Source organism: Helianthus annuus, chromosome 17 (genome assembly GCF_002127325.2).
Source record: "Helianthus annuus cultivar XRQ/B chromosome 17, HanXRQr2.0-SUNRISE, whole genome shotgun sequence".
In the NCBI taxonomy this organism is placed as follows: domain Eukaryota; kingdom Viridiplantae; phylum Streptophyta; class Magnoliopsida; order Asterales; family Asteraceae; genus Helianthus; species Helianthus annuus.
This window is the reverse complement of record NC_035449.2, coordinates 9,009,321-9,153,499: the sequence shown is the minus strand read 5'-3', so window position 1 is coordinate 9,153,499 and position 144,179 is coordinate 9,009,321. Positions and strand designations below refer to the sequence as shown.

The 144,179-nt window shown below is 36.0% G+C and overlaps 9 protein-coding genes and 1 long non-coding RNA gene across 22 annotated transcripts; 2 read left to right on the top strand and 8 right to left on the bottom strand.

Moving 5' to 3' along the window:
• Positions 1-16,456: 16,456 nt before the first annotated feature.
• On the bottom strand, positions 16,457-18,503 carry LOC110942013. 3 transcript variants are annotated; one of them, XM_035986656.1, is made up of 2 exons: positions 18,302-18,503; positions 16,457-16,960 (listed from the first exon to the last, which is right to left on the bottom strand). In XM_035986656.1, the coding sequence occupies exon 2, from the start codon at positions 16,938-16,940 to the stop codon at positions 16,572-16,574; it is 369 nt and encodes a 122-aa protein (XP_035842549.1). In that variant the 5' UTR covers positions 16,941-16,960; positions 18,302-18,503; the 3' UTR covers positions 16,457-16,571. The 3 variants fall into 3 exon arrangements, with proteins under 3 accessions (XP_035842549.1, XP_035842548.1, XP_035842550.1); XM_035986655.1 differs by having other exon boundaries at positions 16,457-16,957; positions 18,303-18,500; XM_035986657.1 differs by lacking the exon at positions 18,302-18,503 and adding an exon at positions 17,343-17,793 and having other exon boundaries at positions 16,457-16,957.
• Positions 18,504-42,361: 23,858 nt separating this feature from the next.
• Positions 42,362-45,468, bottom strand: LOC110921221. 2 transcript variants are annotated; one of them, XM_022165510.2, is made up of 9 exons: positions 45,025-45,468; positions 44,530-44,741; positions 44,262-44,339; positions 43,704-44,064; positions 43,503-43,615; positions 43,264-43,428; positions 43,054-43,184; positions 42,860-42,952; positions 42,362-42,746 (listed from the first exon to the last, which is right to left on the bottom strand). In XM_022165510.2, the coding sequence occupies exons 2-9, from the start codon at positions 44,653-44,655 to the stop codon at positions 42,587-42,589; spliced, it is 1,227 nt and encodes a 408-aa protein (XP_022021202.1). In that variant the 5' UTR covers positions 44,656-44,741; positions 45,025-45,468; the 3' UTR covers positions 42,362-42,586. The 2 variants fall into 2 exon arrangements, with proteins under 2 accessions (XP_022021202.1, XP_022021201.1); XM_022165509.2 differs by having other exon boundaries at positions 44,530-44,680.
• An 11,491-nt stretch (positions 45,469-56,959) lies between these two features.
• Positions 56,960-60,657, bottom strand: LOC110921308 (short-chain dehydrogenase/reductase 2b). Of its 3 annotated transcripts, none has more exons than XM_022165602.2 (7): positions 60,437-60,657; positions 59,980-60,097; positions 59,829-59,882; positions 59,085-59,328; positions 58,194-58,262; positions 57,890-58,078; positions 56,960-57,523 (listed from the first exon to the last, which is right to left on the bottom strand). In XM_022165602.2, the coding sequence occupies exons 3-7, from the start codon at positions 59,840-59,842 to the stop codon at positions 57,140-57,142; spliced, it is 900 nt and encodes a 299-aa protein (XP_022021294.1). In that variant the 5' UTR covers positions 59,843-59,882; positions 59,980-60,097; positions 60,437-60,657; the 3' UTR covers positions 56,960-57,139. The 3 variants fall into 3 exon arrangements, with proteins under 3 accessions (XP_022021294.1, XP_022021293.1, XP_035842547.1); XM_022165601.2 differs by having other exon boundaries at positions 59,980-60,083; XM_035986654.1 differs by having other exon boundaries at positions 59,980-60,055.
• Positions 60,658-67,590: 6,933 nt separating this feature from the next.
• Positions 67,591-76,764, top strand: LOC110926530 (alpha-glucosidase 2). The gene is made up of 23 exons (XM_022170314.2): positions 67,591-67,826; positions 68,752-69,037; positions 69,138-69,206; positions 70,017-70,154; positions 70,249-70,366; positions 70,451-70,533; positions 71,010-71,105; positions 71,203-71,371; positions 71,445-71,587; positions 71,683-71,769; positions 71,871-72,056; positions 72,146-72,313; positions 73,085-73,205; positions 73,284-73,353; positions 73,433-73,520; positions 73,610-73,730; positions 73,838-74,031; positions 74,120-74,228; positions 74,698-74,853; positions 75,353-75,455; positions 75,543-75,716; positions 76,200-76,345; positions 76,434-76,764. Exons 1-23 carry the CDS (start codon positions 67,693-67,695, stop codon positions 76,625-76,627), a joined length of 3,153 nt encoding a protein of 1,050 aa, XP_022026006.1. The 5' UTR covers positions 67,591-67,692; the 3' UTR covers positions 76,628-76,764.
• Positions 76,765-77,567: 803 nt separating this feature from the next.
• LOC110926531 lies at positions 77,568-81,886 on the bottom strand. Of its 2 annotated transcripts, XM_022170315.2 has the most exons (8): positions 81,680-81,886; positions 80,561-80,971; positions 80,328-80,448; positions 79,548-79,857; positions 79,379-79,451; positions 78,877-78,967; positions 78,376-78,455; positions 77,568-77,879 (listed from the first exon to the last, which is right to left on the bottom strand). In XM_022170315.2, exons 1-8 carry the CDS (start codon positions 81,743-81,745, stop codon positions 77,745-77,747), a joined length of 1,287 nt encoding a protein of 428 aa, XP_022026007.1. In that variant the 5' UTR covers positions 81,746-81,886; the 3' UTR covers positions 77,568-77,744. The 2 variants fall into 2 exon arrangements, with proteins under 2 accessions (XP_022026007.1, XP_022026008.1); XM_022170316.2 differs by lacking the exon at positions 78,877-78,967 and having other exon boundaries at positions 81,680-81,880.
• A 1,369-nt stretch (positions 81,887-83,255) lies between these two features.
• On the top strand, positions 83,256-84,635 carry LOC110923671 (putative nuclease HARBI1). Its single transcript, XM_022167734.1, has 2 exons — positions 83,256-83,436; positions 83,503-84,635. The coding sequence occupies exons 1-2, from the start codon at positions 83,256-83,258 to the stop codon at positions 84,633-84,635; spliced, it is 1,314 nt and encodes a 437-aa protein (XP_022023426.1).
• A 976-nt stretch (positions 84,636-85,611) lies between these two features.
• Positions 85,612-96,139, bottom strand: LOC110920991 (uncharacterized protein slr1919). The gene is made up of 14 exons (XM_022165250.2): positions 95,821-96,139; positions 95,506-95,548; positions 91,289-91,532; positions 91,160-91,201; positions 90,991-91,062; positions 90,765-90,900; positions 90,486-90,643; positions 90,280-90,364; positions 89,946-90,115; positions 88,828-88,989; positions 88,557-88,706; positions 87,389-87,649; positions 87,012-87,293; positions 85,612-86,078 (listed from the first exon to the last, which is right to left on the bottom strand). The coding sequence occupies exons 1-14, from the start codon at positions 95,882-95,884 to the stop codon at positions 85,848-85,850; spliced, it is 2,100 nt and encodes a 699-aa protein (XP_022020942.1). The 5' UTR covers positions 95,885-96,139; the 3' UTR covers positions 85,612-85,847.
• A 1,518-nt stretch (positions 96,140-97,657) lies between these two features.
• On the bottom strand, positions 97,658-100,935 carry LOC110922244 (pectin acetylesterase 8). The gene is made up of 12 exons (XM_022166547.2): positions 100,721-100,935; positions 100,545-100,627; positions 100,301-100,433; positions 100,140-100,219; positions 99,496-99,582; positions 99,282-99,406; positions 99,134-99,194; positions 98,970-99,023; positions 98,792-98,869; positions 98,245-98,350; positions 98,006-98,154; positions 97,658-97,917 (listed from the first exon to the last, which is right to left on the bottom strand). The coding sequence occupies exons 1-12, from the start codon at positions 100,929-100,931 to the stop codon at positions 97,819-97,821; spliced, it is 1,266 nt and encodes a 421-aa protein (XP_022022239.1). The 5' UTR covers positions 100,932-100,935; the 3' UTR covers positions 97,658-97,818.
• Positions 100,936-105,594: 4,659 nt separating this feature from the next.
• On the bottom strand, positions 105,595-121,235 carry LOC110923670 (LEAF RUST 10 DISEASE-RESISTANCE LOCUS RECEPTOR-LIKE PROTEIN KINASE-like 2.1). Its single transcript, XM_022167733.1, has 2 exons — positions 120,524-121,235; positions 105,595-105,959 (listed from the first exon to the last, which is right to left on the bottom strand). The coding sequence occupies exons 1-2, from the start codon at positions 121,233-121,235 to the stop codon at positions 105,595-105,597; spliced, it is 1,077 nt and encodes a 358-aa protein (XP_022023425.1).
• Positions 121,236-130,860: 9,625 nt separating this feature from the next.
• Positions 130,861-135,592, bottom strand: LOC110922365. Of its 7 annotated transcripts, none has more exons than XR_002583097.2 (7): positions 135,169-135,592; positions 134,401-134,655; positions 133,914-134,309; positions 133,662-133,765; positions 133,461-133,558; positions 132,412-133,356; positions 130,861-131,200 (listed from the first exon to the last, which is right to left on the bottom strand). It is a non-coding gene; the product is annotated as an uncharacterized LOC110922365 (long non-coding RNA). The 7 variants fall into 7 exon arrangements; XR_002583098.2 differs by lacking the exon at positions 130,861-131,200 and having other exon boundaries at positions 132,257-133,356; positions 133,914-134,010; positions 134,214-134,309; XR_002583099.2 differs by lacking the exon at positions 130,861-131,200 and having other exon boundaries at positions 132,257-133,356; positions 133,914-133,999; positions 134,214-134,309.
• Positions 135,593-144,179: the final 8,587 nt, after the last annotated feature.

Below are 144,179 nucleotides of genomic sequence, written 5' to 3'. Positions count from 1 at the left end.
GTGGATTCTAGAGAATTACGTAAAAAAATCTAGCATTTATGTTGATTATTTGCTAATCCAGATCCTTCTTTTGACCGGCCCTTTTGGTGATTTGTCAAGGTTATTTCATGCAAAATATGTTGGTCTTTTCATGATGTTTCAAGGCTGTTCTAGAGTCTTCTTTGTTGGAGCATTTAGACCAAAATTTCTAGCCTATTCTAGAGTCTTCTGCACCATTGTAAGTTGGTTTAATGGACCAGAGCTTTCCAACAGCCCCTAACCAATGTTTTAAAAACCGGTTTTTAACTCATGCCGGATTGAGCTAAAAAATGGTTCAACCTGTTAAACCGGGTTATAACGGGTGGTTCAACCGGGTTGCCTAGTTAACTATATATTACCTCAATACAACAAAATCACATGTCGGCGTAAATAGAGATTCCCTGTGATTGGAGGAAATGGGCGGCAAGGGGAATAGTGTCCCCTGTTGGTCCAATTAATTTATGTTTTAATCCCTATTTTAAAATTACGATTTTGCCAACAGCTTAAAATAACGTATTTACCCCCAGGTAAAAATAAAATGACGCTTTTGCTCCCAGCTAAAATTTTCAGTTTTCCCCTTGGTTCAAAATTACAGTTTTGCCCCGTTTAAAGTTACAATTTTGCCGTTAGTTTCCAATGGAGGAATAGTGCCAGGTAGCTGCCTGACACTTCCCCCATTAGACAAACAAGTTTATTATTTTATACTAACTTTAAAATTACGTTTTTCCCACCAGTTTAAAATTATGTTTCCGCCCCCAACTCAAAATAAAATTATGTTTTAGCTCTTAGTTAAAAGTTACGATTTTACCCTCGGTAAAAAATTACGATTTTGCCCGCAACTCAAAATTACAGTTTTGCCCTCAGTTCCAAATATAATTAGTTTTCCATCCAGCCTAAAATTCTAAAATTACGATTGTGCCCTTAGTTCAGATTCTTACTACGATATTACCCCAAGTTAAAAATTATGAATTTGGCCCTACGCAAATTTACGAATTTGCCCCTGCTTCAAATTTACAGTATTGCCATCACGTTAGCTTTTGGAAAACTACGATTTTACCACAGTAAAAAAAATACAACATTTCCCTTAGTTAAAAATTACAGTATTGCCATTGTTTTGGTTTTTTTAGCAAAACTATAAACGTTTTTGCTTCTAATTGGTTGACTCGATTTAATTATTTTCCGTGTCAAGAAGCTGTCTAACACTCGCTCATTAGTCCTGACAAATTACTGTTTTACCCTGAGCTCAAAATAACGGTCTTGTCATCGTTTTAGTTTTTTTTCTAACAAAACTATGACCGTTTTTTTAATTGGTAAATATTCGACCATCGCCCCGCAACGCGGGTGAGGCATCAACTAGTTTTGTACATTAAGTAATGTGTACATTAAGTACGAGTAACAAAAAAACATCATCAAGCTAATAATTCAACGGTTTTATATACTAAAAAGGAATGGGCGGAAGGGTTGTTTCAGGTTCGAACGTGGATCCACAACAAATGCACTTTCATCGGCCACTAAGATTAAGCCACCAACACCCCATCATCTCTAGTTCTCTTCCGACCCAATAATAACAATTCGGTACAATCTCCATCTCTTACTTAACAAGTAACAATAATTCAAAGAAAAAGATAAGAAAAAATACCGATGAAAATGAAACCGGAAGCATGATGAAGATGAACCGTTGAAGATGGATAAAATGTTGTGAATGATGCTTTAGGATTTTGATCGTTTTTACGTCTGTGAGGGAAGCCAAAACGGTTTATGGTTAAAGTTGGGGATGGGCCATTAAAAAGCGTAAAAAACCAAAGTTCCAAACCTAAAAAATTACCTTGGGCCGGTACCGGTATTACGATTCAAACCGGTATACCGGGTTTTACCGCCGGTATAACTCTTATGTCGTTTCACTAATTTACCTCGGTGTTTCGTATCGGATTTACATCCGAGACCGGTGATACCGGCCGGTATTTACCGTTTTTTAAAACATTGCCCCTAACGCATCTTGAATAGCCAAAAGAGAAGAGTTCTAGAAACTCGGTGTAGTGACTTGTAATTTAGGTGGGACTTGTATTTTAGTTTCGGTTACTTGGATAATGGCGGTTATACAATTATGGTAACCATGTCCGGTGCTGTTTGTTTTTGCAGACATAAATTGTCTGCAAGCTGATTTCATCTGTTTTCATGTCTGCAACTGAAGATGTGGTCTGAAGCTCTTCAAGCTGAAAATATAAGACTAGTTGTTTTTATAAATTGATAATGTCTGTACAAACTAAACTGAATGCACATTCCAGCCCAACATCATGGGACAAACAAATCGAGGAACTTTATCATAAATCTCCAACATATCAAACTGTTAAAAATAGTCGAAACATATAAATCAAACACACATAACAAAATAAACAAAAAGCATAAATCTTTAGTCAAAACAGAGCATCTTGATTATATTACATTAGAAATGAACAAACTTTCTTCAAAAAAATGCAAACCCAGATGAGAAATTACAGCAACATAAAACTGAAAGTAACCATCATCAAGAACATACCAGATTATACAAGATGGATCTAAGATTATTAAAATCAAATATTTTAAAAGGGGTTTCCAAGAACACAAAGATTATGGTCAAAATCGTGAATAAAAATCTCATCTTTACAACACCCTCTATACAAACAATCAATCAATAAATTGGGTTTCTGATTCTTGAACCAAATTGATGACTTTTTTCAAAGGGGTTTTGAGGGGAGATGAAGGTTGAATGATAGGTGGAGAGAATCAAAGAAGAAACCGTGTGTTTGAAGGCAGAGATGTTGAGCTAATCAACCGCGACGGTGATGATGATGATGAGGTTGAAGGTTGATGGCAGCAGTGGTGGTGGTGGTGGTCAAGTTTTGAGGGAGGAGGTTTTTTGTGAAGATGAGATAGGAGGGTTTTGTGTGAAGATGTTTGAAGAAAGGAAGTTATAGCTTTTTTTAAGCTAAAAAAAGCCATTTTCAGATCTGTTTAACAAAAAAAAAAAAAAAACAGTCTTCAAGGGTAACGTCTGCGCGCCTGCAGACATCAGCTCCCTTGAAGATGTTTGAAGAAAAAACAAACACCCCCCAAATCTAGGTATTCTTCTATGAATCGTCTGAACTTGAATTATTGTAGTGAGGTGAATAATTGAAAATCAAATAATTTATTGTATAGAAAAATTTACTCTTTTTCTCATATTTTTTTTGTTTTGTCATAGTTTTGCTTTTGTTGAACATTTTTCTTACTTTAGTAGCATGATTAATTTTATGTTTTGATTGTTTTTTTTTTTTTCATTTAAAGTTTGATGTTTATTATATTGTCGTACTTTAAGTTTGATGCTTATTATATTGTCTTCTAGATTGATTTATAAGTTGAGAATAAAACACAACAAATGGCTAAGAACATTCTTTTGTAGTGAGCTAATTTAAAAGTTAGTTAAAAAGGGTGTAAACACATAAAGTGTGTTTTTAGTCGAAAGGTGTTTGATAAGGTGTGTGGTATATTTGGCCAAAGTAGTAAAGCTAAATCAAGAAAATACTAATGGGCTTGATGGACCAATCCAACCCACATCAAGCAAGCCCACTAGGGTTTGAAAACTTCACCTCCATTATAAATAGACGAATCACCCCTTCATTACAATCCACTCCATTTATCTCAGAATTACTCAAGCCATCTCACCTCTTCTCCCTTTTAAGAACCAAGTTCTCCTTTTCCTTTGTGTCGAGGAAGCAACTCAATCATGGGCGGAACTATAGTTACAGGTACGGCTCAACCCCGTATTCGTAGTTTTTTTTTTCTGGTTTTTATACAAATAATACCCCTAAAAAACACGAGGATACCCTTAACATAAAAATAGGATACTTGATATTACTAAAATCTCATTTTTTATAAGCCCGAACATTTTTTACAACCCGAAAACTTGTACAATAATTAAGCTCGAACAATAAAATAAGCCTATAAATCATAAATGTTTTATGTTTAGATAACTTAACTTTTACAAAAAAAGTTATAGTTTCTAGTTTTCTTTGTTATTGTTAAACTAGGTACTTGAATTCTTTGAAGTTGAAGGTTGATTACTCGAATTCCTTTATTATTATGCGGTCGAAAAAGAAACTTTTGATAAAGTAAAAAACGACGAGGTGGTGGAACGATTTCAAGTTATGAAAAAACAAGAGAACAAATCTATTAGATATTTGTTTTACTTTATCTATTATCGTTTTTTATTATTGTATGATTGCACGGTAAAAAAAATTCGGGATACCCCTAAATTAATGACTCTATGTAGTTGCCGCCACCAAAATGACTCCATGTAGTTGCCACCACCAAAATGAATTTCGTTTTTTTTATCAAGGAGACATCATGCTTGTATGTAAAGTTCTAGCACAATCGTACCTGCGCTCTCATCAGTTGCAGCTTGTTGATTACCATCTTCACTTGCAACTTCTTCTTCACCATCTTCAGCTGCAACTTCTTCTTTACCATCGTCGGTTTCAGAGACTTGCATTATCTTTTTTACATGCTGAGCTTCTTCAGAAAAAAAGTATGCGGTCCTCTCTGAGCATGTCCAGTTAGGGCTTTGTAAGGGCCACCTAACGATGCCAAACTTTTGAGGAGCCTTTGAGAAGGAGGCATCCTTCGCTGCAAAAAAAGGAAATGTTAGATGTTAGAAAGATTATTGATTATTCCTTCGAAATGTACCATATTAACTTACAATATTCACATGCTTTTGTGGCAGCTTCCTTAGTCTGCCCTAAAACCCTCATAACATCATTTCGACAAATCCTTCCATGCTTTGTATTGCCCTCTGTTGGGAATGTATTCTCTCCCCAGTCATAGTTGATCGAGGATCTAAAGCCCTCCTCCTACAAACACAAAAATGAGTAAACCGTTAATATTGTATTGTATACATTGCCTCTGAATAAATCTGAACCATGTTATGTTAATGGCATATACTCAAGACACAACAAAATATTCAGAACCATTTTTCTTAGTGGCATATATACATAATATAAGAATTCGGATAGAATATATATATATATATATATATATATATATAGAGAGAGAGAGAGAGAGTAGGAGTTGGCTACAAAGCCTACTTTTCCTACAAAGTGTAGGAAGCAATCTCCTTGTGACATGTGGCATCTAGTGTTATTTTACTAAAGGACATTAAGGTAATTGAATAATTACAATAATTTATGGAAGATTTTATATTATAATAATAAAAGGCTATTTTTATGGAAACTTATGTCTATTAACTATTCAAAATTGGCAGTTACATCATTCATATCCATGATTATTTCATCCGAAGTTCGAAACATAAAACAAATTCATCATTTCTTAACATTGTGTTTTATCAGTCTACGGTTTCTTCACACCGTGTTATATCAATTTTCACAATTAAACACACCCCTCATATATTCCGAAACATAAAACACATTCATTATTTCTTGACGTTGTGTTTTATCAGTTTCTGATTTCTTCACACTGTGTTATACCAATTTTCACAATTAAACACGGCCCTCCCTCATAAAACACAAAAGTGTCTGAAATGCACAATATAAAAACACGCTGACACTATATAAAACACACTAGTATCTGAATTACTTGAATCGCAATTTTTTAGATATGTAGCAATATGGTACTCATATTAAAGATAAAAAAACGCTCATTATTATGGTATAATTTTTTTAATAAACAAATTATGTATAAATAAAGTTATTGGCGTTTTAAAAAGATGGGGGAAGTTGCATGTGAGTTGCATGTGGTTCCTAAATTTAAGGCATATGAAATTTACTTTTATACCCTTAATTCAATAAATCAATTAATTTAATTAAAACAAATATTACAATTTTCCACTCATTTAATATCATCCAACAATTACCTAATCTAATGGCCATAATCACTTCTTACACTTTTTAGACAAAACACACTTTGTAGAGGAACCTCACCATATATATATATATAGGATTAGGATCAAGAGTGAACAACTTATTGAGAGTGAACTGAGTGAACTAATCTTGGCCCTTGATCATTTTTTAGATTAAAAGGGTAAGATTGACATTACCTAAGTATGTTTAATTAAAATACCTTAATTTTCTCATCTCTTAACTCTCTTTCGCTCTCTTTCTCTCTCTCTCACAATTTTAATTATTTCTCCATTATTTCTTTATCCATAGATTTTGTTTTAATTTTAACTCGAAAATTGTTTTTCTTTTATTATCCGTATATATAGATATCTTAATACATTGTTTTAACTTTTTATAATTTTCAATAAACATTAAAAAATTTCTCTGAGATTGAAATTGTAATTATTTTTGGGCATTAGTTTTTTTTAATATGTGATGAACTTATTTATTTTTGCATACATGTGATATGTTTCATTTTCATTAATTTAATAATTTTTATATGAATCTACTCGTGTGCATCCCTAATATACTATATGTTGTTAATATATACATATGTAACCATTTCTGAATATAATACACAGATGTATAAAAGACTGTACACATGTGTATAAACTAACAGCTGTGTATCTTGTATAAACTGATAGTTAGCGAGACTGTACACATGCTGATACTAGCGAGACTGTATACATGTGTATACACTAACAACTATGTATCTTGTATATACAGAAACTAGCGAGATTTTAGGGATTTTAATTATATTGTTTAATAAATGCAATTTACAAAAGACATAAATACCCTTCTGTCATTTATTTTAAAGGGGAGTTACAACATTATAATTACAATCTTGCCATTATTTAAAAATCTCTAGATGATGTAATCCAATGGCCCAGATTAGTTCACACAGTTCACTCTCAACCTAATGTTCACATTAGAACCCTACCCTATATATATATATATATATATATATATATATAGGAAAGGTATATCGTACATTACGGCTTAACGTACTTCACGTACGACAACGTGCGTGATTTGTTCTATAACATGCGTGATTAATGTTTTCAATATGCGTGATTATTGTGTTTCAACATGCGTGATTTTGTATTTTTGAGTTATAACGTGCGTGATTTTAAAATGAACGTGCGTAATTACCTGTCGTACGTGATGTACGTTAAGCCGTAATGTACGTTAACCTTCATCTCTCTCTCTCTCTCTCTATATATATATATATATATATATATATATATATATAAAGGATCCTGTAAAAAAGGCCCAAAGTGTGAGAAAGGTAAGAAAGAATCTCAGCCATTAGATCTTTTGATCTAATGGTTGAGATCAATAGGGACCAAATTGTAAAATATTTTTGTTAACTTGGACTGAATTGAAACATCTAGGGGCAATTGTGTCTTTTTATCTCCATTTTGTAAATCAAAATCCCTGCATTTTCGTTCTCTCTCTCATACGCTCCCAATTTCTCTCTTTCTCTCTCTTTCTTCTTCCATATTTCAATCAACTTAGGGTTTCGATCAATGAACGTAGTTCCAGTTGTTCGTGTTTCTGGATCTGGTTACGGTTTCGATCGATGAGTATATTCATGTTTCAGGATTTGTTCCTATTTGATTTGTTTGACTTGTATCAGATGTTCCTATTTGATCTAGTTGCGGTTTCGCTATCAATATGCTTCTAGTTGTTCATGTTTCTCTCGATCCGTCATTTGATTTGCCAGGACTTTTATCAGATGATAGTCTAAATAGGGGTTCTCGATGAATATGTTTCTAGTTGTTCATGTTTCCGGATTGTTCCAATTTGATTTGTCTGACTTTTATCAAATAATTACCTATATAAGTCAAAGTAGCAGTCTAATTAAGGTTTCGATCAATGAATTGTGAATATACTTCTAGATGTTCACTGGATGGTGTTTTTTGTTTACTGGATGGTGTTTTTTGTTTCTAAATGGTGTTATTTTTTTGTTTACTAGATGGTGTTTTTTGTTTCTAAATGGTGTTATTTTGTTTCTGAATAGTGTTATTTTTTGTTCACTGGATGGTGTTTTTTGTTTACTGGATGATGTTTTTTGCTTCTGAATGGTGTTATTTTTTGTTTACTGGATGGTGTTTTTTGTTTCTGGATGGTGTTTTTTGTTTCTGAATGGTGTTATTTTTTGTTTACTGGATGGTGTTTTTTGTTTCTGAATGGTGTTATTTTTTTCTGAATGGTGTTATTTTGTTTACTGAATGGTGTTATATCTTGTACTGAATGGTGTTATTTTGTGTACTGAATGGTGTTATATTTTTTGTTTACTGAATGATGTTATATTATTTTGTAAAAACACCATGAATTGAACTATGAATTTTTTTAAAACACCATGTCATGAACATACTCTGATTCTATGAATGATGCAAAAAAAATTAAAATGAATGATGTTATGGACGGTTATAATTCCTTAAATCAAGGATTTTCTCTCTCCAAATCCTTAAATCAAGGATTACCATATTTGAATTTGTTAATGCATTTACAATTATACCCTTTTCAATTAATTTAGATCTAATGGTTGAGATTCTTTCTTACCTTTCTCACACTTTTAGTCTTTTTTTACAATAACTTCACCCTATATATATATATATATAGAGTAAGGTTAACATACAAAAAGCCTTATCATACATCACGTAGGAGACAATGGTAACCGTTGGATCAGGGGTATAATCACGCATGGGACCACATAATCACGCATGGGACCACATGGGACCACATAATCACGCATGGGGCTATAATCACGCACGTTCTATGATAATAACGCACGTTATATTTTTTGTCATGTATGTTAATGTAGGTTAAGCCTTAAAGTACATTATACTTTCTATATATATATATATATATATATATATATATATATATATATATATATATATATATATAATATATATAGGGTGGGGTTCGGCTAAAAAGTCCATTTTTCCTACAAAGTGTACAAAGTCATAAAACACAACAATTTCAGCCATAAAACACACTCAAAACCCACAAATAACGTAGTGAAGATCACGAAAACACAATATCCAAACCCTAACAATCTTTAAATACATCAAACACATGATCATACAAATATGAATATAAAACACAACATGATAATCAACATAAAACACACTAATGTTAGACATTCGATAATCAAAGCCTTATCATCCAAAACATAACACAAAACCCACAAATATGATGTTTTAGTAATCTCCACTTTGTTGTTTGTGGATTTTGAGTGTGTTTTATTATTGACATTATGGTGTTTTATGACTTTATATACTTTGTAGGAAAAATGGACTTTGTAGCCAACTCCCACCTTATATATATATATATATATATATATATATATATATATATATATATATATATATATGATGAGGATCATTACAGAACACTAACTATTTTTCCTACAAAGTATACAACGAAGGGCGCCCATAACACCACGACGAAGGGCGTTATGAGGCAAAAAAGAGAGGAGCACTATATATATGGCGCCGTGATGGGGGGATGATTTCAAAAATGGACCAATAAAAGAAGCAAGTGTTTTTTTTTAATTAATTAATAAAATTGAAAATTAATAATTAAGTAATGATAGATAGGGGCTTTATGACTACGGGCTATAGTGATATAACGCCCCATAAATTCCCTGTGTGACGTGGCACGACACGTGTCGCATAACGCCCCACAAGGGGCTTTATGACTACGTATGGCCTAACGGATGAATGAATATGATATAAAATAAATTACATATAACGGTTGATATAATGATAAACACATGTGTTATAACCGGAACAGATTGAATTAAAGGCAGCCAAATTAACCTGAACCTGTTTTGAACCGCACCCGTCAACCCTAACCCGTTTTGACCCACACCTCGTCAACCCTAACCCGTTTTGACCCGCACCCAATCAACCCGGACCCGTTTTGACCCGCACCCCGTCAACCCGGACTCGTTTTTACCCACACCCCGTCAACTCTAACCCGTTTCGACCCGCACCCAGTCAATAATAATAATAATAATAATAATAATAATAATAATAATAATAATAATAATAATAATAATTAATATTATTATTATTATATAGCCTAGTTTATTTAGTGGTATCAATTACGAATTATTGGATAAGTATGAAAGTTACTGTTCAAAAAAAAATTATTGGATAAGAACTTATGTCAGGAGGAATTTAAAGTCGACATTTAAATTGATAAGTTTTAGTTTAAGCATGGTGCAAAATAAGGTCTTCAGTTGAGTACTCCCTGAGTAATCGCCTCAAAGTAGGCTGTCGATGCGTACTCTTCAAGTAATCGCTTCAAAGTAGGGTGCTAATGTAACTTTCTTCAACTTTGCCTAGTTACTTGGAATCGGTCAAACGCAGTCAACCTCGGCCAAAATCAGATCTAGTAGGTCAACTCGGGCCGAGTTTGACTTAAAAAAATAAAATATAATTTATATGCCTATTATTCCATATATAACTTTGTAACATCTTTGTGCATCATCTCTTGTACATTATGCTTTGGGTGTTTTCCAAAAAAAAAAAGTTTATTTTTTACTTTTAACTCAAAGATTTTTACCTTTTACAATTTTAACCATACATAATTTGTTTTTTAACTTTAACCTAAAACTTTTCATTATTTGCAATTTAACTTCACAACTTTTGTCACTTATAATTTTCATCTTTCGCAAATTTTCGTTTTACGTATAGTTCTAAATTTTTCGAGTTAATACGACACAACGTACATGTGTGGTTCAACGTTTTTACGTATATTTTTCCATGTTTGACAGGTTCGTCGCAACACGCATATCCTTGGTCGAGTCAGTGTTGGTGGTCGATGACGGTTGTGTGACATTAGTACTATTTGACACTGTTTTACGCCCTGGCACAACGCGAGGTGTGCTTTGGGGGGTTTTCAAAGAAAAAATGGTTATGCATATGGTTGTCGTAACGTTGGCTTTGGGGTTTTCCAAAACAAAAATTGATTTTTTTTTACTTTTCATATAGAAGTATTTCATAAATTACTTTTAACTCAAAACTATTTGTTATTTTACTTTTAACCCAAAACTTTTTATCTTTTGCAATCTATCCTCATAACTTTTGTTACTTTCAACTTTGGTCCTTTATAGTTTTCATTTTCCGCAATTTTTTTGCTTTCTGCTTGGTTCTAAATTTTGTGACTTAACACATCGCAACGTGCGTCTTTGGTTTAACGTTTTTACGTTTCGTTCTAAATTTTGCGAGTTAACACGACAGAACGTCCGTGTGTTGGTGAACGTTTTTACATCGTCTATTTTTTCCCCGTTTGACAGGTTTAACATAACGTGCGGGTCCTAGATTGACTTAGTTATAACTAAAGAATCCTCGCCGCATTGCGGCGGGTCGCAATCCTAGTTATATCTAAGAATGAATATCATTTTCATGTATTTTGTTATAGATATTGATAAATTTATGTTTTTTGACATATATTAAATTTCAAAAACTTATTTCTTTATAATTTAACATGTCCGAGTACTCTCCGCCTAGACTAAGTACTCTTAACTCTTTGATCAACCGATTAGGGAGCGCCTAAGCTACTTTTACAACCATGAGCTTAAGTAATTAGATAAGGATGGTAGATTTATTAATTTGTATTTTCCATTTTCCATTTAATAGTTTTGTTAAAATAGGTTGCTTGGGCTTTAAGTTGTAGTAGTATAAATAGCTTGTTTATATTCCTTATTCCTTGAAACGTTCTCATTGAGTTTCAGTAAATAACAAAGTCGTCCTTTTCTATTTGAAGTTTCAGAATTATATTTTCTTATTTTACGATTTAATAAAGAGTTGATCAATTTTATTTTGTTCATAAACCGTGTTCTTGATCACTTGTTTGAATGACCTTAAGTTTAACCAATGTTTTAAATACCGGTTGAATCGGCTACCATTTATTAATCCTGTATGGGCCTAAATAGGGTTTTGGTATAGTCTTCGAACCGCCAGCATATCCGGTAAAAGTTAACTTCCTTTTTGCTCCATGTGGTTTGGTCGTTTTAACGATTTTGCTCAAATAAATTAAAAACAGACATTTTCCTCGATGATGTTGGTACTTTTACTTTAGTTTGCTCCCGGGCCTTAACTCCATCCAATATGTATGTTAACTAAAAGGATAGTTTGGTAATTTTACTAACAAAAGTAAGGACATTTAAGTCTTTTACAATATAATACCTGAATATAGGGTGAGGTTTCTGTAAAAAGGACATTTTCATGAGAAGTGTGAGAATGCATAGAAATTGACATGTAGGCATCATGTTTTGAACTTAGGCATGATGTTTTAGATTGTTGTGGCAAAAAAAAAACACCAAACATAACAATTTAAAACACAAAGCAACGTATTATAGGCATGAAATTTAAAACACTCTACTTAACACTTAAAACACACTACTTAAAGTTCTTGGCATGGTGTTTTAAGTTTTAAGTCTACAATATACTGCATAGTGTCTTAAATTGTTATGTTTGGTGTTTTTCTTGCCAAAACAACCCAAAACATTATGCCCAATTCCAAAGCATGATGTCTACATATGAATTTTTATGCATTCTCAAATTTCTCACGAAAAAAAGTCATTTTTATAGGATCCTAAGATTCTGAATATATATATATATATAGGGAAAGTATAATGTACTTCAAGGCTTAACCTACATTAACATACATGACAAAAAATATAACGTGCGTTATTATCATAGAACGTGCGTGATTATAGTCCCATGCATGATTATGTGGTCCCATGCGTGATTATGTGGTCCCATGCGTGATTATACCCCTGATCCAACGGTTACCATTGTCTCTACGTAATGTATGATAAGGCTTTTTGTATGTTAACCTTACTATATATATATATATATATATATATATATATATATATATATATATATATATATATATATTGAAAAAGTATATCGTACATTACGGCTTAACGTACTTCATGTACAACAACGTGCGTGACTTGTTATATAACATGCGTGATTAATGTTTTCAATATGCGTGATTATTGTGTTTCAACATACGTGATTTTGGATTTTTAAGTTATAACGTGCGTGATTTTAAAATGAACATACGTAATTACATGTCGTACGTGATGTACGTTAAGCCATAATGTACGTTAACCTTCCTCTCTCTCTCTCTCTCTATATATATATATATATATATATATATAGGAGAATGATCCGTTAGGAACCACCCTTTATTGCGAGAACCAATGTGAACACAATCAAAAATACCTAAAAATAGCTAAAAAACACACAATTTTTTTTAATATTTTTATAAGAAAATCGCTACTTTAGTAGCCAATTTTTTTTTAAATTAATTTTTTTTTTGCTACTAAAAGTATCAATTTTAATGTAAAAAATAAAAACTTTTGTGTGTTTTTTTTAGGGTTTTGGGGGTTTAGTTTTTATCATTTTAGCTTGGGGGGGGGGTTAGGTTTTTTTAGCTATTTTAGGTTGTGTTCACATTGGTTCTCGCGGTTCTCGCAATAAAGGTGGTTCTCGCATGAACCTTACCCTATATATATATATAGATCACACTCTCTTTCCAACCCTAGCCACCACCAGCCATCACTTTAAGGCATCACCACAATTCCACCACCAGCCGCCACCTGAAATTGGAGCTAGCTACCACAATCTCCATCCTAGCCGACCACCACCATCTCTATTCCCTCTCTCTCTAAACTAACCAGCCCACTGTCATCATCACCTACTGGCGACAACAACCTGAGCAACCCACCGTCACCTGCCGACAACCACCTCAACACCCCACCCGATCGTCAACATCACTTGATCACTAGAGACCATCGTAGCGCTTTGATTTTGACGTCGATCTAGGGTTATAGAAGACGGCACAATTAGGGCTTCAATCTAGGGTTCAAACCATCTAGTGGTTTGGGTTTAAATTATGCCTTCCTTCAACGAATTTGGTAAACAAATCTGGGTTTAGTGGAGTGTGGAATCCGAACAGTGGTGGCGCTCAGCGTGATGATGAATCTGAACAGCTGTCAGTGATAGTGATGAATTTGAAAAGCGGTGGCGAGAGTCGATGGTGGTGTGGTTGTTGATGGTGATGAAGGTGGTGGTGTGTTAGGTGATAATGAAGGTGGGGTATTCAGTTTAGAGATTGAGAAAGTGAGAAAGAGGGAGAGAGAGACTGTAAATCGAAGCAATAGAGGTTAGGGGGAATGGTGGTGGTGATGTCGGGTGAGGTGGTAAATGGTGGTGGTGATGCCGACTGGTGGCGCTGGGGTGGTGGGTGGCGGGCAGTGTTAGGTGGTGGGTTGTGGTGTAGAAGAGAGGGGGAGATCTTGTAGAGAGAGAGTAAAAACTTTATTTGTTATGTGTGTGTGTATATATATATTAATACTTTACATTTAAATATAAATTACCAAAGTACTCTTATTTTATACTTGAAATTACCAAATACCTTTTTAGTTAACATACAATATGTGTGGAGTTAAGGCCGTGGAGCAAATTGGCGACAAAACCGAAACATGAGGGAGGAAAATGTCCGTTTTTAAATGATTGGGCAATACCATTAAAATGACAAAACCACAGGGAGCAAAACGGAAGTTTACTCATCCGGTAATGCCGGTTCATACCGGTCTACTGGTTTAATCCCATGTTAAAATTTTGTGCTTAAATTAGTGATGAAAGATAATTTCACTTTGTTAATCGACGGTGAACTTAATGCATTCAACACTCCAATGCCATAAACTTATTGTAGTCTTTTATTTAATAAAACTTGTTGAAAAAATGATTTTTTTTTAATTATGGAACAGTGTAGTTTTTGATTATTTTTTGACTTGAAATTGTATTTTTTATGGAATTACAAGGTTAAATGCCCCGTTTGCGGTATGCGCATATAATGTATATGTGTGGGCCCTCGGGGACAAAAGTGAAAGTGCACTAATTTTAACGTTATTTTACTAATTTCGTGAAAATAACGTTAAAAAGCGAGGGACGGTTAATCATGCATCATGTGGTGGCCTTGATAGACGAAAGGCAAGGGGGTACATACACTAATCGGCTTTTCTCCCAATTGCTGAGTGGGTTGTGCCTTATGTCCAAAGCTTGATGCAAAACTACTATGGAACCGGGGGTCTCACTGGAAGCACTCTCTCTATTCCTACGGGATAGAGGTAAGGTTGTCTACATCTTACCCTCTCAGACCCTACCTTAGTTTTGCTATTGGTGGGATTTACTGAGTATGATGATGATGGTGGAATTATAAGGTTAACTAGTCAACCTGATTGAACCGTCTGTACAACATGATATAAGCAGTTGAACCGTTTCTATGCCCGACCAGATACGGTTAAAAAATGAATTCTCCCAAGAACTTGCATATCATATTATTTTCTTTAAGGACTCGCAGAAATTTGTTCCAATCAATTATAGTTTCAACTCCTAAGGTAGTGTTTGATATGCAGGAATGAGAGGTGGAATGGAATGGATGATTACGAGGGAATGAAGAAAAGGGTGTTTGGTTGGTCAATGGAATGGAATCACCCATTCCAAAATGCATTTCATTCCCTTAGAATCATTCCTTCCACCCCCCATATTTTTTTTCCATTCCATCCCCGCTTGCACCATTCATCAACAACACCACAACCCACCACCTTTGCCACAACCCACCACCACCACCACTACCCACCACCGACGCCATCGGCGCCACCCGCCACCGCCACCGCCGCCACCCACTCGCCACCGTTATCACCCACAGCTGCGACCAACCGCTAACGACACTCGCCGCCACCGCCGCCCACCACCATCGTCAACGCCACCACTACCACCACCGCCACCACCAACCGCCGTCGCCGCCACTAACCGCCACCTCTGCTGCCACCCACCACCAACGACCACCTTGCCACCACCACCACTCGTCGTCGCCGCCGCACCGCCACTCGCCTCCACCACCACCCATCGCCGCCGCCGACACCCACCACCGCCACCTATAACCACCCACAATCATTACCACCGACCACCACCACCACCACCACTCACCGCTGATTTTATTACTCCGTTTTTCTTGCCTACCGAACAATACACAATAATAACTCATTCCGTTCACACATGGTAACCAAACAAGACATGGAATGGTAATGATCCATTGCATTTCCTCGTCCATTCCATTACCTCGTCCATTCCCTTCCTTCGTCCTTTCCATTACCCTATACCAAACAGACCCTAATTCTCTCCTCCCTAATGCTGGTAAATGGTCCATACCAAACACATAATTTGTTACAATCATAGATCTGATGAATTTGATTATATAGATAACATATGGTTCATCCTTTCAATAAATCATTACTGTTTGTATCCATTATCTTGCATCATTATCATTTTGGCCTTTTGATATTAGTATGCTTAAAACACATATCTTTGGTTTCATAAATGATATTTATTTTAGTTGACGAGTATAACTTACGGAGGGACCCTCTCGCACCTCTACAAGTAACGAGTGTCGTCTACTTGAGCAAGGGCGGCTCAATCTTTTTGGGAGACCAACAAGAAATGATGTGTTTGACTGTCGATTTTAATTAAATTTTCAAGGACAGATAACAAACAATGGTAGCATACATATAAGGTTTGCTTTCATTCATTCATCAGATTTACTTTATTCTTCAGAAGAGGGAAACACTTGCAAAACCAACTCAACCAATTCTTCAACACTTTCTTCTAGTCGCGCCTCAAGATTCTCAATCAAGGGGTAAATTTCGACAGACGAAGACGGTCTAATGTTGACGATGTTAATGATCTCAGACTTTGTAAGCTTGTATGGTTTACACTGAGCCGCAAACTCAGTAATGCTCTCTTTTGTTTGACTAGAAGCTGCCGTGTGCTCCAGGTAGTCGTAAACCTTGAATTCTGAAGGTGCTACCGAAGCAAGAACCCGTGTGGGGTCTTTTGCAGCCCCTCTAGATCGTAAAAAATCAAGCACTTCAAAATTCGTAAGCGGACCTGCATTTTCCTTCAGAATCTTCATCTCTAGACACAAGAAATCTGTGTTCAAAGCATACAATTCGTTAGTCTGCAACCGAAAGCCAAATATTGAACCATAAACACCTCAAACTGACCGCGAGAATCCTTAGTAATTGTAACAAATTAATTTTAATCCAATAATCTACTTCTCACTTTTAAAAAAAATGACATTGATAGGAGTAAAAACCTCAAATCACTGGATCAAAACAAACGATAAAAAAGGATATTTCTACGACTCATTTGGATACAGATTCACCACCAAACAAAACCGTAGGGCTGCGATTTTTTTTTTTTTTGTCATACATCAGTTCAACAAGTCAAAGTTGCTATCTTATACACCAGGTCATTTGAATCTGTATCCAAATTAAGGCTGTTCACGAGCGGAGCGGCTCATTTAAAACCGAACCTCAAATCAAACGAGCATTTTCCGAGCAGTGAATATTCCGAGTGAGCGTTGAGCGAACTTCGAGTGATTTTGACAACTGTGTCGCCCGATTTAAATTTGCTGAGAGAGATAGTGAAAATGTTGGGTCTCAAGTTTTTATGTCTTAAAAAACACACACATTTCATGTCATGATATTTTTCCTATGAATAACATGGCCGATGAGGCGATGATCATATTGCACGAACAATGACGTTGAGAGTAGGAGACGATCGACTTAGGGTAACAACATGAGACATTGAGGCGACGAGCAGACCGACATTTAGCGGTTTAGGGTTTAACTTTTAGATTTGGGGTTAATTTTTTTTTATTGGCGTGATTGGGCTTAGTATGTATAAATATAGTTGTAAATTTGTATATAGTGGATCAAAATCCAATAGAGTGGTATATAATAGAACTAAAAATTTTGTTTTTATTTATGTATAGTGTGTATATATAGGTGTGCGTGTAGATATGTATGTATAATTTATATTTGTGTATATACGTGTTTATATATGTATGTGTATATGTGTATATATACATACTAATTAAAAATAATAATTCAAGCCGAACCAAGCGGACTTTTGCTCATGCTTGGCTCGTTTACAAACCGAACCGGGCAGACGGCTCGTTTATAACCAAGCCTCAAATCAAACGAGCAATTTCCGAGCGAGCGACTAGCAATTTGGACGGCTCTAATCCAAATGAGTCGTAGAACTATCCTTTTTTTATCGTTTGTTTTGATCCAGTAATTTGGGGTTTTTACTCCTATCAGACATGTTTGGTACATAGTCACATAATTCGCTGGTCATGGCATGATTTTCGTTTTGGTTCGTCCGATCCAATTCGCGGTACGAACAGGATCCGGGTTCGCAAGGGATCGCGTTTCCGAATGGCAACAATTCAAATGTAATAGAGAAGAAATGGTGGCTAATCGAAGCTTACCTGCTTGCTTGCTTGCTGGCTGATTGAACCTTCCCTTCCCTCCCTCCCTGCTGAATCGTAAAATGAATGAAAGAAGATCTCTCAGTCGGCTGTTTGTTTTTTAGGTTTGGAAGCTGGAGGAGATAGACAAGAGGACGACGGCGGCCGCTTTAGTTTAGTTTAGGGTTGTTTTAATTTTTATTTTAACTGGTGGCGGGTATTCGGTTGCTAGAAGCTTGATTTGGGACGGTATTTCAATCAAAAGAGAAAACCAGAAAAATCGTGATAAACCAATAATTATCAAAAACAGTAAAACAATTATGATTTTATATATCTAAAAATTAATTTTTACGATGTTCCTTTTTTTTTTAATTTTACCCATACTCCTATGTAACTAAATCTTGGTTTATATAATTTGCAAAATATATGTAATAACACTTAACTATAATAATAACATGATTTTGTAAGGTTGAAAGGGTTAAAAGGCAAAACAAAAAAGAACATAGGCTACATTTGTAAATATCAACAAACACTCAACCCAAATTCCCTATACAACGCATATGATGATATTCTCGTAAATAATCTGAAAAAGGGAAAATAGTCAAAGAAAGTTGACCGAGCACTATTCATCCGAATGTGATGAATTAATATATATATATATATATATATATATATATGAATTTTATTTCTATTTTTATTTTAAATATATATATCAGAGTAAATTACAAAAATCGTCCTTTAGGCCTACCTCAGTTAATTTTTGTGATTAAATCTGACCAAATAGACCTCACATGAGGGTATTTTTATGGTTAAATCTGAACAAATGGACCCCACATGTAGGGTTGTCCAAAAAACTCGCGCCTCGGAGCTCGCTCGATATGGCTTGGTGAGAAAGTGAGCCTAGCTCGGCTCGGCTCGTGATAAGCCAAATTGGCTCGGTTTGGTTCACTTGATAGCTCGGCTCGCCTTAGCTCGAACTATTTTACTTGTAATATATTTTATTTTTATATACACTGTTATTGGCCAATAATAATCCCAACTCATTTAATCACCAATGATAATCCGAACTATTCACTTTTGTTTGTAAAATACTCCCAGTTAAAAAAACACTAACTAGGTTAAAAAATTGCTGATGTGGCCCTTTTAGCTGATGTGTCATATGACGTGGTAGTTGATGTGGCATTTTTTGATGACGTGGTAGCTAACGTGCAGTATACGTGGCATTTTTCGATGATGTGACAACTGATGTGGCAGGTGACGTGGCAAGCCACATCAGCAATTTTTTAACCTAGTTAGTGTTTTTTTAACTGGGATTATTTTACAAACAAAAGTGAATAGTTCGGATTATTATAGGTGATTAAATGAGTTGGAATTATTGTTGGTCAATAACAGTGAGTTGGAATTATTTAAATCCAATTTGCCTATAATATATTACAAAAAATGATTGTTATTTACATGTATTTAGGCTTGTAGTTTGATATCTATGACATATTTAAAGGTTGATTGTCGTGTTCATGAACAAATATTGTATTTGCTTTAAATATAAAACTTATTTTGCGTTGTTGAACGTGATTTTGGCTTATAATGTATTAGGTTGAACTTATTTTGAATATGTTCTTTTGAAGTATTGAATTGAATAATATTTTAGAATACTGAATTTTGAGAGCTATGTAATAATTTTTATTTTTAAAATCGAGCCAAACCAAGCCGAGCCAGCTCGGTTTAAAACCAAGCCGAGCCCGAGCTTAGATTTTCAGCTCGGTTTTAAATCCGAGCCGAGCCAACTCGGTCTATAATCGAGCCGAGCCCGAGCTAGGAACAGTCCTACCCACATGAAAGTAAAATGACTAAAATACCTCATGTGGGGTCCATTTGGTAAGATTTAAGCACAAAAAATTAACTTAGTTAGGGCTAAAGGATATAACTTGCAAGGGTTTGCAAACATCGAGTACGTTTTCTGTAATTATTGAAGATAAAGGACACAGTTTGCAATTAGTGGCATACATAAATGATGATTTTGTAATTTACTCTATACATTATTATTAGCCAATAAATGATGGTAAAAGAAATTTAATCTATTTTTACCTAGCATAGTTAAATTATTTTGAGTTTATTTTTATTTACTCTATCTTTGTTGTTAACATGATTTTTATTTTGAGTGAATTTCAAGGATTGCTCTTTATCTTTATACCCATTTTCATGTGTTGTCTTTTATGTTTAAAATTGACGATTTTTGTCCTTTATGTTTTCATATCATATGTGAGTTCACTGCTCTTTCACAAGCATGCGTCTAGTGGGGACAAACAAACAAACTCACATCCCTGTAGGGGATACTTGACACACTTTTATCCCTAGAGGGAATACGTTATAACTGTTGATGTTGGATAATACACTCAAAACTATCACCTTAAGTCCCATCTTACTACCGAACTAGTTTCTTGGAGGGCAACGGGGTTATTAGTTGATAGCGCTATTAGGTTTGGCACCCTTACGACGTATCTGGACAGGACGGGCGTGAACTAATGACCTTAACCACTCGACCAATGTTGATAGGCATTGGGGAAGGGCAAACAACAGTCGTTTTGCGGTATCGAGTTATTATCAACATGCTTTGAAACTAAACACTTGGCAACTAAACGCTTTACAAAACTGTGAACTCGCTAGCTTTATGTTAATACACTTTTTCTGCATGCTTGTAGGTCGATAGGTATTTGATGTGGGACTTGTAGTCTGGGGAGCTGGAGTGGTCATGGGTCGTGACTAGTGTAAAGACAAGGAGTATTGATTGTTTTTACATACTTTGGATTTGAGTTACTAAAACAACGAATTATGCTTACGCTGAACTTAAACATGGTTTGAACAAATGTTTTGAATTTTCTAATTACATTGAATGTGAATTTTTATTTATTGTATTATGTTAGTTCAATGTGATTAGTGGTTGGATCCTGGTACGTCACACGCCTTGCGGTGAAGAAGATTGTTGAGTTGGAAGAATCACATGCTAATACCTAGAGGGACTTCACGAGATCATTGAAAGATAGCTAAAGGGCCTTAATATATACACACACACACACACACACACACACACACACACACATATATAAACTGGTGGGTGGTACGGACAATGGTGGTGGCGGTTAGGGATGAGCTTTTTTTCCCAAATACTCGTACTCGTACCCGTACCGTACCTGTACCTGTACCCGTACCAATTTTAGGTACTTGGTACATATATCAGTACTCAGTTTTATATAGACCTTTAAAAGTTTTTTATATTATGTTTTATCTCGTGTTATGGTATTTATAGTACTTGTATTGATTTTACCTACACGGTACCCGTACTATATTGGTACTCGTACCAATTCTACATATTTGGCACCCGTACTATATTGGTACTCATGTCAATTTTACCTATTTAGTACCCCGTACAAGTGCTTAAAAATTATATAAAAACAAAATGGTACCAAAGCGGGTACTGTATCGAAAATACTCGTACCCGTACGATACCTATGTATTTGGTACCCAGTTTTGTTCAAATTCGATATCAGTATTTTCAGTACCTGTACCGGTATGGGTACGATACCAATCCCATCCCTAGTGGCGGTGGTGGTGGGAGGTGGATGTGGATGATGGGTGGTGGTGTTGGACGGGGGTGGTGGATGGTGGTGATGGTGATGGTGATGTTGATGGACGGTGGTGGTGTTTAATTCTCTACAAACCTTAGAAGATCATAAAAGTGGTTGGTCTAAGTATGCACCAACAAGAGCTCGCAAAAATGTTTTCTAATGAAACATATTTGAAAAAACAAACAGTCTGCAGATCGCATTGTCTGTGTGGAATATACAAAAGAGCCTATGCAAATATTTTTTAGAAAAACAAACACCATCTTAAAATAAGATGTAGATAAAAACTAATGTTTATTTAAGAACACACTAAGATTGAAAAACCCGATTAATGTATAGGAAAACAAAGACTCAACCGAAAATATAACTCAAGACAAATGTTTGACTCTCTATTATAAACTTTATGATTAAGAAAGAAATTGTATCTTTAAGATTTAAAAGTTAGCATTTATGAGAGATACATAGTGTTTTGACATGTATAAGGTTAACACTACGCATGGGATAACAAGAATTTGTGCGTTAATCGTAATAAATATGTTTAGAATACTTATGTATTATTAAAAAAGTATGTTTATAAGTTACAGTAACTTTCGGGTCATTGAAACTACAAGAATCGGCAAGTAGATCAACTTACGCGATTTCAACACGTAGCGCGTGTGCGCGACATTTAATTCCATATCAGAAAAATACTAATATTTTGAGCATAAAAATAATTATTTTAATTTATAAACTAATTTGTATTGAAATTTATGCGAGAAAATGAGAATTCTGACGCAAGAACAAGCTGGAACGGAGTTGTGTCCAGACAATGGTGGGCTGAAGAAGGATGAGCTTGACTGATGGGCTTCAAAGTTCAAACCCACTCCACCAAAACTTAGGTATATAAACCCTTATATACCTCAACATCCTTCATTATTCACAAACATTTTATCTCTCTGCCTCATTTCTCTCTAACCTCTCTCTACATTCTCTCTCTATAACACAAGATCCGTCGACCAGAATCCAGCCACCACAAGGCGGAGCCATGGCGGCAGCGGCAGCCGACCACGGCGTTACATGCCGGCGAACCTTTCGGCGACCGTTTTCTGGCCAAAGGTACACTTTGTCTGCTAATTTCGACGTTCTGAACACCATGGTGAGGTCCATTTTCTCTAATTCAGAGCGGTTTGTGCCGTAGAGAAACTTTGAAGATAATCCGGCCAATTTCTATCAAGTTTGTTTTCAACTTTTCTCTTCATGTATGTCAAGATCTTGCTTTGAAGGATGTTGGTATTGCTTATCCAAACTATGTCAAGATCTTGGTTTTAAGAACCTCCAGCTTATTTATAGTTAACTTCAACATGTACATCATACCATATTATATGGTAAATCGTACCGAAGCGATCCGAAATGAGCCTACCCCCGATCGTACCGAATTTTAGAGACCTACCGAATTGCGACCCCGTTTCACGTTCCCGTACCGGAGCGTACCGCAAACCATGTGACTATGGTTTGGTAATTGGTATCTAATTATAACTTTTGTGATAGACAATAACTGCATCAATATTCAATGTCAACAACATTATTACAATTTTTTACAGAATTTTTGTTCCTTAATCAAATACCAAATCCTGTTTCGGATATCCCAAAATATTAGAAACAACGGCAGTGACAAACATAATTCACACATAAATTAAATGATTGATATTTGGTTAGTAAAATTCAGATTTACTTACTTGGGAGACTCCTGGGAGAATTGGTAGAAGCGGCGAGTTGATCAAATCGGCGGAGGTAGAAAGAAAAGGCTGCTGAATGACGGCGGGCCGGAAATTGAAATTCTCAGATAGGGCTGAGGGCACATGGATGGGTAATATAGTAATTTTGGTAGTTATGCTTTTTTTCTTTTTTAGTGTTTAAAGTATGTTGTTGAAAAATATTTCTTCGAGAACGAGATAATATATGTTAAATAATGAAAGAGGGTGCCAACGGGGTGTGGTCCATTCGCAAAGTCAATGATTTTAAATATCTTGGAGGGAGAGCTCTTGGATTCAAATTCCACCGACGACAGGAGTAAAAAAATTTGCCGTTAAAAAAAAACATTATTTCGAATAATTCAATCGGATACAACTCTGATTTCGAAAATTAGAACAACAGTAAGTTTGTGGTAAATTCATAATGACGAAATTTTAGAAAAAAAATTTATACAAATTGCCTTACTGCCTTTATTTTTTGTTTCAAAAACTGACGAAATTTTAGAAAAAATAATCTTCTAAGGCATTTAGAAAAATAATCGACCCCTGCCAGGGGCTGCCGCTTCTTGGACCCTGCTTTCAAGGGCGCTGCCCCGGACCCCGGCCAAGGGGGCGTTGCCCCCTTGGAACATCATTCGGGGCTCTGCCCGAATACTTGGAATTATAGCAACTCGAACAAGCATACACTCCCTCACCTCCTAACTTGTTCGATGTATATTATAATTTCCTTTGGTCACCAAGTTAATCTCGTTTACACTAAAATATCTAACATCATATGACATTTCATGCCCCTACCACACTGTACATATGATATATTAAATAGGGTAGCCTCTAAAAGGAAATCATGTATAACCTAGTTCTTGAAGGAAAAAACATGTGATATGAGAATGATATTTATTTCTATTAACTAATGTTTCAATACAAATAACTACTTATTTATACTAAATAGAATTTGAACAAGTAAAGGCTTGAATGTTGTGAATACAAATATTATAGAAAGCTTTGTTGATATTATAACAAAAGCGTACACTAAGTTTTTCATTTGTATCCCGATTGGTCATTTTGCTACCTCTTTAAAATTTATAGTGTGTTATATATCATCAAATTACTTTACACACCACCACATAGTAATATACCATTTGGTACGAAAACACACAATAAACAATGTGTAGAAAGTAATTTTTATGATATACAAATCACATCCCAATAGTATTTTTTTTTCTTGAACATAACGCTGGAACATGCTAATCCTTTATAATATTTAATTATTTAAATCCTAGTGTCAGTACTTCACTTCTATATTTAAATCCTTGTGTGAGTACTTTACTTCCATATAATATGGGTAGTAAAATGGACATAAGTTTAGTTTATGTATATAGGTAAAAGAAGATATAATTAAGTTATATATCTGGATTATCATATAGAAAAGATTATGATATATGTTAACTAGTATAAATTATCTGATACTGTATAGTAAAATCAATAATTGGATGTCGAACGTTATAACTAGTATAAATTATCTGATACTGTATAGTAAAATCAATAATTGGATGTCGAACGTTATATGTTTGTAATAGAGACGTAGCTTTTAAATAGTACAAAGTAATTGGAAAACTTTGTAGGTGATTGTTTATATAATATACTAGACTATTAGACCCGTGTACTACACAGGTTTAAGGATATAAAATTATAAATTATTTAATTTTATATTGTCTTCATAAATTTTCATAAATTTACGTAAGTGAATTTTTACTATAGATGACGCAATAATTGGTTATGTATAAAAACCGATTCTTTTAGAAACAAACCAACTTCACATAGAAATTGTTCTATACTTTTATTTATCGTCATGGCAAAACATAGGAGGAGAGTAAACTGTTTTCTTTTCAATTTAAACGGAGTCCTTCTATTTGGCGGTATTAAACGAAATCTAGGGATAAACGTGTTAGTGCCAGTAGTACTACCGGATAATATGAGTGCCTCAATAAACTGATCACCCGGTGATTGGACTTGTAGTCGAGTTCCCTTACATAAACCATTCTTTCGATCAATATTTCTTGATAATGTCACTGGAACACTGACCTTTGGTAATTATCAATGGTTTGGCAAGCCTAAAAATATAATTCAGTTATGAACATTTTTGCTACATGTGTTCTATTCTTGCTAGTCGAATATCAAGTTTTGTTTCCTCCGCTTGAGTCTTTATACATGATATATATGTTATGTTTGTGTGTATGTACATATATAATTGCATACCGATGATAGTGGCGGATCCATATGGGATGGAGGGTGGGCATAGGCCTACCGTACAAATTTGTTTGATAATGGCGGTGAAGACAATTGTTTATTTAAAGTGAGAGAAGTGAATGAAAGTATTGATCTTGTTCTTTCGGGTTTTGAGTATACTCGCCGGGTTTGGGGTTTTGGTTACATGAATTGTGGAACATGTTATGAAACATGATATGAAGATCGAACAAACAATACACAAGAAATAGCGACAAAATAGGTGACAAGATCTTATTAACCAACCCAAAAGAATTTACGCCTCAAACGTTTAGATCTTACAAACTGTAGGATCATCAAACAATACAAGATACAGAAAATATCCTGATGATCATCAATACCAGAAGATCAATCTCTCCAATATACAGATGAGAGATGATTGCAACAATCTACAACAGATCAATGATATCAAACCATAAGAGACTAACAAGAGAAAACAAGTGCGAGATGAGAGAGAGAGTGGTGAATGAGTGAATGACTGAATCTTCAGTCATGAGCCAGAAAAGTTACATCCAAGTCCACAAGATAGATATGAGCATAATGATCGTAGTCCTCCAAAACATTCACATACACCCCTCATACTTTTAATCTGCAACCATTCTAGACCAGTAATAAGAGCCCAATAACACATATTAATATAACAAGCCCAACACCACTCAGGAGCCCATATCGAACATAAAGCCCATAAATAAACATATGAATGATAAGTCCAATTATCATTTCATCATATGAAGACATGTATTGTATTGTTACTAGATCCCACTCTTTCTCACAATAAACTACCTTCATAGGATGCTTCTCATCACAAAGTATTAAAACATGCTTAGAAATAATATAATTTATTTTATGGCACCTCTAAAGCAACAAATACAAGTTATACGTTTACAGAAGACATGAACACATAGTACATTGTCTTCAAAAACATTAAATATAACAGTTTCTAAATGATCTCATAGTAGTCCTCAAAATATCAAACAAACATCACTCCCGAGTCCCGACGCACGATCTTACCAACGTAACTTTGAGCAACTTTAATGGGGGCTCATGGTTGCCGCTTTCTCCTCTATGTCGAGTTGTCGACGTTGTTCGCCTCAACCCACTCAGATTTATCCTTTTTTCACGGACAATTACGAACACGTGATAATTGTGTAGCATGAGAATCAATGAATCATCATTCTCCCTCGAATACCAAATATATTGTAACCACATTTAATATATTTCTTCATATTTCATAATTATAACCAATTTTTATTCAAAACCCAATTTCTATAAATTTTAATTATTAAAAAAAGTAGTCAAACAATATCATATGTTTATTATCCGTACAGTATATCTGAAGTCTTTTATGTACAGATCATTTTTTATGTAAAGTTTATGTAGATAATTATTTGTGATATGCAAGTGCTACTATCCTTAAAATGTAGACATTATGTCAGACCTTTTGTTAAGGCACATATGGTTTTAATGTCATGAATTTTTAGTATTTTTATCATTTTAGTATAATAATTTATTATTTTCTTAAACCGACACATTAAATAATATATTTTTTTTTGTATTGAAATTTGAAAGTAGTTAACTTGATATTTTCAAAGGAAAGGGCTTAACCTAAATGTACCCCTCTCATTACTAGTTATATCTCTTTTTGTGAGAGAAAAAGTGACAGCCCATCCGTAAGTATGTGAGAGGAAGAAGATGAGGGGGGAGGGGGGAGGGGGGGGGGAGGTTACATTTAGTAGCAGCATTACAAAGAAGTACAAAAATAATTGGTTAATTGCACATATTAAATGAAAAGAAATATTAAATAATTAGTAATAAATATTTAAGAATTATAAACCATATTTTGAAATACAATATGATTGAAATTATGTATAAGTAATAATATAATATATTTGAAATCAAATATTTAATTTTATTTTCATAAGTTACTAACTAATTTAATATATTATTTATGTTACTATTGGTTTTTAGTTAAATTTCTTAATTTAATAATATAACACGTGAAATAAGAGAAAAAAAATAAAGAATTTTGACAAAATAAAATTATGGTAAGTGGTGTAACCAGTTAATTTATTTATTAGCTAGGTATAAATTAATATAAGAATTTTTATGTGTTTTTTTTTGAACGGCCAACGAATCTTCTAAACGGGCTACTGACGAAATTCACCACATCAGGATACACTCACCTTCGAACCGGGGAAAACCCTCACCTAGGGCCGAAGCCCGTGAACACTCGCCCGAAGGCACGACAGTGCAGTGAGACAAAACCCGCTCAGTTCAAGGATCGAACTAGCGATCTCCACCTATTCGCCTAGTCTCTCATCATCACCAGGTGCCGTAGAAAATAATGGAGAGCAGAAATCGAATCTGGGTCCCTTAGAACACCAAATCTTTCCTTTACCACTTCTCCACAACCTCATTCACAATAATTTTTATTTGCTAATAAACGAATATTACATCCACATAAAACTTATCGATTTAATTACTTGGAACATACATTAATACATAATTCTATTTATGATTGGGTAGAGACAATGCATGGAATAACACCCCACCAATGTTTAGGTACCAATTGTCCACATATCATAAAGTGATTTGTTTAGTGTTGGTGCACTTGTGTCTGTACTTTGTCTGTATTCGGTCTGTATGTAAACGATGTCCTAAATCAGTCTGTAAGTTGACCAAGTTAACTATCCTCCTAGTTTGACTTGGACAACATGATGTTTGTCTGGATCGAAGGATAGCCTCGAAGGATACAACTGATCCTTCGAGGTGCTCGAAAGATATGGTTCGACCATGGTTCGACCATTAGGCATCGAAGGATGATCCTTCGATGTCCATGCTGATCTTTCGGACATATTGTCATCGACAGATGATCCTTCGGACCATCTATCGATCCTTCGACCAAGACCTGTTATGTATGGGTATAAATACCCATGCAGTGTGTTAGTGTTAGATAGATGCACATTTGGAGAGTTAGTGAAACTCTGCTGAAAAACACACACACACACACTTTAGAGAGTTTGCAAACAAGATTGTAAACATTGTGCTTGTAACCGTAAACCTTCATACGTATTAATACAGTGGTGTTAATCGGTGAACTTTGTGTGTTCTTGTGTTTGTTCTTGCATCATCCCGGTTTGCCTACAAGCTTGGATTCCGCACTCGCTAGTGGGTTAGTATAACAAGGTTTAGGTTTGTTCTCGATCCTCCGAGAAAAGGGACCTACAAGTGGTATCAGAGCCTCGCTCTTTACCTTGTTTAAAACCGGTTTGTTCAAGTTCTTGGTGTGTTTGGACACTTGGCTTAGCACCCGTTTTTGGTAGTTTTCTGCATAAAAACGCATACTAAACCTATCGGGAGTGTTCGGGGTCGGTTTGGGTAACATAAAAATCGTTTTTGTGAAACCTTGATTTTTCCGGCCATATTCCGATTTGTTTCCGGTGACCAGATCTTGAAGATAAGGTTGCTTATTTTGGCAAAAATTTTTGAAAGTCAAAAGTTGGTGAAAAAGTTGTTGACAGAACCATCCTTTCTGCCGAAAGTTGGCTCACCAACCACATCAACTTTTCACCAACCTGTCGTACTTTGTGTCAGTGTGTCAGAGCTGTCGAAAGATATCCTTCGACATCGAAAGATATCCTTCGACATCTTTCGATCAAAGGCAGCTCGAAAGATAAGCATCCTTCGAGTAGTCTTTCGAAGTCTAAGGGTTATCCTTCGTAGTTGGAATCTTTTCGAAAGTTGGTTGTCCGAAAGATAAGGATACGTCTCGAAAGATAAGGATCTTTCATTGTGAATCCTTCGAGATCAGTATTCGAAAGATATAAATCTTTCGAACATTGAATCTTTCGTGATAATCAGTCGAAAGATAAGGATCTTTCATTGAGAATCTTTCGAAGGCTTTGCTCGAAACTCAACAGTAATCTTTCGATCACTGTTGATCCTTCGAACTAGTCTTGATCTTTCGAACAGGTTTTTATCTTTCAATTCTTGTCTGTTTAAACTTAACAGTTTGTGTTTGTGAAGGATCTCAATTAATATTTGATCAAAATGAGCTGTACAAGTCCATGGGATTGGAGTTTGGACTCACGAACCAATCAAAAGTTAGTCACTGCTGCAGATTGGGCAAAGAGTATGACTCCACAGCCTTCAATCAGTGCAAGTCAATGGGCTTTGGTGTCAAAGCAAAATCAAGACATGCAGAATTTTGTGGCAGAAAGAGGAGAAGGATATGCAGCTACTACTAAGATACGCCAGGATCAGTTGAAGAAGAAATTCGAATCATTTCGTTTCTTAGAGAAAGAAACACTAAATGATATAACGAATCGTTATTATCATTTAATGTGTGAAATGCGTGCTTTTGGTGTTCCTACATCTCAACAGGAAATGGTGGCACGGTTTGCTGATGCTCTACCACCAAAGTGGGGTTCATTCATTGAGCAGCTGAAGCATACGGGTACTCTGAATACAATCAACATCTATGAATTCATTGAGAAGCTGGAACACAAGAATGACCAAGAAATCCGGAAAGCTCAGCGAGCTCTTGTTCCTAAAAACACAGAAATGTATTTGCCTGGTTTTGGTCCTTCAGCTAGTTCTAGTCCTGTTCAGCAACCGAAGCTTCAAACTGCTTTTGTGTCCAATACGAGTTCCTTTTCATTTCCTCAGTCAATAGCTGCTCCACAACCTCAATTCGATCCGAGGTCCTATATTCCTGTTCCAACACAGCCACAACCACAACCTCAACAACAACAACAGCAAGCTCACTATACAAGCAATCCTCAACCTCAACCTCAAAGTCATCACACAATCCGAGTCGACAACTCAAATCTTTCACACCTTAGCATTGAAGTTGCTAAGGAACATATGGAAATTATCAACACCATGGTCAGTGCTTACTGTGGTTTGGTAGCTGGTCAGCTTGGAAACATCAACATGACCAATGAAGATTATGATCAGATCGACAAGGAAGAAATGGAGTTGATGGATATTAAATGGGCTTTTGCTAGTGCGGTTAGAAGGGCAAAAGATTTCATGGCGAGAACTGGAAGAACTTCGTTGGAAGGAAAGAAAAACACGAAGTATGGGTTTGATATTAATGCCGTCACGTGCTTTAATTGTGGCGAGAAAGGGCACTTTAAACGTGAGTGCACTCGACCAACAAAACACGGCAATCACAACCCGTTCAGAAACCAGACTAATGCGAATGCCCAACAAGAAAACCGTGAACGGAGGATGGTGGCAGTGAATAACAATCAGGGACAGCCTGGAGCTACCAATCACAATCGGGCTTTGGCTGTTCAAGCTGATGAAGGATGTGACTGGTCAGTGCAGTTTGGTGAAGGTGATCAAGGAAGTGGAACTGCATTGTATGCTAAAGTCATCGAGCAGGTTCAAAAAGAAGAATCTTCTGGGAGCGATGACAGTTCTGGTTATTCGGGCAGTTCGGATGAAGAAGGCTCTGTTTCTGGGGATAATCACTCAGAGCCTGATGTGAATGAAGAAGGAGATGATGATATACAGGAGCTACTGAATGAAGCTGATGAGCTTCAATGTCAGAAATCAATTCTGATTAGGAAGGCTGCTGCTACATCAACGGAAATGGAAAAGCTATTCTCTGAAGATGGACCTTTTTCTTTTCAAACTGCCTTTATGGCAAATGGTTCAGCCTCTACTAGTCAGGTAACTTCTGAACCTCCTGCTCCTAGTATTTGTAAATCATGTGCAGAGATGAAGCTTGAATCAGAAAAGCTTCATAGTCATAATCAGAATTTGGTTATTGAACTGTCAAAATGCCAAGAGGCAAACATGGCTTTAACCCGGAATGAAAAAGAATTTAAATCTGTAATAGAAACATTAAAGAAAAATGTGTCCGAGGTTAACAAAGTAGTTTACCACAAACAAGTAAGTATAAATGAGTACATTAACCTTGTGGAAGAAACTAAGAAGCAATTAGCCATTGCCCAATGCAAGCATGATGCGATCAAACAGAAATTGGATAGTTATTCTAACTCCCGATTTGTGCTTGATCACATCATAGACGTTCAACAACTGAAAGGTAACGTGAAAGGTGTAGGGTATAAGGCGTGTCCACCCCCTTTGATGGACAACTATACCAAGATGCCTGATGAAGAGGAAATGCCCCGGTATGAACCCAGTGTGCCTTTGAACTTTGAGGAATTTTCTACTGGCCTAGGGTTCAAACCGGAGAATTCTGAAAATACATCCACAGAGCAACAGGAAGCTTCAACATCCATGAAACAAAGTCCTCCAATCATCGAGGACTGTGAGTCATCGGATGATGAATCAGAAGTGGATGTGAGTGAACAGGATAACTCACTTAACAAGATGAAAGGAGTTGTCATTCCCATTGAGAATCACATCCTTTGTGATCCTGATACTCCTGAGGCTTCATCTGTTGAGAAGCAAGTGATTGATCCTGTCAAGGTTGATAAGACAAGTGTGTCTACTGTTAAAAGCAGTAATGTGTTGTATACCTTGGTTGGAGATAATAAAATCTACTCAGATCATGTTTTTCCAATTAAAAATGTAAATAAATCTTTGATTGACAAAGTCTTTGAAGACAATACAAACAAATTTTTGGGAAAAACACTTCCGGGAATTGTGGTAACACAATGTGATCCAATTCCTAAGGCTGAGATTAGGAAACAATTTGGTAATCAAAAATCTCCAACCACTCGACAACCTACTGCTTCTAAGGGTAAACAACCACAACGAGCTCCAAAGCCAAAGGCTAAAGTTGAAACAAAAGGAGCTCGTTACATGAAGAAAGGAAAAGATGTTAAGTTTGTAGCATCAAAAGGTACAGATAAAATTGAGACTTTTGAAAACAAATCAAACACTGATTTTGTACAACAAGTCAAGATTTTGAAACGAAACAGTGATAACAATTACACCCAACACACAAACGGGTGTGATGAAAAAGCAAGTACCTCAGGTTCTACAAGCTCAACATCTGGCAGTCGATCAAGTTCTCCTAAGTCTGTTGAAAGGAGAACTTGTTTCAAATGTGGAGAAATTGGGCACATTATCAGAAATTGCCCAAATGCTCCAAAGAAGAAACTTGTTGAGAAAACTCCACCTGAAACAGTTCACCCTCAACGTCGGTCAGTTTCACCTAAACAAGATAAACGAACTGTAAAAGAACAAGAAACTAAACAACGACGTAAGAACATAAAAACTGTTGAAAAAGCTTTAAAATCTGAAGTTAAAACAGTTCAGAAGGAACCAAGTGTGTCACAACCTGTTAAACCAGAATCTTCAAAAACTGGTAGGCACAGACAAACTTGGTTACCTAAGTCGGGTGACAATTCAGGGGGAGCAGTTGTTCTTGAAAACCATCAAGAGATAGAGCTTACGTATCGTGATGCCAAGGGACGACCCAAGACCACTAAGGCTTGGGTCCCCATTCTCAACTGATGTGTTTATTTGACATGTGCAGGATGTTCTAGGAGGAACTATTAATAGTCATTGGATTGTTGATAGTGGAGCATCCAGGCACATGACTGGCGACTTACGGCTCCTGTATGACGTGAGAAATATCAGAGGAGGGTATGTTGCCTTTGCGGGTGATAAAGGAGGGTACATCACTGGAGAAGGAAGTATCTCCAATGGCATCGTGTGCTTTGATAAGATCAATTATGTGAAGCAAATTGATCACAATCTTCTCAGTGTGTCGCAAATCTGCGATAAAAAGTTCTCAGTGATTTTTGATGATGCTGGCTGTTATGTGCTGAAGCCTGGTTTCAAAATTCCACAAGAATGGGTTCTCTTATCGGCTCCGAGAGTTAATGATCTTTATATTCTCGACATGAGCCAGGCGATTACAACATCTGCACAAGTTACTTGTTTTGTCTCAAAAGCCACAGAAAAGGAGTCTATATCTTGGCACAGAAGAATGGGACACATTCACTTGAGAAAAATGAACCATTTGGTGAAAAATAATCTTGTGAATGGTGTGCCTGTAAGAAGTTTTCATCTACAAGATATCTGTGTCTCGTGCCAAAAGGGGAAGCAAACGAAGAAGTCTCACCCTTTGAAGAAAATCAACACTGTCAGCATGCCTCTCGAACGTCTTCATATGGACCTTTTTGGACCTATGAAGCACAAGACAACGTTTGGTGATGCTTATTGTTTAGTAGTTACTGATGACTACTCTAGATTTTCTTGGGTATCCTTTATGGCACACAAAAGTGAAACTCCTGGCATCCTCAAGGATCTTCTTACAATGTTGGAAAATCTCTATACGTTGAAAGTGAAAAGGATCCGAAGCGACAATGGAACTGAATTCAAGAATCAAGTTATGGATGAGTTTTGTACTTCTAAAGGCATTCTTCATGAGTACAGTTCTCGTTATACTCCACAACAAAATGGTGTCGCTGAGAGGAAGAATCGAACTATTATTGAAACTGCAAGAACAATGTTAGTAGAGTCGGAACTCCCTATTCAATTCTGGGGAGAGGCTGTATCGGCTGCTTGCTACACGTTGAACAGAGTTCTTACAGTTAAGAGACATGGCAAGACTTGCTTCGAACTCCTTCAGAGAAGGAAACCGGATCTTTCTTACCTTGAACCGTTTGGTGCTCCTTGTACTATGATTGAACCGGATGGAAAGTTTGGTGCACGAGCTATCGAGGGTTTCTTCCTTGGATATGCAACTCCGAATTTTCGTGTTTGGAATCTAGCTACCAAAAAGATTGAGCTATGGAGTGAAGTTAGGGTTCAAAGGTACACGAGTCCTGTTAGGGCTCCGGGTGATCCGTGGATGTTCGATTATGATGGGCTATTTGACTCCTTCAATCTGCCAACCTTTGACGAAGAATCAGCAGCGGCTCGAATGTTGTTGGAAAGTGACAACGCTGCTGTCTCGCCATTGGTTAGACCTATTGTTGTTGACCCTCAAGCTTCTACGTCAGTCAACAATATGGTTCAAAATGAGGTTTATGAAGATGCTGCTGATTATAATGACTCTTCTGAAGATGATGAATATCATGATGCAGCCGAAGGATCTTCAGCTCCAGCTGCTCCTGTTCAAGGTGCCTCTGGGGATACACCTCATACGCAGAATATAGATACTGCTGAAGGGAATGCATCCACTTCTAACCACATTCCTGGTGTGGAGTTGGTTGTTGATCTTAATCTGAACAATTTGGGTATCAATGCACGTGTGCCAGATAATCCTGAAATGCGGATTCACGATACCCATCCCCAGCAGAATATCATAGGAGATGTCCATCGCGGGGTGCAGACGCGTAATCAGCTGAGAAACAACCGGAATGCTGGTTTGTATTCAGCTATAAGAGAATCTGGTCAACAAAATGACTGGTCCTTCGCGTGTTATGTGTCACAAGAAGAACCAAAGTCGTGGAAAGAAGCATTGAAAGACAGTGCTTGGGTTGAGGCCATGCAGGAAGAATTACAGCAATTTCACAAGCTGGGTGTTTGGAAGCTTGTTGAAAAGCCTGAGAATTATAAGAAGATTGGCACTCGATGGGTCTTCAAATGCAAGAAAGACGACCGTGGAGTGGTTATTCGAAACAAAGCTCGTTTAGTCGTTCAAGGTTTTCGTCAGATAGAGGGGATCGACTACAACGAAGTCTATGCACCAGTTGCACGTCTGGAAGCTATTCGGATCTTTCTGGCTTATGCCTCATTCAAAGGATTCAAGGTTTACCAGATGGATGTCAAAAGTGCATTTTTACATGGTGTGGTTGAAGAAGAGGTATATGTCGAACAGCCTCCAGGTTTTGAAGATCCTGTTCATCCCGATCGGGTTTGGTTGCTCAACAAAGCTCTATATGGTCTTCATCAAGCGCCACGAGCTTGGTATGCAACCCTATCTACATATCTGTTGGAGAACGGTTTTCGAAGAGGTCTTATCGATTGTACTCTCTTCATCAAAGAACAAGATGGAGATCTTCTTCTGGTACAGGTATATGTTGATGATATTATTTTTGGTTCTACTAATGATGTCTTGTGTAGGAATTTCGAGCGCATCATGCAGGATAAATTCGAGATGAGTGCTATGGGGGAAATGAATTTCTTTTTGGGCCTACAAGTGCAACAAACGGAGTCTGGGATATTCATCCATCAGACTAAATATGTTGGAGACATCTTGAGCCGGTTCCAGATGTCCGATGCAACGCCCATTGGTACCCCATTGCCAACTAATCACGGAATAACTCCTGACGTAAAGGGGGAACCTGTTAGCCCTTCATACTATCGCGCGATGATCGGATCCCTTATGTACCTCACAGCATCAAGGCCAGATATAATGTACCCAACATGCCTGCTTGCCAGATATCAAGTCAACCCGAAGGCCTCACATCTTGCAGCTGTCAAAAGGATTTTTCGTTATTTGAAGGCTTATCCAGACACCGGTCTGTGGTATCCTAGGGATAATAACTTTGACTTGGTCGCATTCAGTGATTCTGATTTTGGCGGATGTAAAATCGACGGCAAATCCACAACGGCTGGATGTCAGTTTTTAGGAAATCGCCTAGTCACATGGCAGTGCAAGAAGCAGACGTGTGTAGCTACATCAACATGCGAAGCTGAATACATTGCTGCCTCAAGTTGTTGCTCCCAAGTTCTTTGGATCCAACAACAGATGCGGGACTACGGTTTTGAATTCCTAACTACTCCTATTTACGTTGATAATTCTGCTGCTTTAGATATCACTAGAAATCCTGTGCAGCATTCAAAGACCAAACACATCGAAATCAAATATCACTTCATACGTGACTGCTTTGAGAAAAGGCTAATCGATGTTGTTAAGGTCCACACCGATGACCAACGTGCCGACTTATTTACCAAAGCCTTTGACAAATCTAGATTTGACTTCTTATTATTGGTAAACGGCATTAAGGTCAAGCAAGAGTAAACCAACATCGGAAAATCATTTTTGTAAATACCTTTGTGTTTTTAAATTTATCTTAGTTTGTTGATTTTAGGGGGAGTAAATCCAAAAATCGGAAAATACAAAAACATTGAAAAATTTCAAAAACACAAAAACAATAGAAAAACAAAAATGAGTTTCCTGGCGAGCAAAAGAGAAAATGATAGTACATCAGTGGTCTATCCAAACCTCTTTAAACCTTAAATGCAAAACGATAAGCAGCTCTATATAAGATGTATCGGTAGGCTCACAATCATTTTAAAGTGTGCAGGGTGATATAAATCTTAATCGACTGAAGACCAGGTGGGAACCATTCATTGGCATATGGTCTTAGTACCGAAATTTCGTTTGATAGATTGCCGAGGTTCTGAGATATTCGGTCTTTATGCTGCTTATCATCTGGGTATCATGGTTGTATCTTTTACCGAAAAATAACGGGGACGCAAGTCTAGATCTTCCATGACACTATACATACGTGTACATATTGCATACTGCATTCGACCTCAATAAGTGATAAACAATCACATGTCCAAATCAAATAAGTGATAAAATATCACATTTATCCGGGTGTCAAGTTCGTCTCTCTGCTGTACGGAAGTACTGACCTGTTCACGGACTTGCACCTGTGCCCTCATGCATACGAAAATCAAGTTCCTCATCAATAAGTGATTATATCACAAAGGACTTGTTTTCAAATCAAAATAAGTGAGTATCTCACAATTTTATACGGTCAAACAGATGATAATCGGTATACTCACTGGTAAGATGAACTCTCGTGCATACCTTGATACGGGAATGTGTCGTGATGTGGATGAACACCGGTCGGTAAGTATAAATCATACATTAACGTATCCTCTAAACATGATTACATCTGATAAGTTGAGCTTAAGTGGATAACAATACCGATAATTGTTATAGGATGCTTATCTTAATGTTAACTAACTGAACAACAAGAGTGTTTTGGCATGACCGTACACTGATATGATTCTCTTACCCTCGAAACTTGCAAAAAGAATGTCTGTATATACCTGAAATCCGTGTTTTAATATAAACTTTATAAAAGCCAAAAAGATTTTATTTCTGCTTTATTTTCGATCGTACGATGTTGGAGCTCAAGTCTTCGTTGCCTGAAACCTGAACGAAAACCAAACTGACTAAATCTTCATAAACGGTCGAAATTTGCATGTTTTGAAAGTTAGAATTTAAAATTTGAAAAATTTATTAAACTTTCAAACTGTCGGACGGTGCTTTATAATATTTAATTATTTAAATCCTAGTGTCAGTACTTCACTTCTATATTTAAATCCTTGTGTTAGTACTTTACTTGCATATAATATGGGTAGTAAAATGGACATAAGTTTAGTTTATCTATATACAACATAACAAAAATAAATATCACTCACCATTTATAGGTAAAAGAAGATATAATTAAGTTATATATCTGGATTATCATATAGAAAAGATTAAATCAATAATTGGATGTCGAACGTTATATGGTGTGTAATAGAGACGTAGCTTTTAAGTAGTACAAAGTAATTGGAAAACTTTATAGGTGATTGTTTATATAATATACTAGATTATTAGACTCGTGTATTACATAGGTTTAAGGATATAAAATTATAAATTATTTAATTTTATCATGTCTTCATAAATTTATATAAGTGAATTTTTTAATATAAATGACGCAACAATTGGTCATGTATAAAAACCGATTCTTTTAAAAACAAACCAACTTCACATAGAAATTGTTCTATACTTTTATTTATTGGCATGGCAAAACATAGGAGGAGAGGAAACTGTTTTCTTTTCAATTTAAACGGAATCCTTCAATTTGGCGGTATTAAACGAAATCTAGGGATAAACATTCGAGTGCCAGTATTACTACCGGATAATATGAATGCCTCAATAAACTGATCACCCGGTGATTGAACCTATAGTCGAGTTCCATTACATAAATCATTCTTTCGATCAATATTTCTTGATAACATCACTAGAACACTGACCTTTGGTAATTATCAATGGTTTGACAAGCCTAAAAATATAACTCTATTTAGGATATCCAGTGAGTATAGACCTTCGTCAAAATTATTATGAAGATATTCAATCCTGAAACTCGTGTATTACACGGGTCTAATAACATTAAAAGTGTTTTCAAAGCATGTAAGTAAACCGGTTTTCAAGTACCGGATTAACCTATTCTTTACCATTTTTATTACTATAATATAAAATAGTAATTTATTTAATAGATGTTTTAAACATATAGTAAAAAAAATTCTTTTAAAGAATAAGAAGATATTGTCACATTGGCATTATTTGAAATTGTTTATTATAAGTAGAATTGTTACTAATAAATACGTATATATTTTAGATAAGTCAAAAGTAAATTATCAATATCTAAGTAAACAATAAAATATGTATTAGTATTAAGTTGTTAAGGAATTTTTCATTATTTTGTATTAATGAATAATAACAATAACAATAACAATAACAATAACAATAACAATAATAATGAATTGAAGAAGATAATGACATATGACATTAAGTACATGGGCGAAGGATAGTGGGGGCGGGAGGGGGCGACCGACCCCCCGAACTTTTCGCTCAGTAGTGGAGAGTATGTAGTTTTCGTATAGAAATTTTTGGGTATATACGTTTTCGACCCCCCGTTTTATAGAAATTTTTGGGTATATACGTTTTTGACCACCCGGTCAGAAATCCCAAGCTTCGCCGCTGATTAAGTAGACTCTTTTATTAGTGTGAGAATGTCATATAACATTAGGTACTCTTTTATTAGTATTAGATTAGATGTAAAGTAGTATTGAACCCATTGTTGAGTTTGTTAATGAAGCAGGTTCTGATCTAGATCTAATTAAGTTATAAACATATAATTAATATAATATAATGGGGATCTTTAAGACTAAATCTTGAAAATTTGCACGTTAATTACTAGACATAGAAACATGATAATGTGAATGTGAGTATGAATATGATCCCACGTTAAATGGAGACAAATAATCGAAAAAGAAAAAAACGCAAGTGGATGACTTTCAAGGAATATATGTGAGGATATCCACCTTGGTTTTCTTGAAATCAACTTTTCTAATGCAGTAATGCTACATACATGTCTATACAAATAAAGAATGTAAAAATAATAAAACTTATATCTCTTATGTCTTTTTCACTCTATATATGTCTTTTTCGCTATATTAAGTGATCGTTTCCAATGACGGATTCATGATTTATTTTAAAGGGTGCAAAAAATAGGTATGGTTTAAATAATTCGGGTGAATCGAGTAAACGATATATAATTATTTACTTAATGATATTGTAAAACTATTCATACATAATAAACTTAGCTACGTCTATATATAATGAACTTGGCTACATCTTTCGATGATAGTCAAAGATATATAGATAAAGTAGATGAAATTTTTATTGATAAAACTCAACACAAATCCGGGTTTTGTACCCCAAGAAAAAAAATACCAGCTTGAACTTCTACTATTTTGAAATCCACCAAAATGACAAATAATTGATTAAACAGAATAATGAATAAGTAAATAATTGAGAAACAGGAAACACTTGTGAACAAAAAATAAGAAAATAAAAAACACTTCAAACCAAGTCACTAATCCAATAAAAAAACTCATCTTTGTGTATCCAATTTAATTAGTTATATTAACACTTAATATAAAATATTACAAGTTTAGCTATCTTTAAAATTTAAATTAAACTAAAACAGTAGCGAAACCAAAACGTTTTAGTTGGGTCATCAAAAGCTTATTTTCTTTACAAGTTACAATTAGAGGGTCCATCTCATGTTTGTTTTTTTTTTAAACTCAGATTTTATATATAAAAATTCAATAAAATTCTGAAGACAGGAGCGTCAGCGGACCCTCTTAACCCCCATCTGATTCCACCCCTGAACTAAAAGGTGCATCTCAAATATTTAATAGGGTTCTTGCAAAAAGATAAATAACTTTTAAAAGTAACCAAAGATGGTTTTATTGTAAGAACCTAAGCAAATTTTACATCGGTCGTGAACGTAAAAGATTCTTTGTTTATACAGAATTCCCACCCTCAGATATCACCAAAGCATTTTAGCTTAACGACAACGGATGAGAGGATAACTTCATGGTTAGGTAGTACCAGGATGGGTGACCTCTTAGAAAGTCCCCATCAGAGCAACCAAAAACAAATCCTTGAGTTCCTTGTGGGCAAAGCTGCCAATATTGATCACACAAGCGACCAAATTTAGTCAACTAGAGTGTTACAGGACACCTTAGGCAAATACAATATACCAACCACCTCATCATGGATGGTGAGTCCCAGACGAGTTCCAGAAGGCACATTAGGCAAATCCCATATCCCAGATTACGATTGTAAGGCAAACCTCAATGAGTCCATATAAAAAGGGTTATTGTAATACCCTAGAAGAGTTCCACACCGGCATGAACATAAGAGATTTTTTTTTTTTTTTGTTCATAAAGAATTCACCAACTCAATTATCACCAGCTCAAATGGGGGGCTAAACCTGACCCATTGGCTATATGCACATTGTTTAGAAAAGACTAACATGTGTTTATTTGTTTATGTTCATGAAATCATGAATTCATCGTATGTCAATATACTATGGTATATAACGTTTTATGTTGTTTATGTAAATGCTTTTTGTTATGTGAACTAACAAAAAATTACAAAGGTTACATTTATGTTTGAAAATTAATTGTGTCTAAAAAAGAAAACACCACCAATATAACATGCGTAATTATGCAAATGACGTGCGTAATTAGGGTTAACCAAACTTATGCGTAATTATGCAAATAACGTGCGTAATTAGGGCTTAACCTAACTCATACGTAGTTATGCAAATAACGTGCGTAATTTGGCAAAGTTAATTACTATTGTGCCACAACGTTCAATTGAAGGCCTAGATTAGATCAATTGTGCGGTTGAGATGCTCGTGTAGGCATCACATGATAATGTGGTCTTGTATTTTTAACTTTATATATATATATATATATAGAGAGAGAGAGAGAGAGAAAGTGTATTGTACAACTGGGCTGCGTACGCTGTGAATATATAACATGCGAATTTTGTACTTACAACATGCGATTTCTTGGATAGGGGGTAAATTCGCATGAGTAAAAAAAACAATCGCATGTTTGAAAAAATAACAAGTCGCATGTTGAAAAAAAATAACAAAATCGCATGATGATTACAAAAACAAAATCGCATGTTATATATTCACAGCGTACGCATTGTACATTAAGCCCAATGATTAACGTACAACTTAACGTACGATGTGTACGCTGTGAATATATAACATGTGACATTCGATTTTGTTATTTTTTTCAACATGTGACTTGTTATTTTTTAAAACATGCGATTGTTTTTTTACTCATGCGAATTTACCCCTATCCAAGAAATCGCATGTTGTAAGTACAAAATTCGCATGTTATATATTCACAGCGTACACAACGTACGTTAAGCCTAATTGTACAATACACTTTCACTAGAGAGTATAAATATATAGAGGGGGGGGGCTTCAATTTAGAATGATACATGTGCAAATATCCTCTTGAAGTAAATATAATACATTACAAGTGAAACAAGGTGGAAGCTAGGTAGTACACTACACATCCTTATATTTTTCAAGGTTAACAACTCGATAATATCCTTGAAGCTAAGCACTTGATGAAGCTAGACCATGAGTCACATTTTGTACAAACAAAACAAACACGAGTCTATCATCTACGGAACCGTTAAGCGTCCTTTATGTCCTCGAGATTTCCACGAAGACTCAAGTTGCAACAAATGCAACTTCTCCACAAACGGTTCCAGGACTTCGGCCTCTTCTTCGGGTGCAAACGCCATACATATACTTAGCTCTTGAACCGCCTTCCCATAATCCCTGTAAAGAAAAAATGTTTTAGTATCACGTCAAAGTTTTTCACGTCAACCCAACCCGACCCTTTTGGACCTATACAAAAAGTACTCATTTTGGCCTAAGAAAAGATTTCATACCTGCTATAGTACCACATCATGCCGTGATCCCGCCTCAAAGCCCAGTTATGTGGCTGCAGGATCAACAGTCTTTCTGACGCCATGATCGCCAACCTACAGTTTAAAAACCAAACACACAACTAGACTCATTTAGACCACAAGTATCAAGTTATTCGCTAATCAGGATAACCACAGCATATACTTTTTAATTTTACCTAAGATCTTGAGGGCGCAACAATGGCATGCTAGTAGAACCATTGATTTTACTCTCATCATGGAGTCGTCTGAGCGGAGAAGTCAACATCAATCCATGGTTCATTCTTGACGCGCGTTTCCAATGAAGCCGCTACAAAGTTTTTTTAGAAAATAAAAAAAAAATGACAAATAAATGAAGTTTATCACATAGTTTAAGTAATTTAACTTACTATCAAATTAGCAAGATATATCCCTATTATGTCCCGATTCGTAGCAATGTCAAGACCCGGAAGTGAATTGCAGGTTAAGTCAGACGCCATAGATTTCGGGTCCTCAACACACCGCCCGTTAACAATCCCAAATAAGCTATGTCCCGAATTTACCTTAAAAAGCTCCTGTGACACCAAAAATTTTTAATTTTTCATATTTCATTATGTATTTTTTTTTTATTTGATCATGTCAAATGTACCTCTGGGTTCCCTGTTTTGGGCCAAATCAAGAAGTCTTCACCGACCCGAGACCCGACAATGGTCAACTTAAGTCTTTGACAAATCTCAATATATATTATGCTAAGCAAAATTGCTGCCAAAGGTAATTATACAATCAGATCCAAAGTATAATCATAGAAAGTTATATTATTAAAAAAAAAAAAGATTAAGTGAAGGTATACCACTGCCATATTTTGAGGATAAAACCGAATGCAAGTAAGAACATTTTGAATCTACAATAGGTGATCTTCTGAAACCTATAGATTCAAACAGAACTTTGTTCACTGCCTCCAAAACTTCAACCAAATGGCACCCTATGTCTCTTGAACTCAATTCGACTTTAACTTCGTTCGCTATGTTGTCTAACTCTAATAGCCAATCATCAATTTTCTTTCCTGCCATAGGCATAGTTTCAATGCAGTCCCAATCTCGGCGATCCGACAATACATTGGTATCGTTCCTTTCGTTTTGGAACGAATGCGTATCCATCTCACGGTTATGAGCCATAAACGCTTCATCTTCGGCTGCAATATATAGCAAAGTCTGCATATTGCATAGATCAAAACTGAGTCATCAAGATTTGTCATCTTTTATGTAAGTCACACGGGTTGGATCCAAGACTTTTGAAATACAGATTTTATGTAAGTCACACGCGTATATAGCCTGATTATCGTAATAGCCAACTAAGTACCGAACAATTGATTTGAAACAGGATACGAAAAGATTCAAAGAAAGTTCACCTTAGCAAGGGATATATCTTTGTCCTTTGACCGAAAAGATATCTGTTGCGTAAACTTTTCTCTTGCAGCAATAAGAACCTGATAATTTTCCATGATCATATATTATAAGATAATATATTAAGCTTGATTATAATCACTTAAAACAAAGGTAAAAAAATAAGGGTGATCCGAGCACGAATAAGGCTAAATAAATATGAAATCACATAAATGATAAATGCATCACAAGTAAAGTTACGACAGAACATGTGAAGTTAACATAAATTCAAACCTCCTGGTAGGATTTTGATGGACTAAAATCATGCGATTTAACGTTGGAGATGTTTGTCACCGGCGAAATACTCGATTTCCGCTTGTTTTGCACTTGTAAGGCAGCCGGAGTAGCGAAATCGGTCATTGTTTTGGGTTTGTAATCACCATACCTGAATATGGTAATTCAGAATAAACCCATATTGCCATATGCACTATTTCTTCTCCAATTCACTAATATATGACATAGAGGTAACAAATAGAACTAAATAGTATCAAAAACACATTATCCAAACAACCTCAAATTGCAATATTACTGAAAGTTCACTAAAAAGAAACAAATCCCATTTGCTAAACCCCCCCCCCCCTTTTTTTTTTTACTTTAAGTTTTAAAAAATATAACCAGAAAACTTGTTAAGTTACATCAAAACAGAAGGTAGACGGGCAACAAGCTGCGCCGCCAACCCTTTTTATTTAAAAAAAAATATATAAATAAACAGTTACTCATAACAAGTACCTGAGTTGATGAGAGAATCCAGGAAGTGATGAAAGCAACATTCTTTCTTCAAGAAAGTTGAAAAAGATATGAACTTTGCAAGAATTAGTGAAGGAAAAACAAGAAAAGATTAAAAATTTATGAACTTAAATGGAATCTTGAGCAGAAAAATGGGCATCAATGGAGTTAATAAACAAAGGGCTGGTTGATGGTGATGACATCAGATTACAGAACAATGTTCCCAATGACAAGGAAGGCAATAATGGTGCTGATGTTGCAGATGAAAAGAAGTTATAGTGGAAGATGACATTGGAAGAATTGGCAAGATCCATTGGCTTTGTTTATATTATTTTATGGTATTTTTATTGATGTATGGATACAGATTTATAGAGAGAGAGAGAATTTGATGAAGGATATGATGATGATAATGATGAATAGCTATTTGTTTTGTTTGGATATCATTGTGAGACTGATATGTTAATTTATAGGGAGAAAAATAGGAAGAAGGGGGAGGGGGGGCCATGCCAAAGATGGCTGATGGATAATGAGTGGATATTGAAAGTATATGAAATTTAGGTATATGTACTTTTACTCTAACAATCATACATAAATGCTCTGCTTTTGTTTGGATCTAACTTTTTTTTTAACTTTCTTACATCATTATTTATGAGATGGTTTCAAAGTTAGATCTAAACAATCTCTTTAGGCCATGCGCTATACCCCTCGGACGGGGTGATAGGTGGTTTCAAAGTTAGATCTAAACAACTCGCACCATGGGACGTGTGACATACTGCGCCCCTCTCTCAGGTCACGGGCTTTCGTGGGATAGGTGGTACCCCACTCCCTTCTCATCTCTATCTCTGTCTTTTTTAAATGTCTCTTTTTTACTTAATTAATAAATTTTAAATGTCTAAACTAATATAAAAAAAATATGTGTGATTAGAGATGAGTATAACATAGGTTCTGAGATGGTGGCCTTGTGCGTTAAAAAAATAGTAACTCTTTTGGTTGTTGTTTAAATTTATATCATTTATTAAAAACTTGAAGATGTTTATCATTATTTTTTATTTTACAAAATTAGATTAACATATCACATTTTATCATGATTAATCGAATTTTTATGTGAACTATAATACAATACTAAGTTAAAACCCCGTGTATTACACGGGATAAATACACGTAATTTTATATAGTAAGTATAAAAAAAGTTACATCTTTAGAAAACCCGTGTATTGCAAGGTTGAATAAATATAATGTAATAGCATAACACATACATTCGTTAAGATATGTTTTAAAAAATGAATTTTAATGTACTATTTACTTATTATAACATGCTACTTTGTTTTTTATTTATTATTAGGTTAGACACTTGTGTATCACATGTGGTATAACATTTTACTTTGTCCGTTTTTAATTATTAGGTTACAATCTTATGTATTACATGTGGTTAGATCAAAGCTGGAAACATAAGAGATAAGTGGAAAAATAAAATAAAAGGCTATTAATTAATGGAAAAATAAAAGAAATGATTAAGAAAAAAATATTTAAATAAATAAAAGATAAATTGAAAATTATGATTTAATAATATATATTATAAGTGAAAGAAGCGGGATAACTACGATTTAATATTATTATTTATTGAAAATAACATAAATATTATAGTTAGATATAATCTAATATACATTAGTTATAGAAAAATAGATTATCTGATATTATATATAGAAAAAAGAAAACGTTAAAGTATTTAGATATACAATTTTATCTATGCATATTTTTGTTTATAACCATACATGCGTCCATAGTCATAGCTATATTGTGATACATATTTCAATAACATACTTTTCGTAAAGTAAAATTGATACCTATTATATTGTTTGAATTTGAAAAAAAAATAAGTTGGGATAAATGAAGAGAAATAATATTAATTTGTTAATTAGTATAAGATAAGTATGAAAAAATGCGGGAAAACGGAAAATTAGAGGGCTCTAATAAATGACACGTGTCACACATTGATTTCTTTTATTATATATATATATATAGATGCATTTTATTAATTAAACAATATTATTGAATCATAGGAGATTTTTTTTTTAAATTTGCTAAATCATATTAGACGATTCATCTAAAAGTTTAAAAATGCAATTTATGGTAGTAAAATATTGAGGTTTAACCCGAAATTAGAATAAAAAAAAAAGTTAAGTTCCACTTAAACATGAATAGTCCAAATTGGAGTTTTTTTAGAACGGCTACCAGAATTAGTAACAATCACACTTACATCATGGGGTGTGAGTTTGGGTTTGGGGTGTAGGAAACCCACCCAAGGCTTGCACACCATCCCCTATGGGTTTGGTTTTGGGCGTTACCCCTCTAGCATGACTATGAAGCCTGTCGTGGGGTATGTAATTTTTTAAGTAGACATGTTTTAACACTTTTTTCGACCTATATTTTCAAATAGATAAGATTAAGAGTTAATTACACAGATGGTTTATGTGGTTTATTAAAAATTCACCTTTGGGTACTAACTTATTTTTTAACAGGTTCAAGTCCTATAGTTTTGTTTTTGTATCACCTTTTAGTATTAAGGCTAATTGCCATTAATTTTTTCTGTTAAATCAGTGTAAAATACCTAAAATACTCTTATATAATTTATAGTTAGTACTCAAAGCTGTTACATTCAATAAACCATAAGAACTATCTATGTAATTAACTATAAGAATTTAAAAACTTATTATATTTCTAAAAAACTATTATAAAATATGTTACATAAAAAAATTTAATAATTATATTTTTTTAGAGTTAATTACACAAATAGTACTTGTGGTTTATTGAAGGTAACACTTTTGAGTACTAACATAAAATTAGATAAGAGTATTTTAGTCATTTTAAACAGATTGAACAGGAAAATTTAACAGCAGTTAGCCTTAATACTCAAAGGTGTTACAAAATCGAAATCATAGAATCTGGACCTGTTAAGAAAATAAGTTAGTAATCAAAGGTGTTACTTTTAAAAAACCACAAGAACTATCTGTGTAATTAACTCAGAGAATCCCAGAAAACAATTGAATTGTGTATTTCCATCTCATGCTACTTCTAAAATGATCCAAAACTAAAATTTTAAGACATGTCGACGTAGCTTTGAAAACAAGGGACAATAACAATAGAAAACACACACATATATAATACGATATAAAATAATAAAATGTAACATAAACGGATGACAAGAAGGTAACATGGATAAGGTTGTTAGCCAGAAATTTGGAAATAATTAATACAGATGCAGCTGGATGCCATCATGATTGATGAAATTTGAATGTTAGCCTTTCTTAATTTGGGGTAACGTTCATTTATATACTCTTTTAAAAGTAAAAAGTTGAGTATAAATGGAGTCTAATTGAACGTATTAAAATGATATTGGGATCGTCTCGAACTCCATGATATAAGATTTTATGTTTTCAATTTTGGATTTTTAGCTTATAGATTTTAGATTTTTTTTTAGATAATAGTGTATTTTTATTTAGAACTGTGTCTTTTCTTTATTTGCATTATTGTGTTATATTTCTTGGCATTGTGTTATATTTTACGATCCGTTATGCTTTTGTACCCTTCATAGATTTAGAAGATTTTATAGAATAACTTTACCCGCTAATTTTAACTACTTTTTAATGATATGATAATAAGTATGATAACATATATAAATTATTTTAGATTTAGATTATATTATATATTTTTTTTTTCAAACGGCAACTATTTCAATTATTCATAAAATAGAAAAATAAGGCCAGCTAGAAACTGAAAGTTCAAACTACTAAACACATTACAAAATAACGTCCCACACATATTATATATTATTATCTTACTAATAAAAATGACTTGTAAAATAAGTATCTAGAAAAATGTAATATTAATTTATTGTAAAGAAGGATATACCCAAATCCATACGGATTGGATGATGACTAGATGAATTAAATTACTCCCAAATGATTGCATTTTGGTCCCAGTTATTTCAACTCATCTTGACAATGTGTCACACATCGTTTGGAAACATCTACGTTTTATGCTTCTATAATGTACGACTTGATGTCATCCTTATTTTTCTTCATTTTTAAATATGATAAAAAATATAGTTTACGAGTATTAATCTTATTCTAAGTTATTCATTTTTATAGAAACCTTTTCATACTAGCTTAGTTTATTTTCATATCATAATTTAAATGATTATTTTAATATGTACATGTCTACTATGTTAATTTACCTTAATACAATACCAAACTATTTTGGAAATACATCCTGATAAAAAAAGCTAAAGTGATAAATAGATAGTTATTTACATTTGGAGCCGTATTTCTTCTACAAAGCTACAATTAAAAAAAAAAGGGAAAACATTTCATCGGCTAAAAGAAGTCAAATAACTTGCATGATTTTTTTGTTGAAAGGTTACGTTTCGTCGAAGGCTTGAACCTTTGACCTTCAAGAAAATCTCCACTTTAGCTTTAAAGGCTTTACCAATACATAATACAATTGTCATCAATTATCCATCAAATAACTTATAATGACTTAATCTATATGTTTATCCTCACATAACTCCATAACTCCTGTTGGGATTAACGTGTGAAGCCCGGCCCATTCCGGGTCAGACAACTTTTTGGCGAAAATTAGAAGACCAACGGGCTGGCCCTTTGTGTTTTCTTTTCTTATGGCTCACATGTTTATTGATTTGGATGTAACCCTAGATCAGCCTCCCTATATATATTGTCATATGTTGTACTTGTAATCTTGTCACCGAAATTGTCATATGTTGTACATGTAATCTTGTCACTTAAAAGTAATAAAAGAAGAAACCCTGTTCGTTGCCCGTGGACGTAGATTGCACACCGCAATCAAACCACGTAAATTCTCCTTGTTCATCTTTAATTGTCCGCACTTGATTATTATTATTATTATTCGAACAGTAGCAAACTAGGGCTAATCAGTATTGCTTATTATGGTTTGAATCCAATCTTGGTTTGAGTTGGTTACAAATAATATACTTTATTGTTTGGGTTGTATTCCGCTGCGTATTTGGTTTGGTTGATTACTTTTTTTTTTTTTTTTGTTACTCGTATCGTTTCTCGTGTTATAGCTCGTTTTAGTATTAAATAGAAATACCGTCAAGTTCTTAAGGCCCGAGCGGTTGTATTGTTTTAATTACTGTAACCCTATACCGACTCCTTTCGGGTCAGCCGCGTGCGTGTGAGTGTGAAGTTACACCTAACAACTCCAACTCACTAATCTATTATATTCAAGAACAGGAAATCCAGTGCGTACTATATACCAAATCAAGTGCATTATATCCCAATCTGATTTCCATTCAAGTGAGTTATTCTACAGATTCAAACTCTATGTGCTTTCAGCTCACTACTTCATAAGTTCAAATATTAAGAAGGTATTACGAATATGATCAATCAAGCAATTTAAAGTGCACAAAACAAGTGTAATCCTACCGAATGCATTTGAATCCACCTAATCTTTTAACGGGCAAGCCTTTCACGCAGGATTATTGATACACATCCCAATTCATGACACCATTTATTAAGTTAATACGAGCATAAGATGCCACTCTGAAACAAGCCATATTAACCCGTGAATCTTCAAATAATGCCTCATATCAAAATATTAGTATGGTGCCAGACAATGTTAGTATGGTGGGGGAGTTGCATAGTCAAAGTAACAAACTATAACAAAATGATGACATAAAATTTGTGTTACTAGTCGTATTCCCTTGGTGCAGAAAATTGAGAGAACAATATATTTGTAATGGCTAAAAATATGAAACCAAAGGCAGGGGTGGAAAGATTTATAGAAGTGGAGAAACAAAAGAACACACGAATTAACATAAGTTCTATGCTATAAGAACTTGAGGACGAGTTTGGGTTTTTTTTTTTTTCCTCAAGCAAGGGAGAATTGGAGGAGCCAGTAACTTGAATGGTTGAGTCGTACGTGGATTGTATTAATTAATGCAAGAGTTAATTACTGTTTTCGTCCCTGAGGTTTGTCAAAAATAACGGTTTCAATCCATTAGTTTAAAAATTGCGATTTCAGTCCATTAGTTTCATTTTCGTAACCATTTCAGTCTACTAACTTAACTCCATCCATTTATTTTGTTAACTTTGAGTTAACTAACTAATTCAGGGACGGTTTGCGTCAGTTTTAGAAACACAGGGACTTAAGTGTAAACTCTAAAACATTAAAACAAAAAAAATAGTAAATTCCAAAAAATCAAAAAAATTCCAAAAAGACCAAACAAATTCCAAAAAAACCAAACAAATTCCAAATAATTCTAAAAAATAATAAAAATTCTAAAAAATCATAAAAATTCTAAAAAATTCTAAAAAATCCAAAAAATCCGTTTCGGCGCGAACTGTTTCGAACCCGAACCGTTTCGAGCTTAACCGTTTCGACGCGAACCGTTTCAACCCGTACCGTTTCGACCCGAACCGTTTCGAGCTGAACCGTTTCGACGAGAACCGTTTCAACCGTACCGTTTCGAGCCGAACCGTTTCGAAGCCGAACCGTTTCAAGCTGAACCGTTTCGAACCGAACCGTTTCAAAGCCGAACCGTTTCAAGCCGTACCGTTTCGAACCGAACCGTGCCGTTTCGAACCGAACCGTGCCGTTTCGAACCGAACCGTTTCAAGCTGTACCGTTTCGACGCGAACCGTGTCGTATCGAACCGAAACGGTTCGGCTTCGAAACGGTACGGTTCGATACGGTTCAGCTCGAAACGGTTCGGTTCGAAACGGTACGGCTGGAAACGGTTCGGCTTCGAAACGGTACGGGTCGAAACGGTTCGGTTCGAAACGTTTCAGCTCGAAACGGTTCGGCTTCGAAACGGTACGGGTCGAAACGGTTCGGCTCGAAACGGTACGGGTCGAAATGGTTCGCGTCGAAACGGTTCAGCTCGAAACGGTTCGGGTCGAAACGGTACGGACGGTTCAGCTCGAAACGGTTCGGGTTCGAAACAGTTTGCGCCGAAACGGATTTTTTGGATTTTTTAGATTTTTTTAGAATTTTTATGATTTTTTAGAATTTTTATTATTTTTTAGAATTTTTTGGAATTTGTTTGGTTTTTTGGAATTTTTTTGATTTTTTGGAATTTACTATTTTTTTTGTTTTAATGTTTTAAAGTTTACACTTAAGTCCCTGTGTTTCTAAAACTGACGCAAACCGTCCTTGGATTAGTTAGTTGACTCAAAGTTAACAAAATAAATGGATGGAGTTAAGTTAGTGGACTGAAATTGTTACGAAAATGAAACTAATGGACTGAATTCGCAATTTTTAAACTAATGGACTGAAACTGTTATTTTTGACAAACCTCAGGGACGAAAACAGTAATTAACTCTTAATGCAAAAAAGAGAAGTAAAAGCCAAACTCCAAAAAATCATAAACATTTTTTTAATAATTTCTTCTTTTATTTTAGAATTATTTATGTGGTTTACTCATTTTGCATTAATTAATACAGAGGGTTTCACTATTAGTACACCACATGTATGTATTAACGATGAATCCTTTGTAAAAGTTAGGTCTCAATAGTGTAATTTCCAATAAATAAGTAACAAAATAGGGACACCACACACTCTAACTTTAAGATCATATGGGTTTTGTCTAAACTTTTACTATAATGTTTTTTCACTTCCAATAATGTGAAATGCGGTGGATTCTATGTGAAATACATGATATAACTTTTGAGTTTTTCTATATATAAAATGCTTTAATAATTTTTTTCACGTCCAAAGAATGTGAAATGTGGAGGATTCTATGTGAAATACATGATATAACTTCGAGTTTTTCTATATATAAAATGCTTTAATAAATTTTGATAAAAAGATTAGACAACTAATTAAAAAGAAATGAAAGTACCTTGGTTTGCTAGAAAGATAAAATAAATAAAAAAAAAAAATCAGGATAATATTCCTGAGGTCCACGTTTACCGAAGCACGCAACTAACAATGGACTTTTAACGTTGTAATCAAGTAAGTATAGACTTTGTTGTGAAAGAAACCAAAAACATGTATGGTGGGATACTTTGTTGTGAAAGAAACCAAAAACATGTTGTTTTTAAGAATACCTGTCTGTTAAAACTTGGGATAATTACAAAAACACATTAGTATATATTTTAACTTATTTAATCATGAGTTCTACCACCAATCTTGGAATCTTTTAAAAAAAGCAAATTGGATTTAAATAATCTCAACTTTTTCAATTTGGCCGATAATAATCCTAACTCAGTTATTGGCCGATAACAATCCGAACTGGTCCACTTTTAGCCGATAATAGTCTGCGTTAAATATAGCTTAACGGAACTAAGTTTTTTTCCGAATTACAAACTCATGTTTTAGGGCTTTTGATTAGAACGAGGATACGAGTTGATTGATGTAAAATTTACCTCGAAATACTGTCCCAAACGACGAAAACGGTGCTTCAATTCGGGTGTTTAAACTTACAATTAAAAAAAATCAAGTCGTTTGAAGCATCATTTCGAGGTAAGTTTTACATAAATCGACTCATATCCTCGTTCTAATTAAAAATTCATAAAACGTCAGTTTGTAATTCGGAAAAAAGCTTAACTCCGTTAAGCTATTTTTAATGGCGGACTATTATCGGCCTAAAGTGGACCCCTTCGGATTATTATCGGCCAATAACTGAGTTAAGATTATTATCGGCCAAATTAAGAAAGTTGGGATTATTTAAATCCAAGTCGCCTTAAAAAACTATTAAATTTACAAGTTTATATACTTTTTAGAACTGTTTATAATCCTAATTTACTTCTATAAGCATCTATACATACACCTTATTGGATTTAAAACCCCCATCCCCATTGAACCCAACCTTATATATATAGGAGTATGATCAAATACAAAACAATCTTAACCTAGAAAATGTAGGAAACCGAATCAAACAAACTCCAATTAACCTCATTCCAGTAGCGTTGGAACCGTCTCGTCGAATCATATTCAAATATATATAAGGTTTAGCTTTTAGGGTTTAGAATTTAAGTTTTAGGGTTTAACTTTAGGTTTTAGTTTTAGGGCTTAGCATTAGTATTTATAGGGTTTTAGCTTTAGTGTTTAGGGTTTAGCCTTAGGTTTTAGCATTTGGGGTTTAGCTTTTGGGGTCGGGTTATAATTAGGGTTTATGGTTAAGGGATTAGTGTTTCTTGTTAGGTTTCGATGAGCTAGTTTCAACGTCGTTGGAATGAGCTCAATTGGAGTTTGTTTGACCCGGTTTCCTACACTTATAAGATTAAGGATATTTTGTACTAAATCTTTACCCCATAGAGAGAAAAAGAAAGATAGAGAGAATAGAATACAATAGTATCTTATGTGCGAAGATACGCGAGCATGAGATTGAGACGCATGTCATTCCTTATTTTTTATAACGTCTATGATTATGTATATAACATGCGTAATTAGGGTTTTGAAACAACCCATGCGTAATTTGAGTTTAACATGCGTAATTTTCATGTTTGGTGTCATGCGGGTTTTGATTTTTTATAACGTGCGTAATTATGCAAGTAACTTGCGTAATTAGGGTTTAACAAAACTCATGCGTAATTATGCATTATAACGCAGACAATTATGCAATAACGTGTGTAATTATGTAATAACGTGCTCAATTATGCCTTATAACGTGTGTAGTTATGCAATAACGTGCGTAAATATGTCAAGTTAATTACAATTGTGCCACAACGTTCAACTGAAGGCCTAGGGTAGGTCAAATGTGCGGTTGAAATGCTCGCGTACGCTTCGCACGATAAGGTGGTCATGTACGTTAACCGTCTTGTTATTCGATAACACATTGTTAGAAACTTTTTTTAAATAACTAATGTTTTAACTAGAATGCTCGACAGAGGAGTGTAACTACTTTATCACGCTATCTGACTTATACTAGAAAAGATGTGTGTACTCGTAAGTGGACCCTTCCTAGCAAAAGGTTGCCCTAATGATCACACTTTGATGGAAAATCATGAAAATATGCATGTTGACCATCATTTTCAGCAAATTTGACATTGACTTTGGAGATTTGTAAAATAAGCAAACAAATAAGAGAATGACAACTAAGCAGAGCCTATCCATTTTTAACTCACGCTCCAGCTTTCGAACACCTTTTTAGCTCACAAAAATTACACTTGGGGTCCACATCTCACCACCAAATAACTAATAAAAAAGGGTTATTGGATTTTAATAATCCTAAGTTTCCCCTGTTGGCCTCCAATAATCCCAACTTTAAAATTTCCATCCAATAATCTCAACTTGTAAAAGTTTGGTCACCATTGTTTTTTTTCAAACGTAAAAGAATTTGGTATCCTCAATAGATTCAATTACACCTAGAGACTCCTTAATTGATTTAAGTGCACCTATGTTAGAAAAGGATCAATGGCGGCCAAACTTTTACAAGTTGGGATTATTGGAGGGAAATTTTAAAGTTGGGATTATTATCGGCCAACAGGTGAAACTTACGATTATTAAAATCCAATAACCCAATAAAAAAATTACAAGCGTAAAGTGCCTGCATTGTTTTTTGCCTACGAGCTCAATAAACAGACACCATTATTTTGCTAACACCGAAAAGAGGGAGCTCTTTAATTGTGCCGGCCAAAATAGTGCCTGCACTTTTACACTTGTAGATTTTTTATTGGTGCACCCGCTCTTTTTCAGTTCCGGCAGAAATGGTGCATGTTCCTTAAGCCCGTAGGCAAAAGTAGTGTCGACACTTTACATTTGTAATATTTTATTGGTTAATTGGTTAGATGTGGACCCAAGTGTAATTTTTCTGGGCTAAAAAGGTGCCCGAAAGTCAAGAGTGGGCTAAAAAGGTGTTGGATTTGCTTGCTTGTCTTTCTCTTATTGTTTATTTTACAAATCTACAAAATCAATGTCTACTTTGTTAAAAGCCTTAGGGGGTGTTTGGGGTTGAGTTTTGAAAATAGATTATGCGTTTTGAATAATCAGAATCAGATAATTAGCTGTAACAAAACGTGCTGCAGAAAGATAGTGTTTGGATTTGATTATGTTGTTTGATATCACAATAATCAGATAATCAACATTGTTTGGATTTGATTATGTTGTTTGATATCACAATAATCAGATAATCAACCATTTGAGTGTTTGGCAAGTATATATATTTTAAAAAAATAAATAAGTGAAAACGTAAAAAATCAGTTTTTGGATTATCACGTTTTCCTGCAGCAAGGGGTGACCTACTTATGGATTATCACGTTTTGAACTCTACAAAACGTAAAAAAATCACTTTTTATTAATTTTTTACCAAACACTCAAAATAGATTTTTTGCGATTTCAAAACACAATAATCAAATAATCAGGTTGAAAACGCAATCCCAAACACCCCCTTAGTCAACATGCCTATTTTCATGGTTTTCCCCGTTTTAACCGTAACTTGTTACTCGTTGCAACCCTACGAGATTCCACCATAAATCTACGATGGAACATGCCACAGATATCTACCTTTGGGTACACAACCTTGTGCTTTGCAGTTTGCACTTAGCTGCATCCAAAATCCCATTTTTTATTTTCCCTTATGCTTAGAAATCAAATTGTGTGTGACTGAAAGTTGAATATTCTTAACCAGTTACTTAAACATATCATTCACACACATTATCTCAAAACGGGTGGTCGAAAAGGCAAAGCAAAAGGAAGCAAATTAAACCGGTTGTTGGTCTCCTATGATTAGTGGAGGATCCATGAATTATTTTCTAGGAGTGCGAACGAGGAGTTCAACCAAATTTTAAGGGGTGCGATGTGGATTTTTGCTTATAAAATACACACAAAAAAAAAAAAAAAAAAAAAAATTAAGGGCGCGTCCGCCCACCCAAGTCTTCCCTTGGGTCCGCCCCTGCCTATGACACACTCGCAATTTGGCCGTCACTAAATGTAAGAGACATGGTGCAAATCCCTAGAGTAAATGTTACAGAAATTTGGATTAACCACTCTAAGAATTAGCAATATTGGCTTTATTTTTCGTTTATTTGTTCATAAGTGTCCCAGTAAAAAAAAGACTAGGGTGTTACTCTTGTTTCGATTTTATATAATGCACATAAAACCCTTTCGTGACACCATAGGTCCGTTCTCTACATGGTGTCTATGTAAATGGAGCTATTTCCATTTTGTTAAAGTACACACCAGATGGTCCATCATCCGGCAACAAAGCAACCCTTACCACTGTATTCGCGGCTTCTTCTACAGTATGGATTCCAGTACGAGATGTCATATCTGTTGGCACATACCCGGGGTGCACCGCATTAACAAGTATATTGTTTTGAAACTTTCTTGCCATCAGTCTGGTATAAGCATTAAGAGCTGCTTTCGAAACTTTATAAGCAGAGACGGTCAAAGGCCATCCATTCTCCCGCAACTTAGCATCCTTTAAGTCCCTCAAAAACCATTCAACAATCTCGTCTATCCTTGCCTCGGTTAAGTTTTCGATATCAAGAAACTCTTGTTTCAACTGCTCATTGTGAAACCACTAAAAAAGAAAAGATTTGTCATCAGTCACTCATTATATATCTCATTCTCAACTGAATATGAATAATAATTAGAGTAAACTTCCGTTTTGCTCCCTATGGTTTGGTCACTTTAACGGTTTTGCTCCAAACCTTTAAAAATAGCCATTTTACTCCCTGATGTTTCGGTTTTTTTGCCAGTTTGCTCCCCGCCTCTAACTCCATCCAAATTGTTTGTTTTTCCATTTTGCTCCCCGCAGGGAGCAAACTGGCAACAAAACCAAAACATCAGGGAGTAAAATGGCTATTTTTAAAGGTTTGGGGCAAAACCGTTAAAGTGACCAAACCACAGGGAGCAAAACAGAAGTTTACTCTAATAACTAACTTACGCGCATCTCTCCGTAAGTAGAGGTAACATTCACAATTCTTGGCGATTTAGAGAGTTGGAGAAGAGGAACAAGTGTCTCTGTAACTCTTTTGGTTCCATAATAATTTATATCCAAACATTCTTTTCCCATAGCATAAGGTTCCTCTAAAATGCCCGTTAAATTATCGACATTCTCATCGGTCACTTGCCTCTAGTTGTATACCATCACATAAAGCTTGTAACAAGTTAATTTGCAGGGAAAACAAAATGGAATTGAAAAAAAGATATGATTATTTACAGAAATGTATATATAGAGGAATGCTTACAAATGCTCCTCCATCTTTAAACTTCTTTTCATCAACGTCGATAATGCCGAATTCTGCTGCATTATTTACCTGTATACAAGATTTTTATTTTATATTGAATTAGAAATACGATTTTTAGTTTATAGTGAACTAAAAAATACGATTATTGAACAAAGTGAGAGTTGTAAGGTCTTGGATTCAAGTCTCGGAAGCAAGAAATTCGTCGTTAAGAAATGAAATCTTCATTTTATAGTGAATTAAAAATATGAGTATTGAACAAAATGAGAGTTAGATATCTCTAAAGTGTGAGGTATTGGGTTCAAGTCTCACAATGAGCAAAAAAATCGCCGTTAAAAATGATATTTTATAGTGAATTAAAAACACGATATCTTTAGCTATTTATTGCATTTATAAAAAAATGATGTCTTTATTTTTTATTGCATTTGTAAAAAGATAATATCTTTATTTTTTTTCCACAACACGTGTTGATAACTTATGTTTTAGACTATGTGTACTCGAGCCTTATATCGCGCCATAGCCCCCCAAAACGCCCCAAAGCACTCTTGTAATTTCTGGTTGTCTTATTAGATTCCGTGTTCCAGGTTATATTAGCTTTTTAGCCGGGTTATATATAACCAGGGGCGGTTCTTAATGGTGCTGTGACAGGGCCACGGCCCGGGCAAGTTTTTCGGCCGTAGTGCTAATTTTCCGCATTTCGATCGAAATATTTTATATATACTATGTTTGGCCCAGGCTTGCCCGGGCTTTTTTTAGTGCCCGTGTCTTTCGGCCCTGGCACGTTCAACGGCCAAGATCCGCCACTGTATATAACCCGCGTGTAGAACACATGAATCATGTTAGAGATATAAAGAAAGTTCACTTTACATGTCAATATGTGGATCCTTTACCTACCAAGATATCGAGTTTTTTGAAGTGCGTTTCAATGAATGTAACCAAATTTGCTATGCTTGTTGCATCTTTGATGTCAAGCTGGTGAAAAACGACATTCAGGATGCCAGAAGCGTTGAGTTTTTCTACAGCTTCAACCCCTCGATTTTCATTTCTAGCTGTTAATACGACTTGAACCCCATTTATAGCTAGCTGGCGACATATTTCAAATCCAATCCCTTTATTTCCTCCCGTAACAACTGCACATCTGAAATTCAATTCAAAAACTAAATAATATAACAACTTATTATCTTCAACAGAACTATTTATGAAAGAATATGAAGAGTTAATAGCCAAAATGGTGCCTGAGGTTTGCTCACTTTTGCCACTTTAGTCCAAAATCCAAAATTTTTAAATCTGGGTCCCTGAGGTTTGCATTTTGTTGCCATTTTAGTCCAAATTTCAAAAACTCCCTTTTTTTACTGTTACAACCAACCTATATTGTCCTTTTGTGCAGGGGTATTTTGGTCATTTTTATGAGTTATTATAACAAACTCAGATCAAGAACCCAGAATACCGCTGCGCAGAAGGACAAAGTAGGCTGGTTGCAACAGTAAAAAAAACAGGTTTTTGAAATTTGGACTAAAATGGCAACAAAATGCAAACCTCAGGGACCCAGATTTAAAAATTTTAAATTTTGGACTAAAGTGGCAAAAGTGAGCAAACCTCAGGGACCATTTTGACGATTAACTCGAATACGAAATATACCTTGTCTCCTCCATTATAGCATATGGAGTGGGATAATAATAAGAAGAAGAAAACCTGATATCAAAAAGGTTTTTGGTCATCCACCAAATTTTGTGAAGGTTATCCCAAATGGAGTAAATATGTGGCTCATGAAAAAAGAAGTCATGCTTACTAATACTTGGGTGCTGTTTGTTTTTTCAGAGGTAAAACGTCTGCAGTCTGCGGACCACATCTGCAAACATCTGTAGCTGAAGAGATGGATCAAACCTCTGCAGTCTACAAGAAGAAGACTGTTTGTTCTATAACAAACCCATATGATATAAAGATCTTACATTTGTTTACTAGAATTAAGCATAAAGGCTAATCAATCCAAAACCACCAATTCTGACTAAAAAAAACTTAACATACAAAGATCTGACATTTGTTTACTAGAATTAAGCATAACTTATCAGCTATACAGTATACAACAACTGGGTATGTATAAAAAAAAATCAATTAAATATGAATACAAAATAACTTCAACAAATTAGAATGCAAATGCACATATAAGTGTACAAGTAAGAAATTAAGCAGTGGAATACGGATTACTATATGGATTTAACTGAAACTATCATAATTTAATTGATTACCAGCGAGGATCCAAACAAAGATAACGACTAGAAGGGAAGCAGAGCCATAAACACCGAGAATGATGGATTGAGAGAGTATAATCGGAACATAATCCGGTAAGTTGCAGGAGCGGAGGGAAGATGTGTTGTCGGCGGTGAAGGCGGAGGTGGGAGAGGTGATGTCGGGCAACGAGAGGAGGGGGAGGAGAGATGTGGTGCCAAGAAACAAAGAATACAAGATTATTAGCTAAAATACGGAACAAATATCATCTTAATTTATTTTTGAGTGAATTGCAAGTTTTGTCCTTTATTTTTAGGCCATTTTACAAGTTTTGTTCTTTATGTTTAAAATTGACGAGTTTTGTCCTTTATGTTTGAAAATCAAGCACGTTTTACCTTTTGGGGCAAAACGTGCTTGATTTTTAAGGACAAAACGTGCTTGATTTTTTAAACATAAAGGACAAAACGTGCTTGATTTTTAAACATAAAGGACAAAATGTGCTTGATTTTTAAGGCCCAAAGGGTAAAACGTGCTTGATTTTTAAACATAAAGGACAAAACTCGTCAAATTTAAACATAAAGGACAAAACTTGCAAAATGGCCTAAAGATAAAGGACAAAACTTGCAATTCACTCTTTATTTTTAAATCTCCTTACCCAAGAATAATCTTTTAGGATTAGGATCAAATACAAAGGATCCTAATTGTAAGAAGTGTAAGAAGGATTTATAGAGTGACAAGTGTCCAATAACCTAAAAAAACCCACTACACAATAAAACCTCACTACAAAAAAAAAAAAAAAAAAAAAAAAAAAAAAAAAAAACCTTAAACATCCACCACCACCAAAAACCTAAACCCCCCCCCCCTCCCCCGACATCACCCACCCTAAAAAAAAAGAAATTTTTTTTTTTTGCCGAGGGGGTGGGGGTGGGGGTTTAGGTTTTTGGGTGGGGGTGGGTGTTTAGTTTTTTTTAGATTTTTTTTTAGGTTTTTGGGGGGTGGGGGGGTTAGGTTTTTTTAGGTTTTTGGGGGGTGGGGGGGTTAGTTTTTTTTTGGGTTTTTTTTTTTTTTTGGGGGGGGGGGGGTTAGGTTTTTTGGGGGCTTTTTGGTAAGGTATAGTTTTTTTTTTTTTTTGTTTTTTTTGCCGGGGGGGGGGGGTTAGGTTTTTGGGTGGTGGTGGGGTGGGGTGGGGTGGGTGTTTAGGTTTTTGGTGGTGATGTAGTGGGTTTAGTTTTAGGTTATTGGACACTTGTCACTCTATAAATCCTTCATACACTTTTTACAATTAAAAGCCTTTGTAGAATAACTTGACCCTAATCTTTTATATTTGATTTTTCTTTGTTTGTATGTTCTAAAGAGAATTCAGAGTTTTGCTTATAATAGGAACTAGATTATAACCCCGTGTATTACATGGGGTTGAATAAATTATATATTAATAATAAAACAATATATCTTTAAAAACCTCATTTTTTTAAAACCACATGTATTACACGGGTTGAATACATGTAATATTGTTTACCAAATAATAAAATAATACATCTTTAAAAAACCTAATTTATTACACAGGTTGAATAAATGTAATTTTATATACCAAATAATAAAAAATTATAGCCTTAAAAAACCCCATGTATTGTACGAATTGAATAAATCTAATTTTATATATCAAATAATAAAAAGTTATATCTAAAAAAACCTCATCCATTACATGGGTCGAGTAGATGTAATTTTATATAGTGAAAATAAAAATAGTTAATATATTAATACAAAGTTTAGTTTTCGTGATAAAAATAGATTATTCTGTTGTTGCGAAATTTGTTGACGAAGTCTAAATAAATTTGACTCTTTATTTAAAACTACGTAAATGTATAAATGATAAATAATATTAGTTAATTTTATTTTAAGTTTCGTAAAATCTATTTGATACCAAACTAAACAAAACGTTCAAATATAATTAGTTCAAATAAATAATATTATAAAGAGTAAATTACGATTTTGGCCTCTGTGGTTATATCACTTTTACCCTTTTGGCCCAAAAAAGAACTTTTTAACATCTGAGCCCCCAACGTTTTTTTTCTAACCATTTTGGCCCCTAAAAGTAAATGGATGAGGTTAGTGTTAGGGGCCAAAAGGGTTAGAAAAAAAGACGTTGGGTGCTCAGATGTTAAAAAAAAATTGGGCTAAAATGATTCAAATAAATAATATTATAAAGAGTAAATTACGATTTTGGCCCCTGTGGTTATATCACTTTTACCCTTTTGGCCCAAAAAAGAACTTTTTAACATCTGAGCCCCCAACGTTTTTTTTTAAACTCTTTTGGCCCCTAAAAGTAAATGGATGAGGTTAGTGTTAGGGGCCAAAAGGGTTAGAAAAAAAGACGTTGGGTGCTCAGATGTTAAAAAAAAATTTGGGCTAAAAGGGTAAAAGTGATATAACCATAGGGGTCAAAATCGTAATTTACTCTATTATAAATGTGACGGAGATTAAACTAAATAATAATTATCCATAAGATATTAAACTAATAATATTTAGTAGGAAGGTTATCTATAATATAAGATATTAAATTAAGTAATATTTAGTAAGAGGGTTATCTATAATTAATTAGAAGAGATTAAATTAAAATAATAATTATCTATAAGAGATGGTCTAATATGATGACAAGTGTCCCGAAAGTGGTTTCTTTTATTATATAGTATAGATTCAACTAAATTATCAATGTGTAAGCAATTATTTAATTCTATAATATTTACATCAAGTATATTTAGTATTATTTTAAATTAGTTATATATATATATATAGAGAGAGAGAGGGGTGAAGAAAAGTGGGTGAAAACTGACTTAGAAAACTTGAAAATATTCTTTCTTGCTTGGAATTCTTGAGAGGATTAGAGAGTCTCAGAGTAGATTAGTGTGTGGAAAGTGTTTAGGAGGTGGTGGAGGCTTGTATTTATAAGTGGGGATTAGGGTTTAGGAATTAATGAATGTGGAAGGTGATTGGAGGAGAAAGGAGGCGGGGAAGGGTGAAATATGATTGACTTAAAAAAGTGGAAGGTGATTGGAGGAGAAATGAGGTGGAGAAGAGTGAAATATGATTGGTTTAAAAAGGGGTGGAATGTGATCGGAGGAGAAAGAAAGTGGAAAAGCTTTTGGTTTTGCTCACTTTTAGTCCTTGCAATTTGTAACTAGGTTATTTTATGCCGTTTTCTTGTATTTTAACTCGCTTAAGTATATTAAAATGTAACAACGTATTAAATAAGTATAAAGCGCGTATAGTTATAAACACAAGTATTGTAAGTATCAGTTTCGCGTATAAATATGCATTCAAGATTTTAGCGTATAATACAATTATGGTAACACGTATATGTATAAAATAGAATTTCATTAGGATTAAAGCCTCGGATTACAAGATTGGAAAGGAAATACTGATACACTTTCTAAATAAGGAAAGTATAAAAATGCGGAGCGTTACAGTAGATTTGAGCGAAAACGAATTCCGTTGCTACGATTCTGAGCCTATTCATATTGTTTTGGTTTTTATGCTTATATTTTGCTTTTAATTTGTATAAGAATTTTGTATTTCCTTGATCATATGTAGTTTGTATGCAGATTGGAATCTGAAAAACATGGCGATTGTCATTGGTAGAAGTTTGGAAGTACTCTTTTGGTTAGTTTTTGGTTATCTGGTCGATGATGGTGAGATCAACCTCATGTGAGATGTTTTTCTTATTGGTTATGTTGCCTTTGCTGTTGGCTTTTGGGTTTCGATGAGGTAATTGGCTTTGATAGTTTGTTTTTTTGTATTCATGATGTCTGCGACGTCACACGTACAGATATAATTCTAGTTATATATATTTTTTTTTGCAAATAAATATATGTTTTTCATTCATATTTGCCAAGTTACATCAAAACAAAAGGTAGACGGGCAACAAGCTGCGCCGCCACCCCTTTCTGAATGGCAAACCCTAATCTGCCAAAGACAAAATATCGTCCCCTTGGTGCCGAGCAATTGTTGTGGATGACCCGTTGGACCCTGGTCAGGAATTGGATAGCTTCTGGCGCTAGAGAGCCAAATGTGTCAAAGGCAAAAGGGACAAAAACATGCTGGTTCTCTGCACAAGCTTTAGCGTGCTTGTCAACTTTCTTCGATTCTGCCTTTCTTGCTGCTTGATCAGCTACAAACCCGTTTTCCCTTAAGCCAACCAGAGGGGAAACCCCCGTGAGGTCAACACAAGCGTGTTTCCCCCTAGCCCAACCAAAAATGAGCAGATCTGCTGGTCGCAGAGTAGATCTCCCTTCCATGGGGTCCGTAAGGAAATTCACAGGAGCCTCTTTCTTAGCTGAAATCCCAGCTCTTCTCAGGATGTCCCACAAAACATCTCGTACCCAGTCATGCCGATATTTGAACCCAGGGAGCTCTTTACAATGCACTGCGTGCTCTCCGTATTTATCCATACAAGCTTTACGGCATATTGGGCACGTTTCATCTTCTGGATACATAGGGATCATCAGCCGGTATTTAAGGATTGCTCTGTATTCTACTGCTGACATACATTGTCCCAGCCCCTCAATTGGGATAACGGTTAGAAAATCCTGAGCATGGGGACCCTTCAGGCACTCCCACACCGCCCTTTGGCGAGGTGACAAATCAAAATTTTCTCCCAGTCTTTGAGCGATTTTGCTAAACAGAGCATTCGCCAAAGTTGTTTGTGGTTTCGAGGGGGCGGTGTCCTTTTTAGAGAAACCGCTGGTATCAAAGTCTGGGAGATAGACATTTAAGCGTTCAAGCGCCTGCAGATAGTCCACGTCGAGCTCGACAACCCCACTGTTCCGAAGGATATGATCCTGTAATTCCCAAGACTGAGCTCTGGACGCCACAAAAGCATAAACCCCGACATCTCGAGCTGAGAGCAGACCCAAACCACCTAGACGCATTGGCAGGGATGCCAAACGCCATTGGAGGTCCCCAAAGAATGGGCCACCACCTACGACTATGTCTTCTATAGCCTCTCGGAGGCCATCATCGAACCGGGATGATGCATCCTCCATCAAATAAGGTTGACAAGTTCGTAGCCCGAAAAGTAACTTAGCAACCCCCATGCACGATCTTAGCAGAAGGAGTTCACATTGAGGGTCCCTAAGGCATGGCAAGAGTTTCATGAGTTCAACCGCCCCCTTCGCCCGCCGCCCTGCCAACTCGCCAATGAAGCTAGGGTCACGGCTAACAGCGCCACCCAGCAGCTTAACCCCCCTCTCTGGTCTGCCAATCCCTTTCGGGAAAAGCCCGTCCTGAAGTTTCTGCCCATCACATGTCGGCCAATATACCTCTATTTTCTTAATGTTGAGGTAAAGTCCTAGGGATGGCCCTTCCTCGTTAGTAATGTCTAAGGCCCTAGCAACCTCCGTCGCATTGCCAATAATCGTCCCATCATCCAAGTACCAAGCATGAAACGGGAGGTTACATCGGTCCACACCCTGAGAATGAGTGGGTGTAAGGCAAGAGAAAAGAGAAGGGGCCCCAAGGGATCCCCTTGTTGCACTCCAGTAGTAGCCCCAATACACTCATTACCAACATACAACCGGGCAGGCTGGGCGTACAGGAATTGAACCCATCGATAGATTGACGGGCAATGTTGATGAACCTCTTTCAGAAAGGTTGTGCGGTCAACCGTGTTGAACGCATTCGAGAAGTCCACAGTAAGCAAGGCTAAGGAACCATCAGCATGAAAGGAGTTGAGAAACATGTTCGCACTGTGAAGCACCGCCTCTGCACTGTTTGACATCCCCACCCCAAACTGAAAGTCTCCCAAGTACCGAGCCATGTTTTTCCCAACCTTCTTCATTGCCACCTTGGAAACCAACCTTCGCCATATACCTCCCACAGCGATAGGTCGAATTCCTTTATCGGGTTTCAGTAACGGGGTAAGGGGGGCTGAGGCAACAAACTCTGCTAGCACCTTAGGGCAGGATCCTCCAAGCCATAAGTTGACAACTTCAGTAATGGCCGTTAGCAAACCCGAGGAAGCCATTGATCCCTCACCCCCGATAGCATCTAACAAGTGTTGGGCTCGCATCCCGTCCCTACCACACGATGTCCCTTTAGGAAAGGATCAGATACATTTGAGCACGCACTCGTCATCAACAACAAGAGTGGGTTGAGCGTGAGGGTTGGGAGGCAAGGAAGGGGGCGCCACCACAGGGTGTTTATCAATAAGAGCTTTCAAGGTCGAATCACATAGAGGGGCGACTCCACTGGAGCTTAGGACCTTAACCGCAGCCGTAAAATGTCCATCCCTAACTTTTTCGGAGACATTGCTTAATATTAGGGTCCATATCTTTGTCTCCCTCCGTCCTGCATTCTCTCCTAAGAGTCCCCGCCTCCCCCACGCTATCCAATAGGGACGAGACCAATTCATCAAAACCAGACCCATCTTTCCAAATTGTAAGCGCATGCAGGATGTTATTACACTGCAAAGATTTCCTGTTCCCTGATCTTCGTTCTTGTCGGGAGGACGGTCTGACCACCCGTAAGGTGCAACGCGGCAACAAAAGTAATTGGACCCAATTGTCGACTGATCCTGGTGACACAACCACTTTACGCAATGCACCTGTTAAAACCTGAGCAAACATCAGCCGACAACTGGGAGGAATGCTTTTGACAGTCTGAATAGGGAGGGAAAAAACTCGCTCGAGGAGGTTAACACCACCCCCGACCGTTGCTGGGTGACATGAGCTTGTGTCAACTACCACTTGACATGGTTCCCGGATCCCAACGATGAAATCTTCCACGTCCCCCGAGACTATGGCAAACGACACGACCTCATCATCATGCTTGCACCCTCTACTGAGAGCATGCATGACCATGCAGCGGCCACACAACCATTTGTCTCCTGCTCTAAGAACTTCCCCAACGTCCAAAAAGAGGTTTGTGGGTCCTCCACTGCAGCGCAGTGGTTGTTCCCATCTCGGTGAAGGCTTGGCCCGGGGTTTTACTCGGGTTCGAGTCGAAGGGGGGCCCAGTTTTACCTATTCCACGGGGTTTCTGCGCATCAGGGGTATGCTACGCTTTCTAGCGGTGGTCGAGTAGTTGGCATTTGGACATAGCTCCGAAAGGATAGGTTTACACGTGGAAAGCAGTTAGCCGTTAAAAAAAAAATACTATGGTTTGTCCTTCACACGTGTTTGAGGAACATCTGATTTTTATTTTGAACAATCATACATCTGTTAATAGTCTGTTCCCAATGTCGTATTACATGGTCCGATTATAAATAACAGTAGCAGCACAAATGAGAGTAATCATAACCGGCAGACTCTCAATTCACACATTTCCCACTTCAATTTCCACCCCTACTTGTCTCATCCCCAACAAATTTGTGAAGAACACCAATTCAATTTCTCACAATTTCAGTAATCCCCTCAGGTACCGATTCATATCCTCAATTTGTCATTTATTTTCGCATCAAACATATTAAGGGTTTGGATAGATTGTTTCATTGTTTCATAAAAACTTGAATTTAGCTTATTGTTTATGCATATAATAATCTTGATGTTAATATGGACAACAATTGATTTCTGATCATGTAATCTTGAATTTGTGGTCAACCCCTTTTTTAAAAATTGTTTTTTTTTTTTTATTGTATCAGATACTGTTTAGTGAACTATAAAGTGTGAGTTGATTGTGGTATGAGTTTAGGGGGGTGTGTGTGTGTGGGTGGGGGGGGGGGGTGGAAGTGCACTAAATTTAACGTTATTTTACTAATTTCGTGAAAATAACGTTAAAAGGGGATGGTTAATCATGCATCATGTGGTGGCGTTGATAGCCGAAAGAGACAAAAGGGTACATGCACTAATCGGCCTTTGTCCCGATTGTTGAGTGTTATGTGCCTTGTGTCCAAGGCTTGATGCAAAACTACTATCGAGCCGGGGGTCTCACTGGAAGCAGCCTCTCTATTCCTACGGGGTAGAGGTAAGGCTGTCTACATCTTACCCTCCTCAGACCCTACCTTAGCTTTGCTATTGATGGATTTACCGAGTATGATGATGATGATGATGTTTTATAGAAACAATAATAAGAACACAAGTCACATAATTATTATTAGGGTGTAACATTATTATGCATATGAAAATCTTGAATCTTGATGTTAATATGGACCACTATTGATTTCGAATCATGTAATCTTGAATTTGTGATCTTGTGGTCAAATCCTTTAATAAAAGGTTTTTTTTTTTTTTTTTTTTTTTTTTTTTTTTTTGTATCAGATAGTATTTAGTGAACTATATAGGGGTGTGAGTTGATTGCGGGATGAAATTAAGTAATTAACTGAATGAGGTTAACTGTTTTGTAGAAACAACAATAAGAACACAAGATACAGAATCTTATTAGGGTGTAAGATGGGAGAGAGTGCAGGGACATCTATGGAGGTCAAACCTGGTCAAATGGTGTACGAACCGATTCTTGAAGAAGGTGTTTTCAGGTTTGATTGTTCGGCTGATGCTAGAAACTCATCGTTTCCCAGTCTTTCTTTTGTTAATCCCAAAGAACGAGACACACCCCTTGTACATATTCACAAAACTCCATCATACATCCCGACTTACGAATTCGTAGCCGATCAACAAATTGTGTATTTTGAGGTTAGCTATACCTTGTTGAATGTTGAATAATAACTTGTGTTTTGTTAGATTTTTTTTTGTGTTTAAGCATCTAATTTAAGGTTATGAATATGGTAATTAGCTTCCGGCAGGAACCTCATTTTATGGAACAGGGGAAGTTAGTGGACAGCTTGAAAGAACAGGCAAAAGGGTTGGTTTTTACTTTTTTTTTCTTCAATTATTTATTTATTTTTTATAAATTAATCATGGTTATAAAAATCCTGACTAGCCTCCGATTAATCGCTAGTCGGAGGTTCACCGAGTAATTTTCATCTAATCAGCAGTAGGCGATCAACAGTGGTCAAATCCAATCCTAATTGACCAAAAATCAGCGGCAGTCTAGCGATTGTGGCCAGATTCTTGATCAAAACCTGTAAATTCTGGCAATTAATCCTATCTACTTGAAAATATGGATCGAAGAAGGTGTTAAACATGTCTACTTAAAAAAATACATATAAAAATGTGTGTATATAACTATAACATATTAAACTAAAAAGAGTAAATTATGTTTTTGGCCCCTGTGGTTATATCATTTTTACTATATTAGTCCAAAATAAGAATTTTTAACATATCTGCCCCCATGGTCTCTATAACTAACCATTTTGGCCCCTAAGTCTAGAGATCATGGGGGCCAAAATGGTTAGTTATAGAGACCATGGGGGCCAAAATGGTTAGACTTAGGGGCCAAAATGGTTAGTTATAGAGACCATGGGGGCAGATATGTTAAAAATTCTTATTTTGGGCTAATATAGTAAAAGTGATATAACCACAGGGGCCAAAAACGTAATTTACTCAACTAAAAATTATATACAAAATTTAATCCCAATTAATCGCTAGTCGTACTTCACCGGCCGACTAGCGCTTAGCGATTCTTATAACCCTGAAATTAATAACTGGACTTGTTTTGTTGGTTTGGGTCGGGTCGGGCCGGGCCGGGTATTGATGAATGCAATAAACACAGGTATTTACATGGAATACTGATGCATGGGGGTATGGAAGTGGAACAACATCGTTATACCAATCGCATCCATGGGTTCTCGCTATTCTTCCTAACGGAGATGCGTTAGGGATTCTCGCTGATACGACAAGACGTTGCGAGGTGATTAATATTTCTCACTCGTGTCACTGTTACATTTTCTGAACATTTTGCTATTATAGTTGTTATACGTGTATTTTTTTTACATACTCAACAGATTGATCTGCGTAAAGAATCGACAGTAAAGCTAATAGCCTCTTCGCCTTATCCTGTGATTACATTTGGTCCGTTTGCGTCCGCAACCAATGTTTTGACATCGTTGTCACACGCAGTTGGTAATTATCCGAACCACAAATGAAATATGATTATAGTTATAACGTTTTTATTTACGGTGACGTCTTTGGTATTTTTGTTGGTAGGAACTGTTTTTATGCCACCAAAGTGGTCACTAGGATATCAACAGTGTCGTTGGAGCTATGACTCTGATACGCGTGTCCGTGAGGTATGTTAAATGTGCTATTAAAATAAAAAGAAGAGTAAATTGCCATTTTAGTCCCTGTGGTTTGGCCCATTTTGCCAGTTTAGTCCAAATGTTTCATTTTTAACACCTGGATCCAAAAAGGTTTCATCGTTGCCATTTTGGTCCAACTGACTTAACTCCATCCATATCTGTTAAAGCTGCCAAGGGCATTTTTGTCATTTCATTTTTCCTGTTAAAGCAATTAAGAAAAAAGGGTTAATAAAAGGAAAAATGAAATGACAAAAATGCCCTTGGCAGCTTTAACAGATATGGATGGAGTTAAGTCAGTTGGATCAAAATGGCAACGATGAAACCTTTTTGGATCCAGATGTTAAAAATGAAACCTTTGGACTAAACTGGCAAAATGGGCCAAACCATAGGGACTAAAATGGCAATTAACTCTAAAAAGAATTTCTAGGTACTGCGTTAAATGTTTATTACTGAGTTAAAATGTGCAGATTGCCAAGACATTCAGAGATAAAGGTATACCATGTGATGTCATATGGATGGATATTGACTACATGGACGGCTTTCGATGTTTCACATTCGACAAGGTATGTACCCTTATTATCGACTATGTTCCACTCGTGATCCAACCGTTACTAAAGGTTTTAGAAACGACGTATCAGTTTCTTTGTATTATTGTTTTAGGAGACTTTTCCTAATCCAAAATCTCTAGCGAATGATCTTCACGCTGCCGGTTTCAAAGCTATTTGGATGCTTGACCCCGGGATCAAGCATGAAAAAGGATACTTCGTTTACGAAAGTGGATCAGAGAAAGACATATGGGTTCAAACAGCAGACAGAAAGCCTTTCGTTGGTACGTTTAATAAATATACCGTTAAAATGATTTATATATCGATTCTCATAAGTTTGTTTCTCCATTAATATAGGAGACGTATGGCCCGGACCGTGTGTTTTCCCTGATTTTACTCAAGAGAAAGCTCGTACATGGTGGGCTAATTTAGTCAAAGATTTTATATCCAACGGTGTGGACGGTATATGGAATGATATGAACGAACCAGCTGTTTTCAAGGTGATGTAATGTTTACAGTTTACGCCATTTGTTTTAAACGTTTTCTTTCTGTATCACTAATTATCATCTCGCTGGTTTTATCGTCCTTTCGTCAGTCGATAACAAAAACGATGCCTGAGAGTAACATTCATAGAGGCGATACTGAACTCGGTGGTCATCAGAATCACTCGCACTATCACAACGTAAGCCGGTTCATTTGTTTTTTCCGTATGTTTATTAAATAATAATTTTTTTTTTTTTTTGTTATTAGTTATTACATATGCTAATGTTTTATCTGATTTAGGTTTACGGCATGCTGATGGCAAAATCGACGTACACAGGGATGAAATTAGCTAACCCAAATAAACGCCCGTTTGTTCTTACGCGCGCGGGGTTTATCGGTAGTCAGAGGTATGCTGCCACGTGGACAGGGGATAATCTTTCTACTTGGGAACATTTACATATGAGCATTTCTATGGTGCTTCAACTGGTAAGGTTATGTTATCGGTTTTTAACTACCGTTGTGTTTTATGTTAGTTAACGTTATTTGAATTTACATTTTGCTTGGTTTCTGTTCAGGGGCTTAGTGGTCAACCGCTTTCCGGGCCAGACATTGGTGGCTTTGCGGGCAATGCAACGCCCAAGTTATTTGGAAGATGGTTCGGTGTTGGAGCTTTGTTTCCGTTCTGTCGTGGGCATTCCGAAAAGGGAACCACTGATCATGAGCCTTGGTCCTTCGGGGAAGAGGTGGGGCCCTTTTCTGACTTAGTTAGTTAAGTTGTAGGTGTATATATATATATGTGTGTGTGTGTGTGTGTGTATAGGATCCGGTTCACCTGAGAACCACCCTGAGTTGTGAGAACTCACGAACCATCGGTGGAAATTCTACTTCCCGTGCGAGTTTTCCAACCAGATTATGCACAAATGTAGATGAACATCTAACTAACACATCTGTCAAAAAAAAAAAAAAGAATTAAAAAAAGGAAAAATTACAAGTTTTGTCCTTTATCTTTATACCACTTTTCAGGCGGTGTCCTTTTTAACGAATGTTGACAGGCGGTGTCCTTTACTAGGTATTTTGTTGCAAGTTTAGTCCTTTACACCCAACCCAGTTAAAAAACCCTGTTAATTGTTGGGTGTAAAGGACTAAACTTGCAACAAAATACTTGGGTAAAGGACTAAACTTGCAACAAAATACCTTAAAAAAATTGTCGAGCCGGCATTTATTGGACATGTAAATTTTCCTTACAATCGTGTAAATTTATTTTACACAACCGCATGACGTCACCCGTAAATTTTTTACGGTGATGTAAATTTTCGCTCCCGACTTTTGTTTTCCTTAAACAGTTGATTTTTTTTTTTGGAAAAAAAAAATTGAAAAAACTATTTTTTTTGGCCTAGTTCTCTCAGTTCTCTCAACTCAAGGTGGTTCTCATTTTACCCTATCCCTATATATATGTGTGTGTGTATCTGATTGCGGTAAATACTTCATCTTCTAATTTTGTGTGCATTTCATAGTGCGAGGAAGTTTGTCGGTTGGCACTAAAGAGGCGGTACCGCCTTATACCACACATATATACACTTTTCTACTTGGCACATACAAAAGGTTTACCTGTGGCAACACCTGCTTTTTTTGCTGGTATGCGTTAATGCTACATTCCGTTTATTAGTGTTTAATTTGACTTTGCGTTGCTTAAACTTCATAATTATTTTGCAGATCCCAAAGACCTCCAATTAAGAACAATTGAAAATTCTTTCCTGTTGGGGCCACTTCTTGTATATGCAAGGTTCTTATAGGGATTATATAATTGTACGTTTGACTTTCGATTCGTAGATATGTAATGATCTGAAGTTGTAATGTGGCAGCACCGTGAGTGAACGTGGGGTGCATCAAATGCAGCATGTGTTGCCTAATGGCACTTGGATGAGTTTTGATTTTGAAGATTCGCATCCCGTAATATAACTTCTAAAAATATTTGTTTGGACGTCTTTTTCGTCTATATAATTGCATTATGTCGGTTTCATATTTTTGTTGCTTTTCAGGATTTACCGGCACTGTATCTGCAAGGCGGATCGATTATACCGTTTGGTCCACCTCATCAACATGTTGGTGAAGCTAATCTAAATGACGATCTTTCGTTGCTTGTCGCTTTGGATGAAAATGGTAACGATATGTGCCTTTGACCCGTTTGAGAATCGACCCGTTCATAATCTTTACGGATCAAAATCGTCTCCTGTAAATAGATTACATAATTGAATTTGTAATTGCAGGTAAAGCTGAGGGTGTTTTCTTTGAAGATGATGGTGATGGCTACGGATATACTAACGGAGGTTATCTCCTAACAACATACATAGCTGAGCTCAAATCTTCGGTTATAACCGTTAGGGTTTCCAAGGCTGAAGGATTGTGGGCGAGGCCAAATCGCCGCTTACATGTACACCTATTATTAGGTGAAGGAGCTATGGTACGGGTTTTATTTGTATCTAATTTTTCTATTTTCTATTTTTATTTTTTTCCATATTGGTTTATTATCTTTTACTTTCCGCTTTCAGGTCGACGCATGGGGTATTGATGGAGAAGATCTGCAGATCGTTATGCCCTCAGAAAACGAAGTGTCGAAACTAATTTTTGCTAGCAAGAATAATTACAAGACCCGCATGGGTAAGTATGCATTTTTAAGATACTTTGTGTATGTTTTCATTAGATATACAATGACAATAAATTCTTTATTATATAATTTAAAAGAGTTAATTGCCTGGATGGTCCCTGTAGTTTCACATTTTTTCACGTTTAGTCCCTACCTTTTGAAAATAGCAGGTATGCTCCCTATGGTTTGTTATTTTGTTACTCGGATAGTCCCCCTGAGTAGATGTCAGTTAGTTTGGAAATAGCAGGTATGCTCCCTATGGTTTGTCATTTTGTTACTCGGATAGTCCCCTGAGTAAATGTCTGGGGACTATCCGAGTAACAAAATGACAAACCATAGGGAGCATACCTGCTATTTCCAAAAGGTGGGGACTAAACGTGAAAAAACATGAAACCACAAGGACCATCCGGGCAATTAACTCTAATTTAAAATGCGGTTGCATCTTGTTGTAATAAACTCCTTATTATATAATTTAAAATGCAGAAACCGCAAAGCTTATTCCGGATGTTGAGAAGCCGTCTGGACCTAAAGGGGTTGAGCTTTCGAGAATTCCTGTCGAAATTAAAAGTGGTGAATGGGCCCTCAAAGTGGTCCCTTGGATCGGAGGCCGAATTATATCTATGGACCACCTTCCTTCAAGTAAATATAATCAACTCGTCACATTTTATTATCGTCCAAACACTTCTATTAACTATAAGATACAAGGTTTATAAAAGCGGAAACGAGTTTCGAGGCGTTTTCACTTCGCCTCACGACGAGGCGAACCGAGGCGTAAGCCCAGGGCGGAATTAAAAAATAAATATAAATATTATATATCTTATAAAAATAGTAATACTAACTAAATTCATCATCAAATTCATCAAAATAATCAAAAAACACATAAAAAAGACATAAATTGCTTGAAATTGACACAAACGCAAAAACATCAAAAACAAATATCTAAAACCCCTGAGGCGCACCTGAGGCGCAGCCTTTTTAGCGCCTCAGCCCCTTCTGAGGCGCATAAACAGTAGAAACCCCCTGAGGCGCGCCTCAGAATCGTTTTTTGGCCGTTTCGCCTTGAGGCGCGCCTCGAGGCGCACGCCTCAACCGTTTTTTAAAACCATGATAAGATACAATAATTTATAATTTGTGACAGAAACTCAATGGCTTCATAGTCGGGTAGAAATGAACGGGTATGAAGAATACAGTGGTACTGAGTACCGTTCCGCTGGTTGTACGGAACAATATACTGTTCTTGAGTAAGTTGATAGTTCATAGTTTAATCCTTTTTTAATCTTGGAAAAACATTTTCTAAATAGTAAAAAATAATAATTCCAATTTTACAGTCGAGATCTTGAGCAGGCGGGAGAGATTGAATCTCTAAAAATGGAAGGTGACGTTGGAGGCGGATTAGCTATTGAAAGAAATATATCGATCTCACGAGATAACCCGAAAGTTTTTAATATTGATTCGAGCCTTGTAGCGTGCAATGTTGGTGCTGGTTCCGGAGGGTTTTCAAGGTCTGTTTTGACAGTATGTTATATTTTTTTTCAGTAAAAGGCCATTTTTGTCCCTGGGCCCGTTTTGCGACTTTCGTCCAAAGGTTTGTTTTTCCGCATCTGGGTCCAAAACGCTTGGTATCTTGCCATTACCATCCAGCTCGTTAACTCCATCCATTTTTCTCGGTTAAGTCAGGGGTATTTCTGTCTTTTTTGTTAACTTAAAGGGCAATTCAGTCATTTTGGGGTGGATTTAGTCTTTTTACATAAAGTGAAAAAGACCGAATTGCCGTTTAAGTTGGCAAAAAAGCGGAAATACCCCTGACTTAATGGAGAAAAATGGATGGAGTTAACGAGCCGGATGCAGAAAAACAAACCTTTGGACGAAATTCGCAAAACTGGCCAAACCTTGGGGACGAAAATCGCATTTTACTCTTTTTTTTTTTGTTAATTTATATAAGTCATTTACGCTAATCTGTGACATATATAATCATAATTTTCTAGGCTTGTTTGTTTAAGAATACATCCAACATTTAGCCTATTGCACCCAACCGAATCTTACATCTCATTTACCTCCATCAACGGGTCCAAACATGACGTATGGCCAGAATCCGGCGAGCAGCTATATGAAGGAGATCTCCGTCCCAACGGTAAAGTTAATAAATTGTTTTTTTTTTTGTTTTATATAAAGTTGATTACTTTTGTGTATATAATAATATACTAATATTATCTGTTCAGGTGAATGGATGCTTGTTGACAAATGCCTTGGGTTGGGTTTGGTCAACAAATTCAACATTGACCAGGTTTACAAGTGTCTTATACACTGGGATTTTGGGACTGTAAATTTGGAGCTTTGGTCGGAAGACAGGCCCGTTTCGAAGCAATCTCCTCTTCGTATTTCTCACAGTTACGAAGTTATGCAGATTCGGTAGTGTTTCGTTGTTATGGCGCAGTATGTACCTGCTGCCTCTAGTGTTGTACTTAACTAGATACTGGATGTAATGATTCCTGAATAAGTGCTCTATATCTCCTTGCATTGCAATAATAATTGATATTGAGCCTTAAAACACATGGTCCGTGGACCAAGATACAAACAGCCCCTCAAGTTTTCAACTTGACCAAAATAGCCCTTCAAATTTCCAACTTAACCAAAACAGCCTATTAGAAAAAAGACAAAACAGTCCATAAAGTTTAAAACTTGACAAAAACAGCCCTTAAACTTTTGAAATTGACATGTATACCTTCTACATTTTCTAAAAACTTTATAAAATATTCAATTGCACCCCTTAAGTTCTAACTTTTCAAACTCACCCCTGTATTTTCATTCTTTAGCTTAAAAGGCAAAAATCTATTTTCTCAGTTGGTCATTTCTATGTACGTGTCGGTGTAAATTCATGTTTCGACGTAAACTGTGTTCGGAAACGAGGCGAGTCAAATATAATACTTTTTCATTCAACAGTATAAATTCGAGTAATTGTATGTTTTGACGCCGCTATCTTGACGCAAAGGTAAGGTGGTTTAGTGGTTAGGTGGAATGCTCACTAAACGAACCCACTCGGTTCAATTCCCTTTCTTTTGTAACCGCAGTGCTTTAAATCAGATACGTCGAAACACACGTTTTCATATGGTTAATATATCACATAACGTGTCGCAAGCTATAAACAGCTAAGGCATCGCCACACCCAACGCGCGGGCTATGACAACAATCTAGCATCGAGTACTGGTGCAGTACCAAACCTAACTGATAGCGACTAAAATCCTGTTGCGTAGCTCGGGTAACTTTAATAGCTTAGAAATTAATAAATCAGTGTTGATGCAGCCTAGAAAGTCATCATCCAATGAGCATTATTTCTAGAATCCAACACACAAAGCAAGTAAGCAACCTGCAAATGCATCTTCTTTTTAAAAGATAATATATAATGGATTCCTATCGTCGCGGCAATATTTCACGAAACACTACGTACGAACACATTAACCTCTCAATAATCCCGCGTTTCCAGGGAGATTGATATTTACACCAATATAAAATCTAAGATATATTTCTCCGAATCAAACCGTGTTAGATTCTCGAGGAACTTGAACTCGCCAAAGATAGTAGCGGATATACAATGCGTTGAGAGTCATAGCTGATCCAAATCCTAAAATCGAAGACAGCATTACTGCGTAGATTGCCTTCAATTGAAGCTGCAATAAACAAATTAAAACTGTTAATGAGTTCTTGTTCTGTTTTTTTTTTTTTTTTTTGAGTAAATTACAAAAATTGCCCTTTATGTATGTCACTTATTGCAAACTGTGTCCTTTGTCTTCAATAATTACAGAAAACGTACTCGATGTTTGCAAACGCTTGCAAGTTATGTCCTTTAGCCCTAACTCAGTTAATTTTTGTGGTTAAATCCGACTAAATGGACCTCACATGAAGGTATTTTTGTGGTTAAATCTGACCAAATGGTCCCCACATGAGAGTAAAATGACCAAATACCCTCATGTGGGGTCCATTTGGTCAGATTTAACCACAAAACGTTAACTGAGTTAAGGCTAAAGGACATAACTTGCAAGGGTTTGCAAACATCGAGTACGTTTTCCGTAATTATTGAAAACAAAGGACACAGTTTGCAATAAGTGACATACATAAAGGATGATTTTTGTAATTTACTCTTTTTTTTCGTATAGTGCAACTTACCCAAGAATAGAGCAAGTGCAGAATTATCGCCACAAGTGCGAATTCAAGAGCTGCGTATGTCCATATATACTCCTTGATTGCTGTAATTAAACAAGGTTGTTATAAGTTTATGTTGAAACATCTAATAACACATTAACACAAAAATTAAAAACAAGAGTAAAGTACATGGATGGTCCCTCGGGTTTACAAAAAATTTGGATTTGGTCCCTAGCTTTTCAAAAGTACACGGGTGGTCCCTGTGGTTTGCACTTTGTAACACATTTAGTCCCTAGCCAACAAATCTAAAGGTTTCAGTATGTCCAAGTTAGGGACTAAATGCGTTACAAAGTGCAAACCATAGGGACCATCCATGTGACTTTTGGTAAAGTTGGGGACTAAATGTGTTACAAAGTACAAACCACAGGGACCATCCGTGTACTTTTGGAAAGCTAGGGACCAAATCCAAAATTTTGGTAAACCACAGGGACCATCTGTGTACTTTACTCTAAAAACAAATTATACCTAGAATAACTGCAAATGTAGATGATAAAAGACCGAACGTAAAAGAGAACGGTGCAGCAATCACAACAGCTTGAGTTTTCAGGTCATGAATCTGCAAATGATGACTTAATGTTAACACCAGAAGGCGAAAAAAAAAAACATGCGGTCAAATGTTCTTAAAAAAAAGAGTTAATTGCCCGGATGGTCCCTGTGGTTTCACGTTTTTTCACGTTTAGTCCCCACCTTTTGAAAATAGCAGGTATGCTCCCTATGGTTTGTTATTTTGTTACTCAGATAGTCCCCTAAGTAGATGTCAGTTAATTTGGAAATAGCAAGTATGCTCCCTATGGTTTGCATTTTGTTACTCGGGTAGTCCCCTGAGTATATGTCAGGGGACTATTCGAGTAACAAAATGACAAACCATGCTATTTCCGAAATGTGGGGACTAAACATGAAAAAACGTGAAACCACAGGGACCATCCGGGCAATTAACTCTAAAAAAAATATGCATAACATGACTCACCAGAAGTTGCTCGAGGAAAAAGAAGTAACAAACCGTACTGATCAAAACAAGCACCACGAAATCCTGCCAAGCACTGCAAAAACAAATAGATTAAGGAGAAATCAGGCTAATTATCGTGTAACTTAATATGATTTAATAAAACTACATGAAAGATTAAAACTTTATGGACCTTATGGTTCCTGAATCCAAACCCTGTTGATTTTGTGCGGTTACGTTTTGTCTTTGAACATAACTTGGCATACGAAGCAACGTCACCGGTAAATTAGAGACTTCTCGACCACAAACGTCACAGTTTTTGTTCCCTTTGACACTAAACCATTTAACCGCACATTCTTCGTGTACAAGTTTAAGTGCACCTTTGCAACTGCACTCCATTTTAAGTTGATTTCCTTCATCACATGTATCGAAACATATCCTGCAAACAGCTTCTTCCTCGTCAATCTCTTCATCGTTTTCCACTTGAACAGGACTGATTTCATCTTCATTTTAACATCAAATTATCTTTAATAAGTCACAAGTGAATCGAAACTAATAGTCTTGATCTATATAGAGTAAAATGCCATTTCGTCCCTGAGGTTTGGCCAGTTTTGCGACTTTCGTCCAAAGGTTTGTTTGTCCACATCTGGATCCAAAAGGTTTGAAATCTTGTCATTTTCATCCGGCTCGTTAACTCCGTCCATTTTTTCCGTTATGTACAAGCATTTAGCATAATGTACAAGCATTTCAAAGACCGAATTGCCCTTTAAGTTAACAAAAAAGCCGAAAATACCCCTGACTTAATGGAGAAAAATGGATGGAGTTAACGAACGAGCCGGATGAAAATGGCAAGATTTCAAACCTTTTGGATCCAGATGCGGAAAAACAAACCTTTGGACGAAAATCGCAAAACTGGCCAAACTTCAGGGACGAAAATGGCATTTTACTCATTCATCATTTTACTCATTCATACCATCATGACTATCAATTTGATCATTATCTTTACGCACTGCAAACGAAACCGATCTCACAATAACAATGTTCCTCCCTGGCACCGAAAGGGACCTCGAAACCGAAGGTTGCACCGCCCTTGTCTGCAAAAGCGACAATTAAAACACATGCCACAATGTGTTAACTTTCTTTTATTATATTATACAGATTGTATAAACGTTCACGGGCGCAATGCAATTGTCAGAAATATCTCACCTGTGTTTTTTGTTGTTCACTATACGTCCTAGCGGAAACGGGTGTGGTGGCCGAAGGGGAGGGGTTTGTCCCATGTTTAACCGGAAGAGATGCACATCTTTTCCCGTATAACGTGGACATGATATTGTTAACGACGGGGCTTTCGGGCGGTGGCGCGTTTGTGTCGGGATGAAGGAGAGAACTACTTTCACCATCCGCAGGATGTTTCTTTTTAAAGCTTAAACCTCTAAAAATGCCCCGAGATGAGGTCCCACCGTTGGACGAAATACCAGGAGACTGAAGTGAAGCCTTCCCGCTTCTACTGCCGAAATGTGAATGTCTCGGGGGTATATTGAGGGATAAATCGGAACGACGAGTGCTTTTTTCGGTGTTTTTCACTTCGTTTGTGGACTCTTTCACACTAGTATCAATCTGCAAATACCAAAAATTACTAAATTATAATATAACACAGATTAACCGGATTCGAACAATATGAGATTGAAATCGACTTTTTTAACACATCTTCTTGAAAAAAAAAAAAAAAAAAATGGGGGTAAGTTGGTATTGCATTAAATATCAAAGATTTTATATTGGAACTATGAAATAGTCACAATGATAATATAAAAAATTTAACATTTGACTATTCAACAATAACATAAAAAACTATTGAAGAGAACCCTAGTTTTTGCATAGTATAAATTCAACATCTTTATGCCAGTTTTGAAGATAACATGTTATCATCCAAAAAAAAAAAAAAGATTCAAAACATTAGCCCCAAATCATGCAAAGATCTCAAAAATCATATTTTTTTTTTTCTCAAAACCCTAAAAAGATCCGGAGTAATTTTCACCCTATTAAAAAGAAACATAATAAGTCAATGAAAATTTCAAACCCAACAAATCACTCAGATCTTACAAATTACAAAACTTTATGTCAATTTATGACTCGTTTTACAACAGAAAGAGTCAGCAGGTTCAATTAATGAGATTTAAGCAGTTCATCATCCTGATACAACAAATTTGAGCTAAATCTACAAATGGGTAATCTCTAAAAGTTCAAGAATTAACTTAAATCACAAAACCCACAAGTAAAAATTAAAACTTTATCACAAAAAAAGCAACCAGAAGACAAAAGAAGAACCTCTGAAACATTCTTGTGAGCATCATTAGCGACCTCGATGATACTATCGTTGGATGTTTGCATCATCGATAAGCGAAGAAGAAGGTCCTCCGGTGATCAAGTGCTGGAAAAAATGATGTTTTATTGTTTTATTTATTGTTACTCACCGGCACCGAATGAAACCCTTTTTGTGTGCATAAACATTTAATGAGTTTTATTATACTTTTTGGAATATTTTTCCACATTTTGTGTAATGATTATGAATTTGTGCTAAGGAACAACAAAACAGGTGAAATGACACTATTATGACAGTGTGTTTTGGACAAATATATAAGATTTATTTTGTTTATTTTTTTAAATATCAAAGGAAAATATTGTTAGTTTTTATTTCAAATTAATTATATTTGAATTGAAAATAAAGAAAAATATGGTGTACCTCCAATGTTTTAAAAACCGGTTTTTAATCGTACCAGGTTAGGCTTAGAAATGTTTGAATCGGGTTGTATCGGATGGTTTAACCAGTTGACTAATTAACCCAATACATCCATAAAATATAATTTCAACTCAAAAAATAAGCCAAAACTATATTATTCAATAACAAAAAAAATTCCAAAAGTTAATCCGTGATAAAATAATAATCCAAAAGTTCACTATCAACGACATAAAAGTCCAAATTTTAACCTTGGTCCGATACCGGTATACCGGTATAACCTAATTTACCGGCGGTATACTTTCTTTGTTGTTCCTTCAATTTACTGGTATGATTCATGCGGCCAAGCTTCCGACGTCCGGTTTAATTGGTTCAACTGTCGGTATAAACAGGTTTTTAAAACATTGTGTACCTCATCAGTGGCCCGTAAATCGAGTGATGTTGCGGTTACTTTACAACTAGAACACTATCTTGGGAAATATATTTAGTGGGTATATATTTCGATTGAATTTGTTGAACTCAACTTTAGAAAATTAATAAACGAAAAAATAAATAAGAAAATGAATAAACTAAAAAATAAATAAGAAAATGAATAAACTGAAAAATAATTTCGGATAGCTTACGACGAAAATGGATGAGAAAATCAAACAGAATTGACTTCTCAAAGTTCTTAAAAGTCTTTGGGGCCACAATTACGAAAGGCAAGTCTTCCACTACAAGTTAATAGTTATGACCTGGATATTAAATTAAAATAAAATAACTTTTGAGAAATAGTGGTCTTTTCAAAGTGGAAATGATTACCCACAACTATGAACACTTTATCCTAGTTGAAAGGATGTTTAGTTTATAGTTTTACTATTTTTTTTCTAGACTATAAGACCAGAAGGTATGGGGGCCGGCTTGGCCCGGCTTGGCCCGGCGCCGGACCCCCACACCGCCCCCTGGCCCGGCAATCATCACAACCGGCGAGCCCAAGACGGGTGTGCCGCCCCAAAATTCAAACCATATAGCCGTTTAACGGCTAGTTTTTTAATAAAAAAAAAAATTCATTTTTTCCTATAAATTCAACCACTTTCAATATTATTTCCCCACTTTCAACCCAAAACACTCTCAATTTTATACCAATTTCTCCCTACTTTTATAAAAAAAAATATCCTTTTACCCACAATGGCTTCTAATCCTTGGTGGCCCTCGTCTTCGGATGACGAAGAGGAGATGTTTTTCGCAAACGCTGTTCTACGGGCGGGACAGATTTTAATCGAAGAGGAAGAGGAAGACGAAGAGGAAGAGGAAGAAATTGGTGAAAATGTTATTACCAGACGAATACGCATTAACAGAGACCGCCAAGGTTTTCATTACAAAATTTCATTGTCCTTAATTTTTTTATCTCGTACTTATATATTTTATACGACAGGAGCGCACGAGAAATTGGTGAACGATTACTTTTCGGATGAGCCACTTTACAACGCCGACATTTTTAGACGCAGGTTCCGAATGAGTCGCCGCTTATTCACAAGGATTGCCAATGATTTGGCGGGCCTAGACCCGTTTTTCACGCAACGTCCTGATGCTCGAAATTATGAAGGGTTTACAACGTTACAAAAGTGTACTGCGGCCATTCGACAACTGGCGTACGGGACAGTGGCCGACGCTTTGGACGAGTACTTACAGATGTCGGCAAGAACTACGCGGGAATGTTTGTATCGGTTTTGCCATAATGTGGTGAAACTGTATAGCAAAAAATATTTGCGGAAACCAAACGCGTATGATGTTCAACAGTTGTACCAAGCGCATGAAGCAAGGCACGGGTTTCCGGGAATGCTTGGTAGCATTGACTGTATGCATTGGGGGTGGCATAATTGCCCGACTGCGTGGCGCGGCCAATATACGCGAGGTGATCACGGCTATCCAACTGTGATACTTGAAGCTGTGGCATCACAAGATTTGTGGATATGGCATTCTTTCTTTGGTCTCCCTGGTTCACTCAACGACCTCAACGTGTTATACCAATCGGCCATCTTTACCGATGTCGTTAATGGAACGGGACCGGACACAAGTTTTACAGTTTCTGGGGTTGAGTATAGACGTGGGTATTATCTTGCTGACGGGATATATCCGTCTTGGTCTACAATTGTGAAGACTATTCCGTATCCCGAGGACGAAAAACGGAAAAAATTTGCCAAGCGTCAAGAAGCTGCAAGAAAAGACATCGAACGCGCTTTTGGTGTCTTACGAAAAAAATGGGCCATCGTTGCACAACGGGCACGTGCGTTCACCCCAAAAAGGCTGCGTCTTTGTATGTACGCTTGCATTTTGCTCCATAACATGATTATTGAAGACGAAGGTCGGGCGATTTGTGAGTATGATGAGAATGCATCTTGGGGGAACACTGTCCCGGTTGATCCCCCACAACAGGATTTAAACTCGTTCTCGCTAACAAACGACTTCACGCATGCAAACCTTCAACAAGATTTGGTAGAACATATTTGGAACAACGTTAACATTGTGGAGGGTGACGGAGCCGAAGACGAAGACGAAGACGAGTAGTGTGTTTGTTTTAAATTTTTAAATCTAGTCTTTTTTTTCCAAATTTTAGGTAGCGTAATTTTTTTTTTTTAGGTTATGTAATTTTTATTTTTTTTATGTAATGGATTTTATTATCTTCCTTTATGTAGTATTTTTATTTAAATGTTAAATACTTTTTATAAAAAATAAAAGTTAAAGGATGTGGTGGGGCCCCATCCTCCATCCCCCTCCATCTTCATTTTGGCTCATCCCATGCTAGCCGCCTACGTGGCGCCTACGTGGAGGCTCATCCCCGTGGGGATGAGCCAAACCATACCTTCCAGCCTAAGGTTACATACGTATGATATTCACAAGCATACTTTTTTACACAATTGCAAATCACGGTTTATTTTTATCAAGTTGGTGAACAAAAGTAGCTTACATGATGTAGCGTTACCAAACAAGGCAAAAAAAAAAAAAAAAATGAGTTAAATGTCATTTTAGTCCCTATAGTTTGGGCCATTTTAGCAGTTTAGTTCAAAGGTTTCATTTTTCGCATGTGCGCCGTTGTCGTTTTAGTCCACTAGACTAGGTTAATTCTTCCATTTGTTTTGTTAACAAGAAGGGCATTTCAATCAGTGGCGGACATATAGCTTAGTAAGGGGGAGCGCCCGCTACCGCTTGGCGCTCCGGCGGTAGTGTAAAATTAGCGTAAATTTTGGAAAAATTTGACGTTTTTTCGATTTCGTTACCGCTTTTTTATAAAACGTTACCGCTTGGCGGATTTTCTAGATCCGCCACTGATTTCAATCACTTTATATGTAATTCTGTTAACTAGAAAAGCAATTCAGACATATAAAATGACCGAATAGCCCTTCTCGTTAACAAAAAAAATAGATGAAGTTAACCTACTGGACTAAAATGGCAACGGTGAAACCTTTTTGGACCCACAGACGAAAAATGAAACATTTGTACTAAACTAACAAAATGGACCAAACCACAGGGACTAAAATGACAGTTAACTCATAAAAAATTTACTATCTTATTATCTCGGGTTATATATATTTTTTCGAACATAAAAACTGTTTCTAAAGTTGTTTATACATATGGAAATGACTAAATTACCATGAATCTCTATAAGAGCACTAATCTTCAACAAACTCGTTTCAAGGGTCATATAACGGTCAGTTGATTCCTATAAAAATGTACCATAATCATATAGATGTACAACCTCGGAATGCACTTTGATACTTGCTAAGATTTCACCAATTTATGAAGAAATCTGGATAGACAAATCCACATTGTGTCTGGGATCCTACGGTTAGAATGCAAGAACAAGGCCGAAACAATATCAAAATAAAATCTGTGAATCTCGGGGTTTAACGCCATTCGAATCATCATAGCCGTCCATGCTTCCGGTGCCATTTTCACCGCTTGCCAAAAGTAGAACAACCCATTAACCACCCTTTTCAGAGTAGCATGCCCCTGTTAACAAATATATAAGAATCAAAATATATGCACTGTACGGTAGTGTATAGAGAGTTTAAAAAACAAGAGGCACTTAACGTGCGGCGGTACGCGACCACCAGTATAACGTGCGCAATTATGCAAAATAACGTGCGTAATTATGCAAAGTTAATTACTATTGTGCCACAACGTTCAATTGAAAGCCTAGATTAGATTAGATGTGCGGTTGAGATGCTTGCGTACGCATCGCGCGATAAGGTGGTCTTGTACGTTAACCAGCCTCGTAGCGTATATGTATATAGAGGCCGGTTAACGTATGAGACCACCTTATCGTGCGATGCGTACGCGAGCATCTCAACCGCACATCTGATCTATCTAGGTTTTCAATTGAACGCGGTGGCTCAATAGTAATTAACTCAGCATAATTACGCACATTATAATACATAATTACGCACGTTATTTGCATAATTACACATAGGTTAAGTTAAACCCTAATTACGCACGTTATTTGCATAATTACGCACGTCATATTGGTGGTCGTGTACCGTTGCACGTTAAGAGCCTTTTGTATTTAAACCTTTCTCTCTCTCTATATATATATAAGAGTTAATTGCCTGGATGGTCCCTGTGGTTTCACGTTTTTTCACGTTTAGTCCCCATCTTTTGGAAATAACAGATATACTCCCTATGGTTTGTCATTTTGTTACTCGGATAGTCGCCTGGCATTTACTCAGGGGACTATCCGAGTAACAAAATGACAAACTATAGGGAGCATATCTGCTATTTCCAAACTAACTAACATCTACTCAGGGGACTATCCGAGTAACAAAATAACAAACCATAGGGAGCATACCTGCTATTTTCAAAAGGAGGGGACTAAACGTGAAAAAACGTGAAACCACAGGGACCATCCGATCAATTAACTCTATATATAAATATGATTAAACCAACCTCAGATTCCACTGTAAACCTTGGCTCAAGATTCTCATCAAACATGCAAGACGTAACTTGGTCTTGAAGAAATATATCTGCCACTTTGACTATATCACGAATGATAAAAAGGCGCACACGGAACGCCTTATCAGATAAAATAAACTTTACAAGATCTTCTGTAGCAGCAACAACGGCATGCACATCGAACGAATTCCCCTCCAGCGGACTTGTAGACGGTTTCTTAGCATCCTTATCCGCTTCCCCAGACTTATTAGAGGACTGTTCGGATATCGCTGCTACCTGGAGCCAACCAAAATCAAAACATTAGGCGCGTTAACGCATTTAGAACTTTAGATATACATTTATATGTGATTTGAGAGTTGTAAAAAGGTTACCAGGCGTTCTAGGCGGTTCCATCTTACGGAACCGTCGTTACGGATAAGGAGTTCTCTTAATATCTTCCTCATGTCGGGACTGGGGTCCACCAGAAGCCGTCCAATGACAAAAGGGTATGCGCTTTCGACGACCTTAAATTCAGGGTCCAATGTTTTTGCTGTCCCTTCGAGGGAGCCTAGTGCCCTGATTACCAATGCATAATCGGGTGGAAGAGCGAAGTTGAACTCGTACATAACGTCATAGAGTTGGTTCATTATCGCCTGCCATTTCATTTACAATAAAAAAAGTCAAACCTTTTGACTAATAACCAAATTTCACAAAACACAAGAATCTTATGGACTAAAATCCTACAAAATACCATCAGAAAATACAAATTTCTGGGTTTTAAAAGGCGCGAGGCGCACTAAGGCGCAGGCCTCAGCGCCTCAGGCATAGTTATTGATAGCGAATAGCGGACGATAGAGACAAAAGCTACCTATACGCTATGTATCGATGGCGATGAAATAGCGGGCGCTATTTATGTTTAGCAACACTGGGAGAAAATTTTAGAAATATTTTATATGTATATTACATCCAAATATGCTGTTTTATATGTATGCTTAACAAAAATCCTAAAATCCTGCTATTTTAGACCTATAAAATTCCGCTATTTATATTAAAGCAGAAAAAAACCCTAAAATCCGCTATTTGCCCGCTATGGAAGTGCCAAAATCAAATAGCGACATGAGTGCTACGCTGCGTTATTCGCTATAGGGCTCGCTATGAGTGCTATTAATAACTATTCAGGTCACCTGAGGCGTGCCTTTTCCACAAAGCGCAAAAAAGCGCAATTTTTGGGGTTTTTGGGGTTTGAGGCGTGCACCTTATGTACTTTGGGTGTTTTTATGCATCAAACATCAAAGTGTCGTACAATAGGTTTTTTAGCTTGTACAGTTGTACATGTAGGTAAAATCATATATAAACCTAATTTATAGCTATATTTTGGATAAGGGATGCTAAAAACATATGGGATATATATAATAATTTTATAATCTCCTTGTGCCTTGGGTATGAAAACCCCACCGCTTTTGCGCTTTGCAGTTTGCACCTCATTTTAAGACCTTGTCGCTCTTGTGCACCTCTCGCTTTCTAAAACCAAGAATACCATAAGATTTTTTTAAAAGGAACCTGGAAATCTTGGGACTGTCTGGTGCCATCACCGAAGGATGATTTAAGCGCATCAGAAACCAACTGCATATCGACCCCTTCCGGAAGAAACCCCAGAGACAAAAAATCATTCGCCAATCCCAGAGAGTCGCGGTTCACAAAGTGCACAAGCTGATTAAAAAAAAAAACAATTCAATGAAAAAGAAGACATGAAACCAAAACTTATTGGGATATGTTTTTTGTTTGAACATTTGCAACGCAAAATCAGAAGAAAAACATTAATAATAATTACCACTTGGATAAGTCCAACGCGGTAGTGACGTGGTATATCCCCCATCATCCCGAAGTCAAAGTAAGCAAGAGCCCCCTCCTTTGTAGCAACAAGGTTTCCCGGATGAGGGTCCGCATGAAAAAACCCCACCTCGAGTAATTGCATCAGGGAGCAGTACAAACCCTAAAACGCTAAATTCAGTGAACAAAATAAACATTTGGGTCCAACTGAACCTTCATGAAATAATGTACTTTACCGAACATAAAAGGGCCATTTACACGAAATAGAAACAAACTCTATACCCTTTCCTTATGTTAGCAACAAAATTTAATTAAAATAGAATAGAAATCAACCTACAAGTTATTACCAGTTGCTTTAACCAAGTTTACCTGTAAATTGCTGATGTGGCACTGGTTGAAGCCACACATGCCGCATCCACAAAGATGCTATTTGTGAAAAAACTAAATAAAAAATGAACTTGTTTACAAGTTCAAAAATAATATTTTGAGTAAGGTACACGGATGGTCCCTGTGGTTTACCAAAAAGTACATGGATGGTCCCTGTGGTTTGCACTTTGTAACGCATTTAGTCCCCAACCAACAAATCTAAGATTTTAGCATGTCTAAGTTAGGGACTAAATGTGTTACAAAGTGCAAACCACAAGGACCATCCATGTACTTTTGGAAAAAGTTGGGGACTAAATGCGTTACAAAGTGCAAAACTGCAAACCACAGCATCCATGGATTTTGGTAAAACCATAGGACCATCCGTGTACTTTACTGTAGTATTTTTTTTATATATATTTAAAAAAATAATTGTTAGATATCAAAATCAGTTGCAATGTGGCATATATATACACACTAGAATGTCAAATAAGATGCCACATCAGCACGTTGAACAGATCACCCGATGCCACAATCGTAATAAATTCAAACTTGGTTGCTAAATTCCGTATACATTTTAAGTTGGTTTCTATTCTGTGCCATATTTACATTTGGTTGCTAAAATATGGAAAATGTACCAAGTTCGTTTTTATTTTGTGCAATATGCCCAACATAACATCATACGATAAATCGATAATATTGAAAAAACATTTTATAAGTAGAGCATAAAAAAACAACTTTAAACGTCCTTGACACCTTATCTATAAGTTCTTTCCGGTTTAAATCGGCAGCCCTTAATGCAGCATCATCATTAAGCTTAATACCATCCAGCCATTCCATTGTAAGCACAGCTTTTCGAGTATAGTTCCAATATATCTTCGGAACTTTAACCCATTTTTCTTTCGGGTACGTATCTTCCTGTTGAGCTGCAATTATTATCAGCATCCAAGTATTTTATACAGAATTAAAACATAGGAATACTAAATGAAAAGGACACCTCTAGTGCTTCACAAAACTAGCTATTTATTAAGGTCAATAAGTCAACAACGACATATATGATGCTGCATTATAATAACTAGAGATCACTTACAGTCACGGAAACCGTACAGAGAAGCAAACCGCTCAGCGTTCTGTCCCTCAAGGATGTAATCAATTTCTTCAAACATATGCCTGACCTATTCAATCAGAATCTCGGGTCATGAAAAATAACACGAATTCATTGAAGTCGAAAGAAACATACACAAAAAAAAAAAAAAACTTGGCATACTAAATTTGTTGCACTTGCAGATGACTCACCGTCTCATTAACTGCTACAATTATATCCTTCCTTGCTTTGGCAAATCGCTTTAACTGGCCCCCGATCATGTTAAATAACAAGGCGTCAAGGGTCAAATAAAGTGACATACCGGGCCTTTGCACCTTTACAGCTACTAGCTCCCCTGTATGCAAATGAGCTGCAAACTTGAAGTAACCACGAAAGCCTATTAGACTAACATCAAGAAAACGCTAGCAAAATTTATAAAACTTCATAATCCCGACCAGCAAAATAACAATTATAACCACAAATTATCTAACCTTTATATACTTGTCCTAAAGATGCTGCAGCAACGGGTTCGGGGCTGATGTCTGCAAAAATTTCTGAAATAGGAGCACCTAACTGAGATTCAATAGAACGTATGGCAACCTTGGTTGAAAACGGGGGTATTTGATCCTGACAGACGGCCGGTTTAGTAACTTGTGAGTATTCTATATTATAAAGCAATAAAATCAAAATTCTTGAAATGTAGTTTAAGATATGTGCCTGTAGTTTAGCAAGTTCATTACGGTATACAGAAGGTAGTATATCCGGTCTTGTGCTAAGAACTTGTCCTAGCTGGCAGTCAAAACAAACATAAACGATCAGTTTAAGTTAATGAATGTATCTGCGTTCTGCAAGCCGTGTAAATTAACATAACAAAAAGAGGACTTACCTTGATATAAAAAGGACCCAACCGGATAAGGGTCTCACAAAACTGCATCAATTAGAATAAAGTTAAAGTTATTACCGCTTAAAATTTACAAAATGTAGGTAGTTACATCATTGCTAGATCAATTATTACCTTTTCTGAACGTTTTTTAATGTCGTGAATAAAAAAATGACCCAAAGTAAGCTTGAAGACCTCGTAGGAAATATATGCTGCTCTATACAATGCCAAAAAGGGACCAAAACTGTAGTACATTGAGAGACGTTTGGATCGAGAAGTAAGTGCATTTCCAAATTCACTTTCGAGTGATTCCTTCCTTAACTTGGCATACTCTGCTGAGGGTTTTTCCCCATGTACACTAGAGAATCTCGTCGAAAAACTGCAACAGAATTCAACCAACTTATAAGCAATATAAACCTAACAGGCTAACACAGTCCACACACTCTTCAATGTACAAAAACACAAGCAACCTATCACAAAACAATACCAAAAGTACTTCCATTTTCAACGAAATCTATACCTGAACGGTCGATAATAGAATATAAAACAGTTGCGTATTCAGTTTATTAGAAAAAGCTACCGAACGGAAGTTATTAGAGAGATATCAAATCAAATGAAGGTTAAATGAGTAAAAGGCGTATATTATTTATTGTATAAGCGATGAAACTGAAACTATAATTAGGGCTGCAAATGAGCCGAACAAACACGAACAAGACCTCGTTCGTGTTCGTTTGTAAAGAAATATATGTGTTCACAAACTGTTCATGAGCACTTACCAAACGAGATTTTATGTTCGTGTCCGTTTGTTAAGGAAATGAACTTGTTCGTGTTCGTCTGTGTTTGTCTGTTAATTTTAGGCAACGATCGAAAACGAACGTTGATGAACACAAATGAGCACAAACTAATGTTCATGAACACAAATGGAAACAAACGAACACAGACAAGCGTTCATGAACAGAATACATAATACACTAACACTTATTAAATAGTTTATTTGTCGTAATTTTGAAATATTTAAATAAAATATAATAACTAATAACACTGATGAACTATCGAACACAAACAAACACGTTACCGAACGTTCACAAACATAAATGCATAAACGTGGCATATATTCATGTTCGTGTCCGTTTGTTTAATAAACGAACGAACACAATCGAACGCAAACAAACACGTTACCGAACGCTCACAAACATAAATGCACGAACGCGGCATCTGTTCATATTCGTTCATTTAACTAAACGAACACAAACGAACTTTCCGCCGAACGGTTCACGAACGTTTGGTTCGTTTGCATTGCAGCGCTCAGTGTTGTTAAAAGCGATCGCCTGAGGCGCCTAGGCGACCTAGGCGAGCAAGGCGAGCATTGTCCGCTTTTCTGTCCTAGGTGAAAAAGGCAACGATATTTTTTTTTTAAAAAAACCCTATCTATAATAACAAACTGGATTTTTTTAACAGCTAACTTTAATTATTTATGAATCATATCTCATAAAATCTTTATATATTATTAAAAGATATTTTGAATTTCAAAAACTTAAGAGATATATTATTTTTTTTATACAATATCATTCTGTATATAACAGACTATACGTAGCAACAGCATTCATCTTCACAGCTTTGTTACTTTCTGCCGGCAAATTAAAAGTACAGGTATGTGTTTCTGTTAGTTAGTTAGTTATTTATTCTTTTATCATTCATGTACATGTTGATCCTTCGGAACTATGCTACTGCTACAGGCTATGGCTTCTCAAGATGATGGACCATCCGAGAGCAGGAAAACGGACCCTGGATGGAAGTACAATCATCTGAGGAATCCTAATGATAAAAATGCCGTTTCATGCAACTTTTGCAAGAAGATCACAAAAGGTGGAATTTTTCGTGCTAAACTACACCAAATTGGAGGAAACAGAAACGTCAAGTCATGTACGAGGTGTCCACAAGAGGTTAAAGACGAGTTGAAGGCGTATGTTGCGAGCCAAAAGGCCAAGAAAACAAATGATGGGTTGGCTGATTTGGCTGCTGAACAGGAGGATGATGAAGTTATAGAGATACCAACTCAGCAAAATAAGAGGCAGAAGACTAATGTGAAGGGGCCATTAGATGTCATGTGGTCAAAAGGTATGATAAATTGTTTTTTTATCACATCTTTGGTCTGTTAATGCGTGTCTCAGTTAATTAATCACATCTGTGGTATATGTGGTCTGTTAATGTGTGTGTCAATTACTTAATCACATCTGTGTCAGTTAATTAATCACATCTGTGGTCTGTTAATCACATCTCTCAGTTAATTATAATCACATCTGTGGTCTGTTAATGTGTGTCTCAGTTAATTAATCACATCTGTGTTCTGTTAGTATTGTCTATGGCTGTCTCAGTTAATGAATGTTTTTAAATTCTGTCTTATTAATCATTCAGTAGTGCTTTTATGGCTGTCTCAGTTGTATGTAATGTTTATAAAAACAGGTAAAGGAAAACAAGTTCAAACAAGCATCAAGGATGCTTGTAATAAAGAGATCCGAGCCCAAACAATACAGTCCATTGCAGCGTTTTTCTACCAGGCTGGGGTTGCATTTAATGTGGCTAATATGAACTGCTTTAAAGAGATGCTTGCGGCTGTTGGAAACTATGGGCCGCATTTAAAGCCTCCATCATACCATGAGCTTCGCGTTCCGTTACTAAACAATGAGGTACAACATGTGGAGGAGTGGGTCGAAACTCATAGAACTGAGTGGATGAAGTACGGTTGTTCGGTAATGTCGGATGGATGGACAGATAGGAAGCAAAGAACGTTGATTAACTTTCTTGTCAACGGTTCTAAAGGAACGGTGTTTATGGAGTCCGTTGATGCATCGTCGTATATGAAGACTGGTGAAAAGGTTTTTGAGCTCCTAGATGGGTTTGTGGAAAGGATTGGGGAACAAAATGTTGTTCAGGTTATTACCGACAATGCAGAATACATTGTTGTGTCGGGAATTATTGACAAGAGATGGAACTGCCAACTTCACCATCCCTTGCACGCAGCGGGTTACTATCTTAACCCAGAGTTTTATTGCTACAATGTTGACATTGAAAGCGATAACGAAGTGTCCCTTGGACTACATGAATGTATTAACAAGCTTGAGCCTAACAAGGACACACAAGATAAGATTAATGTTGAGTTGATTCATTGGGTGAACCAGTCTGGATTTTTTAGTCTAGAAACAGCAAAGCGACAACATGGTAAAATAGCACCTGGTAAGTTAACTTTTTAACATACTTTTTATCTAGATTATTGACTTTATTTTTATATGTATAACGTGTCAAATTGGATTGTATGTAACAGCTGAATGGTGGAAGTTGTATGGGAAAGGCACTCCAAATTTGCAACAACTAGCTATTAGAGTGCTAAGTTTAACGTGCAGTTCATCCGGGTGTGAACGAAACTGGAGCACATTTGAGCATGTAAGTATTCCAATATAAAATTTAATTATGAATTATAATTGAGCGTTTCTTGTATCTAATATTTATACAAATCTTAAACAGATCCATTCGAAGAAGAGGAATCGTCTAGAGCATAAAAAACTACATGATCTCGTCTATGTTAAATACAATAACATGCTAAAGAATAGACGTGATGTGGATGCGGCATATGATCCCATTTCATTGACTGATATTGATGATAGCAATGAATGGTTAGTAGGAAAGATGGGTGAAGATAGAGTTTTTACTGATGATGGAGATTTGGTTTGGGATGTTGTAGGAGAAGCGAGCGGAGCGGGGGAGCGTATACACAATACAAGATCTTCACAGCCGGCTGCTTCACAGCCGTCTGCTTCGAGGGCATCTGCTTCAAGGCCGCCTGCTTCAAGGCGTTCAACTTCAAGGCCTTCTAGTTCAAGAAGATTGGTTGATGAAGATTCCGAAGAAGAACAAGAGGAAGAACAAGTGAATGTTGCTGCTGGAAAAGGCAAAGCAATTGCTGTGGATGACGATTCCGACTATGATGATCTTTAAAGTTGAAGAACAATTGGTTTTGAGTTTTATTTACTTTTGGAAGAACTTTATTGTTTTCAAGTCTTAACCGTTTTGGTTTTGGGATATTTTGGTCATTCATAATAATGTTGGTTTTATTTTAAGCTTTATGATATTTGAACAATTTCGGAATTTTGAGGATTTGGGTTTTTTCGGTTCATAACTTTGTTTTTTTAATGTTTTTATTTGATTGCGCTTTTTTTTCTCAGGCCATCGCTTTTTTTGCGCTTCTCGCCTAGGCGAGAAGCGAGCCCTATGCGCCTAGAGTGCGCCTAACGCATTTGATAACTATGGCAGCGCTAACTATAATGACATAAACAATGAAGAGACAGGTTAATTACCATCTGCAGGGAACAGCCCTAAATGAATGAGCATTATATAAAGCTGCAAAGAGGATAACCAGAATCAAATTAGTTATGGACAATATTAGTGAAATACACACACGCAGAATGAATCAACTACTTGAAATTAGGAAAAACGAACAAATGATTTCACGATTAAATCCGTAAACAAACAGTAATTCATTCGATGTAAAGCGAATTCAATTAACCGTACATCACAACAATGTTTTCCACAAATCAATTAAAGGAAATTGGGAATAAATGAAACATTGATGAAATAAAGAAAACCTAAACCTAAAAGTAAAAGTAAGATACCTCTTCTTGTAAGTGCTGCAGCAATTTGACGGTTGAAACATGCAACCGCATTATTATTTCTCATGAGTGAAGAGGATTGTGGATAAAATGTTGTATCGAAACAGCGACGATTAAAATGTGTGGGTGGATAACGGAGTGATGAGTGTGTGTGTACGATGGAGGAAGGCGGTTGGGGTGGGGGTGGGGGGAGCTAGAGGTGGTGACACGTTTGTGACCAGGTGGCCTCCTGTGAGAAGTGACGACGAGACGTAAGACGAACCATTCCGATTCTTACCCCTCAATCTGAGGGTTTCAATTCGTGAGGGTTTGGGTTTCGAGTTCTGGGTGTTTGGGATTGGTGTCCGGGGCTTTATCACGTCACGTACGCGTCTCATCATGTCACGTACGCGTCTCATAAGTGTGTGTAACGCCCCTTATAATATAAGCCCATTTTAATTATCACGTCACGTACGCGTCTCATAAGTGTGTGTAACGCTCCTTATAATATAAGCCCCTTTTAATTATCACGTCACGTACGCGTTTCATAAGTATGTGTAACGCTCCTTATAATATAAGCCCCTTTTAATTATATTAAAAAATCAATAAATAAACTCAAATCTGATTGGTTCAAGTTCATCTTCACGCCCGCTATGGTTTTGCGGAGGCAAGGATAGTGGCCCCTTTGACGGAGGCGGGGTGGTGTAGGGGCGCCAAAATGGGTTACGTGGCAGGGGGTGTGAGACCACACCACCCAGCCTTATCGGCGTGGTGTAGGGGCGCCAAAATGGGTGAGGTGGTAAGGGGCGCAAGACCAAACCACCAGTCCTTATCGAGCACTGCCACCACCAGTCCTTATAGAGCACTGTCATCTCCGCAATAATAATACATATACACTAATTCAAGAGGAAACTCAATAAATTTAGGAAAAAACCCTTGTGAGAATAAAATGTTACTAAACTATAATGAATGAACTGGAAAACGCATTGGTAATAAAATTGGATAGTGAAGAAAAAGTTGATTTTTATGCAACTATATAACTGTCTCATAACTAATTATGAGTTAAACGTCATCTTTATGAATTTTAATCGTTCCCTGACAAACCAAATGGATACTGTATTTATTTATTTTTAAGTTTTCTGATAAACCAACTTTAGTGTGTGTTTATCTAACCTTTTATATGGATACTATATTTATTTTTTTATAGATTTTTGATAAACCAACTTTAGTGTGTAAAATGATCACATTGTTACTAGTTACTTCTGGGCTACTTTGAGTAATTTAGTATAGGTTTTAGGGCATGTTTGGATGAACTTTTCCATTTCTATTTATTACTTTTTAACTTTCTTATCTATTTTTTGGAAAAGTTACAAGCAAGTGACTTTTTCATTTCTCCTTTTCAATGTCTAGGAATATATCTAGAGATGGATGTTGGGTAGGCCAACCTGCACCATCCCATGTGACAGACTTTTTGATTGTCACCTCTGTTTAGCTTATCGGTACTTCTGTGTGATACGATTTATTCAATTAATATACATCGTGTCATGTTGCCATTACTGTTATGATTGTTACTGTTTTTGTTCTTACTGTTGAGCCTATTATTCTGTGTTGGGCGTTCGGCTTATTCCGTAAACTTTATATCCGTACAGGTCTACAGGTTACTTTGGGTGGGGTAAAGAGAGATGAATAAATAATAGGATGCTATCTGAAGATGTCTCTTAGTTTGTAACCTGTGACTTTTAATCAAATAAATGGAAGTGTTACCTTTGACATCGTCCTAAAAACAAATATAGTGAGTAAACCACTATGACCCAACCATTTTGACCCGTTTATAAAACGAGCGTTTTAACCGCTTGAAATGTTTAAATATAATATTTTGACAATAAAAATTAACTAAGATTACTCGCATCAACATAAAACGTGCATAAAGAAAAACATTATTTGTGATACATGATAGGTATATCACTTCTGTGATGTTCAACTTAGTCCATGCCAAAAAACTATACATATATAAACCATTGACTAATCGATGCAATAATGCGGCAACACATTTTGGTCATCGATCAGTTGGACGGCATAATTTCTTTCGTAAAACCAATCACCAACTACCTCTGCAATAGCCTGTGAAAATGTGTGTTACAAAATGATATATAGATTGATATGGAGACTAGCTAAAAGCACCATGCATAAAGATATACATATAGTTTACCTTGTGGTTTAGTTTTGAAGAAAGACTTCCCAACCATTTTCTTTGATATTCGCATTGACCATGAGTAAAACAGTTGTTAACAAACCATCCTCTTCTTGATGAACCATTTTGGGCAACCAAAAATGCTTCTAAGAACTCGGATCTAAAATCTAAACCACAAACAAGTGCAATCTCTCAACTAAAAGACACTCCAAAAAAAAAAAAAAAAAAAAAAAAAAAAATAGAATGAGCATATTAACCTTGAAGCTTTTGAATTTGGTCAGTTGAACATGTGTTTATATCTTGCTTGCATTTGGTGAATAGTCCACTAGGATCTGCTTGTGGTGTGGCCAAGATGTTTTGTACCTTTAAATAAAAAAGAGTTTACTGTCATTTTCGTTCATGTGGTTTGTTCACTTTTGACATTTCAGGCCAATTTTAAAAAATGCACCTGACATACTAGAAACGTGTCACTTCAGTCCAAAAACTAAAACTCAGTTAAGTCAGACAGGTTAAATAAAGGGTATTATTGTCAATTCATATATTTTTTATTTTCACCGTATTTTATGAATCGACAATAATACCCTTCATTTAACTTGTTTCACTTAACTGAGTTTTAATTTTTGAACTAAAATGACACGTTTCCAGTATGTCAGGGAGGAAACTGATATATTTTTGAAAATTGGTCTGAAATGGCAAAAGTGAACAAACCACATGGACGAAATGCCAGTTAACTCAATAAAGAAAATCACAAACTTAAAATGTAATCCTGTGATGTCAAAATCATGAAATATCACTGAAGCTAACCTGGAAGGTATCATATGTTGAGTGTAATATAAATACAGGTGTTTGGACATATGGCATGGCAAACTGTGGGTAAAAGCACTGTCACACAATAGCATATGATTACAACATATTCATTGGTAAAATGGGTTTGATTAGTCCCCTTAATTGTATATATGACAATATGATTACTAATGCTTACCAAACTAGGTTTCATTTTCGAAGTACATTCAGGGTACAAGTTCTTCGACGATCCCTGTAAAACACAACTTTTACTTTACATGAATTCAACAAAACAATTTAAGGATAATCATGTAAATAACAATTGCTCTTCACTCTGAATACTAGAAAGAGTGAAGAGCGTACATGTAACGCAACCACTTGATCATAGTATCCCTCAAACTTATATTCTCCAGAGAGGTCTTTCCTGTTAAGGGTAATTAGCATGAGAACGATATATGTCCGATACAAGATTTATACATTTTAATTGGTAGACATTAGTAGCTTCACTTACACATGAGCAAAATAACCGGCATCAGAAAAACATTTGACTCGGGTATTTGTTGGAAATATTGCTTTAAACTTATCACAATGAAGTATGGAAGCCAATCCACCAGCCGAAGACCCCGACAAAAGAGCCTGTCCGCAACGACTCTTTAAGTTTAGTAAACTAAAAACAAAGAGCATACAAAGTAACTAAATAGAGGTTAGGGAGTTTAATTAATTACATTTGATGCAGATTTCATTCCTTTCCCAACCAACTCTTCTATGATGACCTTGAAGACTCTTGCACCCCTAAAGTGAAGATTTGTAGCCTTTCAAAACAAAGACAAAGACAAAATCAATAAGTTAACTATCACATAATTTGATTTTTGAAATTATGTAATAGTAAAAGCATATGGCATATATCAAACAGGGTTCTTTAGATAACCACAAATTACACTATGTATTGTAGGTTAACTAAATATCCGTTAAGACATTGCCACATCACCGCCACATCACAAGTTGACCATTAACTAAATTCTCCTTAACACTGTGTTGTGGGTTAAATAACACCCAATACCATTAACTATACAAAAAGAAAGAAAAAGAAAATGAAGGTGGCATGTGATTGGTTGAACCACCATCTTTCCCAACTTCTTCCATTAACATCGCTGATGTGTTAACTAAATTCCCATTAACTAACCCTATTAACGGAGCGGCACGGTGTTCCGCTCATTTACAGGTGACGTGACTCCGTTAATAGCTTCTTAATTAACCCACAACACATATATTCTTATTAAAGAACAAAGGGAACCACTTTTTGACCACCCCTATTCTCTACTTATTTGAGGTTCACAAAATAACATCCATCTATCTATACATGACTTACAGGATCAACCGCTTCTATATCTCCGGTTAAGGATGATCCGTCACAGTACCTCATAGCGACCCTATTCCAGTTATAAAAGCCTATCGAAAACAAACAAAAGAACCTTTTGTTATCAAGATCATGGGACAAAAAGGATAATTAATCATCAAAGTAGTTTGTACTTGGATTTAATTCTTGCTTATTGCTTAAAATCCCTGTGAAGTTATAGTCGGAACTCTTCATCTTCTTCGACGAACCATATTGACTATATGTCCTCATACGACAATCATTTACCGAATTGCACCATCCTCCACCCTAGTATAAGTCCAGTCACCCAAACATACATATACTTACATACATGCATACAATTTATTTACATGTATAATTCAAGTACATATATACAAACATGTATGCTACTATTCCAACCTGTATGTGAACCAACCAATTGTTGACACCATCTCCAAAACCTGCATCAAACTGGTATGCAGGTGGACTTCCATCCAAACAAACTTAACAACACCATTTTTATAGCAATTAAGAACAAAACTTTTAAATTTCTATTAATAGAAATTAAACTGTTTAAAGAATGGTTATTAATTAACCTGCTCCTTTGGCCACAGCTCCTTCGATGATGGTTATAGCCACTTCACTTGTACCTTCTACTTTTAGAAATATGATCAATACACATACTAGTGTGTGTGATAGCCATAGGTTTGATCTTACTTGTATCATCATATATAGGAATACACACAAAAATTGCCTCTGAATTATCAAGCTTGAATGCATGTGTGTGCTATATATACAAGAATGCATGTGAATAGTGAATTTCTATGTATAAAGAGCAAAACTTTATATTTTATAAATATCTAAAATTTAGAAATAAAAATGAGATGAAGAATTCAATATGAATGTTCTATATATGTTATGGTCTTAAATTCATAACCACATAACTAATAAACTTCTTATTTCCTATGTATTAGTTAGCAAAATTCGGCGTGGGACGTTTTTACTATTCAATTTGTGTACACTTTTCACCCATATGCTTTTGGTCTTTTACAACTTTGTCACAAAATATTGTCCATCTTTACCACAACACTTTTGCACTTTCAACTTTGGTCCTATATGCTTTTCTTCTTTTACGAACTTATCGATTTACATTTCCGTCTAAATTTTACGAGTTAACATGTTGCAAAGCGCGTTTGTGGTTCAACCCTATTACGTTTTTTTTTTTTTTTTTTTTTTTGTGGTTTAATGGCTCCGTCACAACGCTATTAGTTATTCTTTTATATGATATACGTTTCAGTCTAATTTTGGTGAATTAACACACGTTGCAATGTGCTTGCATAGTTCGACATTTTTACGTCTACTTTTTGTTTGATTTAGTAGTTCCGCCGCAAAGCACGGATTCTAAATACTAGATGAAAAATGTAGAAAAATGTCATAGCATTATCTAAGTAGAATAAAAGTCAGATTATTTGTATGGAGGTCCATACCGCATTACATTAGTCCATTATCCTCCACTGAATGAAGCACCTGCACGCGTGGTTCGGTAAGAAAAGACGTGGCACGTGCGGTTTGGTATTATTAGTGTTTTAAGCACCTCAAAAGAAAGCACGATAGAGTGCCCACAAATGTGAGATAATATTACTTATTCTTTTAATTAACCAACAATATATACACACATTACATATATAGGTATTAGGTACATAAGATTTTAATATGAAAGAGTTAGCAAGCTTTTTATAGATGTTGGAAAAATACATACCGTTTGAAGTCTTTCTCGTTTCAAACTAACTTTGAAACAATAAAACTTGAAAACTATCTTTGAAAAAATAAAACTATTAACATATGTCATATATTTGAGAGTGTGAACTTGATATGCATGTTTGTACTTTGATATACTTGTGCATTATTATTCACACTTGGATTTAAGTAAAATTAATATTTAAATATATAAAAATAAACATGTCGTAACTGTATACTAAAAATTCTATAAAATACCGTATTTTAAAAGTTATAAACAAAAAAAATATATTCTTAAAGTTATTAAAATAATAAAATAAGAAAGTGTATTGTACAATTGGCCTTAACGTACGAGCGTACACGATGATTATTCTGCATGTTATAAAACCTCAAAATCATAAATCCGCATGTTGGAATTTGTCCGAGTTTGTGAACCGCATGTTGGAAGTGTCCGAGTTTGTGAAACCGCATGTTGGAAGCTTCGGAGTTTGTAAACTGCATGTTGGAATCTTCCGGCATGTTGGAATCATCCGGTTTTGTGAAGTCCGCATGGTAAATCTTCCGGGTTTGTGAGTCTTCTGAGTTTGTACGTTAAAGTCCGCACGTTATAACCTCAAATCCGCATGTTATATGTTCATCACGTACGCATTGTACGTTAAGATCAATTGTACGTTAACTAGCCCCTAATAAAATAAAATAATAATATTTTTTTTTTGAACACCTCAAGCAACATAATAGAGAGTTCCTTACAAAATTCTCTTATAAACCACTTCTATAATTAATCAGTCAAATTCAAAATGCGATTTGAAACTACTAATCAACTTTTCATGTAGCCTGTAATCATCCTCCACATGTTCGAAAACCGATTAAAGCAAATTACCTACATCTACATATACCATGAGAGTGGATAGTGGCATCCCTTATTGGTTGGTTTTTTTATTTAATTTTTAAATCTTTAGCTTTACTAATACACGGGTATAGCACCTATATTTTTTTAAGTTTTCTTTTTATTGGTTAACTTTGTTTATATGCGTGTTTAGTTCCTCTGTTTTAACTTTGGTAGTGTCCATACCATGAGGGGAAATAGTGTCAGGCAGCCGCCACCCCTCATTGGTCGTTTCTTTTTGTATTTAATTTTTAAAACTTTAGCTTCACTAATACACGGATTTAACCCCTCTATTTTATTTTTTTAAGTTTTATTTTTATTGGTTAATTGTGTTTATATGCGTGTTTAGTCTTTCTCCTTCAACTTTGATAGTGTACATGTTTAGTCCCTGTATTTTTATTCTTTAAAGTAATTGATTGTCGCTTTTTTATTTTACTTTTAAACCTTAAACTTCACTAATATACGTGTTTAGCCCCTCTATTTTTAGAAAAAAATTGGTCAACTTTGTTTATATGCTTGTTAATAACAAATATTACCGTATATATACCTAAAAAGTTTTATACGAAAACTAGGACACTACTGAGCGAAAAGTTCGGGAGGTCGGACGTCCCCCTCGACCCCTTCTATCATGCGCCCCTGATTACAATATTCACTTTCTATCTATACATTGGAAGGGTAACCAAGAAAAAAAAGGTTGGCCGGAATTGGAAGGGTCAAAATCAAATTGACAGGTTTTTTAGGTTTTTTAGTTACTTTTTTAGTTTTCTCATTTATATATAGTTTTCTTATGTTATAAAACCTCATTTATCACCGTGCAATCATACAACATTAAAAATGACAATAAATAAATAAAGTAAAACAAATAACTAATAGATTTGTCCTCTTTTTTTCATAGCATAAAATCGTTCCATCACATCTCGTTTTTTACTTTATGAAAAAAATCTTTTTCGACTGCACAAACCATGACATTGTTAAAAAATCCGGGCCTACTCGATTGCGTAAATCCGCCTTGAAAAGCTTCAATTTAGAATAACATGTTTCAACGGTTGTGGTTTTTTAGATTGTGGTTTCATCAAAACATTCGTTGGTGTTTCATTCGGAATTGTATCATCATCACCAACCCGATTTTCATTAGTTCCTTCGTATTTTCTTTTGAAAAAGTTCCCAATTAAAGATTATTTTTAGATTGTGGTTTTATCTTATTGTGGTTTTATCTTCACTAGTTCACTTCAAAGTATTCAAGTATTCAACAATGAACAATTCCTAGTTAAACATTAGAAAATAGAAAAGTATAAATGATAAATCAAACTATCAAACTAACAAAAATCAAACTATCAACTATCGAAGCATAAAATTCTGAATAACAAAAATCAAACTATCGAACAAAAATCAAACTATCAACTATCATAGCACAAGAAGAAAAGAATACTCACAAACAATCTGCGGATTTTAATCAGCCGATGTTGGACTGCTTGTTCGAATTTTGACCAGTTCTGTGAATCTACAATTGCACTTCTGCTTCTACGATTGCACGTCTGATCAGTTGACTAAGTTCTGTGATTGCACTACAGCTTCTACGATTGCACGTCAGGGGTATCCTCGTAATTGTTTAGGGGTATCTTTTGTATAAAACCGACAAAAAAATATGCTACCGATAAGAAGTTGAGCCGTAGCCTGTACTACGGCTAGTTGAATGCCTGTTTCGCCCCTGCTACCAACAACCCCAACACCACATTACTTATGTCTCCTAGTCCTCATTTAGTCGTCGGCTACTTGCTCAAAATGATAAGTGGTCTAGATTGATTCATTTAGTTCACAAATAAGGCCACAAATCGGGTTTTTGGCCTAAATTAGGTTGGGTTGGGTCAAAGAAAGTAAAACCCGGTTTTTGTGAACTGGTTTGATTCCAACTCGGTTTATAAGAGGGAAAGGACGGGTTTGTCCGGTTTGAAACCTAGTTTTAACCGGTTCGAGTCTGACCAGGTTCAAACCGGTTTAGAGATATAGTTTTATAAATATTTGCTAAATGTGTATGTCAACTAGTGAGGTGCATGCACAACGCGACAGGGAACATAACACTTAGGTTGCTTATTTTAGGAATGTGCATGGTGTAGTTCAGTTTGATTTTCAGCCAAAACCGTAACCAAAACCAAAACTTTCGGTTAATGTATTTCAAAAACCAATCGATTCCGATTGTTTTGGTATTAGTTAATCGGTTGTAAACATTGGGTCAGTTTTTTCTTATTAATAACCAGAAATTTAATTTTGGCCAAAAAATCTAACTTGAGCGGAAAATTCTTACTTGAGTTTAAGTACTCATGAACACAACATTGTTTTCACAAAATTTATTTCAAGAGCTTCAAGGAAAATAATTAGACACAACCGTGTATTCATAAAATAATGAACACATGTTATTAGAGAAAGAAACAAATATTAAAAAAATTAAATGGATTAAAACATATATTATAAAAATTGAAATTAAATATTATTTTTGGTTGAAAATAAATTTTAAATTAAATACTGTTTCTATCGTTCATCTAGATTATAGTTGTTATATTGTTAATTTGTTGTTTAGCTGAGTATTAGTGTTGAATATGCATCAATTTGATATGTGATGCAAGAAATTTATGTTTTTTTTTTGTCATACTTGAATACTTAAGTGTGATGAGCATATTTTATTTCAGTATTCATAAACGTGATGTAAAATTATACATGCCAGTTAAGCAGTTATCCCCAACACTAGAATTTAACATTAAAATAATAATATAGATCACAACGGATCTAACAATCCTAGTTTACACAGAATCAATAATTCAAGATTATCACATATAAGCTAACAGACCAAAATCATAATTCATATGAATTTTGCTGACCACTGCTCTCTTGCTCACTTTGTGAGGTGCTACATGCGTTAACCGGTGCTTGATAAGAAGGAAATGATGGCTTTTGTGGAACATCCAACGCTTCCATGCTTCCCTCTAACATGTCGATAACTTCATCGATTGATGGTCTTTGTGTTGGAACGGTTTGTATGCACCACAAACCTACTATTGTCATCTTTTTAACATAATCGTTTTCTTCTACACTCGATACACCATCGAATACACACTCATCTTTCTCAAGACGATTGTAAATCCAATTAGGAAAATATGAATCACTTGTACTTTTAGAACCTACCCTAACATCCACATTTTTATTTCCTCCAACCATTTCTAGAATCAACATTCCATAACTATATACATCAGATTTATGGGACACTCCTGTTGGTTCAGTTCTGTTTGTGCATGAAGGAAAACAATATAAACATACCTGTCACCGCAGACAGTGCAGAGGAGAATCCAGTTAGAGAAGACGACATGGAGTTCGACATCTTTGTCAAGGTGATCTGGTTCCTCCTTAGGGTGCTAACTGATGATGGGGACTTAGAAACCGAAAAGGGTATCGGTTAGGAGAGGAGGTTTCGTGATGATGTTATGGCTAATGGGGTGGTGTAATTGTGTAACTGAGTAACCCCTAAACCTCCACATAACTCTCCTTATATAAGCACCAGGAGGAAACCTAATTAGTTACTAAGGGCAATATGGTCCATCAACAATTACCAACTAATTAAATAATAGGTTCTAATATATTTTGATCTCTATAATGCAAATGATTATGATGGCTATAGATTAAATATTAATACGTAATATATTTAATCTTACATTCTCCCACTTAGCCGAGTAATCATTTACTATGAGTATTAGATAAGCCTGATCAGGAGTTAACACTCATTTTAGCCTTAAACAAGTACTATAGCAGAAAAATACAGCCGTTGAATCATTATGCGACTCAGGACCCCCATTAATCATACTATAGCCTTAATTTAAAACCTAATCATCATGATCAAAATACGCATAAGCCCTTTGTTTGATTTGTAACTTTTATTTGTCTATATGCCATTATACCGGTTGAACATATTCTAACAGACATACAAAATCAAACTTGAGGAAATTTCATTAATCATAAAACATAAGCTAGTACAATATGCTCAAATAAGGTCTTTACATAATCCCATATTCCGAACATGTTCTTCATAAACCTTAGGAGGGAGACCTTTAGTCATCGGATCCGCAAGCATATCCTTAGTACTAATATACTCGATACAAAGATTATTTTCCTCAACACGTTCACGTACAAATAGATATTTCGTATCGAGATATAAACCAGCTCCAGTCGAATTGTTACTGTTCGAGAAACTAACGGCAGCTGAATTATCACAGTAAAGCTTCAATGGTCTAGAAATGGAATTAACGATTTTGAGTCCAGTGACCAGGTTTCTAATCAACATTCCATGACAGGTTGCGTTATAGACAGCAATGTATTCTGCCATCATTGTGGAAGTTGTGGTCAACTGTTGTTTATGACTCTTCCAAGAGATAGGGCCGCCTGCTAACATAAAGATATAGCCCGAAGTGGATTTCTTGTCATCTTTGCATTTGGCAAAGTCAGAATCAGAATAGCCCACCACTTCTAAATGATCACTTCTTCTATAAGTCAGCTTATAGTCTTTCGTCCCTTGCAGATATCGAAGTACCTTCTTAGCTGCTTTCCAGTGATCTAAGCCAGGATTAGTCTGATAACGGCCTAGCATTCCAGCAATATAAGCGATATCTGGACGAGTACAGACTTGAGCATACATCAAGCTCCCGACTACTGATGCATAAGGTATCTGGCTCATTTGCTCCTTCTCAACCTCTGTTGTCGGACACTGAAATGAACCGAAAACATCTCCCTTAACTACTGGAGCGACGGAGGGTTTGCACTGTTGCATGTTGTATCGTGTAAGGACACGATCAATGTAGGCCCTTTGGGACAATCCTAAGATCCCTTTGTTTCTATCTCGGTGAATTTCGATGCCAATGACGTAAGATGCATCTCCGAGATCCTTCATGTCGAAGTTATGCGAGAGTAAACGCTTCGACTCATGCAACATATCTAAACTATTACTTGCCAATAGAATATCATCTACGTAAAGGACAAGTATAGTAAAGTCACTCCCACTCATCTTGAGGTAGGTGCATTGATCCATTTGATTCTTCATAAAACCTTGCTTCTTCATGACTTCATCAAACTTGAGGTACCACTGACGTGATGCTTGTTTTAACCCGTAAATGGATTTCTTCAGCTTACAGACTAGATGCTCCTGACCTTCAGGCTCAAAGCCTTCAGGTTGCTTCATGTAAACATCTTCGTCCAAGTCTCCGTTAAGGAAAGCGGTTTTAACGTCCATCTGATGCAGCTCTAAATCGAAATGAGCTACTAGGGCCATGACGATCCTTAATGAATCTTTACGAGAGACAGGCGAAAACGTCTCTTGATAATCAATTCCCTCTTTCTGAGTGTAGCCCTTTGCAACCAATCTTGCTTTGTAGCGTTCAACGTTACCATTCGGATCCAGTTTTGTTTTGAACACCCATTTGCATCCTACGGGTTTGACTCCGTTGGGTAATTCTACCAAATCCCAAACGTCATTTTTCTTCATGGAATCAAGCTCATCAATCATTGCTTTATTCCATTCAGAAGACTGATCACTGCTAATGGCTTCATTGTAAGAGATAGGATCATTGAGCTTTCCGGGATCCATTTCAGTCAGGTAGGTAACATAATCATCCCAATTAGGAGGCCTTCTTTGCCTGGATGACCTCCTGAGTGGATTATCGGGTTCAGCGTTGTCTTGGTTTTGAGCGTTTGATGTGCCTTCGTCATGAGGTATAATGGGTTCTGATTGTAGAGGTGAATTTGGAGTTGGTGCAGTAGCTTCAGGTGTAATAATTGCATTGGGTACAAGAGGAGTAATCGGAGTAATGGTAAGCGACGAGTCTCTCCCCCCCCCCCCCCCCCGCGTCTTGTACTTCTTGCAATTCTTCGTAAGGGTTGGTACTGCTCCCACTGACCTTGAAATCCTCCAGGAACGCGGCACGCTTGGTTTCAACAATACGGGTGACATGGGAAGGACAATAGAAACGATAACCCTTAGAGTTCTCAGGATACCCGATAAAGAAACAGGTAACTGTCTTAGGGTCAAGTTTCCTTAGGAAAGGATTGTAAAGTTTTGCTTCAGCAATGCAGCCCCATACTTTCATATATTTAAGACTCGGTTCCTTCCTGTCCAAAGTTCATAAGGAGTTTTAGGGACAGACTTAGAAGGAACTCTATTGAGTATATGAACAGCTGCTTTCAACGCTTCAGTCCAGAGGAATAATGGTAAGTTAGTGTTGGCTAACATACTGCGCACCATGTTCATAAGGGTACGGTTTCTTCTTTCAGCGACACCGTTCTGCTGAGGTGTACCAGGCATGGTGTATTGGTTCACAATCCCCTGGCCCTTACAAAACTCATAAAATGGACCAGGAGCTTGACCCACATCAGTATGTCTTCCATAATACTCACCGCCTCTATTTGATCTCACAACTTTAATCTGACGATCTAATTGCTTTTCAACTTCAGCCTTATAATCTTTAAAAGTTGTTAGAGATTCAGATTTCTCCTTAATAAGATACAAGTACATATAACGAGAATAATCATCAATAAAGGTGATAAATGAAGTATGTCCTGTTATGCCAGCGATTTGGTAGGGACCACTAATGTCAGTGTGAATGAGTTCTAATAAATTAGAACTCCTAGTGGCACCTTTCTTATTCGCTAATGTCATTTTACCTTTAAGACATTTGACACATGTTCCAAAGTCAGAGAAATCGAGAGGAGGTAAGACTTCATCCTTTACGAGACGATTTAATCGCTCTTTTGAAATGTGGCCTAAACGCTGATGCCACAACATGGATGAAGTCTCTAAGTCTCGTTTCTCTTCCATCTTTGTGAGTGATTCATTAATGTTATATGACAACAAAGATTTGGAAAAGCCATCATCTAGTTCTAATCTATAGAGACCTCCATCCAGAACACCAGTACCATAAAGAACAGAATCATAATGGATAGAGAGTTTGCGATGACCATGGGAAACAATAAAACCGTCCATGTCTAACTTTGGTCCTGATACAAGGTTCCGAGTTACCTCAGGAACATATAAGGTATCATAAAGTTTAATACATAAACCAGTTTTCATAACTAATTGTAATGTTCCAATGGCCTTCACTTCTAATTCTCGATCATCCCCAACCTTAAGCGTTCTTTGGTTTCTTTCCAGCTTCCGGATTGAAAGGAATCCCTGAGTAGAATTGGTAACATGAACCATAGAACCAGAATCAAACCACCAAGAATTAGCAGGAACACTTAAATTATAGGACTCAAGTATCATAAAATAATCGTTACCTTTCTTAGCCAGCCACTCCTTAAAGTCAGGGCATTCCTTCTGCATATGTCCTGTCTTTTTACAGAACTTGCAGCGGATACTGCCTAAGGAGTTCTTAGAGCTGGAAGGTGCACTTGTATTAGAGTTAGGATTAGGCCTTTGGACTTTTGAAGCATCCTTCCTATGATAATTGTTCTTCCTTTTCTTAGAGTTGGAGGTGGTGAAGTTGGCAACATCAGTAGTGCGATCCATCCTCATGCGCTCTTCCTCCTGTACGCACATGGCGACCAGCTCACTCATCGTCCATTTTTCCTTCTGAGTGTTGTAGTTGATCTTAAATGCTTCAAAGGATGAAGGAAGCGAAGTAATGATGAAATGAACAAGGAAACCATCACTGATTTCCATTTCCAGCCCCTTCAGCTTATTGGCCATGTCATTCATCATCATGATGTGCTCGCGAATGCCGCTCCTCCCATCATAGTTAGTTGTCACCAGCTTGAGAATAAGAGTACTAGCGTGCGCCTTAGACGTCCCTTTGAACTGCGCCTCCACATGTTCCAAGTAGGTTTTAGCATCTTCAGAATCAGGAATAGCTCCCCTGATTGCATTGCTTATGGATTGCTTCATAAACATGAGAGACATGCGGTTACACCTAGTCCACTTTTCATGAGTTAACTGCTCAGCAGCAGTACTTTGAGTGGTAAGGTCCGCTGGCTTTTTCTCTCTTAGAGCATAATCAAAATCAAGCAATCCGAGAGTAAGCATGAGAGCATCCTTCCAAGTAGCAAAGTTATCACCAGTCAAAGGTGGAATCCCGCAGTTGGGTGCTGTTAGTGGAAATAAGATGAGCAAGTTATGATACTAAGGAAGAAATCCTAATGTGATCTAAGGGCACGTTAAACTAAGGCAGGCAAAATAATGACCATTTTACATAATGAAGCTGTGATAATGTCTATTACTAACATCAAAATAATAGACTTAACTAAAAATTCTACTTAAACGAAGACAAAACAGCTTTGGCCAGAAGTGTAATCATTTAAGCATATGTGCAAAGTGGTTGTAACAAATCAGCTTTGGCCAGAAATTGAAACAATCACTTTAGTTATTGGTACGTGCGCGACTATACATATTTTTACAATGAAATTACACACGAATTGGTTTTAAATTTATAAAAGTGATTATTACTTTTACATCAAAACACACACGAAAGGGCAAGTGTACCCCGTCATATATGTAGTAAAGTATCGGTAAGAACCAAGTATCGATCCACGGAAATGGGCGGAGAAATAATACTAGACCTTTGCCACTAAATTACCGGTAAAAACATAATTTGTTTTGGTTTTAATTAATCTAAAGTAAGCATAAATAAATATTTATCAAACATAGTAGATTATATATAAATAGCCTTGCTTAATACATAACCGCAGCATGTCAACTAAGTCAGTTTTGGCATTTAGAAACATTCGGTCAATTTTCCATTTCGAGACAATTAGTATCCCTTTCGGGAATCCTAACATGACAATCATTCGGAAAGTTAAAACGATAAACACACTTTAACCACCTAAAATTGTTCTTTAACATGCAATTGATAAATGTCTATGAAGATCTCCTAAAAATAAGTTAGTCATCCGTTAGGAGTTTTCTAACCTCACTTAATCAAGGAAAGCAACACCGATAAACACAATGCAACCACCGAGACAAGCATAAACTAGATTAAATCACAACCGAGTTCATTTTACAAATCTTACACATAAATTCACCAAGATAGCAATTTTGGCCGAAACTACTAACTAAGCTAACAAATCATGGCAAGAATTCGTAACAACACCATCTAACCCGTTAGAGTCCTTCCGTGAGGGCAAGCTCTCTTGATTAATAATAATTGCATTTTATTAAACCACTAACCCGTTAGAGTATCATGGTGCCTACATTTTAACCAAGTTAAACTAGTTAACCAAATTAAAAGTTTACTAATACATGATTAAATAAGCTTCATTTTGCAACTATCTTACCTAACCAAGCACCAATCATCCAACACAATTACTTATAATCAAGAAATCAATATCAATAACAAGGTTGCAAACTAATCATCAAAGATAATCATAGAAAATACTTCAAAATGTCATTACAAACATAGATTAACATACTAATCAAGCAAGGGATTGTTGTGTTTTTGCCCAAAGGCTTACATTAATACATAATAATCAGTCTAAATGCTTGAAACATAACAAAATCATGGAAAGATTTGAGAAACCAAACCATAAACAAGCATAAGAATGAGAATCTGGATAGTAAATGAGCAAAACCGGGCAATGTGGCTTGAATCCGAGTGAAAGCAGCAGCCTTCGGAGCCTCAAAATCGCCTGCAGAGCTCCCAAAATGTCCAGAGTTCCTAATAGAATGGTTCTGTTCTGTTTTTATGCTTTTTCGAAGTTGCACGGTCGTTCTTGGTTTGGCACGGCCGTGCACTTTAAGCAATTATTGGTGGTGGTCCACCATACCGTGTGACATCAGCAGAGTTGACTGGTCTTCGGTCTCGCACGGGCGTGCCATGGGGTGCACGGGCATGCATATCCGGGATCGGGGCTGGTCATCGAATCCGCATGGGGGTGCAACCTTTCGCACGGGGGTGCAACCAGTCGCACGGGGGTGCAACCAGTTGCACGGGGGTGCGTTCCCGAGATTTCGTTGCACTCCTGATCGCACTGGGTGTGCAACTCCGAGATGAGCCTTGTTGTCGCATCCGCACGGGGGTGCCACCAACCGCACGGGGGTGCGTTCGCGAGATTTCGTTGCACTCCTGATCGCACTGGGTGTGCAACGCCGAGCTGAGCCTTATTGTCGCATCCGCACGGGGGTGCCACTCACCGCACGGGGGTGCAACTTGCCCAGATCAGATTTCTTCACAGAATCTTCGCAGCTTTGTCGTTTCGTCCGGAAAGTCCTCGTTTTCACTATCATCTTGTCGGGTATGCTGTAAACAAAAGTATACATGATTAAGTATCCGAATGACGGTTTTACGGCCGAAAACGCATAAAATGGGGATAAAATGGGGGACTAAAATATGTGTAAATTAGCGAATATCAAATCTCCCCACACTTGAACCTTGCTTGTCCTCAAGCAAGCTGAACTAAAAAGCAATAAAAGAAGGAAACAAACAAGAACGATAATTTACACACTATTTTATTGAAAACTACTATAAACGGTTAGCCGGTTTGTCGAAAGACAACATCAAAAGACTCAAACCCAACAAGCATATGCAATTATAAAGCGACAACCAAAAAGCCGTGGCTTCACATTTAATCGACTCAACATGTTAATCTTCACACGACTCACAATGTTCACATACACTCGGTTTTATTTATGAAACATACATATAATGTGTATGTGCAAACACTCAATGCCTCGTCAATGAAACATGCAATATCATAAGCTTGTCATAAGATCTCGTCTCCACCAACCAACATGCAAATAAGTGTAAATCAAGAGGTCTTTACGGGTTGTAACGTTAGGCTTGGGCGAAGGGTATGGAAGTAGACATATAAAGTGGCGAAAATGGTTAAAACTCGGTAGTAGCGTTTAACTAGCAACAACGTAAACAACTATACATACAAATGCCTTAAAAAGGCGACTATTGCGCAATCGAGCTTATCAACGAAATTTAACATTTAAGTGTTCAAAATTGCTCGATTTTATCAACTTCACCCTATTTTAGGGTGTTTTATTTTCTGTTTTCTTTTTTTTTTTTCTTTTTTTTTTTTTTGCAAACTATACAATAAACTGAAACAAACGCTAGTTAAACGATTATTTTGCCCGAGTTTCAACACTAAAAAGGGTTTAAAACATACAAAGGCTAAATTTGGCTAAGTGGGCGATAATGTGGGTAAACAAAGGTAAACGGGAAGGCTCGACATGGTTAATCCTAAAGGGTAATATAAGGTGAACGGGAAGCACAACACAAAGAACAAGGTTTACAACAAAGGGGTAATCTAAGTGCCTCTATCACTTTTACACAAATTCACAAGTTCATGGTTTTAACAAGCATACTAGTGACAAGTTCTATATTACACATAACATCCGGCTCACTCCTATATCCGAAATGAACAAATATATAACAATAGGCTCAAATATGCTCACGTAACGGATGGAATGGGTAAAAGTGTGAAAACTATCATGTAAGTCTTTCTTTGTTTGTCACGCTTTCCGGTTTCCTTTTTCAAAAATATTTTGCTTGTCGAGTTTTTATCAAGTCTGATGCTTTCTAAAACACAATCAACCGGTTTATTTACTAAAATATATACAAAATACAGGTATTTTTGAATGATTTTTCTGATTTTTTTTTATTTTTTTATTTTTATATAAATATGAGGACAAACAAAGTTAACAAAGTTAACCCCCTCCCCACACTTGAACTTCGCATTGTCCCCAATGCGAAACCCGAAATATAGAGAAAAAGGATAATAGTACTCCCCTCAAGATGATATCTGATGAAACGAGACTTCCAAAGCTGTGTCTGTCATATGCTCCGGTCCAAGATATGTCGGATCTGCAAGTATGTCACATGTACACCAAAACAGAGCAGTAACAGCATAAACATAAAAACCATAATATACATAAATAGAAATACTAGAAATCCCAACAAAGACAAGACATAAAGTAAAGTGTCTGAAAATAAAAAGTACATAACCGGGGGTGTTGAAATAACAACCAAAATGAACACCCGAAATATAAAGCACTGAAATGCTACTACCACCACCAGCTACTCATCATCACCGTCAGCACCACCTCCTGGTTGACTCGCAGCTGCTCCTGGTTCAGCCGCATTTGTTGAAATTGCTGGTACAAATCAGGATAAGATGGGATGCCGGGTGGCCAGTCTTGGTGCTGCTGGAACTACTGGTGTGGTGGTGTGGGTGGTGGCTGATTCTGCTCCTCCTCTTCATGCTCAGCCGAACACACAGTTATGAAGATTCTGTCAAACTGATCTGGGTGTTTCGCACGGGTGTGCGAATGGACGCATGGTCATGCGTCACCGAGATCAGTGGTGGTGCGGTCTTGATTATCGGAACATGACGGGATTGCACGGACATGCGACTGGTCGCATCACCGTGCACATCCGGCACCACAGTTAAAAATCATGAACGACCCGCGTACGCACGACCGTTCCATGTACAGAACGACCGTGCGATCCCGTTTTCTGCAGATTCTTAACCTCGAATCAGAACAGTCAAATCTTTTCGAAATTTTTTAAGTTTCTAGTGACAGGGGGTTAGGAAATCAGCCGGGTGTTCATGATTTGTGAAGTTCTTGCAAGGGCTAGGGTTTCGATTTGTTTATGAAGGGAACCCTAAAAAGCCTTGAAGAAATCGGAGAATCTAACCCTAGAAAGCGATAAAAACAGGAAATTGACAAGAAAAAAAAGAAAAAAAAAAACAAACCGTGCGAGAAGATCTGAGAAACCGTGCGAAAAATGGTGCGATTTTGGGGAAAAAAGAATTGGCCAGGAACGAGAGTGCAGTGGGGTTTCGCGAATGTGAGAAGTGGATGCAGATGAGGGCTTTTATATGGAACAATGAAAAAATGCCCCTGACCATGCGCATGGTCGTGCGGATTTTCGCACGGGTGTGCGGATTTTCGCATGGGGGTGCGGATTTTCGCACGGGGGTGCGGATCCGATGTTGACCCATTCTTGCACGTTGACCTCGGTAATGCACGGGGGTGCGACTCGAGGTGCAGGCCAGCCCGAAATCGCACGGGCGTGCGACCAATGGCATGGTCATGCCAAATCTGCAGATGTGTCTGTTTGCTGCAGAAACCCGTTTCAGCACTCTTTTTGGCCATTTTTCGCCATTTTTACCATCCGCAACATGTTTTAACAATATTCCCACGTAGACCCTTCACTCGGCACGTATAAAAACTGTACAAACAAACGGAAACTACCAAACACTCCTAAATTACGCTAAAACTAGAAAAACACATAAAAAGACGATACTACCCCTAAAGCGCTTTTGACGCTCTTGCTACATTTTTAATCCGCGAGTCAGTAGCGTAGACTCATGCTAAATTTTTGTCGGCGAGTCGATAGCAAGACTCATGCTAAATTTTTGTCGGCGAGTTGATAGCAAGACTCATGCTAAATTTTTGTCGGCGAGTCGATAGCAAGACTCATGCTAAATTTTTGTCGGCGAGTCGATAGCAAGACTCATGTCCCCACACTTACGCTATATGCGGGGTGTGGAGCTCGATAACCTCCACCGCCGACTCGATCGGCCCTCCAACGTAAACCTTCAACCGATGCCCATTTACCTTGAAAATAACGCCGTCCGCGTTCTCTATTGCAACAGTCCCATAAGGAAATACCTCTTTTACTGTGTATGGTCCTGTCCAACGTGAATGAAGCTTTTTCGTAAACACACTTCTTGCCGTCAGCCATGATGATGTGTCCTTCGTCGGCTGGGCCCTCTGTCTCAGCGGATACCACCTGCTCGTCCACAGCTGCTGCGAGTTGCAGCGCAACCGCACGGGATCTCTAATGAAGACGTCTCCTCAGATCACGCTCGGGTTCGTCTGAAGGCTCAGCAGCGTCGGGAGCGGGGGTTGAGGACACGAAAAATTGATCGACAAGAATATTATATTATTATTATTATAATAAGGCTGTTTTTTTTTTTTTTTGCTGAAAAGAAACAGAATATTATTTTAAATGGGCTGAAAAATTTATAAAAATCCGAAAATGGGCCCGAAATTTTATAAAAATTAAATGAAAATAATCGAATCGGCTAGTGTAAAAACGATTTTTAAGAGCCGAAAATTCAACGAATAAATGAATAAATAAATCCGGATTAGAACAAATAAATAGAATAAAAATTTACAAGTGTACAAAAGAATCATGAAAACGAATAAATTGAATTGAAAGCATGAAATATCAACAAATAAATCAACAAATAAACAATCACAAAAATATACACAAATATTAACAAGTATATACACCGATAACACAATGACTCGGGTCGTTCCTAAAACTCGCCATTCCCCGGCAACGGCGCCAAAAACTTGGTACGTGCGCGACTATACATATTTTTACAATGAAATTACACACGAATTGGTTTTAAATTTATAAAAGTGATTATTACTTTTACATCAAAACACACACGAAAGGGCAAGTGTACCCCGTCATATATGTAGTAAAGTATCGGTAAGAACCAAGTATCGATCCACGGAAATGGGCGGAGAAATAATACTAGACCTTTGCCACTAAATTACCGGTAAAAACATAATTTGTTTTGGTTTTAATTAATCTAAAGTAAGCATAAATAAATATTTATCAAACATAGTAGATTATATATAAATAGCCTTGCTTAATACATAACCGCAGCATGTCAACTAAGTCAGTTTTGGCATTTAGAAACATTCGGTCAATTTTCCATTTCGAGACAATTAGTATCCCTTTCGGGAATCCTAACATGACAATCATTCGGAAAGTTAAAACGATAAACACACTTTAACCACCTAAAATTGTTCTTTAACATGCAATTGATAAATGTCTATGAAGATCTCCTAAAAATAAGTTAGTCATCCGTTAGGAGTTTTCTAACCTCACTTAATCAAGGAAAGCAACACCGATAAACACAATGCAACCACCGAGACAAGCATAAACTAGATTAAATCACAACCGAGTTCATTTTACAAATCTTACACATAAATTCACCAAGATAGCAATTTTGGCCGAAACTACTAACTAAGCTAACAAATCATGGCAAGAATTCGTAACAACACCATCTAACCCGTTAGAGTCCTTCCGTGAGGGCAAGCTCTCTTGATTAATAATAATTGCATTTTATTAAACCACTAACCCGTTAGAGTATCATGGTGCCTACATTTTAACCAAGTTAAACTAGTTAACCAAATTAAAAGTTTACTAATACATGATTAAATAAGCTTCATTTTGCAACTATCTTACCTAACCAAGCACCAATCATCCAACACAATTACTTATAATCAAGAAATCAATATCAATAACAAGGTTGCAAACTAATCATCAAAGATAATCATAGAAAATACTTCAAAATGTCATTACAAACATAGATTAACATACTAATCAAGCAAGGGATTGTTGTGTTTTTGCCCAAAGGCTTACATTAATACATAATAATCAGTCTAAATGCTTGAAACATAACAAAATCATGGAAAGATTTGAGAAACCAAACCATAAACAAGCATAAGAATGAGAATCTGGATAGTAAATGAGCAAAACCGGGCAATGTGGCTTGAATCCGAGTGAAAGCAGCAGCCTTCGGAGCCTCAAAATCGCCTGCAGAGCTCCCAAAATGTCCAGAGTTCCTAATAGAATGGTTCTGTTCTGTTTTTGTGCTTTTTCGAAGTTGCACGGTCGTTCTTGGTTTGGCACGGCCGTGCACTTTAAGCAATTATTGGTGGTGGTCCACCATACCGTGTGACATCAGCAGAGTTGACTGGTCTTCGGTCTCGCACGGGCGTGCCATGGGGTGCACGGGCATGCATATCCGGGATCGGGGCTGGTCATCGAATCCGCATGGGGGTGCAACCTTTCGCACGGGGGTGCAACCAGTCGCACGGGGGTGCAACCAGTTGCACGGGGGTGCGTTCCCGAGATTTCGTTGCACTCCTGATCGCACTGGGTGTGCAACTCCGAGATGAGCCTTGTTGTCGCATCCGCACGGGGGTGCCACCAACCGCACGGGGGTGCGTTCGCGAGATTTCGTTGCACTCCTGATCGCACTGGGTGTGCAACGCCGAGCTGAGCCTTATTGTCGCATCCGCACGGGGGTGCCACTCACCGCACGGGGGTGCAACTTGCCCAGATCAGATTTCTTCACAGAATCTTCGCAGCTTTGTCGTTTCGTCCGGAAAGTCCTCGTTTTCACTATCATCTTGTCGGGTATGCTGTTTTAGGCCTGTAAACAAAAGTATACATGATTAAGTATCCGAATGACGGTTTTACGGCCGAAAACGCATAAAATGGGGATAAAATGGGGGACTAAAATATGTGTAAATTAGCGAATATCAGTTATGCACTTGCTAAGTATGCCATCTATGAAAGAATTAAATCAGCTTTGGCCAGATATTAAAACATTCATGCTTATGATGCACACTTAGCATAGCTTTCGTAATACTTGAATGATAAGTAGATGTATCAAGTCAGCTTTGGCCAGAAATGATATATCAAAAGCTCATTCAAGTTAAGCTATTCTGGTTTTGCAAAAACATTATCTGATTCTGATTTGTTAACTAAGTAAATTACAAAACCATTTATTTAATAGCAAACCACCCGTTAGCGCGGATCGAACTAAAATAATGAGGTTTCGAGTCGCAACCACGGTCTCGAGTAATGACGTTATGGTTGCGAGTCGCAACTACGGTCTCGAGTAATGACGTTATGGTTGCGAGTCGCAACTACGGTCTCGAGTAATTTCGTTATGGTTGCGAGTCGCAACTACGGTCTCGAGTAATGACGTTATGGTTGCGAGTCGCAACCACGGTCTCGAGTCGCAACCTGATGATCTCGAAACTTCCTGTTACAGCTGTTAATTGTGATATCATAACCGAAAATTCGAAATTAAGGGATTTTGTGATATTATTTCCTGTTTTAAAATGATCTAATTTTATCAAGTATTTCGTAAATCATAATCTGTTTATCTTTTAACAGTTTTCGGAAATTTTAGAAGACAAAATCAGATCAAAACAGGAAAAAAACACTTAATAATCCGAATCATATTCCAAAATATAACAGAATTTTCGAATTTTCACATGAACATGATGAACCCTAATCATAAAAAATAAAATTCTGGAACCCGAAACCTGAAACTTTTAAGATTCTGAACATATTTCGTTTGTAAAACATAAACCCAGTTAAAATCGGTGAACATACAATTAATTCTTTTTCCCAAAAACAAAGATCTCGAGTCGATGTTCATGACTCGAAACGGCTGTTAAGTTCATAAGGTTTCAAAATTCCGTTTTCCAAGTTTCAATCCCAGAATTATGGATACGAAAACAGAACTGACTAATCAACATATGCTCTGATACCACATGTTGGTTCAGTTCTGTTTGTGCATGAAGGAAAACAATATAAACATACCTGTCACCGCAGACAGTGCAGAGGAGAATCCAGTTAGAGAAGACGACATGGAGTTCGACATCTTTGTCAAGGTGATATGGTTCCTCCTTAGGGTGCTAACTGATGATGGGGACTTAGAAACCGAAAAGGGTATCGGTTAGGAGAGGAGGTTTCGTGATGATGTTATGGCTAATGGGGTGGTGTAATTGTGTAACTGAGTAACCCCTAAACCTCCACATAACTCTCCTTATATAAGCACCCAGGAGGAAACCTAATTAGTTACTAAGGGCAATATGGTCCATCAACAATTACCAACTAATTAAATAATAGGTTCTAATATATTTTGATCTCTATAATGCAAATGATTATGATGGCTATAGATTAAATATTAATACGTAATATATTTAATCTTACAACTCCTCCAATGCTTTTGTTGAAAACTTCAGGTGCAATATACCCAATGGTGCCTCTAGCCTCCAACATAGAAACAATGCTCTCATTCCTAGGGTATAGCTTTGCAAGTCCAAAATCGGCTATCTTGGGACAAAAGTCATCATCAAGGAGAATGTTAGGCGGCTTTATGTCAAGATGGAGGATACGAGGGTTGCACCCACGATGCAAGTAGTCAAGACCGCGTGCTATTCCAAGAGCCACCTCATACAACTTCATCACTTCTAATCGTATGCTTGATTTATGAGAATCATGATCACTATGTATAAACTTGTCTAATGATCCATTTGACATGAACTCATATATGAGAGCTCTCTTATGATTGTCCGAACAAAACCCTAATAGAGAAACAATGTTAATGTGAGAAATCCTGCCAATACTAGCGACTTCATTAATGAACTCTTTTCCACTTGCTTTAGACGAGTGTAAAACTTTAACCGCGACAAGGCGACCGTCTGATAGTTTCCCTTGATACACAGTTCCAAACCCTCCATCCCCTAATTTGGTTTGAAATGAATTGGTCATTTTCTTGACATCAACATAATTGTACCTCTTGGTGGTTAAGGATCCATATTGCTTGATAAAGGCCTCAACACTTATATCATCTTCACATTTATATTTAAATGTGGCTATGTAAGTGATAAGTGAGAACTTCATAATGTAACATATTATGCCTATCAATAGAAATGATAGTAGAGAAGCTCCAACTCCTATAACTGTTATGATAAAAGATTTGAAGCTCGTATTAGAACACCTAACTAAACACATTTTTCATATTTATTCAAATTAAAATTGATCAACCAACCGTGTACTTACCTACTTTCAATATCCAGTTATTTCCTTGCCTTGCGATACCTAAGTTTAATAATCAAGAATTAGAAAGAAAGAAAAAAGTGGTTTACATAGGCTAGAAGTTGGCTATAAAGTTCAAATTTCATAAAAAAATGTAAAAAGTCATAAAACAACATAATATCAACCATTAAACACGCCAAAAACCAACAAATAACATAATGAAGATTACTAAAACATCATATATGTGAGTTTGGTATTGTGTCTTAGATGATAAGCATCTAATTATGGAATAACAAACATAATATTGTGTGTTTGAAGTTTTTATAGACTATTAGGGTTTGAATATGTTGTTTTAGTAATCCTCACACTGTTATTTGTGAGTTTTATGACTGAAATTATAGTGTTTTATGACTTTTTACACTTTTTAGAAAATTTGGATTTTATAGCCGAACCCTACCCGGTTTATATATACAAAATGTAAAATGTTTATTTTATGATAATGTAAATCATTTCCTCTAACTCAGTGGAAATTAATGGACTATTTTATGTGTATATATACCATCCACTAATGTTATCAAGCTTTAACAAGTAAATAACAACTAATTACGTTTAAACTACACGGTGTGGAGGGGCTTGAAGATGGTGCATTATGCGACACGTGGACCATGCGTCAGAACGTGGCGTGATGCTAAAACAGACGGTGTGGGAGTGGCGTGGTTGGTAGCGCTTATATATATATATATGTATATATATATATAGAAAAAGTATATCGTACATTACGGCTTAACGTACTTTACGTACAACAACGTGCGTGATTTGTTCTATAACATGCGTGATTAATGTTTTCAATATGCGTGATTATTGTGTTTCAACATGCGTGATTTTGGATTTTTGAGTTATAACGTGCGTGATTTTAAAATGAACGTGCGTAATTACCTATTGTAACAACCCTCACTAAAATTAATATTTAGTATGATAATTATGCAATAAGGAAACCCTAATTAAGTTTAGTATGATTAATTAATCAGTTAATCAATATTAATTAAGCTAACAAGATTAATTAAGCTAAGTAAGGTCTATTAAAAATAGATATATATGAGGTCGTATAAGAACGTTTAATATTAATAATAAAATATATTATTTTTTTTCCTTACTCCGTTTTTAATGAAACTTAGGTTAAAACGTAGATAAAAATATGCTCGTTCTAAAGACATATTCGTCGTTTTATAAAACGTTATATTTTAAAAGTTATACAAGAAAAACGAGTTAAGCAGCTGAAATAAAATAACTAAGCTAGCTAGCTAGCACGTCAAGCTAGCTAGCAAGCACGTCACTTGAATCCCACATCGACCAGAATATGAAATTGAGCTGCCTGCCTGCTTGCTATAAATAAGAAGCTTAGGATTCATTTTTCTTTGCTCATTTCTCTTCTTCTTCTCTCTATACGTTGGTGTTCTAACCAATAATCACTCAATCGCTATTACGATTCATTTTTCGAGTGATCAGTATATCCAAAGAATGCCTAAGTGCCGCCCACATTGGGCTATGCTTTATCGTTTGTCGGTAATCCGATAAATGAGCCGAAGCATTGTACTTTGTCGTTGTCGATAATTCGATATACGAGTTGAAGTACTATACTTTGTCGTTTGTCATTTTGATAAATGAGTTGAAGTATTGCACTTGGTCATTCATTATGAGAATTTGATCTCGGGAAATTATCGTAACTGCTGTATTGATCATTAACCCGGTTTTTGTGAAATTCGTTAAGGTTCAAATTTCATGACTACCGTTAAGGTTTGATTTGGGTTTTACACCAACACGTATTCTATTCTGTTAAACCACCAAAAACACTCCCAACTACACCCTTACAATCAAACAAACTATTAAATCATCAGAAGATCCAGAATAATAAAGTACATGCCTAATTATCGAAAGAAGTAGAATCAAGAAGTTTGTTAACTCAATCCTGCATGATGATTTGTGAGTTATTCTTCTTTTTATAAATTCTTTTATCACAGTTTGTGACTACTTACAATACTCCAAATTCATTTTCCGAGATTATAATACCAGTGATTAAGTTGATGTAATCACCAAATTACAGCCAGTATGTGGGGTATTGTGCACAATATTACAGTTTAAATCATTTTAGGTGGGCGAACCTAATTTAATTGATTTACGTCATTCATTGGGGCAGCCAATGGTGATATGACCACTGTCACAGATTCGGTCGAGTGACAAATACTGTGGGTAGTTGGTTGATATCAGAAACATGCGTAAAAGATCTTAACACTGTGAATAATCATAAACGTGTCATTTTCAGTAAAATGAATAATTCACTCAGTATTTCCCGCTGACAAAATCTTTTTAAAACGCGTTTCAGGTAATTACAGTAGATTGGAGTAAGGATTGGATCCGGCACTAAAAGACTTCAAGAAGTGGCTTATTTTATTAATTAAATCAACTTAAGAAATATTGTTTTCATTAAAAGCTACCTTTGTAAAACTTGGAATTTATTCCATCCATTTAAATAAAATCCGGTGTTTCTAAACTCTGATATTTTTCCTAACTCACGGTCCTGATGAAATTTCCGCCGCAATATTTTTCAAAATAATCACCGGTACCACTGAACTGCTCACGGCACCGATTCCGGCTAGATGGGGTCGGGGGTCGTGACAGAAGGTGGTATCAGAGCTAAGCCACTACTTTAAGCCTATAAGTGTTGTGATAACAATACTTAAGCTTAAATAAAAGAGTTAGGAGATTACTATTAACTTAACTGGTAGCACATCTGATAGCATTTAGACTTGAACATAAGAAAAGATGCCTTAGTATAAGCTAAGCCACTTGTTTATGCAAATAGGTGTTATAATAATACCTAAGCTTAAACGGAAAATTAGAAACTTAATATTATTTGATAGCACTCTGAATGATATTTAGACTCGAACTAAAGAATTTTGTCTTAATATAAGCTTCAAGATAAAATTACTTATATGAGTATAAAGAAGTATAATTGTTATTCAATAAGAATAACGACTAGCAGGCAATAGCATTTAATTGCTACTTATTCTTGTTTATTAGTATTACTTGGTCACGAATAAAGATATATTATGGAAATACAAATTTCCTTGATTCTGGGTAAAAGTCCTAATAAAAGAGATACTTTTAAAATCTTGAAAAGATACTATTTATGGGAAATAGAAAATTTTCTCCGGCAAAACTGGGTATAGAGTAGCAGACTCTCCAGCTTGTCCGGATATACTGAAATTACCGCTCCGGCGCGAACCGGATAAGACGGGATAAATGGTATGTCAAACCAGTAACAAGATTTCCCTAAATAGTATCATGACCAAATATCTGACTGGTTTTTGGAAATATGAATCTATTATATACCTTTAACCCTATGAAAGGTATGTATATTACAACATGTGAAATATATAATATAGATATGTATATCTATAAGGAATTCCAAAAGTCAATTAAGAATAAAGCACAAGCATATGTATATAGATTTCTTTATCAGGAATCTTTCGCATATATCTTTAATTTTGATGTCAAACATTCTTTCGTTTGATCATCTACCTCGTAACTCGAGCAACAATAATAAATGGAAACCCCTTTAAGTTGGGACACCATCAAAAATATAAGAATTACCAATATGTTACCATAAATTATTAACGCCATAAATTATGAACGCAAGTAAGAAGCATGTCAAGTTGTGCTAATGCACAAGAAAACACATAAAACTTAAATTATACGTCCACAGACGTCAAAGTTTATCATACACACAACTTCCAAGGCAAGACCTTTGGAAAATATAAATTAGGCACGATGACACCAATATTAATTCCGTCGGTAAAAGTACTACTCATCAAAAAGCGGTATTTTGCCACATGATCTTACAAAACAATCAAAATCTCGCTGAGGTACGTTGGAACAACATTTCACAAACATCGGTACATAGCCTGAGTCATAATTATTAGTACTACAAAAGAAGTCATATAGTTTTGCACATTCCCTATTCCATTTCACTTCATCCGACATTCTCTGATAATGTCATTAAACAAATAAGTTATCACACGAAATTCCAGATAAAGCTCTTATATTTCTTTCGTTACAATTCTGACTTCTGCCTATAAAGAATTGACTTTCGTGTTTTTACTTCCTCTAATAGTCATCATACCATGAGGATTTCTTTCATAGTAGCAAATATTGATCTATTTCATTTCTTGGTAAATCCACACTTTACACATGCACTGTTTGTTGCGCATGTGGTTCGTTTGATTTATAAAGACCCCTGGAGGGCTTCATTCCAATTTATTATTTTTATCAAAAGTTCAAATATCATATCACTATACTTAATCTTTGCATTTATAAACCACGTTTATTGCAAAACGTTGACTCTTTGATATTGAGTCAATAAGTTCCTTGAAAAAAAAAAACTCAATTTCCTTTAGCATACATGGTTTTTGTTGTAAACATATCCCAAAATTTCTTATTAATACATGAACTCGTTTTGTTTACACCAAGTTCAATTGTGTGAACCTGCTCGCATCATGTATTCAATTCAAAGTCCCATATGATGGATTGAAGCCATCATATTCAAAATAGTCCCGACAAGCACTTCAATTCTCTTGAACCATAGCATGCTTGTTTAGTCTTCGAATTCATCAAAACATTTATTTGATTACAATCACCTTGTGGTGACATTTTTCACAACATTTGAAAATTTCGCTGATCTCGTTTAAATTATTTATTTTTAGTAAATATTTAAATATTAATAACAGTAGGTATTAACATTATTTTAAGGGTATTATCAAGACAGATATTGGATAGCGCAGCCTTAGTTAGGCATGGACTGATCACCTATGCTTAAACAAGGCAGTACTAACCAATATCCAACAATGATAATAACTATTTAATATAAATTAAGTCATCATACTTATTTAGTAAATTTCAATTATATATACAAATATTTTTATAGAAATATATATATATATACTTCGTACTGTGAATAGAAAACATATTTTCATAAAACAAATAAAGAGACGAATAAAATTATCTAAATAATCGCCTAAATATTCATAAGCAAGACATGTTATAAATAAACTTTTGGTTAATATTTCACAACTATTAAATACTTATAGAACTATTCCTTTATAATATGTACATATTAAAATATCAAATGTCATTTACGCAAGCCAATATTTAAGTATGCTCGATATTAAAATAAACATTTATTATTCTACTTTCATGATACCCTAATCTTATAGTAAACATACTTGATTTTAAAAATAATAATCATGAGTTCCACGATATTGGGTAAACCTATTTATAAAACATATATTATTATTATTACGGGTTTTGATATTTTAAACCTATCTATATTTATTTATTATTCTACTTTATGATAACATAAAAGGAAAAGGTATTTAGTAAACCAAAATATCACCTATCTTTAAATCAAACATTTTGATTAAAATCATCTGAATACAATTTTGTATTAAGACAAAAATACTCTAACTTTATTGTCTTTTCATGTATTCTTACAAATCACCCATCTCAGCACATTGATTTTCTCATATCATAATTCAATATTTGCCGAATCATTTTCATGGTTTCATTTCATTTTTAATTGGTCAACCTTAAGTCTTCCTTAGGTACCAATCAAGGTAAGTTTTCTTCTGACAAAGAATTTTACTAATTCCAAAAAGTTCTTCACATTCATTTTAAAGATCTATAGATCATATATCTTTTGGCTTAAACCCAATCACCTTGAAAAAACTATACCATTTCATCTCATTCGTTTGAACATTTCATTTTTGAAATATCTAGATACGCTTCCTTGAAACTCACAATTTCGAAAACGGTGAATTTATTCGGTCATCATTATTGAATTCTTTCAAATCATTACCAACGCTTTGTAGCATCCGAATAGAGTTGTAGCCTGTGTTAAACCCTATTCATGAGTCATTCGTTTGATTCGTCATTTTCTTGGTACAATTATGTACTCAGATTACAATACACTAAGTCCTGTTATCTATTACCATTTAAGTAAACAATATTGATTTTCGGGTAATCATTAACAAATCATTTTTATTTTTAAAATGTCCATACCCCTCAAAATATCTTTTGATTCCATTCAACGCTACATTATTCCTCTTAATTAAAAGAAGAAACATAACCCCAAGAAAATATCATAGTTCAAATCTCGAGGACGAGATTTTTATTAAGGTGGGGAGAATGTAACAACCCTCACTAAAATTAATATTTAGTATGATAATTATGCAATAAGGAAACCCTAATTAAGTTTAGTATGATTAATTAATCAGTTAATCAATATTAATTAAGCTAACAAGATTAATTAAGCTAAGTAAGGTCTATTAAAAATAGATATATATGAGGTCGTATAAGAACGTTTAATATTAATAATAAAATATATTATTTTTTTTCCTTACTCCGTTTTTAATGAAACTTAGGTTAAAACGTAGATAAAAATATGCTCGTTCTAAAGACATATTCGTCGTTTTATAAAACGTTATATTTTAAAAGTTATACAAGAAAAACGAGTTAAGCAGCTGAAATAAAATAACTAAGCTAGCTAGCTAGCACGTCAAGCTAGCTAGCAAGCACGTCACTTGAATCCCACATCGACCCAGAATATGAAATTGAGCTGCCTGCCTGCTTGCTATAAATAAGAAGCTTAGGATTCATTTTTCTTTGCTCATTTCTCTTCTTCTTCTCTCTATACGTTGGTGTTCTAACCAATAATCACTCAATCGCTATTACGATTCATTTTTCGAGTGATCAGTATATCCAAAGAATGCCTAAGTGCCGCCCACATTGGGCTATGCTTTATCGTTTGTCGGTAATCCGATAAATGAGCCGAAGCATTGTACTTTGTCGTTGTCGATAATTCGATATACGAGTTGAAGTACTATACTTTGTCGTTTGTCATTTTGATAAATGAGTTGAAGTATTGCACTTGGTCATTCATTATGAGAATTTGATCTCGGGAAATTATCGTAACTGCTGTATTGATCATTAACCCGGTTTTTGTGAAATTCGTTAAGGTTCAAATTTCATGACTACCGTTAAGGTTTGATTTGGGTTTTACACCAACACGTATTCTATTCTGTTAAACCACCAAAAACACTCCCAACTACACCCTTACAATCAAACAAACTATTAAATCATCAGAAGATCCAGAATAATAAAGTACATGCCTAATTATCGAAAGAAGTAGAATCAAGAAGTTTGTTAACTCAATCCTGCATGATGATTTGTGAGTTATTCTTCTTTTTATAAATTCTTTTATCACAGTTTGTGACTACTTACAATACTCCAAATTCATTTTCCGAGATTATAATACCAGTGATTAAGTTGATGTAATCACCAAATTACAGCCAGTATGTGGGGTATTGTGCACAATATTACAGTTTAAATCATTTTAGGTGGGCGAAGCTAATTTAATTGATTTACGTCATTCATTGGGGCAGCCAATGGTGATATGACCACTGTCACAGATTCGGTCGAGTGACAAATACTGTGGGTAGTTGGTTGATATCAGAAACATGCGTAAAAGATCTTAACACTGTGAATAATCATAAAACGTGTCATTTTCAGTAAAATGAATAATTCACTCAGTATTTCCCGCTGACAAAATCTTTTTAAAACGCGTTTCAGGTAATTACAGTAGATTGGAGTAAGGATTGGATCCGGCACTAAAAGACTTCAAGAAGTGGCTTATTTTATTAATTAAATCAACTTAAGAAATATTGTTTTCATTAAAAGCTACCTTTGTAAAACTTGGAATTTATTCCATCCATTTAAATAAAATCCGGTGTTTCTAAACTCTGATATTTTTCCTAACTCACGGTCCTGATGAAATTTCCGCCGCAATATTTTTCAAAATAATCACCGGTACCACTGAACTGCTCACGGCACCGATTCCGGCTAGATGGGGTCGGGGGTCGTGACACCTATCGTACGTGATGTACGTTAAGCCGTATTGTACATTAACCTTCCTCTATATATATATGGGGGCTACTAAACGTACCCCCACTTGTTACTTTTTATACCCCCATTTCCATAAAATCACATTTAAACTTGTCATATTTACCCCCTAAACAAGTCATATTTTTTAAAGTATTCTTTTTTGTTACAAAACAAATTCAAAAGTGTAAAAATATATTATGGACGTTTTTTTTAAATGTTTATTTTTATGTTTATTTAAAAAACCATATTTTTTAAAAGGTTTTCAGATATTTTTTACACTTTCTCAAATAGTATTTTGATTATGTTTTCTTTTATTGAACATCTTTACAAATTACTAATAACATTTTTCATATAAAAACAATAATAAACAAGTTTAGAATTTTATTTTTGAAAAAAGTCTACATTATATTTTTTTTCCTCGTCTAGTTTGTATTTTAAATGTCTTATATTTATCGTTTTTAATATTTTAAAATGTTTTTTATTTATTTATTTTGGAACGACTTGAAGTGGGTATCTGATGTGTGGTCGAAAACCGATGATTATTCGTAATTAAGTTTATGCTTTAACGTGACTTTTGGTTTCGAATACCTACTTTTGATTACAAAAAAAAATCCACATATATTTTTTAAATCAACCAGTTTGATATACTTTTTAAATGAAGAAGAGAAAAATATTTGAGAATCAACCCTATCCATTTGTTTTGATTTAGAAAAGTGTTCACTTCGATTCAAGTCTTAAACTGGGTTTAACTTGTTTATAACATATTCTTTACACTAATTAAATTTAAATTTATATAGATTGTTAATTTATAGTTTGATAAAATAGTTTTAGTATCTATTGTTTATTTATTCACTTACATAGATGGGCTGTAAACGCTATTTTAAAAGGTTTTTTTTTACTTTTTTATAAATAAAAATTGTTAATTATTTTATCAACACGTCTAAAATATTAAAAAATATAAAAGTAAGACCTTTAAAATACAAACTAGACGAGGAAAAAACATAATATAGACTTTTTTTCAAAAAGAAAGTTCAAAACCTTTTTTATTATTTTTATAAGAAAAAATGTTATTATTAATTTGTAAAGATGTTCAATAAAAAACATAATCAAAATATTATTTGAAAAAGTGTCTTTAGAAACAATATATGAAAACTTTTAAAAAATATGATTTAAATAAAAATTAAAAAATAAATATTTAATAAAACGTCAGTAATCTTTTTTTTTTTTTACATTTTTGAATTTGTTTTGTAATAAAAAGAATATTTTTTAATATGATGATTTGTATAGGGGGTAAATATTAAAAGTTTTAATATGATTTTATAGAAAGGGGGTATAAAAAGTAATAAGAGGGGGTATATTTAGCCTACCCCATATATATATAGGGTAGGGATCCTAAGAGAAGTCCACCCTATTTGAGAAACTTAAGAAGCATTCTGGACCACACATTTTCCTAAGCCTTTCATAATATACACATATGTATAGTTTAAAATTGACTATATACATATACTAGGTTATATACCCGTGAGCTTCACGGGTTATGAGTTGTGTTAAAAAAAAATCTATATCTATAAAAGTATTTTTTGTATGATTTATAACCTGATATCTCTTCATGCTAAGACCTATGTCTGGCAAACCTTACCAAGAAGAAAAAAAACAGAAATTGAATTACTTAGGGTAATATGTCGAAACATCGCCAACACGCGCTATAGCGTATGACATCAAACGAACTTTTTAACTTCATGGCTGCTTTGTTGTTTTGAGCCATTGCTGCTGCTCAGCTTGTGTAGCCAACTTAGGAACTTGAGCATGTGGGAGTTCAAGAACATTATCCTCTCCTGCAATCATAGTTAATCCCACAGTTACAATTGTTTTGTACCAATTAAACAATGCTATCATGAAGCACCATTATATGAGTTCATGAAAAGTAAACCATAATTTGGTCAACCTTAAATTGTATATTTATATGCGCCATACAATGAGATACAATGCGAAATAAATAGACCAGCAAACCTAAAACTAAGACCCAATTCGAAAATGACGAAGTTATACAATAGGATAACCTATAAAGCCTATCTACATAACTTAATATGTTATTAAAGAAGGATACCTATATATGATCTCCACTTTTATACAGAAGCAACTTCCATTGAATGAGATTTCTTTTCTTTTCCCATTTGATATAGTCACCCTAAAACATCAAGCTTTATGATAAGCTTAGACGTGTTCGTTGTCAATTCTCACTTTCACACATGAATGATTTGAAAAAAAAAACAGCTAATATATCTATCTATACTATATAATAAAAGAAAGAGTAAACTGCTAAAACGGTTCATGAGGTTTGCTTACTTTTGTCACTTTAGTCCAAGATTCAAACATTTTGTATTTGGGTCATGTGGTTTCAATTTTGTTGTCATTTTCATCCAAAAGCAAAATCTGGTCATATTTTTCAGTTAACATCCAATTTTTTTTATCTTTTTCCTCCATTTTAATGAAGGGTAAAATGGTCAGATTTTTTAATTTGTTATAATAGTACGTTAACAAAGAGAAAAAAGACAAAAAAAGTTGCGTGTTAACTGAAAAATCTGACCAGATTTTGATTTTGGATGAAAATGACAACAAAATTAAAACCACAGGGACCCAGATTTAAAAGGTTTGAGTTTTGGACTAAAGTGGTAAAAATAACCAAACCTCAGGGACCATTTTGGCAGTTTACTCTAAAAGAAACCATTAGATTGACACTTATCATCATATTAGGTTATCATTAATTATTTGTAATTATTATTTCGTTTAATCTCTTTTAATTAATTATTAGGAGTGAACCCGTGTGCAGACAAGGGTGATTTTTAGAAAACCTTGCATACCAAAATTTATTAAATGACAAATGACTATAAAAATAGAGAACATTTTTTAAATAACAAACATGTTTAATCGTTTGAAAACAATAAACCGAAACCTAAATACAATCAAGCACAATTGTTCTATATTCCATGATCGTAAATATTGAAACGTTTCTTGATGCAAGATCCTTATTGTTGGCTGCACTTACTTATCTGGTGTGCATGGACAGTTCAAACCTTGGGTGTTTCAAGTAAAATACCTGCACATTTGAACTAAGATCAAGTACATGTACATGGCCATTTAATACGCTATGAGCGCTTCACTATAGTGCTCGCTATGAGCGCTTCACTATAGGGCTGACTATGAGCGCTTAACAAACATGTTTAAAATCATAATCTTTTATGATTTTAAACATAATATTATTCAACATATATATCTATAAATTTATTAACGTGCTAAAGTGATATCCTGTTCCTTCAATTCTTTAATCTCTTATATCAAATTGCATGCTTCGTTTGAAGTTCAGTGACTTCATATTAATAACTACTTTAAGATTCATAGTTACGCAATGTAAATCACCATCTTTTGAGACTCAAAGTCCCATATATTCAGCCTCAATTAAACAAAAATTCCACCATGTTGCATTTATAAACTTCGAATAAAAAAAATATATAAATGTGAACTATTACACATTTTATCCATTATTTACGAATTTGAGTTCAGAATAATGTATGTAAAGCAAGAGACAATAAAGATAGGGTACTTACCTTTAGTGTCGTAAGAAGTTAAACGCAACTTATATAATTAGTGTCGCAAGAAATCTTGGGTGTCCATCTTATTGCTTGAGGACATTCTCGATGTAAAGATTTTACTCCTTTTTTAATCTAAAAAATGACTAACCTTTTCAAATGGTTATATTTTTTTTAGTTTTGGTCAAATACAAATAGTTAATGATTCGAATACTACTAAAAACCTATATCATCATGTCATTTAACTTGTTTAAATAAATCGATTTAAAAAAAAAAGACATCAAATCAAACCAAACGTGTTTAAACTCTCTGGTCTTGCATCTTATCATCATCTTGCGACTCCACAAGTACATTTGCATTTTTTACTGTTACCACATTTTCATTTGATATAGAAGGTGCGACACCTGCAATACATTATATAAACGAAGTTTGAGATAAAATATGCATTTAATTGATAGATAAAAAGTTATTGGAGTATTGAAAGTTTGGTCAAAGGTCAGGTTGTGACCTGGTTCAGATATAATTAGTATCGTTGATTCGTTGCTACTTTTTAAAACAATGCAGATTCTCTTCAACAGCTAATTCAACATCTTAATTTACCTGAACCTATAACAAAATACGATACGGGTCAAATAGAATATCAGCAAGTAGATCTTGTTTGAAAGGTTAACATCAGATCAACTATATATTAATCGGGCCAAAATAAAACCTGAATAAACTAAACATCTCGGTTACAGCAACATCTCTGCGATCCGAACGGCTTTAAGAGCAACACCCTTGCGTATTTGGTTGCCACAAACAAATATATCCAATCTGTATAAATAACACAGAAAGTAATGTGTCAAATATAAAAAAAGAAACAGAAAACCTAACTGTTTGCTCGTGTTCCGACTTGAGACTCGTCTTATTGGATCTAGCGTGTTTAACTAAAAAGTAAAGTAAAACGAAAGTTGAGACATACCGATTTCTGTTAGCGGAATGATATTTTAAATGGTTGCAAAATCTTTAGGGTAGACTATATACACCTTTAGTTTTGTAATCTTCAACCTAATAGTAGTCTTCCCATAAAACCACGTAAGAATAAACTCATCCCGAAAAGGAAGAAAAAATTAATTAGAAATCACAAAAAATATACACAAATAAATGATAAATTAAACATATATTGTGACAATAACAAATCATATTAAATAGAAATATAATATAAATTTAGAATTCACTAACACCTATGAGTGGCACTTACTCACAAAAGACTCAAACTTACATTAGCCAACCAGAATAGACAAATGAGGTTTAAGCTCTCTTTCCATCCTATATGGAGATTTCATAACTCATCATCTTTGAAAAGGGAATCTTGGTCCTACACATAAGTTAATAAGAAACACAGTTTACACATGTATTTAGTTGTATGAGTACGAAACCGAAAAAACAGACACAACTATAGCTTAAACCTGCTAAATTATTTCCGAATCCCCATCAGCACCACACCACTACAGAGGAACAAAACCATGGAATCTGCAACCTTCTACGGAAATCTGTAGAGATCCTCTGAGAGTAAATTTAGACTTAAACGTAAAAAATAGTAATGTAATTAATTATCCCAACAAACATAAGAAGAAACGTTATAGGAAAGAAAAGGGGAATCAAATGCCATAAACTCACCGTACAAAATCCTTGAATAGATCTCTAGATAGCGCCGCCATTAACTTGAAAATAAAAATTTATAATTTCCAGATGTAAGCTATGCAAAGGTGAATTTTGACACAAACAATCTCAAACTTTCATTCTAACACATGACAGTAAAATCAACAGTTAAACAATATTCAAAACTACATCCTACGATGATTCAACGTCTATTTCGACAACTTACTCTCCTTTTTCTTTCAGTTCTAATCACACCGTAATCCAGTACTTCCTTTGCATAAACCTAAGTCAATCACTTCTACCTACACATCTAAACCTAATCACAAACAATCTCAAACTCACAATCTAAAATTTCAATCAAACACATGACATGCAATTAAAAAAATTAAACTATGTTCTTCTGAAACAACTTTTTTCTCCTTTCTCTTTCAGTTCTAATCACACGGTAACTCACTAATTCCTTCATCAGTTCATCTACACATCTAAACCTAATCTTAAACTTTCAATCAAACACATAACAGTAAAATTAACAATTATCAACTAACAATCAACAATCAAACAGTACTCAAAACTACCTCTGATGTCAATTTATCGCCATATTTCGACACATGGAGACCAGAAGATGGCGGAGTCGGAGTGATCGGCATACGACGAGCATTTGAACAACTTCTAGAGCGAGAAAGAGAACCATGAAAGAGAAAGAACGTTGTCTGTATTTTGAAATCTGTTTAGGGTTTTTGTCATTTGAATGAAGGGGGGATTTAGAGGTGGGTGTTTGAAATCCATTTGAATTTTGAAATCTGATTAGAGATTTGAAAGATGCACGAATAGGCAATTGAGGGAGAGAGTAGAGATTTGAAAATCAAAACCTCTTTTTCAAAATTCAAAAGCAGAACATGGATCTATAAAGAGATAGGGCAGAGGGAAGGAAGAAGAACACAGGAAGAGAAAAGGGAAAGATGGGTACGAAGGGTGTATGGGTTTTGACCAGAGTTTTGGCTTTTGTGTGGATTACAGGATTAATGAACCAAAAGCTTACTTTGACCTTTCTTCTTTTGTAAAACTCTTAAACATAAAAACAAAATCTGAAAAATCTAACAAAATTACACCTAGGATTGGATCAAGAGAGAAGGCTTGAAAAATTGACACCTAGGATCAGATTAAGGAGGAAGGCTTAAAAAGTTGACACCTAGGATTGTATACTCTTCCTTTATTATATAGGAAGATGTATATTGTCAAATCTTTAATTATACACATATGTATGTAGTCAATTTTAAACTATACATACATATGTGTATATTATGAAAAGCTTAGGAAAAATGTGTGGTCCAGAATGCGTCTCAAGTTTCTCAATTAGCCTAGTGTTTCTCACATGATCCTAACCCTATATATATATATAGAGAGAGACATCAACCAATTAAAAGACACCCAAAATCCACCTACCAATCAAGAGCCTCCACTTCACAACCCAAATGCCCCCCATGACGGTGGAAAACTCCAAGCCCAAACATAAACGCCATGGACAACGCCGATCCCGGGGCGGTATGTGCGGCGTAATGTGGCATAAACGTCACAAAACCATGCCCACATCGTGTGTTCTTAGCCTTTAATCATGTCTTGAAATTCAGAAAGTCATAGATGTTCTTCTTTATTTAGGCATTTGGTAAGTATTGAATGAGTGTAGGTGATACAGGAAACGGATTTGAGCATACTGATTGCACTTTAGATTTTAGCCGAAATTCACAAATTTAGCAGATTTTATAAATTCATCATGTACTTGACTATTTCTATAAGGCTTAATGATAGTTTTCCAATCATTTTTGTAACATCCTTAAAATTGAATATTTTCATAAGATTAAGCGGTATGGGGGGCGGCTAAGGCCCGGCGAGCCCCGGCGCCGGTCCCCCACACCGCCCCCTTCCTTCCGTTCCGTCGTCCCCGGATGCCCACAGACGATCTTCACGGGCCGGCTTTCTCTCTCTCTCCCTCTTCTTTCTCTGTCCTCTCTATCTCTTTCTCTCTCTAAATAATCAAATAAATTAAATTTCTAATTGTTTTTATAAATTATGTGGGCCCCATCCTCTACCCCCTCAAAAATGAAGGAGGCCCATCCCCCATAAGCCGGTAATGTGACGCCTACGTGACGACCTATCTCATGAGGATGGACCTGACCATACTCTATAGTCTAATTTGTTTTAATTGACCCTCTTTCCTGTAGTATAAAAGTAGGTATATAGATATAATTAAAGCTTGACCAAGCTCAAGGGAGGTAGCTGTGAAATTTCTCCACTCAACAGTTGCAAACTTTATGAAAGATTTGGTTATCAATTCAGTTACGGAGTCGGATAATAATATACACGTAAGCCAATATCACAATCATGAAAATAGACATTTTGATCCATTTTCTTTTTCTAATATAGGCATTGAGTTTTAGCCGCCGGTTAATGAGGCTAAAACTTAGCCGGCGCAATAAACCTTGAAAAGTAGCATGAGGTCTATCAAAACAACCATTTAAAGTAATACACAAGTAAATCAGAGTCTAAATCTTAGCTGGTGGCTAAAAGTAAGGCTGACAATAGATATCTGTATAATACATGATTAAACTTGTTTACTGAAAAAGTATACTACTTGGTTTTTTACCTTTTTAAAAATAAATAGAATTAGGAGGCTACAATCAATCATTTCTTCTCCTTGGTACATAAAACATACAACTGTGTTATAGACATAAGATATAAAGTACTTAAATAAGTTGCATTCATGTTTAATACTTATGTTATTCGCGTCGTCAGAGAGACCTGTTAAACTCGACAATACACGATTTGTCAGCCCTAGCTAAAAGAGGTGCTAAATCTTAGCCGATAGCTAAAATTAGCTAGTTTCTACACATGTATTTATTAGATTGGTTGTTTTTATGGTCCCCTTGTACTTTCAACGTTTCTTTATTTTTTTTTTTCCGTCCCGGCTAAATTTTAGCCTTCTCAGTTCGCGGGCTTATTTGGAGTTGCCTAATTATTGATTGGTTTTATATATGTTGATTTTTTAATAGTCTTAATGTCAATGCCTCTATTGTTAAAAAGTTAGGTCAAAATGTTTATTTTCGTGAATCTTAGGGTGTAAGGGGTGCTCACCTCTTAGGGTGGGCGGGGCGTAATTCGGGGAGTGCCGCGGGGAGGGTTTTCACCGATTAGGTGGGTGGCGCCGTTAAATCGGTGAGGTAGAGAGAGGGTCGAAACCGGTGGGCTGTCACCGATGGAGGAGAGGGGAAAGGTGGTGGGGCCAGCCCACTTTCAACCAATCAAAGCTTTTCTTTGTTTTTTTTTTTTTTTGAATAAAAAAATAAGGGGAGTTAAGAGAGGAGTGGCGCCATCAAATGGGGGTGTTAGGGGAGTTTAAGAGGGGAGTTGACGTGGCACACGGGGATTGGTTTGGCGTAAGAGAGGGGACTCACCTATTAGGTGAGCACCCCCTTCACCCTTAGGTGAGTCCCCCCTCTTACACGTAACCAACCAGAAAGTGCCACGTCAACTCCCCTCTAACACTCCCCTAATACCCCTTTTTGATGGCGGCACTCCCCTATTAGGTGAATTGGTTTTTTATTAAAAAAAAAAAGCATTGATTGGACAAGGCCTCTCTCTCTCCTCCCTCTCTCTTCGGTGAGCCGCCACCGGGAACACCCCCTCTCTCTTGGTCACCGCAGTGATGGCAGTGTCTTACCGATCGGGGAAATGGGCCACCGCATGGGGTTGCCGAAGGCACCCCGTGCACCCTTATCCTCCTCAAACCCTATCTTAGTTTTGTTATTGGTGGGATTTACTGAGTGTATGATGATCAAGTACATACCTTTGTTACACTGATTTGTCCCATCTGAACAATAACACATCAACTCCGTCGTAGTGTAATTTCGACCACACCGCCCTTTCGACTCTTCACACGTTCGACAGTCTTCCACCACCCACCAGTTTAACTCAAATCCCCTCCGCAACCCTCTCACGTAATCTAACCCCTGATGAGAATCAGAAACATATACCGCCTCACGCAACACCGCCGTTACCACCTCCTCATCGCACGAATACACACTCCAATCAAAATCCTCCGTTTCCGAATTCATAACATTAACCGAAGCCCTTCTTTGATAGGGTTAGAACAGATTTAGAGGAAAAGAAGCTAAAGAGAAAGATAATTTCACCAAATCTGTTACCATTATTCCTTCATACGTTTAACATAAATAGATATGCAAGTTACAATCATACCCCTTGCATAATAGAAAATAACAAAAATACCCTCAAACTAGAAATCAAGTTTAAATACTAAAAACATAAATAAATAACGTAACAATACTCCCTCCTTAACCCACTTTTTGTCCTCAAAAAGTGATTCAAGGAACCTTGTCTTCATCCTCTTCCGTTGCTTGTTTTTCATCATCTACCACTTCAAGTATGTAGAGTTGTTTTTTTTTACACTTGTGCCCCGGAACGAACCTTTCGGTACACCAGAAACATTCCCCCTTTGCCCTTTTTCGCTCAAGTTCATCACTCGTCAAACGCCTCGATCTAAGGATTCCTGGTGTAGAACTTGATGGCTCGGTTGTTGGACTTGGCAGCAAGGGTAGTTTTGAACCATTAACGGGAGGTGTTATTTTGACATCTTCGGGTTGCAACCCATCCTCCACAGCGTTGAAACGCTTCATCAAGCATGTGTTGTTCATAGTTTGAATTCTTGCTAACCCATACGCCTCACGTAGTGTTTGAGGCTTGAACATCTTTACCGGCCCTTTTATTTCCGGCTTCAAACCCTTCAAATATAGGCTAACAGCATAAGGTTCGCTAACGGTAACCTTGTTAAGCAAGCGATCAAAACCTGAATTATATTCTTGTAGACCCTTGGCGTTATCAGTAAGTTGAACGAGAGATGCAATCTCTTCCATAGGGATTGCATCAGAAAAAGGGGCAGAGATCGAACGAACATAGTCCGCCCATGGGACCTCGGCAACCGTGGCATTACGGGTCTTCAAGTAGGCACGGTGCCATTGGAGGGCATCACCTTCCAAGTGAACCGCAGCACAATGTAATTTCGAGTCATCAGGAGTGTCATCCATCGAAAAAAAATGTTCGCATCGATAGACCCACCCCTCAACATCGTCCCCCGAAAATTTAGGGAAGTCGATCTTACCGATACGGAATGGTTTGGATGTTCGTGAGTCACCATCTGGGCCGGAGAAGGACCCGAAGGAACTGCCTGACGATTGAACTCCCTTGTCACGGACAGCCTTCAAGATTTCTTCCTGTTGCTTCGATGATTGCTCCTGTTGTTTCATCAAAGCGGCTAAGGCAGTTTGGATATCAGCGATCGCCTTATCGTGGGATTTGAGGGTGTTGTCGACTTCTTGGTTGCGGGTCATGGCGGCGGCGGCAAGGTGTTCCGATGAGGAGTCGGAACGGCTCTGATACCCTTGATAGGGTTAGAACAGATTTAGAGGAAAAGAAGCTAAAGAGAAAGATAATTTCACCAAATCTGTTACCATTATTCCTTCATACGTTTAACATAAATAGATATGCAAGTTACAATCATACCCCTTGCATAATAGAAAATAACAAAAATACCCTCAAACTAGAAATCAAGTTTAGATACTAAAAACATAAATAAATAACGTAACATTCTTTCACCATAATCCAAACACGGTATTGCATTTGAAAAATTAGCGTATCCAGTGCAGTTGAAATGAAAACTTATATTAACGTTCGACGGCGTGAAATCGAAAGGTAAAGTCCCCAAATCAATTGCATGACGCACCCTTGGGCAATCATTGGGGACATGGATGATATTTGACACGTCGAAATCGACAAGAGAAACAACAGAAGTGTTGTAGTTTATGTTCTGGACATGGTATGGAGCACCGCCGAGGTTAATGTTTGAAATCACGGTCCCGTTGATGGCTGAGCAGTTGATTCCAAAGCCTTTGTAACCACAAAACTGGGAGGTGGGTTCATTGTCCAACCTCCAAAAGGGGTAGCTAATATTTATGTTACTACATGAGTTGTATGAAGGGCAGTTGGGGTAACTTGAATCTAGGGATGAGATTTTTTACCGAAATATCGGTACCGTACCGGTACCATACCGGTACCGTACCGATCATAAACGGTACCGGTATCGGTAATAGATTTTTTGAAATTCGGTATCGGTAAAAAACGGTATCGGTACCGGTATTTTTCGGTAAATACCGGTAGTAATACCGAATTTAATAATGACTTTATGTATTTTGCTATTATCTTAGATCCCACTATGTAGTTATATTTTCTTGAACATTGTTTTACAAAAACCAATATCAAATTTCTTTTGTTTGGTTATTTTTAATCAATTATGATGATTTTTTAGACATGTTGGAATTTGGATGTTAAAAGTCGAACACATGGATGTTTACCTTTTGATTTTTTTTTACTACTTAATATGTTTACCTTTTGTTTACATTCCTCTATATATTACTCTAGTTCAATTAATAATGGATGGATGGGTTGCACATGAAATTTTTTTAGGTAAAACAATGGATGACATCAAAGCGGTACTAATGTGGTAAAGTACCGAAATACCGGTACCAATACCGGTACCGTACCGGTACCGAATCTATAAATACGGTACGGTAATCGGTATCCACATTTCCTCAATTACGGTAACGGTATTTACGGTATCGGTACCGGTGCGGTACCGGTATCGTACCGATCTCATCCCTACTTGAATCATTAGATTGGGCCAACACCATAACCATCACCATGGAGAAGAAGAAGAGGGAAATCGTAGACATGGTTATGGAGAAGATAACCGGTCCATGCATAACTATATATAAATAAATTAAACTGATATTACATAATTTTCATAAGTACTAATTAATATTTGACTATTATTACATATTTCCCCAAACAAAAAAAACAATTACATATCTCCCCTTTTTTTGTGGAAATTACTCAATTACCCTTCTCATAATCTTCATACGATGGTTTCCTTTTACCACGCTAAAAACCCTACATCAGACTTCATCGGTCTTCTTCCCCTTCCCCTTTCCCTGAGAAGCGCTGAAGCCCACACGACACCAAAGGAGACAACGCCAAACCCTAGACGAGCAGAAGAAGACGGCACCAGCATTGTTCTTATAGGAAGTTGATTTTCGCATAGTTTTTTCAAGTTTCCAGGTATTTTTTTCGAGTTTCGACTTTTTGGGTGTGTGTGTGATATGTTCAGGACTTACCTTGACAAAATATGTTCAGCGACTTACCCTTAACCCAACGTTTTTTTGGCTGGGTCATTACACCAGCGTTTCATTAACTTGCTGCAGATTTTTTTTGGCAAATTATGATTTATATCAGAATCGACCAACTAATCATGAACAGTTGTATCTAACCGTTAAAAGTCTTGAAAATGTGCAGATATACTGGATAAACCTGGTCTACTGGAGCAAGGATCTTTTACGGTTCTTTTACTGTTCTTTTTTTGTGAAGCGGATCTTTTACGGATCTTTTTTTGTGATGTTTTGACTTGAGATGGTCAAACTTGTTGCTGCATTCACCATGGTCAACGTCATCCATATTATTAAGCGTGATAAGAAGTGGGAGTTATTGTAGTACTGCTTTGTAGCTTAAACTGCATAGGGGTATTTTGTTTATTTGTTGATTTTTTTATCGTGGTATGGCCTCGATAGAGTCCACCTTGGAGTTTTGAATGGTTTCGGTTTAAGATGTCCGGATGAAGCCCTGTTACGGTATGACAGTAAAGATGTCCGAAATTCCGAGTTCTGCTATTTCTTGTTGAGCAATGTTGCTATTGACATCTTGATGAAAAGCCAAAGAATCCTGATCTTGAAGTTGAAATTTCTTAGTTTGACTACTAAGTCAAAGTTAACAATTTTGTATTATTTTTCTTTCAGTATTGTTAAAATACGTCTATAATCCCTCGAAAGAGGTTTGATTCTGTTAATATTTCACCTGTGCTTATACCTTATGCAAATGTTTACTTCACAAGTCAAACTATGTTTTTCCAGAAATAATGATCTTTTTTACAAGAGTTTGGACAACTTTTAGGTAGGGATGGCATGGGACCTCAACAAAAGGACAAACAAAAATAACATGCTTATGGGGATTGATTAGCAACAAGTAGAAGAATTGGGGAAATATATAATTGAGTGGTGATATTAGAAAGGGGAAATATGTAAATATTTATTTAATAAGTCATTAAGGGTAAAAATGTCATTCAATAAGAAGAATTTAATGAAAAAGAGAAATATGTAATATATATGGGTTAGGGAGGGGAAATATGTAATTGAATTTTATGATTGGGTAAATATGTAATAAACCATCTTAGGAAGGGGAAATATGTAAAAAACCCTTTTCATAAGTACTAATTAATATTTGACTATTATTTTCCGTTTTTTTTTTTCCGTTGAATGTATGATGAATGACAAATTCAGTCCATGATTCATGAATATACTTTAACTTTTTTTTTTTTTGAACGTCCAACATAAGAATCGCCGGGTACTCCGTACGCGGCACCCATTGGCCGAAAGGTAGCCCGCGGCAGCCCAACCTGCACGCACGGAGCCCCTAGCCCACCATGCCACCAGTTCCGGGGAAAACCCGACCCTGCACTCGCCCGAGGGCACGACAGTGCGGAGCCGGTAAAACCCGGGTGGATCAGGAATCGAACTCGAGACCATTTGGTCAGAAGTCTTTCCCTCATTTCCATAACCACTGAGCTATAAGCCCAGGGTTATATACTTTAACTAGTAATACAAATATAAGAGTAAACTGCAAAAATATCCCTGAGATTTGGTCACTTTTGCCACTTTAGTAAAACATTTAAACCTTTTGAATATGGATCCGTGTGGTTTCAATTTTGTTGTCATTTTCACCTAAAATCAAAATCTGGTCAGATTTTTCAGTTCACATCGAGTTTTTTTTTTTTTTTTTGGTCTTTTTCCTCTCTTTTAATAAAGCACAAAATGGTTTTTTAATGTTTTATTATAACAAATTAAAAAATCTGATTTTTTTGCTCTTCATTAAAAGGGAGGAAAAGGACAAAAAACTGGATGTTAACTGAAAAATCTGATAAGATTTTGATTTTGGATGAAAATGGCAATAAAATTAAAACCACGGAGACTCAGATTCAAAAGATTGGAGTTTGGGACTAAAATGACTAAAGTGATCAAATCCCAGGGACCATTTTGGCAGTTTACTCTAAATATAAACTAGTATACTTTACTATTATTTTCTGAAGAAACACTGAACTAATTATGGGGACTAATCAGTTTGGTTTATGTTTCTACCATGATGGTTAATCTTCCAATGGATATTTGAGCTCCGACTGGATGTCTAATCCTGCAAAACAGAACACCGTTACTCGTTAAGAGGGGAATGTGGGGGTTTCCCTCTTAACCGGGCTCCGGCGTGAGAATAAGCGACTGCTTTGGGAGGATAAATAAGTGTTAGGAGTGAGAGTAGAGGGAATAGAATGTTTAACCTATGGAATGAGGTCTCTATTTATAGCCGGAGAGGTGTAAGAGGATATGGGCTGATGGGCCTTGGGCCGGAAATGGACAACATA

Bases quoted from the DNA above. Each gene is read 5' to 3' on its own strand.
- LOC110922244 (XM_022166547.2), bottom strand. From the start codon at position 100,931: ATGCATTCTTGTATATATAGCACACACATGCATTCAAGCTTGATAATT. The intron at 100,220-100,300 runs GTACAAACTACT...TGTTTTCGATAG, and splicing joins TAAGCAAGAATTAAATCCAA to GCTTTTATAACTGGAATAGG. The intron at 98,870-98,969 runs GTAAGCATTAGT...ATTGTGTGACAG, and splicing joins CGAAAATGAAACCTAGTTTG to TGCTTTTACCCACAGTTTGC.
- LOC110923671 (XM_022167734.1), top strand. From the start codon at position 83,256: ATGGCTTCTAATCCTTGGTGGCCCTCGTCTTCGGATGACGAAGAGGAG. The intron at 83,437-83,502 runs GTTTTCATTACA...TTTATACGACAG, and splicing joins CATTAACAGAGACCGCCAAG to GAGCGCACGAGAAATTGGTG.
- LOC110926531 (XM_022170315.2), bottom strand. From the start codon at position 81,745: ATGATGCAAACATCCAACGATAGTATCATCGAGGTCGCTAATGATGCT. The intron at 80,449-80,560 runs GTGAGATATTTC...TCGCTTTTGCAG, and splicing joins GTGAACAACAAAAAACACAG to ACAAGGGCGGTGCAACCTTC. The intron at 78,968-79,378 runs GTGAGTCATGTT...CATCATTTGCAG, and splicing joins TTTTCCTCGAGCAACTTCTG to ATTCATGACCTGAAAACTCA.
- LOC110920991 (XM_022165250.2), bottom strand. From the start codon at position 95,884: ATGAGAAATAATAATGCGGTTGCATGTTTCAACCGTCAAATTGCTGCA. The intron at 95,549-95,820 runs GTATCTTACTTT...TCCTCTTTGCAG, and splicing joins TGCAGCACTTACAAGAAGAG to CTTTATATAATGCTCATTCA. The intron at 91,202-91,288 runs GTAATAATTGAT...TAATTGATGCAG, and splicing joins TTAAAAAACGTTCAGAAAAG to TTTTGTGAGACCCTTATCCG.
- LOC110921221 (XM_022165509.2), bottom strand. From the start codon at position 45,065: ATGTTGCTTTCATCACTTCCTGGATTCTCTCATCAACTCAG. The intron at 44,681-45,024 runs GTACTTGTTATG...TACCATATTCAG, and splicing joins GGATTCTCTCATCAACTCAG to GTATGGTGATTACAAACCCA. The intron at 44,065-44,261 runs GTGAACTTTCTT...TGCAATATGCAG, and splicing joins AAGATATATCCCTTGCTAAG to ACTTTGCTATATATTGCAGC.
- LOC110942013 (XM_035986656.1), bottom strand. From the start codon at position 16,940: ATGAAGATTCTGAAGGAAAATGCAGGTCCGCTTACGAATTTTGAAGTG.
- LOC110926530 (XM_022170314.2), top strand. From the start codon at position 67,693: ATGAGAGTAATCATAACCGGCAGACTCTCAATTCACACATTTCCCACT. The intron at 73,206-73,283 runs GTATGCGTTAAT...ATTATTTTGCAG, and splicing joins AACACCTGCTTTTTTTGCTG to ATCCCAAAGACCTCCAATTA. The intron at 74,229-74,697 runs GTAAGTATGCAT...TTTAAAATGCAG, and splicing joins TAATTACAAGACCCGCATGG to AAACCGCAAAGCTTATTCCG.
- LOC110923670 (XM_022167733.1), bottom strand. From the start codon at position 121,235: ATGAAGTTCTCACTTATCACTTACATAGCCACATTTAAATATAAATGT. The intron at 105,960-120,523 runs GTATTAATATTT...TGTTGATTCTAG, and splicing joins TGTAAGATTAAATATATTAC to AAATGGTTGGAGGAAATAAA.
- LOC110921308 (XM_022165602.2), bottom strand. The intron at 58,263-59,084 runs GTAGGTAAAGGA...TCTTGTATACAG, and splicing joins TCAAAAAACTCGATATCTTG to GTAAATAATGCAGCAGAATT. The intron at 58,079-58,193 runs GTAAGCATTCCT...GTATACAACTAG, and splicing joins TTAAAGATGGAGGAGCATTT to AGGCAAGTGACCGATGAGAA.